We start from the raw sequence: 101,938 nt of genomic DNA, 5'->3' as shown, positions 1-101,938 counted from the left end.
ATTCAATATTAAATTAAACTTTTAAGAACTTTTGGATGTTAGGTTATAAAATTTAAGATTAAATTATACTATTTTACAGATTAAGAGCTAAATCAAATATTCAGTTGATTGAAAGACTAAATATCGATCACTGATTCAAATTCATTTGTTAAAAATAAATATAAAAATGTATTTTCTCAAAGGGTGGTCTTAAAATACTTTTAGTAATGGATACGACAATTTGTTATGCATAAGAATAACTTTTTTTCTATAATTTCTCTCTGAATTATGCCTAAAGAACTACTATAATTAATATTTTAAATAATACTTAATTATGTTTTTTAAGTCTTAAAAAAAGTTGGAATGAATTCAATTTTGATAATTTAAATTTAAAGATAAAATTAGTCTCCAGAATTTGAAAAAAAAAAAAACATCTTTTAGTCTCTAGATACTAAAATTTGAGGGACAATTTAAAAAAAAAAAAAGATCAAAACTGCATTTACTCTTAATTTTAGAGATTGAACACATAATTAAAATTTTGAAACAATAATTAATCTTGAATATTCAAAGCGTATACATAAATTTCATAAAAAAATGTACTATCAAATTAGGTTATATTAGTTTGTAAAACAAGTTTTGTGGAAGAACAGCCAAATACTAGATAAAGCAATTCATATTACTTTGTTTTCAGTTTCATTGTATACTCAAATAAGCATATTTTAGAACTTTGAAATGAACACGAACTTGTCCAAATGCATTGAATAATAGCTAATGAAAACTGCAAATATTGGGCTATTGTTTTTTTTTTTAACAAAAAATTAAGTCAAGAAAATGGGCAATTATTTCTTGAACCAATGATTTTGAACTTGTACCGAATCAATTTTGAAATTTCAAAATTGCTCTTTGAAATTGGAAATTTAAAATTGAAAAATAGATTAAAAAAATTGAAATAGAATTTTTGTATTCTGAAAATAAAATTTTAGAAAAAAAAAATCCAAATAATTTATGGAAAAGGAATTCCAATAAGAAAAATCCAAAAAAGTGTTTCCAAAATTTCAAATTTAAAAAATTCAGAAAAAATGTTGTAGAATTATAAATGCTTTAGATTGAATTTAAAATATTTAAAACTTCAATTACACTGTTTTCTTCTTAATTGATAAATTCATTTTAGCTTTTTAGCTTCAATACTCAAACCAAACCAATAATTTTATTAATATATAATATTATATGTTTCGAGTTAATTAACCACTAGAATATGGAGAAACTATTTTACATTTTTTATTATAGAATATTTACATAAAAATTATATTTATTAAAACATCACAATAAATTTATATTATAGCTTTTATATAATGGTCTGTTCCTTGAAAAACTATATCCTAACTAGTTTATAAATACTAAAAAAGGTTGAAAAATATGAATTATTTATATATATATATATATATATATACATATATAACAACAACAACAAATCTCTTTAATCGCCAAATTTTCATTAAAAGTAGTTTTTTCAAACTAAGATCCATTTATATATTGCCTACATCAAAAGATCAGAGACAAGTGCTCATGTTCTGGTTAAGTCACTGTCATTCATGTATCCTAAAACCTTTGTCAAACTCCATTATGTCTGCATAAAATGTGAGACATGCATTTCTTAAACAAGGTGCCAGACCTTCTATACAGCAAGACATACATTAAATATACACTTCTGAAATAGAGTAGCAGAAGTTGTAGCAGCCAAGAACAGACAGAATATCACTAATTTCAAATTGTGCAGATTGCATTTCAATACATGGGCGGACAAATAACATGATTACTATATACAACTTAACAAACATAATAGCATAAGCTGAAATGGAAGTAGCATCCATGTGTCCATCCATACAAAACAAAACTTGACATAATCAGACAAATACTTGCCACCAGGAAAAGGTACAAGCATTTGTCATTACCCAATCACACAGCCCTGGTTGACAACCGGAAACTGACATTACACCCACCAACTAGCCAACTTCAACTGGAGCTAAAATCAAGACTCAAGTATACAGAGATTGAGAGTGACCCCTAATGGGAAGATGAATGACAGCTTGAAAAAGGGATGTCGGCTAATTACAAAGTAGAAGATATATGCTGTTGACTTAATGTTTCCAAAGTTGGCTCCTGTACTAGTTCACAATCTTAAGCGATAATTTCCCTGACAAGCCAATCCAAACTAGGATATGAGAAGTACAAAATGAGAAAAGATGGGAGGGCAAACAGAATTGTAACAAGTACATACAGAGCCAAAATGGCTGCACTGGCTGGTATTGCATATAAGAGAATTAAAAGAAATATAATGACCAATGGGAACTTTGCTGTCACCTGGACAAAGAATAACAGTGACTTCCGAATATAAACATGGAGTCTTTCCATATTGAGGAGATTACCAGTATTGCCATGATATTGATTATGATTTGATATCTCTGGATGGTGAACTTGCCCCCTCCGATGGTTTCCATGGCTTACCTGGCTTCCCATGGTTAAATTGTCTTTAATTGAGTGGTGTTGGTTATCACCACAGAAAGGTGAATGTGATTTCAGTCTATCACCGTTCATGCTCTCAACCATCCAGAGAAGAAAGTAGTTTTTGCGAGGGAATTTAAGGTTTCCACGGTAAACTAAACGAAAAGATAGAAGGTTGCACCACGGACAGGAGATAAAAAGGGGAAGTTGAACAGGCAGCGTTGGAAATTTCACAACAGCCCATTGCAATCCAAGGATGCAATTTTTACAAAGAGTATGGCCACACCATAAAACATAGGGCACGTTTTCAACAATATTGAAGGATTCCCAGCATATTGGGCATTCCAATCCTTCCTCTCTGCCTATAATAGAAGTCTCGTCGTCGGAACATTCTGAAGTAGATTGAGTAGGCTTTGAAGAATCATTTTTCACTCCCACAGTTCCAGCAATGCAATTTGATGCAAAGCTCCACATTCTGAATTACAATATGTAAATAACCAATCAGGAAGTGTCATCCAGATGACAATTTATCATTAATGAATGACCCAAAAGCATAAATCTGTAACATGCCTGCAGGACAAACTCAGATGAGTAACAAGAATAAACCAAAAAACTTGGCATAATAATATTTTGACTCAACGATACAAATTTTGTATATACAGTAGTTAAATTCATTTGAAGTAAAGCTATAGCTATTATCATATGCAATCCAGTTAATCTACTGCCTTCATTTGACACAATTTCTATAACCATACCAATCAGAAACTGTATTAACATCATTATATTATACCGATAAGTTTTTCATTTGTGTTTTCTGTTCTAGTTCTCGAGAGCAAGCAGTCAAGTTCAACAAATACATAATGATACAACTTCATACTACATGCATTTAATATACTTTCTAAAGCAAATCAATCACAATATAAACTAATAAGTATATTCCACATTCCTCAGTCAGTAGTTAAAATCCAACTTTTTCCTCTTTATCCTTTGGGATTGGGCGTAAGAGAGCCAGCCAACTAGCAAGAATGTCACAGTGTCACACACTCACGCATAGAAAGTAATTTCTTTAATCATACTAATGAAAGAAATAATGAATATTATCATCCATGTTTGCTACTCCCTAAATATGAAGCATAGCTTTGTATGATCCCGGGGGGAATCAGCCACAATGACCTACATATTTGAAACTAACAGCAACGTGCCTAAAAATTCCACCAGAATCAAAATCAAGCCTTTCAGTGTTTGATAAAAAAAAATGGCTATATGCCACTGCCTCCAACCCTACATAATTAACAACCAAGGAATATCCGAGTCATATAGTGCATGATTTATTCTGGGGTGCGTAGATGAAAAGACATTAGCAAACAAAATCTCAAAACAGCATAGCATCTAGCCATATAATAAGTTTTGTTTTGAAGAAGTTACCTTCAGTCCTAAGAAGAATTTTTCAAACCACTGTTTTGTACAGAATGCTAGGCATCAAGAACACAAACGTGTTTTGTATGCACGTGTGGATGTATTCACTATTACAATCTACAGGAATGATCATGAAGCATGCACACAACAGTACTATAGTTGGTGGTATACAAAACAAATAAAGATAGTTCAATCCAGTTAACAATCAGTAAACAAATACGAGTAACATGTTTAACTAGCTGCTTACTCTTATATACACGGACTCAACCATACAGGTGTATTAACATTTAACATCAAAACTACCACCTAGTGATCAGCATTAAACTTTTCGTTTTGGCCAAGCAAAGGAAAAGCACGGCATGTAGATACCAATGAAATCATCTATCGTGGCACCCAATTACACAAATGCATACTAGCCAAAAATTTAACTCCAAATTTCCAAACCCATTTAAGTTACTATAACTTGATAGCAGAGAAGAAACTTACTAGGCCAATCTCCTGTGTTTGAATTTTATGAACTTGGTAGAAAGAAACACACACAAAAAATAATATAAAAATTGAAACTAATAATCAATCCCTTTTATCCATGTATATTAAAAAATTATGTCTTTCTTTCTTCAATAACCATATACCCTATTCAAAGATCAGGAAAGCATTCAAAAGGCAGAATTTTAAGGGGGAAAAAGGACAGATTTGATATTTGCACTTCTGCATAGTTCATATCAAACTTCACCTCATTTCAGTGCAATCATTTCATAGCCAGCCCCAATTCAAATGGGGGTTCAAAAATCAAAATCAGCTACTTAAAACAACCCAAAGCACCCATCAACAACAGCACCCAGACAAAAGAGAAAACATTTTAACCAGTAAATCAACACGAAAAAAAAAGAGCAAATTTTAATCCCAAATAATTTTTCAACAAAAAACCTAATTCAAAAACTAAGCCTCCACGAAAAGAAAAAGAAGAATAAGCAGAAACTAAAATGGATTAGGAAAAGAAGAGAATACCGATTAGACGCAAAATTAGAGGATTTGCGAAGCAAAAGGGAGGAGAGAAGAGTGACAGTGGCACCATGAAAGAGAGAAAAATGGTGGTGGTTCCTCCAATTTGATTGAAACCAACTCCGGGTAAACGACGTCGTTTAGTCACCTGGACCCACCCTATACCAAGACCATATCTAATAAAGTGAGAGATGAATGAGTGAATCTCTTCAATATGGTTCAAGATTCTATCTTCAAAACTATATATATATATATATGGGATTATCTTCTTATGTGCTTTTTTTGGTGTGTAGACATTTATTTCTCAATTCGATTTTCTGTTATTGAAATTATACTGAAATTTATGGAAATACATAGGTTAATATTTGAAAAATACATATACATGTAAATTTATAATAAATTAAAATATTACATTATAAATTCTAAAGGAAAATGGAGAACATGAAGTGAAAGTAAAAAAGGAAATGATCAATTGATTTCCATAAATTTCCATAAAAATAAATTTTCCTGAATTTCATGGAAATAATTAGATAAATTATTCTTTTTGTCTTTTTATTTAACTTTTTATTATTATTAAGATTTAATTTAGTCTCTTTATTTTAAAATGAAGTTAGGATTATGGATTTTATATAGTTGACATTAATGATATTGGTTATGTGGAATTAAATTTATTCTAAAAGCTAAAGCCTTTTATTTTATATGAAAATAAAAAATAGAGAGAAAATAAATAAGAAATATGTTTAATCAAGGTTTGTGTCAATCTTGAAGAAGTTTTGAGAGATAAATGTTTAGGGTTTAGGTAATGCTAAGGATTGGCCTACTTCATTCTTTTACTTGTTATTTGAAATTCAAATTACTTTTAAATAATGGAAACTAACTTAAAGTATGGTTTATAAGATATTGTCGATTATTAAATGTTGGATTGGTGCTTTTATGAATGGAAAATTCTAGTTTAAAGAGAACTTGAAATGCGACTTATTTGAAAGATTATTACAACTGAATATTGATAAGAATGATCTACTCTTTTTCTTATATTGATTTTTATGTCTAAGGAGAATTTTTATGAATAAGGTTTTAGTGAGACACATTTTTGAATTAAAACCTCATTTTAGTATTTGTTTATGTACATTGATATTTGAGATCAAACTATTATCAAAATAATTATTATAAGACTAAATAGTCAAATAACAAACTCAAAGATCAAATGATCATCGGATTAACAGTGTTTATCTGAGATCAAACAATCGTCAAGTTATTATTACGACCAAGAGAATAATACTTTTTGAGATCTAATGATCATCAAATCAACAATGTTTATCCGATATCAAATGATCATCGAAGGAATTATTATTACAAGACTAAACATTGTTTATCCGATATCAAATGATCATCAAAGAAAGAACATTATCCAAGATCAAACGATCATCAAATCAACAATGTGTATCTTAGATCAAACGATCATCGTATCAAGAAAGCCATACAAAACTGTGTAAATTAGGGTCATAAAAAACCACATTTTATAAACTTATCACAGTCAATACATAAAACATGAAGTTGCATAATTTAGTCATTGACAATTTTTTCGTCTAACAATGTCTTTCTAATCTAAAAAAACATAAGGCTTGGTACATAGCTTTCTTGAAGCCCTCAACATATCCTTCCAACTCCACTTTGATCAACTTGGCATTTTTTCGCTTTAAGATTTGTCTCCTTTTGACACATTTACTCAGCTCCTCTTGAAGATGGTTGCTTTTCTCATTAGCCGCTTTTAATTTCTCTTTATGTTCATTGACAATTTCAAGATTCGCTTTTAAAAGCTCGAGCTCGGCCTCTAGATTCTTTATCTTTCCCTAACTCAAAGTAATTTCCAGGTATTTATGAGCCAAATCATAATGAGTAAAAGAGTCAAAGCAAACTCGGTCTTACGAGAGTCGTGCAAACGTCGACCTCAACAATTATCTCTAGAAAACCTTAATGAGTTAAAACTACAAACTCATTCATTCATCAAATCAATCCACTTGCACCTCTTTATGTATTCCAAATTTGGAGCTTATGTACTTATTCGTATTCGAGATATACGAAGATACACATAATAATATAAAAATTCAATTGAATCAAGTGCAGTCCAATTAAATCTAATATAATTCAATCAAATCAAATACAACTATATAAATAAGATATTTATATAGTAATAATTGATTGAATGACATATTTCATAATCAAATGTGTCTTTTATTTATTCTACATATCTTTTCAACACAACAACCCTTAAAAGACCTATAAATACCGGTCAATTTCACAAAGAACACCCACTCAATTCTCATATTCACTTACATACTTATAATTCTCTATGTTCTTTGACAAACTTGACAATTTCCTTTTGGAGTCATAACTCGGTTTGCAAGACAAACCACTTTTATCCACTTTGGAAGACTAACACTCTTTTATAGTAAAAACACATTTTATAATCTTTTAAATGATGATGTTAAGTTATAACTTATACATGAGCTCCCAACATATTAAAATGGAAAACCTTAGAAAAAAAAACTTTAATAATGATGTTTTTATAGTAAAAATACATCATTAAGTATTATGTATCTAACATAATATTTAATATTGATGTAACTACCAAGATAATAACTCTCTAATGTCAAGCCTGAAAGACATACACTCTTAGTAAATTGTTTTCTACTCACAAGTCGATTTATAATTCTTTTAAATTATGACATTAAGCTTATTACTTATACAATAACCTTCCCAACAAGTTAAAATGAAAAATCTTTGAAAAATAGTTTTTCTATAAATAAACTTTAATGGTACTTCTACACTAAAAATAAATTATTAAATATTATGTATCTAAACACCACTTTTTAGTGAAGAAGAAATGTTTATCCCAATTTTAAATTTATCCCAATTCAATGAAAACCCTTTCCAAAAAGTATTGAAAAATAAATAATCACGAAACTACATCGTTTTAAAGTTCCTTGCATATATAGCATGAAACCTTGTTCGTTCTTCTCTCTCTCTCTCCAAATCTAAGCCAAAGCATGTTCTATTCTCAACCCTTCTCTTTCACTCTCACTCAACATTAAGATCCTTTTCTCTTTCAGAGAAACACACAGAAGAAAATTAGAATCCCAATTCCAATTTCAATTTCAATTCCATTTTCAATTTCAGTTTCATTTGGATTGCTCCGGTAGCTTCCGTCCATGGCTGCGACAAAACCCCAACGCACTCCGCAGGAAGTGGAGGACATTATCATCCGCAAAATCTTCCTCGTCTCCATAATCGAAAACACGAACGCAAGCGCAACGGATTCAAGAATCGTGTATTTGGAACTAACCGGTGCGGAGATTCTCAGCGAAGGGAAGGAGCTTTGCCTGTCGCGGGATTCAATGGAGAGGGTTTTGATCGACCGTCTCTCCGGAGACTTTTCTACCTCCGCCGGAGAGGCCGGGGAGTCACCGTTCCAGTACCTCATCGGATGCTACCACCGGGCGCACGAGGAGGGGAAGAAAATTGCGAACATGAAGGACAAGAGCTTGCGCTCAGAGATGGAGGCGGTGGTGAGGCAGGCCAAGAAGTTATGTGTCAACTACTGCCGGATTCATTTAGCCAATCCCGAGCTCTTTCCGAGCCGGAGTGCGGGGGGGTCCGACGCCAATTCACCTCTGCTGCCGCTGATTTTTGCGGAGGTGGGCGGCGGAAACGTGTTCGGGGGCGGCGGTGGAGGGGCCAAGAGTCCGCCGGGGTTTCTGGAGGAGTTTTTCAGGGACCCGGACTTTGACAGCTTGGACCTGATTCTGAAGGGGTTGTATGAGGAATTGAGAGGGAGCGTGATGAATGTGTCTGCTCTGGGGAATTTTCAAGATTCTCTGAGGGCTTTGTTGTACTTGGTTAGGTTTCCCTTTGGTGCCAAGTCGCTTGTGAATCACGAGTGGTGGATTCCCAAAGGGGTTTATGTGAATGGCCGTGCTATTGAAATGACCAGCATTTTGGGTCCCTTTTTCCATATTAGTGCCCTTCCTGATCAGGCGTTTTTCAAGGGCCAGCCTGATGTTGGGTGAGCTTAAGAGTGTGACTTTAGCTTTTTTGAAATTCATGTGTTGATGGGTTTTATTAGTCTTCTTGATTTTCTCATTTTTCTGCATTGGTGAGAGGAGCTGAAGAGAGTAACATTCACGTGATTGTTTGGTATCATTTTTGAAAACTTGGTTAGAGTATACCTGATTAGTTAAACAAATTTGGTTAGAGTGTAAATTGTATGTGCTTTTCTATTCTATGTTTTGGGTTAATGGAATAGAAACAATGGTTATGTTGGTCCTTTTCAGTGAATAATTGGTCTATCGTAATGAAGGAAAGCCACAAAGATATTCCTTGCTTTGGACCTTGAGAAGTATTACTTCGCAAAGCTTCTTAATTTTTAGATATGTTGAGATGTGATACGGCTTCTGCTTTAACGTCTTTATTTTTTAGCGTGTGTTTACCTGATAAGTAGTAATTTCCCTACTCCGACAATAAGAAAACATGAAAAATAGCACTGAAAAAATTCACTTGCATATATTGATTGATATTTATATTTAATTGCCATTATGGATTACCTTCATTTATTATCCTGTATATAGTTGCTTCCTTGAATAAAGAACTACAGTACTGCACTTTAACTAATCTCCCCACATTTGTCATTCTGAACTACATCAAGCTCTCTTTGTGTTTGGTGTGAGATAGTCTTGCTTGCATTTTGTCAAACTTCATTAGTTACTAGGAGGTGGTCCCCTCGTTCCTTCCTTCTTCCTAGTGCATTATAGATATCCATTCATACGTCCTAATTTGTTTTTCTGTTTTTCCAACTTTGTGCATTCTTGATCCAAGAAAATGGCGGAAGAGTGAAGGATTAGCACTCTAATCCCTATTTTTATGAATAAGGGAGATATAAAAATATTGTGCATGAGACTTAGCATTGAAATTCAATTTGGATCTGTGCCTTGGAGTTCAAACATGGAATAATATACTTGGTGTAATGTTTAATGGAGAGACATCAAAGGAAAAAAATAAGATGTACAGGTGGTCTTCTTTGATTTGGAAAAGGCATCTGATTGAATGTCAAAAGAGATTTTGTGGAAGGCCCTAGGCGAGAAAGGAGTTTGTATTGCTTATGTAAGAGCAATCAAGGTCATTTATGAAGTTGAGGGGATCGTTACTAGACTGATAGGACGGTGGTGGATTTTCCTTTAACCATAGGCTACATCAATTGTAAATTTAATCTCTCTATCATATTCTTGAACTTCCTTTATTAGAAAATCCAAGAGCCAATGCCTAGATGTATGCTTTTTACTGTAGACAATATATGTTGGTTGGAGAATCAATGAAGAAAATAAATCGGAAGTTAAAGATGTGAACTTAAGCTTTGGAAGATCATGGATTTTGCATAAGTAGAAGTAAAATAGAATACAATAATAAATAATGTAAGTTTGGTTAGAGACACAACAACCATGGGCCACAGCGTATACGTGAGCACAAGTTAAATGATTTAAGTATCTAGGTTTCATTATGAAGGATGGTGGAGACTTAAATGGAAATCTAAATCATAGGAGATTTTTTGTGGGTCTATAAAAGGGGGGAGGGTGCATCAGGCGTTTTTTTGTAATAAAAAAGTACCACTCAAGTTTTTAGAAAACTTTACCACATTGCCATAAGTGTTGTGATGCTGTACGGAACTGAATTTTGGGCATTAAAAAACCAACAAAAGAATAATCTTAGTTGAGTAGAAATGAGATTGTTGCATTGTGAGTCAGCTTAATAGACAATATGTGAATAGAAATGAATGCCTTTGGCAAAAAGTTGAGATAGGACTTATTATAGATAGAAAGGATAGTATTGTCTTGCCATACATGGTTTGGGTTTGGTTAGAGCAGAAATGCAGAAGTCCAAGTAAGAATAGTAGATAAAGTGGTGGGTAGTACTGTTGTCATAGACAAGAGGGAGAATATAGGTAAAAGAATTGCAATGTAGATCAAGAATTAATCTTTTGACATGATTTATAACTAAACATCATGGCACCCTTTGATTCACGTGGCCAACTTCACTTAATGGGAAAAAAAGGCTCTGTTGTTATTTATTTGCAACCCTATATTCTTGTTCCACTTCTTGCTTACTGTTTCCCTGTTAAAGTGTGTATGTTTACCGCATGAACCTTAGTTCTGAGACTTATTTGTATGGGATACTTAATTCTTTGTTATTTAATCAGGCTCCCCTTTTAACAATTTTTTTCTTTCCTTTGAAATCCAGGCAGCAGTGTTTTTCTGATGCATCAACTAGGCGACCCGCTGATTTGTTATCTTCATTTTCCACTATCAAAACTGTCATGAATAACTTATATGATGGCCTAGCTGAAGTACTGCTCATCCTTCTTAAAAGTACAGATACTCGTGAAAGGGTACTTGAGTATCTTGCAGAGGTGATCAATATAAACGCATCCAGGGCTCATATACAGGTAAATTTCTTTCTTATCTGCATTTTTGTGGTAGAAGTGCAGTGACATAACAAACAAGATAAATTGTGTTCAATTGGTTAGTTCTTATTTTGTTTCATTTTTTTGTCTGCATTCCTTGTTATCACATTCATGCTAAAGTTTACATTTTTTAACTTGTGCCTGTTCTTTTGTTGTAAGTCTTCTGAGAATATGTGACCTTTATTTTATTTTTATTAAAAACAGGTTGACCCTATTACTTGTGCAAGTTCAGGCACCTTTGTAAATCTCAGTGCTGTCATGCTTCGTCTTTGTGAGCCATTTTTAGATGCAAATTTAACAAAAAGGGATAAAATTGATGCAAAATATGTACACTACTCAAATCGCTTGAAGCTAAGGTGAGGGCTTGTGTTGTGGATATTAAAATTCTCGTGGAAGTTTAATGTATCCATCTATTGGTAACTTTTGGCCATGATTCTGTTTTAGTGGGTTGACTGCTCTTCATGCATCATCAGAAGAAGTTGCTGAATGGCTTAATAGTAAAAGCCCAGCTAAGACTGGGGCAACCAGTCAATATAATGATGATCAGAAGCGGTTACAGCAATCCCAAGAGGCCAGTAGTTCCGGTAGTAATAATGCTGGTGAGCTCTCAAATGAAAATTCTGCACGAGCTGAAAAGACGAAATATTCATTTATTTGCGAATGCTTCTTTATGACCGCAAGAGTGCTCAACTTAGGCCTTTTAAAAGCATTTTCTGACTTCAAACATTTAGTTCAGGTAATCACATATGTTTGGTAAAATTGGAAGGTGTTGGTATTATTTTATGGGGGCTAACTATTATTGCTACCTTACTGTTCATCTGGTTTGAATGATTTGTTCTGAAGTTATGTAAGTATGAACGCTGTAGTCATATTATATACAGGATATTTCTAGGTGTGAAGATGCTCTCTCCACACTTAAAGCCATGCAGGAGCGGTCACCCACCCCTCAGGCAGAATTGGATATAAATCGACTTGAGAAAGAAATGGAGTTGTATTCACAGGAAAAACTCTGTTATGAAGCTCAGATTTTGAGGGTCGGTCCTTTTTCTTCCTGCTTTGAAGTTTCTTTCTTGTTATCCATGTTAGATCATGTCCCTATATGACAACAAAATAAGTTGCTTCTGTGCTTGTATTGTGTTTTTTGGGGGAAGGGTGTGGGGTTGAGAAAATCAATTATCTTGCTTAGCTTTATTGTTTCTGTAGCAATAGTAGTTGTACATCTATTGTTATATATAGTATATACAGGTCTTAATCTGCTACAAAAGTAATCTTTTGCAATTTTACTACATCTTTGTATTGTCTCCACGTTCATAGGTCTGTGCTATAGTATAAACAAGACTAAATTGTACAGTACAGTTCACTTAAACTTCGGTTTTAAAAGGTTTATTTAAGATCCTTCTCTCTCCATGTGCTTGTGAGAATCTGTTTCTAAATGAGAAACACCAGTTTTCTCCTTTTCTGCCTTGTCCTTTTTCCTGTAGTTGTTCAGCTATGCCTTCTCTTTTCTACCTGTCTGGTAAAACAGTTGACAATCAAATGACCTCACATGTTATCTCCAGATTAGTCTGTTTCCAAGCGCAGGTAGATTGTTGTCACTTCATATAGAGAGAAGATTTTGCTTTGTAATGTTATTAGGCATCGGCTTGAATGGCCTTCTAGCACATGTATTTACTGAAGTCTGTCAAGGGTTTTCAAATTAGCTACATCTATAACATGCTGCACATATGTTTTTTATGCTCTTTAAGGGAGAGTTTGTAGTATTCTACAGCTGTATTCTTCTACTAAACCTTGTGCTACAGGATGTACATAGACCTATGCAATTTATAAATTTGTATGGTATTATTTATAAACCTTGTGCTTCTCTGTCTACTTTTTTCTTACAGAAGCGTTTCTTAATTTTCTTTTGTGAAATTTGGAGAGTGATAGAACTTAAGCCCTTTTTATTCCCTAGCTAAAAAGCTGACTTGACAGAGGACATGGATGCAATATGATACATACACAGGGATATAGAAAATTATAAGACACAACATAGGTGTAATTTTTTTTTATATATAAAGGCTATCCATTTGAAAGCATCACTGGGAACTGTGGGATCCCAATTAGGTTGACATCCCAAAGCTCAACAATCAGTTGCTGTCAAGAGGGCACAACATAGGTGTAAATTCAATGTATAAAATTAACATAATAAACAAATTGTAAATCAGAAGATAAAATTCATGTTTTACAAATGATCATGAATCTTATAAACACAATACAATTCTAAAATTTATTTAGCTATTGTTGTTTTCCTATCAGTTTTGGTATAAAAAAAAGGTTTATTTGTACCCATTTAGTGCCCGACATTTGATACGCTTAACATGGTTACATTGTACAGATTATGTTATTCTAAATTAAATGTTCACTGGTATTTGATACTTGATTTGTCAATCATATGATGTAGACAAGTTCTTGTTACTTTTAAGTGTTCTTTTCTGACTTGCAAGTTTCAAAATTTAAATATTCTGATTTTGAATTATTGGCTTCACATATTTTCTTAGGATAACACACTTATTCAAAAGGCACTTTCCCTCTATCGCTTGATGATTGTTTGGTTGGTTGGCTTGGTGGGTGGTTTCAAGATGCCTCTACCACCAACTTGCCCTATGGAATTTGCTACCATGCCTGAACATTTTGTAGAAGATGCCATGGAACTTCTAATATTTGCTTCTCGGATTCCGAAGGCCTTAGATGGAGTTGTGCTGGTAGACTTCACCTCAAAAGTGTTTTTTTTCTTGGACTACTTCTTTCTCCTAATTTCTTATGCAAGATAATGAGAATTTATATTGTTCTGCAGGATGAATTTATGAATTTCATAATTATGTTCATGGCCAGCCATGAATTTATCAAAAACCCATACCTGAGAGCAAAGATGGTTGAAGTCCTGAACTGCTGGATGCCTCGTAGGAGGTAACTGGTGTCTTTCTTTTGCGTAAAACTGGACAATTTGCGTCTCATCATCATCATTATTATATTGTGAAAATTTGTTTAGTCTTTAAGCTATATTATTGAGTACATGTGTTCTCCCTGTCCTATTCCCTTTCTGCAGTGGCTCAACTGCGGCAGCCACTTTATTTGAAGGCCACCAACTCTCTCTCGAGTATCTTGTGAGGAATCTTCTTAAACTTTATGTTGACATTGAGTTCACTGGTTCTCACACACAGGTTAGTCTGCATTTTAAGAGTATTGGTGGCATGGCCAACCTATTTTCCCCCTAATGCTGTCAATTTCTAGATTAAGTTGAAGAAAATATAGTTGAGTTGTTGGAAATCTCACCTCTCTTGATTATGTTGAAATGAAACTCAAGCTTGATTGTCAAAATGGGGACCATGTTAGTGTTTCTGTTTACTTAATGATGACTTAAGATGGATAAATAATTGTTTCATTGAAATCCTATGCATGTGAATGATTAGCCAGTCAGAGAAACTAAAGAATTGTATTTCAAACTGCTTCACCAATTTTTTATATGATTAATATTATGCCCCCCCAGTTAATATTTCCTATATATTATTTGATAGTTTGATATTTGATATACATATTAAATATCACGAGGTTCAGTATTTGAAATCATCATCCTTTCTGGGTTGTGTAATACAAGACCGTGCTGATTGTTGTAAATTGTCACTGGTCCATGACAGTTCTACGACAAGTTTAACATCCGCCATAATATTGCGGAACTCCTCGAATACCTGTGGCAAGTCCCTAGTCATCGTAATGCTTGGAGACAGGTAATGAATGAAAGATATTTGATTTTTTTATATCTCATACCGTGCTCAACTTATCCAGTTTTTTTTCTGTATTTAATTTTCTTCCAGATTGCTAAGGAGGAGGAAAAGGGTGTCTATCTGAATTTCTTGAACTTTCTGGTCAATGATAGTATTTATCTTCTAGATGAAAGTCTGAAAAAAATTCTTGAGCTAAAAGAATTGGAGGCTGAGATGTCAAATACGGTTGAGTGGGAGCAACGACCAGCTCAAGAGAGGCAGGAGAGGACCCGGTTATTCCATTCTCAAGAAAATGTCTGTTGACTTTTTTCTTTCAATATATAATTTTGTATTCCCTTGTTTATAAAACCATTTAATAAAGCATTTAATACTAGATACTTTTTTAGATTATTCGAATAGATATGAAGTTGGCAAACGAAGATGTCAGTATGCTTGCATTTACTTCAGAACAGATTACTGCTCCGTTCCTACTTCCTGAGATGGTATTTTTCTCTCTCTTTCCAACTATGACTAGTTATGAATTCCATCATCTCATAAGATAGTTTGTGGCCTAACTATGGTTTTCCTTTAAAAATTAGATCTTCTACTTGCAAGTTTAATCTTATTTTCCCACCTTTTCAAGGTTGAAAGAGTGGCTAGCATGCTCAATTACTTCCTGCTGCAATTGGTAGGTCCCCAAAGAAAATCACTTAGTCTGAAGGATCCTGAGAAATATGAATTTCGTCCAAAGCATTTACTAAAACAGGTTGGCATAAACTATATTTCAAAATCATTTAAATGTTTTTTAGTGGTGAGTAATTATGACAGGAGGGATGCTATGCTATCCTTTGTAATCTGTAGACTTAGTCTAACATGCTTGCAGTAGGATTGATTCTAAAAAATGTTATATTTCATCTTCATTATTCTGAGGAATTTTGAAGAACTTCAATTTTGGACCACTAATGATACAGTTTTGACTTTTGTGCTAGTAATGTGAAAAGCCCACTTAATGACTTGGAGATATAAAATGAATCTCTTTCCCTACCCCACAGCTTAAGTTTTTGTAGAAATTTGGTTCTTGATACGGTAATATCAGTATGACAGTGATTAGGAGTTCTATTAAGATGCATAGCTGATTAAGCTTGGCCTCCCATAGTCCCATTCTTCATTACCACTCAACAATCATTTTGGTTCTCTAAGGATGCAAGTGTTATCTTTGGTTCTTCAACAAGAAAGGCATAAAAATAATTCTTCATTGTCAATTTTGAAATCAAATTGCTCTTTTTAAACTGTTATTTGATGTCAAATATGGTCATTTGATGGATTCGACATAAAAAATGGCCATTGACAGTGACACATATATTATTACTAGACTTGATTTTTCAAAGCAAACTACTAACTTCAGTGTATTTACTTGCAGATTGTGCACATATATGTTCATCTGGCTAGGGGTGACACGAATTCCATCTTCCCTTCTGTGATCTCAAGGGATGGTCGATCATACAATGATCAGGCAAGTTTGTGGGACTTTTGATATATTTCATATTGTTCTCAAGAAATTTTATTTTGTCTGTGTATTGTCATAAGCTAATTTAAACTGACTGGTAATTCGATGCAGTTGTTTAGTGCTGCAGCTGATGTCCTTCGCAGAATTGGCGAGGATGGCAGAATTATACAGGAATTTATTCAACTTGGTGCTAAAGCTAAAGTTGCTGCTTCGGAGGCAATGGATGCTGAAGCTACTCTAGGGGAAATACCTGAGGAATTCCTTGATCCAATTCAAGTGGGTTTTCCACTTCTTTCTGTCTCATAACATGTTCTTTTCCTTCTGGGACCATCACTCTTTGAATAATTGATTTGCCAAGTGTAAAATTTGATAGCATCACTTTTCGTTCTTTGAGGGAAAAATTGCTTTCATTTCTTCCAAAAGCTCTAAAAATTTGTTCGTATTTTGAATAAAGAGATAAGCTAATTCTGGCACATCATACATGTTTTGCATTGCAGTACACTTTGATGAAGGATCCAGTTATTTTGCCTTCTTCAAAGACCACGGTTGATCGTCCTGTGATTCAGAGGCATCTTCTTAGTGATAGTGTAAGTGTATATAGCATTGATCCTTTGTTCCCCATTTTTTTTGTTGAGATACAGAAAGTGGTTCCTTCTTTGGTTTATGCTTTTCCATTTGATTGTTTGTGCAGACTGATCCGTTCAACCGTTCTCATCTTACTGCGGATATGTTGATTCCCAATGATGAGCTAAAAGCCAGAATTGAGGAGTTTGTGAGGTCACAAGAAATGAAAAAACACGGTGAAGCCCTAAACCTACAGACTAACAAGGACACAATTCAGACTACAAATGGGGAAATGTTGATTGATTAGGAAAATATGTCCAATTTCCTAATGGATTTGTGCCCTGCACATAAACTTAAATGTTGAACCTTAATTTCATCGTATTCAATCTTTTCTGGAAAATATTAAGCTGTTATTATAGAACTTGAAGGCTGTAAAGATATTTGGAAGCAATTTTTTCTTTTGATTTAAAAATAAAGGAGGGAGGAAAAAATTAGAGGAAAACAATAGTTTGTATATTGAATAATTTGAGAAATGAATATTTTGAATTAAAGTGTAGAAATATAAATATTTTTTAAATTAAAATTGAGAAAGGTTATATTCAGTAATAATAAAATATTTAAAGAAAAAAAACTAATTAGAGAATAGAAATTTATTAAAGTAAATTTAGTAAGACCAAATAATTGAGAAATAATTTTAAAAGTAATTAATTGGAATAAAAAAATGTGAAGAAATAATTTTTCAAAAATTGAATATATTTAGAAGTAATTATGAAGTGTTATATTGTATTAAAAGAATGTAATATTAGTAGGTGTTTATTATAAATGAAGTACCGATTAAGGAAATTTAAAAAGCTATATAGTATAAATGATTTGTTAAAATTTGTAATGCTTAAAATAATTTGAATGTTACAAATGAAAGAAATAATTGATTAAATAACTAAGTGAGTATTGTCTGTGGATATGAAATGTCGGTAAATAAAATTTGTGTGTAATAAATACGATTAAAGTTATGATATGGATATTGTAATATCTTTTTGAAATTAAACATAAAAATTTTAATAATGAAGTTATGATGAATTGATTATACAAACCAAATATTTACGCAGAACAATCCCAAACAATTTGATTCATTAGAAGACAATATTTATATAGACTATCATGATATTAAAATATTTATATTTATTTTCATCCTTTACAAAAATTAAATGAAAATTTCAATTAATCTTTAACTACATATTTAAATTCTTTTGTTTCTATTTCTAATTTACTTCTTTCCAAATATTATTACATAAAATTATTGATATACTTTATACAAACATATAAACTAAATCCTACGTTAAAAAAAATAAAGCAAGCCAATTTTAAATATACTTATTTACATTAATCCACCTGAACAAAAGTTGAAGTCAATTGAAGATGACCCAGATGGTGATCAATGCAAGTGGTAATATAACTGTAGTGTCCTAAAAAAATACAGAGAAATAGAACAAACAAGGTTCTCTAATTTCTTTATCATATCTTCTGCATTGTGACCACTCAGTTTTTTCTTTTCAAACCAAAGAAAGATGAACTGCAGAGAGTCATGTAGAAAGGGAACTTTTTGAGATGACATCAAAAGATATTCCATTTTGTTGAAGCCTTTCTTGGAGATCAGTTGGACCAAACACAACCCCAGGAGTGTAAACTCCTCCCTTTGGAAGATTGTTTCTTTGGGTGTGAAGAACAAGAGCACATTGAACCATAATTATTGGGGTGGTTACATAACCCATTTCAGGTCCCATTACTCTTGTGATAATTTCTGTGTCAGGTTTTGTGTTTCCCTGTTCATTGCTGAAACCATGTCCAATAAACCACATTTTGAATGAAGCACTTGCAATCTCCTCTTCAGAAGGTCCATTCTTACTGAACCCTCCAAAGGTGAAGATGGAAGGATATTTCAACAGAAGCCATCTTCCAAAAGAGAATCTTCCCAAAATACCAATGAAGATTCCAATCATAATAAATCCAAACAAGTGCAACAAAGATTTTGAGCCTAGTTTCACACCAAAATGAGCTGGCTTCACAGATGACCAGAAGGCTTTTCTTTTCTCAACCATCTCTTCACTCTCATTCAACCCAGGAAGACCATGAGGGGATTCAGTTAGAGTTGAGAGTGTTCTTCCAACAAGAGTTGCATCTGCTGAAGGTAGTGTTACCCCCCAAAGGCCAATTTTCTTCTGGTGTTCTATTATTTCTCCCTTAGGTGGAGGCCCAGGAATCTGCAACCATGCATGGGAAATCAAAGTTGCCAAAATGATACACAATATGAAAAATATCATACATAGAGGGAATAACAGATAATAAAAATTGGGCAACTAGTTTAATCATATCATAATTCATCATCAGGTGATATGAATCAGTGAGTTTAATAACTGTCAGTGTAAAAGTTTACACTGTCAAGCAAACAGGAAGCAATCTTAATACAACTTTCAAGTAAACCTCAACTCTCTTATCAAGATTGTATCATCATGGTATCATACCATTAATGTATATAAGAACCTTTAACCTTTAACCTCAAATTCTAAGACTAAACAAACTTCTTATATAATACATGTGACAATTTGTGATTGGAAGACAGTGTAAAAAGGTTGTACCTACAAGAATTATTTCTTCCTTCTAATCTTGTTCATTCCTCCCTTCTGCAGGTATGATTTCCACTGAACAAATCTCAGATGCTAAAACTGATCTAATTATCTATTGCTACTCAGAATCCCAACAAACAAGAAAAATGAAAACACATGAAATGGAAATTAAATTCAAGTGAAATGATGAACCTCTCCAATTATCTATTACTACTCAGAATCCCAACGAACAAGAAAAAAGAAAACACTTGAAATTGAAGTAAATTCAAGTGAAATGAACCTATTCTGTCACATCATATCATACCTTGGGTTTTACTCTGATGACTCTAGGCTGTTCCATCTCCTTCAAATCCTTAACAGCCATAACCGCAGACTCAAAAGTCCCAAAATTCCCCACAATCCTCTTCTCCGACTCCAAGCCCAGGTAGGCCTCCACCCTGTTGGGCCGGGCCGGGCCCACCCACTGCCTCGAGTGGAACAAAAACCCCATCTCCGCGGGCACCGAGTCGAACCCACATGCCGAAACCACCAAAGTTTCGTTCTTCACGGCCTGCGCGTGGTACTCACGCTCCACGCGCTCCATGAACTCGGTCTCGCCGGTGATGTCGAGGTAGTCGCAGCCGGCGGCGACACACGCGGCGACGACGGGCTCGCCGTGGAGGCGGAAGGGGCCGACGCAGTTGAGGAGGAGGCGCGCGCGGCCGCAGAGCTCGCGGAGGGAGGCGGCGTCGGCAGTGTCGGCGGCGAGGATGGGGATGGGAGGAGGCGGATTGGGCCTGGCGGCCCAGTTGAGAGCTTGGGCCAATTTGGAGGGGTCGCGGCCCGCTATGGCGAGGGAGTTGAAATTGTTTAGGAATTTTAAAGCTTCTTTGAGAACTTGTTTGCCGGTGAAACCAGAAGCTCCGAGGATTACGATGTCGAACTTTGAGGTTGCCATGTCTTTTTCTCTCTCACTTCTCACTTTCACTTCACTTCTACTTTCTTTGTTTTTTTGCAAGAGAATTTTTAATGGTTAAAAAAACACAAAACTTAGATATCATACCCTTTGCACATTTTATTTATGAGAATAAATCTATTTTTCTATACATGCGTCCAATATTTCAATTATCATTTTATTGAATTTATATAACACATTTTTATTAGAAATTGATTCTTTGTATGTCGATTTCTGTGCGTTTCTTTTACGTTTTAAAATGTAGTTAAAAATATCTATTAGTTTGTATAATAATTTAAAATATTTTTTAACACATGTAAATTGCTAAATTTATTATTAATAAATATAGTTGTGAATTTATGATTAGTTTTATATAGGTTGTTTAAAAGAGTGGTTACGTTTCAAACAATAATGTAAATTGTTTAGTCAAGAGTGATTAATATTCAAATTTTAGTTAAGAGTGATTGTGTTTCAAATATTACTTGGTTTTTTAGTCATGAGTGGTTGTATGTCCAAATAATACTTGGGTTGTTTTAACTAGAAGTGGATAAGATCTAAGTAACACTTGTTTTATAACTTCAGAACGTAGTCTGCCTAATGGAACTTGATCAATAATTGGACATTATATACCTTTGCATAGTAACCAATATAAAAATTTATTCTGTAAACCTTTTTTACCTTAAGGTGATTTGGATGGTATGTTGTATAAACTACTTTATCGAAAGAGTGAGAACTTTTAAAATGTCAAGTTTTTATAAACATTTTTTTATAGATTATTTATCATATTTCGTGTTTATCATTACTTGTGAAATACAACTTTACAAAAATTATCAAAAGTTTAATACTCAATTCAACTCTTTCTTCTTATGTATTTTATCAGTTTTACACTTTAATATGTGTTTTCTTGAATAAATAAACAATCATATACCCAAAAACCTTCTATGAGTTCTTAACGTATGTTGAATAAAATAACAATGCGCTTAATCAATTAATGGTTAACTTAGATATAATCAAAGTCGTAAGAATTTAACTTATGTATTTTAGTTAATATATATTTGATAAAAATTAATGTTCTTATAAATAATCTTAATCATAGAAACAACGTCTAACACACATTTTACAAATCAATTAGTCGTGAAAATAAATCAAGAGCGTGAGCAACGTAAAAGCAAATTAATCTAACCAATTTACATGTGAAATATATTTACATTAGTGAAAGTCCCAATGATTATAGTGTAAAATATACTTGTTTTGAGCCATGAAAAAGAATGCTCCAACATACATGTATCTTGCTTGACTAGTTCTTGAAGTTCACACAAGTATTGGCATTATTTGCTTTTACTTTTAAAAAAATAAAATTAAACTATTTAAAAATAATTTAAAAAATATAAACTTAGATAAAATATTAATTTTAAAGTATAATCCAAATAAAATTATAAAATAAAATATTAGTGCAAATAAATTTAAATAAATTGCCTCACAAAGTTTAAGTCTAAAAAAAATTAACTTTTTAAAGAGAAACGACTCTAATTTAATAAATTTAAACGATAAATATAATATATAAAATAAAATTTTAAACAATTTTTTAATAGTTAATATTTTTTCACCAATAACTTTATTTTAATCACTTATTTTTTATTAAAAATATTTAAATAAAATTTACTACCATCCGTTAGTTCAATAAAGTTAAAGATCATGATATAAACTCATCCTATTGACAAATGGATAATTAAAATATATCCATATATCATCCTTAAATATTTATTAAAGATATTTATTACAAATTTTATCTAAAAATATTATGATACCATTTGTTTTATTATCCATACTTACAACTACCTTATACAGTGTTAATTATAATCTCTTTAATCTCTCATTTTATCATTAAGCTATGTAAGTATAATGTTTTAAAATTGAGGGGAATTTACGAACGATGTTAAAAAAAATAACACAATCTTTGAATATTTTGTAAGTCTTCATAAAATAATTATTTCATTTATATTAATATTATATATTCATAAGTATATAAATTTTATCGTTTATTTTAATATTTTTTTTATAATATGTTTCGTGATTTACATATTGTGAATATTAAATTATTAGTTTTTAAGTTTGTTTTTATTGTTATACTCAAGGTAAAACTTTTTTTAAAAAAATACTCAAATTTAAGATTAAAAAATGTTTTTTTTAGCATTTCTTTCTAATTTATACTAATATGCAATTAAAGTACAAGTACTTTGTAGTATTATACAAGTCAATTCAGGTAGTCCAATCTTTAACAAAGAGAATACAAAACTTAAGAAATCACCACAACATGATTGATGTCGACATAAACATAATCTACCAAATGGAGAAAACTAATTCTCTTCAATACCAATTTTATTTATAAAGTTGACCAAATTTCCATGTATATTATGAGTAAAATTATAAAATAAGCTAAATCATATTGAAAAAGAATAAAACAAATTTAATTTGGATCGACCAAATAATTCTAATTTTAAAATGCAAAATATAATATTATTTTATGAAAACATATATAGGTATATATATATATTAAAAAATTTACATTTAAAATTATTACTTTTTTCTTTTAAATTGAGTATTATAGGTTTTACAGACAACGAACGGGTCCAATTTTTAAAATATTTTATTGTGTTATCTCTATTATAGATATTGTATTATAAACATACAATAATTATAATTTTATTGAATTAATATATAACTTAAATTTACAAAGAAAATACTAATTTAGAGTTCGATACTTTTATAATAATAATTTTTAATTAACAAAATTAAATGTTTGTGGATAGAATTTTTTATCCATTTAAAATATAAGTTGGAAGGATAAATTTTGTATTTAATTTAATGGATCAATAATTTTTTGTGAGTAATTGAAGAAATATTGTGAGGAGTTTGTATTTTCTTAAAAATACAATTGTATAGAATGGAAGGAATATAAATACATTTAAGATATTTATTAAGAAATTAATGATATATAGTTTGATGAGATTTGGAAGCACAAAGATATAAAATAGTAGTTCTCCAATTGTGTTGTGTGTGTTTAACCTAAGAAGCCAAATTCCCAACACCAAACTAGTTACCTCAGTGTTTGGTATCGTGATTGGTCTCTTCTCACATCATCCCCCACCTACTACGTTTCAGAAGTCCACACCACCAAAAACTCTCTTCCATTCTCACCTACCTAACCTTTTTCCCATGCTTCAACCCCCATTTCTCTTTCTTTCTTAACTCTTCCTTCATCTTTGTCAACTTTCTGCAACCACAATTCACTTTCTCTCTGTGTTTTTCTCTCCAATGGAGTCCAAGCTCCTCAGAATCACTCACTCGGTTCCTTCCACACCCACATGCGCCTTTCATCCTAAGGCTCGCAAGCCTTCGATTTCCTTCAACCCCACTTTGGATTTTGCTCCAAAAAGCAATCTTTCTTTCCGGGCACACGCGGCTTCCATTGAGTAAGAGACCTTAAATCATCTGCATTCACTGGGGGTTTCTTAAGTTTCAAGTTTTAATCTGAAAGTTTCGATTTTTTTCATCTGGGTGCTTGTAATTGGGATTGTGTTTGGAATTCATGATCATGGTTTGGAATTCATGATCATGGTTTGGGATTCAATGGGACTTGGTGGATTAGCAAAGGGGAAAGTGAATGATGGGATTGGGTTCGTTTATGTGTATGTGTATGATCAGTCACGTCAATTGTCTTTTTTTTTTCTCAAATTTTAAGGTTTGCTAAGAAGGGGGTTAAAACACTTTTTTTTTTTATTACTTGAGGATGTAATTTTATGATGAAACTATTTTTTTATTCTTTATGCAGTTTGTGCTTTTCTCTTCATTGAATATTTTATGAATAGGATATGCATGGATAGTGGGAATGGGAATTTTTTTATACTATTATCAACCAATCTGAGATTACCACGAGAAACAGGTTTTTCCATTCTATTGTATCTAAAATTTTTACTTGTAGTATAACTATTCATGATGCATAGAAATAAAATTTATATATATTTTTTATTGGTTCATATTTATAGTGATTTTTTATTCTTCTTTTGTTATGCTTTCAATGATTGGTTCTCAAGTGAGAACAGTGAGGTTGCAAATGGTGTCTTCCCCCATCATTTTTCTCTTTATATATATATTGTTTAGTCATATTTTAAAGGTATCCTATTTCTTCTGTGTAGGTCAGTGCCAACAAAGAAAAGAATTGATGAGAGTGAATATCTGACCCTTGATCAGATAAGGCATTCTCTAATTCGTCTAGAAGATAGCATCATCTTCAGTCTCTTGGAGCGATCACAATACGCTTACAATGAAGATACATATGATCCTGATGTCTTCTCCATGGATGAATTTCATGGATCATTGGTGGAGTACATGTTGAGGGAAACTGAGAAGCTTCATGCCAAGGTGTGAACCTGAGCTTATTTTTTATAAGCTAACTGAATGTTGTTGATGTATGAAACTAGCTTAAGATGTGCATCACAAAAAAATCTATATTGAATTTCTTCCACCAAAAGCCTCCAACTTGTCCCTACCAATTTTTAACAGTAAAAAGAAACTATATTTAAACCCTTTTACTCAATTGATAAGCTATTTTAAGTGTTTCTTCCTATCATATTGTCCCCAAAATTTCATTAATGGTTTGTAAATTCATGCCTACTTTGTTCTGATGTGCATCCAAATTTTCATCCACAGACCTAACTGCAATAAGTCTTGTCTCTCATTTTCCAAATATTATTGGCTTCAGAAGTATTGAAAAGTTTTCTTTAAAAGAATGATAATGTGAATGTTAATTTCACTGACTGAATTTCCATTCCACTGAAGGTGGGCCGGTACAAGAGCCCTGATGAGCATCCATTCTTTCCCGAAGGCCTACCTGAACCAATGTTACCACCATTGCAGTACCCTCAGGTACAGAATGTTCCATAGCAGTAATCAAGCTTGTACTGTTAAGATTTTCTGTTTGCTGCTAAGTTTATTATGTTCACTTGCACAGAACTACACTTTCAGGTAGATGGAATAACAATGTGTAGAACTTTTTGAATTCCTTCTGTCCAAGTCCATTCGTATCACTAGTAGTGAGATTAGCTGTGTAGGCACAAAGATGATATGTCAATTACTCAATTCATGCTTTGTATAGATTTTTAAAACTGATCGAAACTGGCTTATAAAAGGTTAATTGTAAAGAAACAGTTCCTTATAGAAGTATAATCACTGTAAGATGTGGTCCTTTTTGATGAATTGAAATGACAGTTTTCTCTTTTCAATAATGATGAAATTGAAACATTTTAGTTACATGAAAAGGGAAAAAATGTACAGTAAAGTTGCCCAGTAAAGTTAATTGTAAAACGAGTGTAAGGAAAATCACTTAACTGTTAATTGAAAAAATTACAGTTTAATTCTTTCTGTGCTTCTTATATGCTTAATGGATTTAAAATAATGGTTGGCCAATGGATGCCATGCCTCATGAGAGTAGTCCTTAGTTGTCAGTTTTGGAATACTGTGTGGACCGTGTCCATGTACCAAAATAAATTGGTGCTGTATCTTTCTTGTGCTAATTGCTTCTTCTCTGAATTTGTGTCATGTATGAATAGGTGTTGCACCCTGTTGCCGAGTCAATTAATATAAACGATAAAGTATGGAGCTTGTACTTTAGAGTTCTCATCCCACAAATAGTTAAGCAAGGAGATGATGGTAACTCTGGATCTAGTGCTGTTTGTGATGTAACATGCTTGCAGGTAACATTTTAGTTTCCTTTTAGTTGAGTTCATTTCTAAATTCAAATGGTTTCCAGGGCTTGTACCACATTTTATTTTCAATTATTTAATTTACTTCAAGGTATCTCAAAGCATACTGTTCTATCATATGTGAATCTATCTCTACCATCATTTCATATTCTATTTTAATTCCTCTTTGGTAATTAACTTTATAGTACATGTGCTATGTGAAGCCCAATTGATTTGATATTTCTGAAAATCTTTCACTGTAATGAAGAAAAAAAGCTGACCATCATTAAAATAAGATCAACTAGTGGGACAGTCTCAATCGAAGGAAACAGTGGCAGGTTTTGTTTGTCTGTTTACTCTTGCTTAGATCATCTCATTCTCTCCAAGATGCACAGACCTTGTTTGGATATCTGCACTGAAGTGATTGTCTACCATAGAAAATAAGCCATATTCTGCCCCGTGAAAGAAAAAATAAAGACCAATTGTAAGAGTTGGAAAACTAATATGATACCCATTAGGCCATTCCAACACAAGCCTGTAATATCTTTCATGTTTTGGCATGCCAATTATAAATTTTATGAACTGGGATTGGTGGAAATCATTGTAACTTGCAAGTTTACTTGGTCAACATGTATCATGCTTTATTCTGAAAAAGTTCACCAATTTCACTGCCTCAATTTAGTAAGTTATTGAGATTGTAATGATAAATTCTGGCTCTTATATTGATGGAAACTTGTTTTTTGTTATGACTGCACAGGTTCTTTCAAAAAGAATTCATTATGGAAAGTTTGTAGCCGAGGCGAAATATCAAGCTTCTCCTGATGCATATAAATCTGCCATTTTCGCTCAGGTACAATACAAAATACCCGCCACAAGGCCAGGCTCCAATACAATTCATGTTACTTATTTACTTACAGGAATTCATACCATCAACTGTAAATCTGCTTCACATTGAAAACATTTTATCCAATTAGTCATAAACTGACCATGCTAAATTTTGTGTCAAAAGTTTTTCTTGTCATGCATAATAAATCTGTTTGGTTTCTGGTAAATGGTACTGATTTTGATGGAAATCTGCTTCAAAGTGGAAACATTTCATTCAAATAGTGGACAAACTTCTGGTTTTAGTTTTTGTGTCATAAGTTTTTCTTGTAATGTATGGTAATAAATCTGTTTGGTTTCTGATAAATGGTAACCTTCGTTCTCATTTTTAAGTATAAAAGAGGCTAAATTCATACATGTTAATAACATCAGTTAGTTTCATTAAATTTTACTATTTTTCTAACATTATTAAAATCCCCTTGTTCTTAATCTCGTAAAACAAAAAAGTACATAGATAATAATGCAACCAAATGTTAGAAAAAGTATCACTAAATGGAGTAAAAGCAGTTTGAATTTGCTTATATTTGAGAGTAAAAAGGTTTTTTTATTTTGCTATAAACAAAAACAGTACTGATTTTGATGGACATGCTCACAAGTTTCAAGTGTTTTACAACCTTAGTATATGGCTAAGGGGCAATTTTCAGGTTGTTTTCATTTTTCTGCAAAAGCTTGGTTCTTTGTATGATCAACTTTTATTATCATGGTGATTTTTCAGGACAAAGAAAAATTGATGGAATTGCTTACATACCCTGAAGTTGAAGAGGCAATTAAGAGGAGAGTTGACATGAAGACCAAGACTTATGGGCAAGAAGTGATTATAAATTTGAAGGAACATCGAACTGAGCCAGTCTACAAAATAAATCCAAGACTGGTTGCTGATCTTTATAGTGATTGGATCATGCCTCTGACAAAGGAAGTTCAAGTTGCTTATTTATTGAGAAGGTTGGATTGAACATAACAAGTACCTTTTCAATCACATTGTTCATAGGGTATTATATTTTCTAGGAAGTGATGCTTGCAATGGCTGATTTCTCTTCAATCATGACTATAAACCTTAGCTTTTGTAATTAACATATGAGGAAGTTCATTTTGGATTCTTATATATAATAATTGATGCCATCTTTTATATTGTATTTTTCTTGTGTTGAAATCCATGTAACTTCATTTTTAGTGTTACATCATAGTAAAAGGAAGTGAATAGTTTGTTAAATGTTAGATGTTTTATGTTTCAATTGTAATTTTCTGGAGAGATGACAGTTAAAAGTTACAATATTGATGGCATGAACATAGTTGGTTTTTTCATGGTGGATGCAAGAGAGCATCATCCAACCTTATAATGTCAATTGCACTGTGTTTTCTTTATGTGTGTACCCCAAATGACTCTCTATGATAATCAAAGGACAACAACAACATGTTTCATGATTGTTCCCAAGCATGATCTAACATCATAATTATCCAATTCAAATTGTTCACCAACTTCAATCAAAATTGCAACCAAAAGATATAGGTAGAAAAGAAACACTTTTTAAATAATTGATGCCCTTTAATTCAAACTCCACTAAAGTCAAAGAAATAAGCAATATCATCACACCTTGCTACTTGCACATCAATTATGATCCCATCACATGGATGAAAATTAGGTTTTGGGAGATGAAATTGGCCCATGAAACAAACATCATCATACTATCTATGCCTATTATGTATTTTTAATCATAGAGTATAAGCATGGAGAATCTAATTTTTTTTTATATCTATATCTCATCACAAACCAATATGAATGTTATGTTTGCTACATTTTTACAAAACCTAATTTAATAGACATAGTTATGATGACTTTGTAATTGATGGATGATGTAATTTTTTTATACATATATGTATAACGTATCACTACAAGAAAATTATTAAATAAAAATAAATTTTAAAAATAAAACATAATTAGTTACGATATTAACTAAATTAAATATTTTAAAAATTAAAAAAATATTGGTATCTAAAGTAATTTTTATTATTAATAAATAATTTTTAAATTGGTATCTAATTAGTTAAAAGTTTTAGCCAGTTCTAAAGTTGGTGGCTAAAACTTTGATAGTTAATTAAATTTAAAACTATTTGTTAATAATATAAATTATTTTAAATACTAATAATATTTTTAATCTTTAAAATAATATTTAGTTTACTTAATATAATAATTAATTATTATTTTTTAAAATTAGTTTTTATTTAATAATTTTCTGATAATGTATAGCTATGTAGCACAGACACAGATACTGATACGATACGAACACGGAGATACGTAAAATCTTTAAAATGTAGGACATGGGGACACAGATCTATATATTATATAATTATGAATTATATAAATTGACAATAAAAATTTATGTGCACAAGTATGTTTCAGATTATTTTTTGGAGCAGAAAGATGTTTTTCATGACTGGTTCACAAGAATTTGTTTCTTATTTTTATAATCATAATAACAATTTATACAATAAAGTTTGAATTTTTATAAAATTAATGTATTTTTCCTTTTTAAAATTGTGTTAAAACCGTATTAGAATGGTCAGAAATCTAACAAATACTTTTTGAATTGGATACTTCACGGATACGTGTCATACGAGTATCGGTGTCCGATACAACACGTCATTTAAAAGGAGTGTCTAAGCTTTCATAGATGTATAGTGATTAAAATTCATTTGATAAACTAAAAAAATTGTGACCTAACCTAACCCATTTGAAAGTAAAAGTTTGGAAAAATTCACAAGTCATAGCCATGGCATAATATTATGATTTTGATTACTTTTGTATTTTAGAAAGATCCAAATCATGCATACCTTTCTCCCCAAAGTTCCCATGTGGAATACAGCAAAAGTAAGACATATAAATATATATATATATATATATATATATATATATATATTAAAATTTAAGAAATAGGTATGAGACAGCAAAGTTTGCATATGATATTAATGTACTTGTTGTGTTGTGATATGGTGATTTTAGGAAAAGAAGGACCACTTTCATGGCTAAAGAAGAAAAAAGTGTTATTGTCAACTAACACATGCAACACCAAAAATAATTAATTAATAAAAATTACAAGATAAGGATTGGAATATAATATCATTTTTTATCCACCTGTCAAATTCACACACCTTCATTCATTTCTTAATAATTACTTTTACTTCTTCATTAAGTATATTCTATAAATATTTTTCTTTCTAATGTTCAAATATATTTTTCTCATGATGAAAAAAAACTATCCAACATTGGGATAAGTACTATTTTAAATATGTTGATAATGTAAAAGTATTTTCTTTCCCATTCTAATAGTAAAAAATAATTTTTAAAAATAAAATATTATATTTTAATAATAAATAAAATTATTAAGTAAATGAAACTGGTGTTAAGTGTCATTATTCTTTCTTATCTTAATTAACCTTGTATAGTAAAGAGATATAAATGTTAATATTTAATTTTATTAAAATGGAAAGTATTAGATAAAGCAATAACAAAATATGAAATAAAATTGAATTGCAATTGAACTTTTCCTCTCTTATTTTTTTTTTCAAACCTTAAATTTACTTTACATTTAAATCATTCAAAGTCATCTCTTAACAACAATAAAGCTTCTAATGAATATACTTTAATAATTAATTTCGTAATCATCAAATTATATCCTTTCAATCACTAATATAAAGTTAACCAACTAACAAATCTAAATATATTCCTTAATTTAGAATTTAGAATGATTAAACACATTGATTCAAATTTAGAATACTTTCTACTTAATATGCAAATATCAAAACATAACATTAGAGATATTTCAAACATTAACACACATAATATCTAATTTAGTTAAATAATAACTAATTTTTTTAATTTTTAAAATTAGTTTTTATTTAATGATTTTTTTTAATTTCATTGTAACTTTCTTTTTGTTTAATTAGTTTTGGTCTTTGTAATTTTATTTTTTAAAGTAATTTTATCTATATTTAGTAATAGTTTAACATGCATCTAGATAGAAATGAAAAATGAAAATTTCAACTTTGTGTAACACATAACATGTGTGTAGCTAAATTATAGGTTGACTCATTATCTTTTGACTTATATTAGATTTTTCTTTTCTTTTCTTTTATTATTTTATTATTATATATGGTGTCTTCAATATAATTAATTATTTTTCTTCATTATTTATTCATATTATATATTTATAAATACAAATCTACATTTTATTTTATATTTTACTTAAATATTTTTTATAATATACTTTCTTATTAATTAATTTTTAAGTTTTTATTTTAATGTTTAAGAAATCTTTCTTTTTATAAGATATTTTATTAATTTTTTTCTCATTTTTATAAATTTGTATGAATTGGGCTATAGTATGCAAAACTATTAATTATACACTACAAACTAGAGCTAGTAAAATGTTAAATTTGACTATAATTGTTTTAAAAAAAAACATAAATTTAAGGAGTTGAGAGTGTAAAAATATATACACTCTTATATATACACTCTTACACGCTTTTAATATTAAAAAAAACTTATATTTTGAAATATGATTCTATTATTTAAAAAAAGTATTTATTTTATACTATCATGTTTTAATATATGAGTTCTTTCACAGACAATATTATCCATATCCAGTTATTTATTATAAATCATTGATTTTTATAATCTATTTTTAACCCTGAGAAGTAAAAATCTCATTTTTAGGTAGAAGATACACCTTAAAAGCAGTACAATTTCCTGCATGTACTGTGATAAAAAAAAAATCAATGGTAGATCTAGAAAGCAACAATAACCCTAGAAAATTGAAATTAAATAACCAAAAAAGACAACCTTCACTCAACAAATAGTATTAAAGAAACCCCAAAAGAACCAAAAGAGGTCCTTAAAAGGCCAAAAAAACAGAACATTGTGACAGAGTGTTCCAGAGTTTGTTGAACTGTGAAGAGGGTAACTGCAACCAAGCAAGCAAAGCAGTGATGATGGAGGATATGATGAAGAAGAGGGTCTTTTCTCCACCCATTGTGCTTCTCCTACTAGCTTTCTCACTTCTTCTAATGCTTCCAGAAGCTTCTGCTACAAAGTTTACTGTTGGAGATAACCGGTTTTGGAACCCCAATATCAACTACACTGAATGGGCCAAAGGAAAACATTTCTACCTTGGAGATTGGCTCTGTAAGTCCTCTTTCTCTATTTATCTATGCATGTTTTTTTTTTGTCTATGAATGGACTTTTGTTTTTGTGATGGGTTTTGCTGCAGCCTCTCTGTGAACTGGATCTGATTTAGTACGAGGATGTGATGAGTTAATGAAAGCTGTTATCTTTTTGTTGTTTTCGTTGCTGAATTTACTGTCTTTTGAAGCATGAGGGTGCACATTGACAATTTCAATTTCAGATCTTTTGGTTTTCTGTGTTTAGTTAACATTTGGGTCTTTCGTTGAAATCATGTTGGGTGAATAAGAAAAGGGAAATGATTTGGATGGTACCGGGAATTGTTGTGTGTGTGACCAGCATTTGTAAATGTACTGTAAAAATTCGATTTTTAGGGGAATGCAGTTGGGGGGTTTTCTCCACTCTCCCTGGTCCATTTATTTTTTATTTCTGAATTGATATTTTCTGTTTGGAGAGAGTGTAATTAAGAAATAGGGTTTTGAATTTGGATCCCTTTTGTGTTTTTTGGTGTCTTTCTGCATTTCCAAATCCTTAATTAACATCCTTATTCTGTGCTTGTTCGTGTATTACATGTTTCAGTGAAAGTGAAACCTTAAATTCCTCATTTTTGTGCTGTCAAAATTTTCGTGGTTACTTTTGGTGTGAATGTAAGTTAATTTGTGTTTTTCATTGTTCTTACTTCTTCTATCCCTGGTGGGTTGAGTTCTGTATGCTCACCATCAAAATAACACTGTCAGTGAATGGTTAAACAGAAATGTGGAATATCAATCAAGCACTGTTGCTGCCATATTCTGGTATAAAACCATGCTGCTCAAGTTTATAAGTTCACTAATTTGACAGAAGTAACCAAAATGTTGAATATTCCCATCAATGAACATTACAGTAAAAATGAGGTGAACTAAAGTTTAAAGAACGACTTTCACCCTCAATTAGTGGCTTAATTTGTTAATGAAATGCAACATAACAGATCTAGTACATGTTTGGAGTGTAAAACATGTTCATTATCTTTTCTATCTTAGAAGTTTTCTAGTCTAGTTTTGATTTGTATCCTCATTATCTTTTCATACCTCAATTTTGTTTATAGAAGCACACAAATAGTTGTTTGTTAGTAGTAGCAACAAACAAACTTAGGTGTTATGTGCAAATTTTGAGTTCCAAACCAAGGTTAGATGGAATGCAATGTTTCCTAGTTGATATATTCATGCTAACTTGGTCTGTTTTGCAGATTTTGTTTATGACCGGAACCAAGCTAACGTGTTGGAAGTGAACAAGACCGAATATGAGACTTGTAACTCTGACCATCCACTCCAAAACTGGACAAGGGGTGCAGGAAGAGATGTGGTTCCTCTAAATGTAACCAAAACTTACTACATCATCAGTGGCAAAGGGTTCTGCTTCAGTGGCATGAAGGTAGCTGTTCATGTTGAAAAGCTACCACCTCCTCCTAAAGCTTCCCCTGTGGTATCCGGTGCACCAAACCTCTTCTCCAGCGGCCACATTCTTCTCATGCCGGTTGTTTTTGCCATTGGAACAGCCTGGGATGCATTCATTCATTTGTGGTAGTGACACCACACACCACCATTGAACAACAGCATTGGATAAGTGTTAATGTCATGTTAGTTTATTTTATTTTTTGTTCAAAGGCAATTGTTGGTGATAGTAGTTGTTGTTGGCCTCAAATGGGTCAAACAAAGGGTGAAGTTTCAGCAAGTTAGGTAGTGTCTGTGTTTGATTTTCAAAATGTGTTGTATTTCTGCATGATTATGGTCAGAAATATGCCACAAACTGGTTTAAATTAATTTGATTTATTGGAGGATTCAAATGCGGAAATTGTGGGAATTGGTATCATACTTTAGGACTGGTAGGACCTTGTGCATGTGCTTGTAGCATTACTGCTTCTTACTTTTCTCCATTGTTTTCATCTCTTAAACTCAATCCCAAATTAATATGTATTTAAATGATTATACCAATTCAGAAGACCCTTTTTCATAAATTAAGAAAATTTAATTTTTTGTGCCACTTGTATGTCAGAGTAGACTTTCATTTGTCAAACATAAAGATACAGTTAATATCTGACTGTACTTGGACAGAACTACATTATGACGAAACTTCATGTGATCTCTTAATGGAAGTTTAACATCAACTACAAAGTGTTCTGTTACCAACAAATTGTCTTTGAGTGTTGTTTATACTTGTTGATAAAGATACTTTAAATAATTTTTTTCATTTTTAAGGACAAAATTACAACGGAATTAAGTTTCAAACCAGACATCACTGAAGTTAGAACATTAGTATTGTGAGTTGGAATCCTAACAAGTCAAAGGCACTTTAACTTTTGTGAAGTAAAACAAAGTCACCGCATAACTATGAGGTTCAGACACTTCTCTTAAATGGCGCGTCCGTATCAGACAAGACACTCGTAAGACACTCATAGGACACTTATTGGTAAAGTGTTCAATTCAAAAAATATTTGTTAGATTTCTGACAATTTTAGTACGGTTCTAACACAATTTTAAAAAGAAAAAATACATTAATTTTTTAAAAACTCAAATTTATTGTATAAATTTTTATTATAATTATAAAAATAAGGAATAAATCATTTTGAATTAACCATAAAAAACATCTTCTGATCCAAAAAAAATAATTTGAAACAAACATAAATCTTTATTGTCAATTTATATAATTTATAATTATAAAATATATAAATTCGTGTTCTTGTGTCCTATATTTTAAAAATTATACATATTTTCGTGTCCGTGTCGTATCTGTATCGACATAATTGTATAATATCAATAAAGTCTATTTTTAACTTGATAGATGGAGTAGACTTCATATGAAAAGACAAAATTCATTTGGGTGATCTTATGTCTCGAAAGGTTAAACTTTTCTATTGGTTGAGAGACGTTCTTGAGACGCACACACAAAGTCATTGCAAAATGGTCCCAATGCTGCAAACGGCCTTGTTCTCGTTTGAATTTGGATTCTCTTTGTGCATTTATGTTCAAAATATACTTATTTTTATATTTTAAAATATATTAATTCTTTTTAATATATCAAAATCAATATGTATTTTGAAAGCATGATATAGTACACTAAAAAAAAAAAAATTGAGCAGAAAATTTGGATTCAATATGTTCTTGGCTCCTTCTTGTACCAACAAAATTTTTCAACTTTTGATTTTAGAAGCTTCTAACCAATGATATAAGTATCTATAATTCAAAATTCAACTATATATAAATTTTACTGTTCCAGCATTGAAATTAATTGATAATAGTCATATAATACATAATTACAGTAAGCCAGAAAGATATTATTAGTTTGTTTTATTATTTGATCATTCAAACTAATTATAAAAATATTCATTTTGATCAAAGTAAATGAAAATGTATTTAAATTCAATTTTATATCATTTAATTAAAAAAAATCTAACAATATGTATGCTGATTTCATAACCTAGTTATTGGTAATTTAAATAATATATAAGGGATAAAAATTGTATATTATTTTTACAAAAAATAATGATTTCAGACATGCTTTTAACATTAGTCATTTTTTTTTGTTAGGTGGTGTGAGTGAAATATAATTGATTTTTTATTTATTTCATGACGGATTCCACAAATTTTATCTTCATAACAAGAAATTTTGTGCCAATTTTTTTTATCACCATTTACAAAATGGTTATATTTTATTTAAATTATTTGATGGTTAGTGTACCTATTTATTTATAGCAGGACTTAGATTCTGAAATTAATAATACAATTGCTGACGTGTTTGTGGTCTCCTTGTTTATTCTTTCGAGTTTTCTTCCTCAAATGCTGGTGCTCGGTCGGGGAATACCTAAAAAAGTTACTCCGACGATCAAGTAAGTATTCTGTACAAAGAGTGTATATTTGTAATTGATTAAAAGAGTTGATTCGTGAGACATATTTCCTGCTTAATCCAAAGCGTGAATATGATTCATTAAATACTCTCGTAACTGTCGTTGTTGTTACTTATTAGTGCATTAAGATGTTTTTTTGACACAGTTAGTCAGTTAGTCCGTAATAAAGGTTGAGGCTTCCGTCTCCATATGTGCTCTCTCGTTCTAATTTCTAAATTGGTATCTAATTAACTACCCAAATTTTAATTATCAACTATTTAGACTCCAATGTTACATAAAATGCTTGCAAATAGAATTCAAAATTTCCTACTTTTCCATATAAATCTTGTAAATATGATGCATGTTTAACTAATAAAAGGTATGCACAATATGTTTAGGGAGTAATAACAATTTTAATACATAGATAAACCATTATTGATTTAATTTAATTATTTACTAGAAACAATAAATATTTTATAGTAAAACTTTGAGTCATTATCATTATCCATTATGTAATATCTCGCCATAAATTCATCCATTATAAAGATGTTAACATCCTATCCAACCTTCATCATACTTCACCATTTCTTCTATACCAAGTGTATTTACGCTCTATCATTGGAATATCTAAGAGTCCAGATTTTCTTATAAAATCATTAAACTCTATTACAAAGTGGACTTTAAGCCTAACTCAACCCCATAAAACCGGCTCAATGTGGTAAGGTTTGCACCCACTTATATAGAATGAAATGTCCTAATCTCTAGTTGATGTGAGATCTCCAACAAACTCTTCCATTTACTTTATGTTTGATCTGTTTTGTGATATACCAATTCTCTTATCTTGTTTTCTTGTAACATGAAAGTCACCTACAACGCACCACACTTTATTTGTATCGTCTTGCACGCATTTGATTAAATCTTCCCACATTAATTTCTTTTGAGACGTTATACATGATGAATACACGTTAACCATGGTTATGGGATAATTCTTCTTAATTGCCCATGTACAATTTTTCTATTCTACACCTATTCGTGTTCCATACGCATAAGATTCGTCTTCAGCATGTTTCTGAAAATTGCATATATCGTTATGGCCCCACAATTTTAGGCAAAAATTATTGTTCATGTTTTCCATTTTTGTCTCCCGAATACATATCAAGTCCCCCTTCACTTTAACAGTAAGATCACTAATATATCTTTGTTTTTATGGTCCACCTAGACCTCTATAGTTAAGCCTGATTCTCCTGTATATAATTCAGATTTACATCCAACACACACTCACGTGAAATATTGATTTTGTTCTTAATGATTTAAAAATTTTTTCTTCCATATATTCATATCCGTAAGTCAAATTACAAAGTTTCGAATATACAAATCTAAAACAAATGTCACTTTCGGATTTCATCATCCAAAATCTTATTTGGACAGCATAAATGACCTTTCAGATGTCAAGATTCGTAAGCAAACATAAATGAGTTCCGGATCTCAATCTTCAACACCATTTACAACACACTATTTTGGATATGAAAATCCAAAACTTATAACTCACTTCCAGATATGAACCATCCAGAAGCTTAAATGAAATATGAAAATGACCTTCCGGATTTTAAAATCCAAAATGTATAAAAATCACTTTCGGATATTGACATTCGTAAGCAAATGTGTGAAAAAGATTTAGGATTTATAGTTTAAGAATGAGATTTTAAAATTTTCGTTAAGTATAGTCAAAATTGATTGGATGCGGGAAGAAATTTCCTACCCTTAAAACATAAAATTATCATATGATACCATTATCATCCCCTTCTATATTCCATATCCTGATTACAATTTGTATCTCTCTCTTCTATCTCTCTAATATTTTCAATAAATGCCTCCTCCTCCGTAAACCCTAATTTTTTTGCTAAATTCCACATTTTAACAGCCTCACAAGATTTACATTAAACACTTAAATCACCACTGTAAGATATATTCTAATTCCAATTCCAATTTGAGAACATTAATAAAATTCAGTTGTTTATAATTGAGTGATAGTTGGCAAAAACTTTCATGATGATTTTTTTTATCAGCAAAGATTAATGAATTAAAGAGACATTATGAAGTGTCCTCTTATACAGATTAAAAAACATCCATCAGGATCTCTAAGAAACTGCAGAACTTGTAAAACCAAAACATAACAGCTAACCTGCATTTATAGCAGCACTATAGAGAACCTTATAGTTTCAAACAAATTCAACCGATTGTAGTCATTTGCCTTACTTACACACTCCCTTCACCTTTCCCATAAGAACCTCTATTTATAGCTATTCACTGCATCTGATACAAACCTCCACTGCCTTTACTCACTGCTTCCAGAGTTTTGTGTGCACAAGTAACATTAACTTTTCAAATTGACTTTTCAAATGATAGTGTACAAGTATCTGAAGTCTTACTGCATGAGGATAAATCTCTTATCATATGGTGTCTTCTCAGAAGATCATATTCATCACTGTGAATGCTGAATTTCATGGTCCGTAAATAATTTGCATTCAGCATAATATATTCCGCAAATTGAAACTCAAATGCAGAACCTCTGTAATCTTTAAGACAACATGATTTAAGGTGCAATGAAATGCATGTAGGAACCATAAGTGGGTATGGCAAAACTGGTTCTTCTTCATCGCCATCAATGCGAATGACAAGAGTTTGAAGCTTTGGACAATGCCTCAACACTTCCAAAACGTGAAGCCATCCCTCACTAAACTCCCAAGTGGTAAACTCAAGTTGAACTAAATTCTGAAAATCACAAACCAGGTCTCGTTTATATATCTGCAAGAGATACAAAAAAATAATATCAAAACATCAGAAATCACATTTTTTCACTTAAAAATAGAAAGTTAATAAGAAACAAATTTTACACGCATTACCTTATCTGTCACAAACACTTTAACGTTCTTAATAATTTCCAATGGAACATCAGATGTATAGATTTTAGCTTTGACCAACTTGGGCAAACTGTGGAATTCTTCTACATTACTAGAAACTGCATCCGTGACTTTCAAGTACTCGAGATTAGGACTCCCAGAAAGGAACTGTGGACGAAGATCTACTACAAAATCTGACAACCTAATAAAATTCAAATGCAAGATTTTAAGCAAGGGCAAATCAACAAAAAAATTATTTTTCGGTGTTACCAAGATCAACTTGAGAACTACAAGAGTTTTGCAGATAAACACTACAGATGGCACTCCAGTGAACCAACCCAGTTGGAGATCGAGGTGTTCAAGTCTAGCTCTTCTTCTCAATACATCCTCAATGCATGTCTCGATACTATTATCATTAAGAAAAGAGAAACGTCTAAGGCGAGAGATGGCCTTTTTTTTCTTCGTCATAATCTATATTTGTTGTATCTTGGTCGAAATCGAAAGAGGGAACTGAACGCCATAGAAGGTTCCAGCGCTTGGAGAGAACACTGGTTGCAACAACTTGTTTGGTTGGGAGAAAAGAGAGAATGTAACAAAGGATGGAATCTGGAAAATTACTGATGATATCAGCCATGGTTGAGAATGCAAATAATGCATGGATGCTTCACTTTCTTATAGGAATAACTCATGGTTCTCAAGGTATCAAATCTCTTAAAAAGACTTTATGTTTGCATTGGAATTGATATGCATGCCATGGGAAATCTAAGCCTTGGGAAGTGAAAGGACAAGCTTAGAGAATTTCAATAGGAGTCATTCTGGGGTGTATTAATCTGTATTAATTTTTTTTCTGGATTATGCTTAGATTTCTTTTAATATCTCTTTACACAGTTTTTACTCAAATAGGTAAATTCACATTTTTATTAATATTTTTTTTTGACAGGTAAAAAAATGTATATATTTATATTGGCTTAGATTTCTTTTAGTATCTTTTTACACAACTTTTACTGAAATAGGTAAGTTCATATTTTTATCAATACTTCATTTGATAACTAAGACAAAAAAAATTAATATAATGATTTTTATATTTTTATAATTCAAGAATTTTTTATTTTATTTGAAAATATTATAAAATAATTATTAAATAGAAATTAATTTTTTGTTACTAGTTAATTAGATATTAATTTAAGAATTATTTATTAATAATAAAATTACTTTAAATTGATATTAATAACTTTTTTAGTCTATAAAATAACATTTAATTTAATTAATTAAATAATTATATTTTGTTTTTAAAATTAATTTTGATTGAAAAAAAGATATAACTACGAGACCATGGTTAAGAATCCAAAATATGCATAATGTTGCTTCAGTTTCTTTCAGAAATAACTCACCACCCAACGTATCAAATTGCAATTGAAATTGATGTGCATGCCATACCATGAGAAACCTACACCTTGGGAAGTGAAAGAAAAAGTTTGAGTAAAAGTTGGTTGAGTTCCAATCATAGATTTCATTTTAAGTGTTAATTTAATTTGAATACCAATTTTTTTTTTTTTTTAACAATTGAAAGTGAATGAAAATATGCATGACAAAGACATCATTTTAACTCCATAAACAAAAAACAAGGATAAAAAAAAAGATTACGCAAATATCACTCTTTTTGTCATGTTCAACATTCTAAAAAGGGATTCATTTCATTTGCCAAATTGATTTCATAAATGTGGAATGCATATTAGATGTTATTGTGAAAATAACTTTTGAAAGAACCAAATCTTAATTTGTTAAATAAGAGACTAAGATAAAATGCATGTTAGATGTTCGTAGTCAATATCATAATTTTATTACTACTAAAAAATGAACTAAAGTTTGATGTGTCATGTAGAGAAAAAATTAAAGTTTGATATTCAAGAAGTAATCACTTTCCAAATTCAATGTCAAGAACCTATGTATTACATAATTAAACTAAATAATTGGTGGTGTGATTATAAAGAGTTTCAAACTCTCCTTCTTAGATGTGCTCAAATTTAACATGTCATTTAAAACTGATGACATTCGAAAGTGAAGGTCTGGGTACACAACTTTGTAAAAAAATTCTAATTCACAAATTGTGCCACTCGAGCACGACTTCCATTGTTCGAACTCAATGGAGCTGATTCACTACTTACCTATTATCAAAATAAAATTCTCTTTTTTTGCCCATTTTAGTGAATACGAGAGCAAAGTACACCATTCTTGTTAAAAAACCCTAAAGTGATTCTTAAAGCACCTCAATTATAGGAAGCCAAGTTATATTGACGCATTACTGTCAACTCATAAAAGCAGGCAGGTTTTGTTTTGAACTTCTGATGCACTTGAAGTTAACACTCCAAACACATTATTACAGATGAGATTCAAGAAATATTGATCTGTTTATTTCATGAATTTCAATTTTGTTCAGAGAAATGTCCACAACACCTTCTCCAATACACTTTTTCCATCCACTCTTCTCTAGGGAGCTAAAACAATTAGGACAATAAACCCCACAAGAATTTCACCAAATGAAAAAGACCTAAAGACCTAATAATGTAATGACCTGTATAAATGCAAAGACCTAAAGCCTTTATTATGGAGTGACACACACACATATATATATATATATGAAAGACCTATTGATTTCTCTAGCTTGCACTTTGTTTGAATTTCACATTATCACTGGCTTGAAAAAAAAAGAACACCTTCAATAACCTAATTTGCTCCCTTACCTTCATCCATGCTTCACATCAGGGTAACTAAGACAATATTGTAGCCTTACATCTGTCACATTATTCAACTATGTAGTGTAAACTTTGTCATACATACAAGAAATTAATTCCATTTATATTCTAGTTAAAAGCTTATCAAAACAGTCATTATAAACAATAATCAACTTAACATTTTCACAACTCAATTCCTGAGGCTATCAAAAAGGAACTTACATAACAGTAAGAGTGTTGGTGTTTAGCCAGAACCAGGATCAAGAACAGGAAGCCTGCAATGCAGGCTGATTGATTTATCAGTCTCACGAGAGCCTGGAATGAAGAACTGAAATATCACAGTCAGGCAACTGCCCTGTGGAGCAATCCCGTAGAAAGCACAATCTGGTCTGGCCAAGTGACACTGGAGGCTCTTGGCGAAGTGCTTCACACTCACCTGCACAGATTGTCCATCTCCTCTTGAAATGGACCTTGACGATCGTGTCTGAGCACTGAGATTTTGATCTTCAGAAGGGGCATTTGTTTGCTCTCCAATCACCACCAGTCTCCGAAACTCAGCACCCAGACTGATCACTGTGGTCGAAACCTGCACGCTCAAATCCCCATGCCTACTTATGAACAGATTCACAACATCGCCCACCTGCTTCATCCGATCTACCAAGTTCAACAATTGATTCAAATCAGGCACCTGCATGGATGTGGAAATTAAATGAGGGAAAATACTCAAATATCCATTGATCTATGAGGCTAGGACACCCATCTTCGGACACATACACATGTATCAGATACCGACACTTATACGACACTTGTAATACATGTATCAATAAAGTGTCAAATTCAAAAAATATTTATTGGATCTAACAATTCTAACACGGTTCTAACACAATTTTAAAATATATTAATTTTTAAGAAAAATCAAATTTATTATGATTACAAAAATAAGAAACAAATCTGTTGGAACTAGATATGAGAAATTTCTCCTAAAAAAAATTGAAACATACTAGAAATTTCTGTATTATATAACCATTCATTCATCTTCTCTGTACACCCAAACACGTCTACACTGTCTCATTAGCCATTCCAACACTCTCTGGACACACAACTTACTAGGGGATTCATTTCACACATTACTACTGGAACTTGCAAAAAAAAAATCTCTCTACCAATTCAAACTAATCTCCTCTTATCTTTACAAATATATAAGATTCTCTTAACCGAGAATTAATTTTAATTTCAAAACTAACTTCCTATCTGAATTTAAATTACACGTTGTACATAAAAAAACAATCTAATTTATGCAAAAGGTTTTAGAAACCTGTCCCAAACCCTGATTTTATTTATAGTGTCAAGGTTTTCGTAGTGTTCACAACTGTTATACAATGGCAATTTGACCGTAACAACCAGCATTTGTCTGCAATTTTGTCCAATATAAAAGAACACGATAAAACTGTAGACATTAAATTGGAAGAGGAAGAACCTGAACGAGTGTGGGAGGGAGTTCCTGCGCCGATTCGAGCGCGCTCTGAAGCTCGGTGACCTGCGCCCGCGACAAGGGTTTGGAGATAGGAATGTCCTGAATCACAGCGGACTTATAACCGCGCGTTTCGAGCGTGAGGAACGGCATGGACTGGGTGGAGTTCGGGGAGAGTTTCTTGACGAGCTTGATCTCGAGGCGCGTGGCGGCGGAGGCGGAGTACTCGGAGGCGACGGCGACGGCGCTGCGGAGGGCGCGGAGTAGGAGGGAGAGGTCGAGGGCGAAGGCGATGCGGTCGTCGTTGTTGCTGGAGATGCGGTAGTCGTGGAAGAGCGCCTCCTTGCGGAACTGCGCGACGGAGTGGACGCCGTCGCCGTTGAGGAGGTTGTGGAGGAAGAGCGCGTGGTCGCGCGTGAGGTAGAGGTGGCAGGATTTTCCGGTCTTCTCGAGGGCGGGGAGAAAGCGCTTCTCGAGGAGGTTGACGCCGTTGTCGGTGAGGAACGCCTTGAATTTCATGGCTCAAACGATTTGAATGAACACACGATCAAATTTTTTGAGTTTGATTTTGGTGGCAAAAATTTTACTCAATTCGGCGCTCTTTTAGCACATGTTGCTGAATAAACAAATATTTTTATTTTTGTGATAATTCTATTATAGTTTTAAATTTTAAAAAATAAATTTAAAAGAGATTATTGTGATATGAAAAAAAAATCTGAAAAAAAATCAAAATTCTATTCTGAATAAAAAAATCCACAATAAAAAACATTTGTTATGAAAAAAAATTCAGAACCATATGTTGGAGATGGGTTCGGAATATATTGTTCCATGTACCCCTTTTTTTTCTAAGGACATTTTCGTTTTTTTATACTAAAATTGGCTGCAATTGTATGATGCAGGAAGTAATTGTTTTACTAGATTGATCCTAATATTTTATGGGCCCTTATGTATAATATTGACTGTTTATTCCAATACTTTGTTATCTCATAAGTTTTTTATTCTAATAATTTTTTTAATATTTTGGATTATGTATTCTTCTTTAATATTTTGGATTATATAATCTCAAAGTTTTTTTCTAGATTCATAATTAGCATATGAATTATATGTAATACAAAAGTTTTTTTTAATATGAGATTAACTTTCGGATTATAAAATTCAAAAGCATTTGGTTTAAATGCATGATTAACTTCTAGATTATGTAATCCGGAATAAATATATCCAGATTACAAAATCCATAAACTTATCTCAAATAGAATTCCAGATTTTATATATCTAAAGAACACTTCTAAATTTGAAAACATCTTCTGAATTATGTATGAGAGTAGCACAAGAAAAAAAAAAAAAAATGTATTTTTGGATTTAGTACAAGGTGACACAAGGTATGGAAGTACATAAACACTTATAAATATTTTAAAATATAAACCAATTTTCTATTAAAAATTCATATTTTTAAAAAAAATAAAAATATATGATATATCGTATTATAACTAGATAAAGAACAAAGTTTTGCTAAAATAAAATAATTTAAAAATTATATTGATTAAATTACATATATAAACTTATGTATTTTGATTTCCAGTTAAAAAGTATTTTTTTTTTAATTTTGACGCCTTTAATGAATGACAGTTTTTTTTATATAAAAAAAAGTGTTATTTTTTTTTCTCCAATTAACTTTCATGCCACTTTTTATAAACTTTTTGTAATTTTAATATTGTCATCTATAACCTAAAAAAAATACACAAATGTATCATTGATTTCTTTCAATATTAAAATCAGTAATGATAGCATTAACATTATGAAAAACTTTAGAATTTATTAAAATATTTGAAAGAGCAAAGATTACTTTATTGTTTAATGTAATAAAATAATTTTCATGCTTTTAATGTAAAAATTTCCAATTATATACTTTAAAAAAGGTGAAGGGTAGTATTGTTTAAAAAAAATTGAAAGTGTAAAAGTGTAAAAAGTTATAATTATTATTTTTAATTGATAATTAAACTAGAGAAACTAAATAGTAATTAAAATATATTTGTATTAAAACATCAAAATATATAAGCAAAAGTTAGGTTTAAAATGGAAGCATTGTTAGGCCTGATTGCACAGAAACCTACTCATCAAAGCATGAAAAACCCTAATGATTCTTATTAATTAGGAAGTTATTATTAATTTGACAGTTATTATTACCTTAAATTGCATTAAAAGACAAGATTAAGTGTGTTAATCATTTGTTAACACTATGAACCAAGCAAAAAAAGAGAAAACCATGGGATCCTACACTGTCCCAACATCATGCATGAATATATAACATGCATTGATTCCAAACACCTTTACTTTAGGTTTCAGCTGTCACTGAGACTGTTCTTGTTCTTATATGCACCACTTTTTACAACACTGCTTCATTCATCTCTCATTGCCCCCACACTATTTAAGTGTAATTGTGTTTCTAAAGAGAACAAAACAAGCTAGGTGAAGATTTTTTTAGCAAGTTTATTCATCTATCTTTCTGTGTGTCTGTCTGTTCATCTGTTTATCTGTCTGTTCATCTGTTTGTCTGTCTGTTTATCTGTTTGTCTGTCTGAGTTGTTTGTTGGATTGAACAATGATGATATGGAAGAGTGTGATGGTGGTGACGGCGAGTATGGCGGTGATGGGGTGGTTGTCAGTGGTGATGGTGGTGGGAAGTCCGGTGCTTCATAAGGTGGGAGGCTCCAAAGGTTGGATCAATCATGATGTCAACTACACTGAATGGTCTGCACAAGAACATGTCTATGTTGGAGATTGGCTCAGTAAGTGCATTCTTTATGTTTCTTCATTTGATTCCATCTTCTTCAGAATTCATAATAACAAAATGTACTCAGTTTCATCATATTTGTTCTATCTTCATTTCTCTTAACCAAAACCATGATTCATTTCTCTTTAGGTATAGGGTTTTGAGATTGATCAATTTTCATACATGAAGTCATTAATTATATCCTGAAACATTTATGTTTTTGATGATTATCTGTGAGTGAGAAAACATTAAAAACCCATATCAGAACTAAAAATATTATGGTGTTTTTCTTGTTTTACAAAATAGCTATGATATAATTAATAATAATAATGTTGTCTCTCTCAAAACTTTAACAGTGGGATCTTCTAATATTTTTCAACTTTTTGTGGTTTTGTGATGATAAATACATCATTATTAGGTGAGTTGGAGTATTGAACAAGGATACTATGTACTCATATTTGTAATAGAGAGAATAAAAAGAAAGCATGGCACTCTTTTTACCCTTTAGCTAAATTCAGAAAACTTTGCTAATTAAGTGGAAATTAACCATGCTAATCAGTTCTTGAGGTAGAAATAAGATAAAATATCTGGGTATTTGGAACAAATTAACCTTAATTACTGAAAGTAGTCTAAAAAGAAAAAGCTAAAGGCATAGTCAAGAGAAGCATAAGATCACAACAGAAGAAAAGTAAAAGAATAGAATCTTCCTTTCAACACGTTGAGAATGCAAGCTTTAACTCAAAATCACACACATTGATCTGAAATGGCAGACAAAATTCTAATAGCAAATTGGAAGCTTCATAGAAGTAAAGGTACTTTAAATTTTGGATATATAATAATGTTATTTATGTTGGCAAATAGCAAACATAATATAAATCATATTTTTCCGTTCTAGAATGACCAATATACACACAATGACAGTTTAAATACATTTTTCTCTTAATCTATTAAGGCGGAGAGACAACATCATTATGGTTAATCACTACATTCGAAGTATTAGACATTCTCTGCTTTTGAGGTTGTACTCCGTTACGATTTTGTCCTTAAAAGACATCTCGCGATTTGAAACTATATTCACCGCAATGAAACACACATGAATCACCAGTTATTATCAACTTTGGAGATCAGTGTTTCGTTACGATTTTGTCCTTCGTGATCTGAAACTATATTGACAGTATCGAAAACACATGAAACACCAAACTTATGTTTTTGAACAGTCAAAAAGATTCAGAAAAATATTGTTATATGCATGACATAAGTTGATTTTGTTGTTATATATCTGATGGTGATGAATTTCATGAAGTGTTCATGTTTGACAAAAGATACTTCAATGTTCTGGAGGTGAACAAGACAAGCTATGAGAGCTGCATAGACAGGGACTTCATAACGAACGTGACAAGAGGAGGACGTGACGTGGTGCAGATGACAGAGGGAAGGACCTATTACTACCTCTCAGGTGGAGGCCACTGTTTCCATGGCATGAAAGTTGCTGTGCCTGTTCAACAACATCCTTCATTGGCACCATCTCCATCCATGTTTTTCTCTTCTTCTCTTCTGCCCTCTGTCATGTGTTCCTGCATTTGGATCATTGTGGCTAATGTGGTTTATCTTGTGAACTTGGTAATTAGATGTTAGGTTTTCAGGGTTTCTTCATGTTACATTCTAACTGGCCCATGTAGGTGATGGTTGATTTGGTTATGGTAAAGAAAAAACAACCTTGTTCATCTTCTTAATCTTCTTATATGTTGATTTTATCATATCGTTTTATTACTTTTTTTTATAATAAAAAGTATTATGTAATTTTCTTAATCTTCTTGCTGATTTTATCATATTTTTTTATAATAAAAAGTATTTATAGCATTATAGAAAATTATTAAATAAAAATCAATTTTAAAGATAAAAAATAATTATTTGTATAGAGATTAAGACTAAAAGTATTATTGATTTTTAAATTAGTTTCTATTATTGATAAATAGTTTTTAAATTAATATCTAATTAGTTATCAAGATTTTTGCTACCAAATTTAAAATCTAAATAATTTGTAGTTAAAACTTTGGTAGCTAATTAGATATCAATTTAAAAACTATTTATTAATAATATAAATTAATTTAGAAATCAATAATGTTTTCAGTCTTTAAAATGATCTCTAATTTAATGGTTTTTAAAAAATTCAATTTGGTCCCTAAGTTTTTTAAAATGTATTCAAAATGGTCCTTAAGAAAATTCAGAGCAAGCAGAGGCCAATCTCATCAAAGACTAAATAAATGAAGGAAAACTGTGATGTTATAATAATATAAAGGTAAAGTATGTAAAAGTAATACAAAAGATAGGTAATACATTAGAACATAAAACACAAGCATATTTTCTTCACTAATGAATCCATAAGAGCTACACAGTTTGGTCCTATAATAATTGTTTTTTCAAAATACATATGTTTAGAAATGAGTGAGTTCACCATGGGGACGTAACTCACCATCGTAACTCACGATCGCACCACAAAATCGAATGAGGGGAGCACACCTTCGAAATCCCCAATTTGAATAACCTAAACCCTAATTCAGTATTCACCAAAGTAATGTAAGCACAATCCACGTAACTGTACCAAACTTAGGGATTCAGTATTTTGAATACATTTTAAAAAACTTAGGGATCAAATTGAATTTTTTAAAAACCACTGTACCAAATTGACTATTGGCTATAAATATAGGGACGAAAAAGGTAATTAAACATTTAATCATTATAACAACTAATTATTTTTCGTGTCTAAAATTGATTTCTATTTAATAATTTTTTTTAAGATATCTTGAGATCTGTTTTAATTTGAGTTTTTGATATTTCCCTATTATTTTTTTTATAATATAGTTTAGAGTAGTGATAAATTGAGATTTTTTTTATAATGGAAGAGAAAAATAATTTTAATTAAAAAACAAAAAAAAAAAAAAAATTATATTATATCACATCATAATTACAAATTAGTATCTAAATTAATGTTTTTATTTTGATGTTGTTAAAGTAATATTTTCTTATATTTTATCAGGATAATGATTAATTGATATTCCCATTTTCTCTTTACATTCAAATTACAATTTCATAAATTCTTATTTTATTATAATATTCTATTTTTTTATTATTGTAATAGATTATTTTATCATGAAAAACAATTTTCTAGTGAATGTATATAAAAAGGCCATTGTCATAGAATTTTTTTTCCATTTTGTTACTCTTCTCTTTTTCATTATTTTACATTTAAAAAAAGAGTGTGAAATAACAATGTTTTAGGGATAATAATTATACCTTATGGTGCCAAGAAACAATAGTAAGAAAATAGAAAAAAGAAAAATAAAAGAGAATTGTTGTTAGTATATACATCAATTTTTTTCAAGTTAATATAGAAGAAAGAGAAATAAAAAGAGACAAAAAAAATGGTTTTGACATTTTTTATTATTACAATATACTCATTTTATTGCTTTAGTTTCTATTTTTTTTTTTAATCTTTTAGTCTTGTAACATTAAATTACGTAATTCTTTTTCAAGTTGTTAGGTTAATAAAAACCTAAAATGCAATTAATTAGTAAAAACTCCATAAGACGTGTTTTGAAAAATTATATAAAATTGTTTATGGTTTAACAAATCTATTGGTATACGTCTTGTGATTATTATTTTACATTTCAAAATAACCACTCTAAAATTAAGTGTTTATATGATAATTCAAAACACTTTCTTTTTGTATTATAAAATGACGATGATTTCAAATTTTATTTTTATTTTTAATTTTGTAAAAATGGTGATTCCAAAATATTATTTTATATGTTAAAAAATAAGCGCATTTACAACTCATATTTTTAAAATAATATCACAACTTTCAATACTATTATTTTAATACTTTTTTATATTATTTATTTTTTATTATATATATTTATTTTTAAACTCATAATTATATAAACTATATTTTCTTAAGTTTTATATTTGAAATGATGTCTATATTACTTATATTTTGGAACTTAGTTGTATAAATGCATTTCCTAATGAAAAGCATATTTTAAAATATAAAAAAATTCAATACCCAAAAAGCTAATTTTGAGATTTATTTATTTAAACCTAAAAAAAAGTGAGAAAAAGACATTTTATAATGAAAAATTATTAAATTTAAAAACTTACTTTATTTTTATTTTTATATTTATTATCATCACATTCATATCTGAAGGGTCTTATCCATCTTCAAAATCGTGGTAGTGTTTTGGTGGCACTTTGAGAAGAAGAGAGACAAAAAATGGCTTCATCTGTTCAGTGTTCTGTTTGGGTTCCTTCTCTTCCCAACCTTAACACTAACACCCTTCGCTCCTTTTCACTTCACCCAAACTCCGTTTCTTTCTCTTCCCCTTTTACCAGAATCAGAGCATCTTCTTCCTCCCCAACCCTTGAAGAAGCTACTATGAGCATAGACAACCTGCGACGTTTCATCAACCTTAACTCTGGAAAGTGGAACGGCTCTTTCTATGTACCATCTCAACCCCTTTTGAAAATTATTTGCTTACCCTTTTGCTTTCATGGACAAATTTTGGTTTTACTTATTTCACTCTTTATAGTGCAATGTACTTTGTCTTATAATTCAAAACACAGTTATAAGGATGTTTGATTTGTTGAGGATGTTTTTACAAAGTGTGGAGATTAGATGCTCTTTGCATTGCCATCCAATTCAATTGTACTTTGACATGTATGATAAGTTTGTTAAATTTCATAATAACTACCTTGGGAAATGCTAGAAAGACATTGTTAATGTAAATTTTTTGCTTCCTATAAAAATCAAAAGGAAAATGCTATCCAGTGCTGTTGGGGTACTGGCTAAATAATTAAAAAAAGATTTTTTTTGCTGGGAGTTATGGGGAAATATGTTATAAATCATTTTCAAGACCCAAAAATTAAACTACCTCATGCACAATCTAAAGGCACTTTACACTGTCATCTGATCACAAATTGACATGAAAGTTAAGTTTGGTGATTTTCAGAATAACTAATGTGAAAGTTCAGCTGGAATGATTTCTGGTTAAATAGCAATGTAAAGCTTTTTACTGTAGTAGTGTGTACAAATTAAAATTTAATGGTTATTATTGTCTATTAAGTTCAAATTTCAAAAGGAAAAAAGTACTAAACTTAAACCACTGTAGTTATTTTCTATATATTGTTATTGATCTCATTTCTTTTTTTGAGTAACATTGTTTTCCTCTGTTTTGTAGCAATTTGATTCATGTGGGAATATGTTGCAACAACTGAGTACCAAGCTTTCCGCTAGCTCTTATGGAGAAGATGAACTCATGAGTCTCATTCAAACGTAATAAACTTTTCTCTCCCTCTTAGCAACATGCTTCTTTTCTTATGAACAAAGCAAGGGAAAATAATGCAACACACCTAGAAGTTTAGAGGAATTGTAAACAAAGAGCATGGATTGTTTTTTATCTCATTTTTCAATTGATATAATGTTTTCTTTGTCAAAATCTTCATTTATTTTTCCTTTTGTTTTATGGTTTTCAGAATTTGCACAATAAACAATGAAAATAACAAAATATTGTTTTCACTCTCTCCTTCTTTTTCTATAAACTTTGTAAAACAGGGCAAAAATTTAAAACAAATGACATTTTTGTTATTGTTAATAAAAACATATCAATTAAAATAAACAAAATGCATCTGAAATTTTGTGTGTTACTAGAATCTAAAACACAATTGATGTGGTCCTTTACAAGGAGAGTGGATTCAATCTACTGAACTGTAACCCCATTGTATTAAATCATTTAAGTCCGAGAATTATTTGTTCATCATCAGGTTGCTTAAAAGTTTAAAGGACATCTTATGTTAATTGTTGCTCCTTGCAGGCTGTATATTAAACAACCTTCATCAAGTACTTCAATTTCTGGAGATGACAATGATGCTGAATGGGCAGAGTACAAAATTAAAGAAACTAATATGTTTACTGTTGACAAATATCAACAAGTGAGATTTTCTTCTTATGCTGCTAACTTTGAACTGGATTGTAAACCATCATCTTTTCAAAACATTTTTTGGTTCCTTCTTTATGATCCCATTGTTTCTTTAGTGTATCCATCACAATTAGTTTGCAGATAGGCTTTTTCCCATCTGAGAGGGCATTTGCATTGAGATACCAAACAGCTGGCATGTTGGAAACAGTATTAAGGCAAGGTGTTCTCGGAGAAGATGACACTGGTGAAGAATCACCAAGGTAAAAATGCTTCTTTTCATAGAAGAGACCAGGTAGCACTGTTTGACTGATTTCTATATTGGCGAAGTGTAACAATTGCTGACCTGATAACATTTATATTTGGCAGCTTGCGTAATATAAGTGGTAATCTGAGGAGTGTGGTGGGGTGGGGCTATATCTGTATTTCTACTCTTACTAAAATAATAAACTAGCAAAATAACTTTACTAAGCTCAATTGAAAATAGAGAAAGAAATTATGAAACATCAACATTTAAATGTGACGCTGCAGTTACTGCTTTTGATGATAGTAATTTTCAACTTGATGTGAAATTTTATTACAATGTAACATATGCTGGTGTTGCCTTATTATTTACATCATATTACATTACCTGTTGAGGCCAACTAAAATAATGACTTGATGCTAGTATTATAGTCTTTCAGGCAAAGTAGGGAAATAAATGTTTCAAACCCTGATTCTTTTATTACAATTAAAAAGATATCATCATGGCAATTGCTTACTTAGTTACTTTGAAACCTTTGGATTTAATGTCATTTTGATTAATCTGGAACATCCTGTAACACCATTGACAGAAACAACCAAGTTTTATTCGACTAGGTTGTTTTTCACATTGATTACTTGATGTCATTGCTGTATCAATATCAAAAACATGATCTTTTTTAGTAGTTTTCCTTATGTTTTCTTGGCTTTCCAGTTTTACTCTTCTTCTTCTAATCTTTAACAGCCTAATGTGCAAAACTACACCATTTGCCACCTTACATTTGTAATGAGAACCTCTTCCTGTTATGATTGAAGGTTTTATTGTTGAGTGATTTGTCAATTGAGCTCCAACATGATAAAACGAAGCATACTAAATTACTAATATGCATATCTCTTATTTTATGCTTTAGATTATTTACTTTACACTTCCATATGGTACAGAAATCTCAAGCTTCCCTCTCGGCGACCTTCTGTTGTATGTGAGAATTGCCTGTACTCTCTACAAAGAGATAGGCGAGCAAGAGCCTTTCACATTTTGGAGCCAAAAGGCACTGTAGATATGCTTATCCTCTTCCTAGAGGAAAGAAGTGATGGGCCTCCTCCTCTACTTGAGTGTTCCGGGGTGAGCTTAACTGAGATGTGTGCAACTTTCTTTTATTGTTTGTGTGTCTACTGCATATTTGATAACTGAGTTTTTGCTTTGAATGTTCTACCCATTTTGACAGCAGCAGAACAATATCTTATGTATGTATGTTTCTTATGACCTTTTTTATTCATGTCAGGATGCAAATAGTAGGATTATACCTTTTCTTGGTAAATGGAAAGGTTATTCCATTACAAACCGAAGTGGTGTGTATGGTTCTACAATTGCTAATGCCAATACAATTGTGTTACATGAGATGGATGACAATGGCCAACTTATTCAGGTATTTTACAACTCAATAACAAAATGTCGCATAGTCCTAGTGAAATTTTAGTTTAACAGAATTGTTAAAGCACTGAATTATGCTATTTGTCTGTGAAAAAAAATCAAAATTACAGTGCCCTGATGCTTTATTTTATGCCCCTTCTTTTGTCTTCTGTTTGAATATCTTTTATGAAGTTTTTTACTCTTTAACTCCCTTTTGCAAATTTAGTTCTACTATTCAAATGTTTGAAATGGAGTTATTAACACACAACAAACAGACCCAAAAATAACGTCAAAATTGACAAAAGATACAGACACATACCATATAAGATGCATATAATCTTTATTGAATGAGATTATCCTCTGTATACTTAATCCCCCTTTTTCAAATTTATTTTATTGGAGACATGTACTAACATTTGATAAAGAAGTTATTTCTTCTATTTGACTCAACATGAGTCCTTGTCCCCTACCTTCATATGATGTGGACCATGAGATGTTTTAAAATTATCACCACTTTCTCAATACTAGAGATTTATGTTGTTGCTGTTTTTTGTTTGGATATCAGGATGTTACTTCAATATCTGATGGGGAACATGTTACAACCAATGTGCATTGGACTGGCACAGTATCAGACTATTTGGTGACATTTGATGGAGGTTATCAGATGATATTGTTACCCGGTGGAATGTACATGGGATGCCCTTGTGATATAGCAAAAAGTGTGGCAGAATCAAAATCGTTCCACTTGGAGTTCTGTTGGTTGGAGACACCTGACAAGAGGCAAAGACTTGTTCGCACATATGATGTGCAAGGCTTGGCTGTCTCATCTACTTATTTTTATGAGACCAGATTGTGAATCCTATGTTGTCTTTTTTCTCGAAAATCCATCCAATAGTTGAGAATGAAAATGGCCTGTGCAATAAATATTCATATTTGTCTTAGCATCCATTGGAGGAATGTGATTTTTTAGTATATTTATTGAGCCTATGGTCGAAATGCAGTTTTTTTTTTGGTTATGAGACCTTAGTTACTTATCTAAATTAGTTCCATTTAGATCAATGACATGATGATGGAAAAGTAGTTTAGTTGAAGAAAATTCAATACATTAGTAAACATGATCAAACCAAATATTCTAAGGAAAACCCAACCTTAGTTCAGATGATAAAACATCACTCACAAAACATGCCAATGTCATATGTCACCCTCATAAAACTCTGTATTTAGTCTTCTTTTGGTACTTCAACAAAATATAAAAGAAAACATCTTCACTTGAGTGGAGAACAGATAGAGCACACATTTATCATACCAGTTCAGTTGAAACAAATCCAGATCCACAAGGGAGAATAAATTTATGATACTGCTATATATTCAACTTTAAAGTATAAAAGTGGGGAGTAAGCAACGATATCAAGTTTAAAATCACACTTAGAAAACATGAAGAAAGGTGTAAAACTATATTTTTACATTATTTTTAATAAATGCATGGGCCACTTTTTTTTGTAAAGATTAAAATTAATATTATGATTATTGTTTATAAAACAATAATACATTTTACTCTTTAAATTGTTTCTCAAGAACTTTCACATCACCTTTGAAATTAAAATGTAGATGATTTTTTTAACAATTAAATAATACATATTACATTCTAAAAATAAATTACAATTTATAAGTTTTTGGGGATTATTTTTTAACAATTAAATAATACAAGCACTAATGTTACATTCTAAAAATAAATTACAATTTATAAGTTTTTGGGTGATGATACTTTGAAAAAAAACATCCACTTAAATAACAATGATAGATTTGTAGATTGACACCTTTACGAAGGATAACGGCTGCTTCTTCCTGTAGCTCCATACTTTCTTCTGGCACCCCATAATTTTTTTATATTTCAAAAATACCCTTTTCAATATTCTGGATTACATAATTCGAAAGTCTTTTTCTAGATTCAGAATTAGCTTCCGGATTATGTAATCCAGAAGTCTTTTGTGATTAGCTTCCAGATTACATAATCCGGAAGTCTTTTCTATACATAAGATTAGCTTATGGATTATGTAATCCAGAAGCCTTTTTTTCAGATGTGTTATTAGCTTCCGGATTATATAATCCGGAAGTCTTTTCTAAATATGAAATTGACTTCTGGATTATGTAATCCAGAATATATCCGGATTACATAATCCATAGCCTTATTATTTCAAATCCAAGGGGGTGAAAAAAAAGGATAAAATGGTATTTTCATATTTAGTATGGGGTGGCACAAGAAGGTATGGAGGTGTAGGAAGAAAGAGTCAGGGATAACAAAATCGGTCAGGCTCGACGGTTCACGTTTTGAACCTGTCAACTTTTAGGTAATTGCTTTCTGCACCCAATCAATTTTGATTGGCACCCAATGAAAATTTCAAAACCCCATTCTTCCCTTTTCACATATTTGCTTACGGTATCAATATCCGGAAGTGTTTTTTTATTTCCGAATTTTGAAATCTGGAAACTTATTTTCATATTTCATTTAAGTTTCCAGATGATAATATGCGGAAGTGAGTTATGAGTTCCGGATTTTTATATCTGGAATGATGTGTTATAAATGGTGTTGAAGATTGAGGTTCGAAACTCATTCATGTTTGCTTACGGATCTTGACATCCAGAAGATCATTTATGTTGTCCAAATAAGCTTCTGGATGGTGAAATTCGAAAGTGACATATTAATTCTAGATTTGTATATTCGGAACTTTGTAATTTAACTTACGGATATTCATATCCGGAAGGCAAAAATTTTAAATCATTAAGGAAAAAATGGACATTTCATGTCAATGTGTTGGGTGCAGGTCTGAATTGGTATGGTGCAGGGAAAATCAGTCCAACTTTTATTGGTTTGATCCACAGCAGGCCACAGGTAGGATGAACAATCACTCTTTTTTATTTTTACCACTTTTAAAGAAGGATCTCATGTTTTTGGAATAAAAATGAGTGGTGATCAATGATATAAAAAAAAATATTTACATTAATTTCTATATGCATAATTTGATTCATTGAAATATTGTTGATATTTACTTTATTTTGTTAGATATTAAACTTTTTTTTTTTATTAAAATATTCAATTTTGATTTAATTTTATTACTCTCTTGAACTTTTATTCTCCAAAAAGTGATATAAATTATTATAACCAAGTAAATAGATACCCTATAACGAAGCGAGTTATTATTTCCAGCCCGCACAACCTTGGTGGATTAGGCTAAATCAGGTCGGATTGAGACGTTTTGCCATCCTTACGTGATATCCACATTCACTTGATAATCAAATATTTATTATTTTATTTTAAAATTTTGTTATATATTATTTTATACAAAAAAATATATAATATTTTATCTTTAAAAGAGTTGTAAAGTAGAAGTGAGAGAAAAAATTATTATTATTATTATTTTTTAAAATTATATATTATTTTTTATTAAAAAATATAATATCTTATTATTAAAAGAGTTATAAAGTGAGAGTGAGAGAGAAAAAAAAGTGTAAAAGAAACTTATTTTTATCTTCTAGTGGTTGAAAACGGCTAGGAAGCAGCATATTCCAACATATAAACGGGGATGCCGAGGATAACATGCCACCTAAGCGACAACATATGGCACATCACTTGAGTTAACTACTTAACTTCAAATTCAAGTCTTTTACAGTTACACCACACTGATCAACCTTGTTAATGCTTTGCTTAGTTACCCTTAACAATACAACATCTTAAACACAAAAAAGTTTCATCCATTCATTCATTCACTGTGTCAGAAATGAAAATCTGCACCACCTTGTGCATGCTGCTGCCCATGGTTTTGGTGATGATGATGAGCTGCAGCTTCATCACCATCATGGCAGTGACTGAGAGCCACATTCCCATCACTTTGGATGGCCCATTTAAGCCTGTAACCCGCCGGTTCGACCCATCACTGCGACGGGGCAGTGATGACCTGCCCATGACTCATCCAAGGCTCAGAAAGAATGTCACTTTGAATTTCCCTGAACAGATTGCTCTTGCAATTTCTTCACCATCTTCTATGTGGGTTTCTTGGGTTACTGGTAGTACTTTACCTCCTCTCCTCAGAATTTCCAAAAAAGCTGTCATTTTTAAGAACAAAGAGTTCATGATATTTCGGAAGGATTTTATGGGGCATCTGATCTCATAAGCCTGATAGTGAATTTGATCCTCAAAGTATATGACTACTACTTACTAAGTACTTAGTCTTTGATTGTTAATAAACTAAAAAGATGTTCTTTAAAGTAGTTCTTGTTTTTCACATTCATCACTACATGTTATTATAGAATGCAATTTAGTATCTGCAAGTAAGAATTAAATTGCATTTTAATGATAATATATAGGGGTGATAGCTACTTTCATGGACCTTTTTTATTGAATTGCAGGGTTAAATTGAATCTGTCATGCACTTTGAGGAACGAAATAGACCACTCTATTGTCATTTTGTGATGTTTTAGTCTGTACACCAACGATTCAAAGAGATTTGCACGGTTATTTGATTTTAGGAGAAAATTTTACAATAACTTAACTACATATTGTCATGCATGTTATGTTCATAGACTTTTATGATAAATATCTTGAAATCATACCAAGGATGATTTATGATTTGCAGAGTGTAATATTCTTTGAATTTAAAGTGGATAGAAATTAAATTTTCTTTTGAATGTTGATGGTGTTGTATTCTAAAGCATCAAGTTGTTGTTGCTTGGTTGTGTTGTTTGGTTTCGGATAAGGGGATGCACAGATTGGCCTCAACGTGACCCCAGTAGATCCTGCATCTGTTGGAAGTGAGGTGTGGTATGGGAAAGAGAGTGGCAAGTACACAAGTGTTGGGAAAGGTGATTCTGTTGTTTACAGTCAGTTGTATCCCTTTGAAGGCCTATGGAATTACACCTCTGGGATCATTCATCATGTGAAACTTGAAGGTATGTTTGATTTGAGTTACTTTTTATTTGCATTTCTGCTGAAATGGAGGGTAGTTGGAAGCAGTGATTACTGACAAGGAACATGCCACTGGTTGATGTGTTCCTATGGACATGATTTATAACATTGTCTGATTCATGCAGCCAGCACATGATCTAGTGGCAAAAAGGCTTGGTTGTTGTTGTCATTGTTAATTATCTTAGGTTCTTGGAAGCAATGCTTCACAAAGTTTGATGTCTGTCTAGTGACACAATTGTTGGATAAAAGAATTTACTTGTCCAATAAATTTGTGAAAGATTATTGTTCTTGTGATAAAAATCCTTTGAAAGAATGTTCTATTTTGTCTCCAAAATATTGGCTTCTTTCTCTATGCTTGCATTCCACTCAAAAGTTGTGCCATATGTATAACCTAACTTTGTCTATTTTGAGTTTCAAACTGCTCAATTCTATTCTAGCTGATGTCAAGTTTCATAATGATGTTTATAACTTTTTATTAAAAAAAAACACTACTCAATTCTGGAACCAATTACACATTCTTCATTTAGTACTCTTCTAATCATATCACCTATCACATAACAATATCTAATCAATTTTTTTTGTTAAAAAGAAAGTTTGAAATAAAGTATCAGAATATGAAATCCTTAATAGTACTTATTTTCTGTAAATTTGTTAAGATACAAACTATAAGATATAAACCAAGTGAATAAGTAAAATGACACAAATTTGATCAATTTGGAGAAAGTTCAGAGATATTTCTTTGTTGGTGCAGGTCTTGAACCTGGAACCAGATATTATTACAAATGTGGGGATAGTTCTATTCCAGCCATGAGCCAAGAGCGTTTCTTTGAGACTTTTCCAGAACCTAGTGCAAATAATTATCCAGCTCGAATAGCAGTTATTGGAGATCTGGGCCTCACAAGAAATTCTTCATCAACTATTGATCATCTAATTCATAATGATCCTTCAATGATTCTAATGGTTGGAGATTTAACATATGCGAATCAGTATCTGACAACTGGTGGAAAGGGAGCTTCATGTTATTCATGTTCATTTCCAGATGCTCCTATTAGAGAAACATATCAACCCCGATGGGATGGGTGGGGAAGGTAAACTACCTCAAGTTCTGAGTTCTGTGACAAATTATGTAATCAAGCCTTAGCTGAAGCATGCTAATCTAATTGTATGTTCAACAATAACTTGAAAAAAATCTACTTTTCTCTATATAGACTATAGATAGGCATTTATACTTCCCAATTGTGAAAATGAGACTTGGATAACCCAATTTATTAAGGCAAGCTGAAAATATCAGTGATGAGGGACTAGCTTCTTGCTAAATGTTTCTTCTGCTTTGCTGCATCTACTTTCATTTAGTGGTTTGTTAGGCTTGTGAATTGCTGCATTATTGGTGCTATGTTTGACTATAGTCTATTTTCTCAATATCAAGCATATGATTGTTAGAAAAACATATTGAGGGTGGGAGAGGAAGTGGTGAAATATTAGCATCTGTAATACAAAAGTTGAAAAGCAATTTGGTTTCTCAAACATCAGGTTTATGGAGCCTTTGACCTCAGAAGTTCCTATGATGGTTATTGAAGGGAATCACGAGATTGAACCTCAAGCTGGTAAAATCTCATTCAAATCATATTTGACACGATTTGCAGTTCCTGCTGAAGAAAGTGGCTCTAAAAGTAACTTCTACTACTCTTTTGATGCTGGGGGCATACACTTTATCATGTTAGGAGCATATGTTGATTACAATAGCACTGGTAAATGATAACTAATGCTTACCTTGTGTAATTTTTAACCACTCCATGCACATAGTTTTAGATGGTTCAACTTGACTTGAAGTATTTCAATCCAGGTGCACAGTTTGCATGGCTGAAGCAAGACCTGCAGAAGATAGACCGTAGTGTGACCCCTTGGTTAGTAGCAGCATGGCATCCTCCTTGGTATAACAGTTATGCTTCACACTATCAAGAATTTGAGTGTATGAGATTGGAAATGGAAGAAATTCTCTATCAATACAGGGTTGACATTGTTTTCAATGGTCATGTAAGTTGATTTTTTGTATTTTAGAACATTAGTTTGTAAATATCCAAGGTCTCTCTTCTGCAGTTTTACATAGATTTTTTTCTTATGATGGAGTTATGTTGTTAATATATTATAGGATTAGGAAAATGTGAAACTAATTCTGCACACAGTTTTTTTCATTCAGTTACTCCTTTGAGTAGAATTATCTGCAATAGTGTTGAAATTGAGATTATTTTACTAGTAGGCTTTTTTTTTCCTATTGTTCACTCACACAAACAGTGTCACATGTTGTGTTGTGCATGTTGCAGGTTCATGCTTATGAGAGGATGAACAGAGTTTATAATTACAAATTGGATCCTTGTGCACCAATCTACATAACAGTTGGAGATGGTGGAAACATAGAGAAAGTAGATGTTGATCATGCAGATGACCCTGGAAAGTGTCCTTCTCCTGGAGATAACATACCAGAATTTGGAGGAGTTTGCAAATCAAATTTTTCCACTGGTCCTGCCAAAGGCAACTTTTGTTGGAACAAACAACCTGAGTGGAGTGCATTTAGAGAAAGTAGTTTTGGACATGGGATACTTGAGGTAAAATCTTCACACTGCAGGTTCAGTTGGCTCAATCATCAATTGTTTTGTTCTAGTTGGAGTTCATAGGAGTATGAATCTGTTTGGATAAAGTTTTCTATACACTAAAATGAAAAAAGAAAAAATCTCCATAAATTAAAATAGCTTATGCATTGCTCTTTTGTAGAACTTGTCTTAGATTAGTTTTTTATAAGGTAATTTTTTACTGATGCATATGCTAATTTTAGCTTATGGAAAAGTTTATTTCACCTTTTTCTTCTTATTTTCTTCTCTTTGGAAGTGTTTGTGTAGAAGCTATTGGTTAATGAAAAAAAGTAGTGCTCCAACTTTACTCTTTATTTAAACAAGTCAAATTCAAAGCTTGAAATTGTTTGTTTAAAACTAGGAAGCTTGTTTAAAAATTGTTTGATTATTTTCCTTCCTTACCTTTATCAAATCTCTTTTTTAAGTATTTTTTGGGGTTTATTAATTTAGTCTTTTTTAGATAGTTTTTATGCTAAAGAATTCTCTATATGAATAAATGATTATCTCTTATGCCAAATTATCATTTTTTTTTTCCTTTACACTCATTGTATAAATGAGTTTAGAACATCATCGGTGAGAGTTTGAGTTATTTCCACGAGTTCCTTATCAAGAAAAACAATATTTTAATGATTAAAGTAAGTTTTAAAATTCATTCTATTGACTGATGAAAATATTTTTTATTTTCATATAAGTATCTTTACTATTTAGATTTTACCATCAAGAGGATGTCATGAACATTATTTCTGTCTTCAACTCATTTTTTCTCTCTTCAATCTCCTCCAACTTGTCAGTCAACTTATTTCTTCCATCTTCAAGAGCAAGCTGACTGGTAAGTTGGAAGAGATTGAAGATGGAAGACGCAAGTTGATTGATAAGTTATAGATGAGAAGATGAAAGTAACAATTACATCATCGATAAAATCAAATGGTAAGGTAGACTATGAAAAATATTTTGAACATTTAATAGAATAAAAAGTTTTAACAAACCTACTTTAATTTGAGTTCCACAAACATGGATACATAGGTTGTTTGAAATTGGATAGACTTCTCACAAGGGATTATAAGCTTAAACTTGTCTTGTGTGTCTAGAATAACAAACAAATTTGGGTGAGTATTTATCTCACTTTTTTTACACTCCTAGTTTGTGTTCTTATTGAAAGTCTTAAAATACACACACTCTCTTTTATTGAAAATAACAAAATTTGGTAGAACTATTGGTGTGTAATATTGATGAGATATTTACACAATGATTCTATTTATACTAATAACCAACTACTAGTGTAGTACACTTGGTTCATCTCCAAACCCATTAATACAACAAGACAACTAATCTGGATTAAACAATATACTAAACATCTGTAAGTATATATACTAATTCATTTCTCAGTTATATAAAGATGCAAAAATACCAGAAACTCTGTCTATATATATTTTGGATGAAAATTTTCTGTGTATGTGGCTATATAATGTATTTCATTGAATTTTTCTTTTTGTTCATGACATGGACACAGTCCATGGATTCTCATCTTTGTGATCTCTACCCTTTTCTTCAAAAGTTTATGATCCTATTTTGTTGCAGGCTGTGAATTCCACATATGCACTATGGACTTGGCACAGAAATGAAGACAACTACAAAGAAAATGCAGTTGGTGACCAAATCTACATTGTAAGGCAACCTGAATTGTGCAAGAAAGACTTCAAAGTAATACTTCCATAAGCTTTACTATGCACAAGCTTTTTCCTGATTATGATGCTTTATGTGAATGTGAGGATTTTGTTGCTTTTATTTATAAACCCATCTCTAAACTTTTCATAGCATTTCAGGTTTTATAAGATGAGATTTGCATCTGCGATTCCCTTTTGTCGTAATTCTTCTATTTGTGCTTGGAGGACATGAATAGTTGATGTGTGTTCTTCTACTATATGGTCATTATTTGCATTGTTTCTTGTTGACACCATCATTGTTGTTAAGTTTTTTTTGAAAATTTGAAGATTACTTCGATCCCACGGTGGACACCAATTGCACCTATACGAGGTAGAGGGCCCTAGGTAATACCTGTCTGTTGGGTACACAATTGTTGACGTGTCGGCTCCATCGGTCGGGGTTACCTACGATTGCACTCTGACGCCCAAGTTATAGAAAATGACTTTACCTATTTCTACTTGATGTGGGATTTCTAACATTTTACATTAAAATTTTGTGTTTTTAGAAGTGAAAGTTTGGTTGTTTTAACAAAGTAAAGACTTTCCGAGGCTTTTGTAATTTGAATTCAAGCTATTGAAAGGAAGAAAATTTTCACTTGTTATTTTACTAATTACAAAAGGGTTTTTTTTTTTTTCATTGTCAAGAGTTGACTATCCAATGTCAATTTTGTTTGCTTTACCTTAATTGTCAATTTTTCACACACTTAAAGATTCAAGTTATTTTTTGGTTTGGTTATGATTTGAATCTTCCTTTGCATTTGTTGGAACAGCCACAAGATTCACAACAATCACTTCCATACAATTCAAACCCTAAATCCTCTCATGCTCCTAGTCATCTTTCTAAGGTATGCTCCTTTCTATTTATTTTCATATTTGTTTGGATAATTTTTTTCATAAACAGTTTCAAGAGAGAAAAATAAAACAAAATGAGTTTCTCCAGAATTTGAAATTGGCTTTTCAGAATTTGTTAATATGGTTTTTCTAAATTTTTATTTATTTTTAACTAGTGCATAAATTAATTTTAATTTATAAAAAAAATTCATTTTTTCTTTTTATTTGTTTATCGTAGAATTCTATCATCACATCACAATTCCTTGGGCTTCTCTTTATATATGGTCTATATTATGAGGTAAATCATATTACATCTTATTGATGTTTACTCCATCCAATCAATTCTAATTGCACCCAATAAATTTATACCTAGAATTGGAAATCTAAAATTGAAATTTACAGAATGGAAATCCATAATTGACTTTTTTGTGTGTGTGTTAAATTCTAGAATAGAATTGTAAAACCAAAACTCCAGTCTGAAAAAGCAAATCTAAAAATGATATTCTGGATTAAATAATCTGAAAGTCTGGATTTGATACTAGCTTCCGCATTATGTAATCTGGACACGCATTTGAACAAATGCTTATAGATTACATAATCCAAAAGCTAGAAAAGACTTCTGGATTATGTAATTTGGAAACTAATCATGCATATAAAAAAAGACTTCTGAATTATATAATCCGGAAGCTAATTACAAATTTAAAAAATGATTGAATTATGTAATCCAAAATATACATTTTTACTTGTATCCCCACTCCTATTTAAAAATTAAAAAGGAAATTTTAATCATGTTCAAGTTTGGTGGGGTGTAGGAAACAAAAGCATGAAAGGAGTTGTTCTCTTATTAATTTATTGAAAAATGGATACCTTAAACTTGAAAAATATGCAAATAAAAACTAGGTTAAGAATTGTCTCTAATTTTTTTTCTTTTCTTTCATTTTGAAGGTGAAATGGAGCTAGGTTTCATTCTATAAAAACACAAGACCATTTGTTCTCCTTTGAGTGTAAAAAATATTCTCTTGATGTTTCATGAAGATAGATTATGGGTGATTTTATTTGAGTTTTTAGAGAGAAAAAATCACTTTTTCTAAAACAGAAAAAAAGCACTTATTATATATTCACTAAACCACTTATATTTTCCACTTTGTACTCTTTTTAGTTATGTATACATGGCATTGTTAATTACACTCTTATTTTAGATTGTTCATAACTTCCATCATGCATTTGCTCACTATATTTTGTTGATGTAATTATCTTTCTTAATTTTTTTATGTAGTCAAAATTATAGTTTTTTTAAATTATATATTGCTCAATTTCTCCATTCTTAATAGATGTCACTTATGTTTTTTTATCAATGTTACTTACACTATTCTTTTTATATACTTCATAAGTTTTGATTAACAGGTAAATATTATTAATTTTATTGATGATGTTTGAATTATTTTTATATCAATATAGTTAATATTTTATCTACCAATATCAATAACCCCCTCTTTTGATAACCAATGTAATATGTGTCCAGTTTAATCTTTTTATGACAATATCTTTTATATATATATATATATATATATATATATATATATATATTCAACTTGTAAAAATAAAGTGACATTTTGTAATTGTCATTAAAAATATTAATTATAAATAAAATAATGTAAAGTATACACTCAATTTGAAGCTATTTAGATTTTTTTTCTAGTGCAAATATTTTTATAACCTTTTAGGATTAGAATATTAGTTTGTGTTGCCAAATGTTTTTCTTCATGTATCAGTATTAACTCACACAAGTGTAAAAGGTTTATGTATCTTAATAAAGTGATTCAAAGTTTAATTTGTAATGATGTATACAATAAATTGTATCGAAAAACACCTTATGGGGATTCAAGGTTTTCAACAATATTAGTAATTATTTTAGGTTTATGTATTATATTTAGTGATATAATGACTAGGGTTTTTCTAGATTGCGAAACACCTATTAAAATATACTAATGGTGTTTTAGATTATAAGAAATATACAAGGGGTTGAAATAGAATATTAATTCTAAAAAGGTGGGTAAAACTTATAAAATAAAGAAAACTTTACAAAAGAGGGTATAATCTACAAATCATCCTTATTATGATAGAATAAATTCAAGCAATGAAGGTTTTACAAATAATATTATCATCTTAACACTTCTTGGAAACTTTACATATATTGTTACATGCACAAAAATATATTAACATAAAATTATTTAGAATTCTTAATATTTTTTTCATGAAAAAACTTTTTTATATAGTCATCTTAAATATGATAGTTGGAGGTCGTGTGTTGATCTTTGTTCTTATTGTTTTTTTGCTGACATATATTTTTTGTGGCACTCAAAATGTTATGTCCAAGAAATTTGTTTCTCTATAAATTCCTTCATAGTACTAACATTACCAAAGTGAGCATACAAACTTAGAAAGTTGTTTCATTGTGTCAGAATCATCTTGAAGATGTCTGAGTCAATGTTGATAACAAGTAGATGATCAAGTAATTCAAAATTTTGTCTTGTGATATCCACGTGTACACCATATCTACTTCTCATGGTGACGTTATTTTATACTTCCTCTTGTCTTCTTGTAGCGTCCAACCTTCATTTAGGATTGCAATGCATATGGTGGATTGCACTCTTAAATAAACTATGTATAGTATCGTCTAAACTTCGTGTAGCATCATCTAATCTTTAGGTAGTTGACTAATGTTTCATTATTTTGTATAGGATTTAATATTTCACGTGCTCGTATTATTTTTCTTGATACACATTAAGTAGCTTTGATTAAATCAACCAAAACTTATTAATAATTCTTATCATAAAAGTCAATTTGTATTGATTGATAAAACATTGAACATGATAAGTCGTTTGTCCATGTATTTGGTTATTTGTGTCTTTACAACCTTTTCCATTTTTGTTATAAAAACTAATATTAATTTTATGCATAACAAGGAAACACACTACTCCTTGTCTACCTAGTCATTTGGTTACTTTGATATTTTCAAATAATCGGAGTTTTAAAAACAACAAACAAACTTAAAAATGATGTCTCTAAGATAAACAATGTACAAGCTATAAAATGTATAAAAAAAAATTATTTATGTATATACTTCTTCCATTTGTCATAAACAAAATTATAGGTGGTAAGAACATCATTATGGAGGTCAGTAGAGTGAAACATTCGTAAATGGTTGTTCTAAGGTGGGAAGCGATGATTCTATTTAAGGTGTTGAATGGAGTGTTTTAGATATTTTTATTTAGGTTTGCACAACAATTTATATATTTTTCTTTTAAATATTATCCAATAGTTGAAAAAAACCTAAAATTTATAAAATACTTTTGATTTTATCTTTTTCTTATTCTCACACTAAACCAAAGAGATGGATACTGTGTAAAAAGTGAATACAATATGGAGTATATATGCATACTTTTATGTAAAAGGTGAATAAAATATGGAGTATATATGCATACTTTTATTGGAATCTTTTTTTTTTAATTTTTAGAGTGCTAATAATTACGTAATTAAATTATGTGAAATATAAATGGAGAGTATATAATGTCAAATCATATTTTATATTATAATTAACATTTATTTACACAAAGAATATTTATCCACTTATATATTTGAGTTTAGTTTATAGTTTACACCAAATATCATTTTTGTGGTTTAAATTGTGTGTACTACCTTATTCAATATTTATTTTTCACTTAATTTACTAATACATTAAACAATTTTTCCCCAACATAACTCAACAAAATCTTGTATGTGAAACAAACAATATAAATACTATAGAACTCATTTATCCACCACTCATGTCCTTGCCATGAATCCTTAATATAAATGAGCTCACTATCCCTTTTGAAAACACACCAAGTACACATTGAAACAAAACAAAGTCTTTATTCATTATTTTTTATTATTTATAATAATATATAATGAAAAAATTTCTAGTTGATGTACACAACTTTTTTTTTCAATTTTATCCATGAAGAAATTACAATTAATTTAATATATCAGTTTAACAATTTCCTTTTTTCTTATAAATAATCGTTATCAATTTAATAACTTCTCTCATCCGTTTAATAACTTCTCTTATCAATTTTACAACTTTTCTTACCAGTTTAGTAACTTTCTCTCATCGGTTTAGTAACTTCCCTTAACAAATTTAGAACTTCTCTTATCAATTTAGTAACCTCTTTCTAAGTTTTGATTAATCTATGAAAAAATTATTCCTTTAATGAATTTAAATTCAATTTTTTTCTAATTAGATTCAAATTCTTTCATATTCTTTCCATGCATTGTATTACACTATAAATTTATAATAATATTGAGAAAATGTAGATATACAGACGCTGTCATTTCCGCTAGTTATATTATTATTATTATTTTTCAAAACATATAAACTTTAAAAAAAATGGAAAAAAGGGTTTTTCTAATTTTTTTGTTTTCAATAAACTTAGAAATATTATTTGAGGACTTTAACTAATCCATTTTGTATTGTTTAATGAATAATTGAAAAGCAATTGTTGTTAGTATATTGATATTATTAATATTTAAATATTATACATCTCTATTATACTTCATATTCAACAAAGAATTTACTTTCTATATTGCATTGATAAAAAAAAGACTTGGATTACACCCTCTAAATCCAAACTATGACATCACATCACATATTTTTTTCTATAGTTTTCAACAACAAAAAAATGCATGAGTCAATTCTTACCCACAAGTTTCTAATGCTCTGCTTTTGCGCTTAAAATTCCTTCAACCCCTTATTCCTCCCGAAAGCAATGGAAAACAGAGAGAAAAATTGGGGGATGGAGGGGGTTGTTCATTCCCTTGTTCTATTCCACAACAAAGCCACCATTTTTCCTTGTGCGTCTCGCACACCCTTCTGGGAAAACCCAAAGGGCTGCATTCAATTTCACACAACAGGGACAGAGGAAAAACAGGGGAGGAAGGAAAAACCAGAGGAAGAAGAGAGAAGAAAAAAACAGAGGTGGAAGGAAGCCATTGTTTTTCTCGCAATTCCAAATGCCCTGCTTTCTGGGTTTTTCTCATCTCCCTCTCCTCTGAACTCCTTTGCTCTGGGTGTTGCAACCACATTGGAGGGTGTTGATGTAGGGGAAATTCTCCCCTACATTCGCCATCGTCCATTCTCTTCTTCTTCATCGTCTTCTTGATCGAAAATGGGTTGCATCAGCTCCAAAAGTGTGGTTGCCAAAGCTTATTCTCCATCCCCAACAAGGGTGGAGGTTTCAGAGACGAATCGATCCTCCAGCAGGGGCCGTTCCGGATTGAAGATTTTGGATTCCAAAGCAAATTTGGACAATGAGAGGAACAACAAGTTCAAGAAAAATAGTTCAAAGAAGAGTAATGGGGCTTTTAACTTGAGGGTTGGGTTGGCACAGAGGAGTGTTGAAGCAGAACAAAATGCTGTTGGTTGGCCTCCTTGGCTCACTGCTGTTGCAGCAGAAGCCATTCAAGGGTGGGTTCCTCTCAAAGCCGATTCTTTTCAGAAGTTAGAAAAGGTAATCACAGAGATACTGTTTATGTTCTTCTTGCTCTGTTTCATTCCTTAAACTTGTTGTTTTATGTAGAAAAAAAGTGTTTTTTTCTCTCTTTTAATAAAATATTATGTTTTTTCTTAATAAAAATTAATATAAACAAAATAATATATATTTATAAAAAAATTTATATGAGACATTATTAATGTAACTTGATATTTCAATGAACAACAATGTTACCGTATTAAAAAAGAATTATTAAAAAAATGTATTTAATAAGAATATATTTAATTATTAAGTAAATATAGATGTATTTTATATGAATAATCTACTTAATATAAGTTAATGTAAAAATTATAATAAATTATATATAAATGTAATTGGAATCCAATTCAAAAGTTAATATGTAAATTTATATTTAAATTTATTTATGAAAAATACAAATTGAAAAAAAATTGTCTTTTTGTTGAAGTCTTTAGAGTACGGATGCTTGGTAAGATAGAAGAAAAGTATCCAAGAGGATAAAGTTTGATATATAAATTAAAAAGAGAGTGGAAAGAAGAAAAACAATTAAAAATGAGTTTTGTTTTCATTTTCAAAAATGGGTTATGAAATAAATAAATAGACTTGTTTGATAAGTGATAATATTTTTGTCATATTTTTATTCTTGTTTTTAGTTTAAAAAAGTTCAGTTATTATGACACAACTCATTAAGAAGTGATATGGGTTCTAAGCTTTATATTGAAATACACATTTGCCATTGAGAAATGAAAAGGAAAACAATTTTTTTATACTTTTATTACTTTTAAAATGTTTGAAAACAATTTTCGTATTTAGTAAACTTTAGATTGTAAATTAATTTATAATTAAATAAGAATTGTTCAAGAAAACAATTTTGAAAAAAAAAAAACTTTACTCAAAGTAAACTTTTCTTTCCTTTTCCTTTTGTCTACCACCAAAGATAAATAAATTTTGTTTTCCCTTTTTTTTTTCTTTTTCATTAATTAAACATAATTTATTGTAACATTTTATGTTATATTTATTGTAAAAGTTATCAAGCTCAAACTTTTAATATTGACATTTCTTATAACATTTTACATTAACATTATTAAAATGAAATTCAATTTTAATAAAAGAATAATATTATTGTTTACTACAATTACTAGAAAAAGGTAATATTAAAACTAAATAAAGTAGAGTACTTTAATCATAAAAAAATTTATGTTGACATTTAAAATTTCCCTTCAATTTCTTTCTCGTTTTTTCTTCCTTTTAATGATATATTATTTTGAAATTAATATAATTTAACTAATAACTATTTTATCGGTAATATGTATTTTTTGGTTATGTATTGTTATTTATAAAATTACTAAAGGTGACACCTCCATATTAGTATTAGTATTAAAGTAAAGATTGACTTTTGAATTTGAATTTTTATCTTTAATGGTTAAAGTTGTAATGTTTGTCATTGTACTAGTCTATTGTATAAGAAATGTTATTATGTTTTTAGAGTAATTATATTTTAAATTTTGTTTTTCTCTTTTGCTATTTTTTTCATACTTACAATTTGATCATTGTGTTAAACTATTTTAGAAATATCAATATTTTTGATACACGATAATTTAAAATGTAGAATTATTATCACTCATGAAATTATTTTATTTAAATACTAAAGTTATGTAATTATACATTTAATTAAAAGTGAGCTAAATTTGTAAAATTTTGTTTTTCAATTTTGAGATCTCAAACATAGTTTGAGGAAAAGCTAAAAGATATTATTTAAATGACAATGAGTATATCATCTTCTTATTCTTAATAAATAAATTTTGATTTAATGATAAATATATATTTTTAAATGTTTTTATTTGTATAGATTGGTCAAGGTACATATAGTAGTGTGTTTCGAGCTCGTGAAGTTGAAACCGGAAAGATGTTTGCTTTGAAAAAGGTTCGCTTTGACAATTTTCAACCTGAGAGCATTAGGTTTATGGCAAGAGAAATAACGATCCTTCGTAGGCTTGATCACCCAAACATCATGAAATTGGAGGGTATAATCACTTCTCGTCTATCAAATAGCATATATCTTGTATTTGAGTACATGGAGCATGATCTTGCTGGCCTAGTGTCACGTTCTGACATAGTGTTCACTGAATCACAGGTTTGTTAACATCTTATTTGTAATAAATCTTATTATTCATTGTGTATATTAGACAAGACTTAGTGCAAGTTTGGATTATTGTTACTCTTCTTGTAAAAATATGTTTAGAATTAAACTTATATAAAGTATATATTTCTTTAGAAGTACATTTAGCATATAAAAGTGTGAGGAATTCAAGTGTAGAGTATGGAGTTTCACATTGAGTGAAGATGGGTGAGGTGAGTAGTATATATATATATATATATATATATATATATATATATATATATATATATAAAAGGAGAAAGACCCACAAACCTAATGTCTTAAAGTTTTAGGTTGAAGGTGGTGTTAATGTCTCTTATATATGGGTTGGTTAATGGTTAAAGACTCATCATATTCATATCTCTTAGGTTAGATATCAACTCTCCCTAGTACATATGCTCGAGGAACCCAACAATTAACATTGTCTAAAGGAAGTGTTATACGATAAAGTGAGTGGAGATGAGTGAAGCCCAACAAAAAGGAAGTTCAAATTATGCACTTGAAATTCATGTTCTGCAATAAAACTTTGTTTATGATCCTTTGTTTATTTAGTTTACTTTCACCTTTATTTTGGGTATTCAAAAGTTAGTTAGCTCACTTATATATATTTAATGTTACATTCACATGTGATGTTTCCTTCCCATAGATAAAGTGTTATATGAGGCAACTTTTAAGTGGACTGGAGCATTGTCATATGCGTGGTATTATGCATAGGGACATCAAGGTATCAAATATCTTATTGAACAATGAAGGTGTTCTCAAGATAGGAGATTTTGGATTAGCAAATACAATCAGTACAGATAATAAACATCCTTTGACAAGTCGTGTTGTGACTTTGTGGTATCGTCCTCCTGAACTATTGATGGGATCAACTAGCTATGGAGTGTCAGTGGATCTATGGAGTGTTGGTTGTGTATTTGCAGAACTTTTTCTTGGGAAGCCTATCCTTAAGGGGAGAACCGAGGTAATTTTCATAATTGATGCATGTTATGTATAACTTCTACCTACCTATGTGAACATGCACACATTTTGTTTAGTTTGAATTTTTTTGTTGAAAATAAATTTTCATGACTTGAATGTGCTAGCAAATGTTTCCTAAGAAACCATATAATTATAAAAATAACACAAATCTTACATTTACTTTTATAGTTTGACATGTATATGTACTTCTTAAATGTATAGGTTGAACAATTACACAAAATTTTTAAATTATGTGGTTCTCCACCTGAGGAGTTCTGGAAAAAGACTAAACTTCCTCATGCAACCATGTTCAAGCCTCAAACAAATTATGAAAGCTCTCTTCGAGAAAGATGTGCAGATTTTCCTGCATCTGCTATAGACCTACTTGAGACTTTATTATCCATTGACGCAAGTAACCGAGGAACTTCCTCCTCTGCCTTAATGTCTGAGGTAAAAATTTCATTGATTTGTAATATTTTTGTATTACGTATTCTTCATTTTTAGAAAAAATCTTATTTATAATCTTATACCGTAATATATAGTTGATGTTTTATGCACATGACTTCATATTTGTATTGCTAGAAATGTTAACTTATTAGGATGTTTGTTTAATGTTGACCAACTAAGTATAACTAACTTGGATTTATAATCATTGTGTATTCTTTATAGTATTTTAGTGTCAGGCCATACCCTTGTAACCCATCAAACTTGCCAAAATATTCACCTAGCAAAGAAATGGATGTAAAAGTTCAAGAAGACTCATCCAGGTACACTATTATGATATTTATTGTTTATAGAATATTGTCAGATATAATTATTTATATAATTGAATTTATTGTATGCATTGAGAGTTGGAGTTTTACCATTAATTAAGTCACATGGTGTTGTAATGTTACTTTTTAGTATCTTGAAAAATGTGCTTTCAATTAAACAAAATACATTTTTCTCTTATTTTTGGAACTAACTCTTGATCCTTACTCTTAGGAAAAAGATTGAAGGTAAAATGAGAGAGGTTGCAACATCAAGAAGACAACAAAGACGAGTCTCTAGACTTATGCAAGATCAAAACAATTTGGGTAAATCAAGTTCAAAAGAGGTACTTATTTTTCAATGGAATGTTACTACATTACTTAAATATCATTATTTTTTGCAATACTTATCTTACTTTCTCCTCTGAAGAACATGCAAAACATTTCTCAAAATGGTCATAGAGATGATGGCAAAACACATCTTACAAGAGGAAAAGGAGGAGGCATGTACAAAGAGCATACAAAGTCTGCATTGGATACTATGTCTGAGACTTCCCAAATGATGAATGTTGTCAATGGTAATGGATATAGTGTGCCACTACAAGTCCCAGGTTCTAACAATGATTATACATGGGTAAAAAGAAGAAAACAAGATGCATCATCAACTCTATCAGATGGCTCAAGAAGCAAAATTAGTGCACTAGATCCAAACTTTGCCAAAGGAACATATGATTTAACTAACCAAAGGGTTTCAATGGATTTTGATCCTGCTGAATTGATGAATGCTCAGGTAAACATTATGCTCAAGCAAATATAAGTAAATGTTTTAGAATATTAAGTCACAATACCTACAAATTTATCACTATTGTTAAATTAAACTCATGGTCTCACTAGTTGCTAACACAAACTAACATAAGTTTTAGTGTGACTTGTGAAAACTAACACATGACATATAAAGATACATATCACTAGAAATTATTACATCGTATAATATTATAATTGTCTTGTAAATTAGATGTTAACTTCTTTTGTGACATTTTTTTTCTTGTAGATAATGAACTTTAATGCGATACCTAAATACTTGTGTATTTTATTTGTATTAAATTAATTTATATTTTACATTTAACATTGTACAGGGCCGAAGGGAACTTGATGCACAACGTGCAATTCGTAAATCAAGGTTTGGAAGAGGTAAATAAATATATTCATATATTAGAGAAAAGACAAACGTTATGTGTAAAATAATTTGTATAATAAATTGGACAACAAAGAAAGTTAAAGAAGAAAAAATAAATCTAAATTGTCTAAAATAGTAATGTTGTACAAATTGTTATATGAGCTATCTATATAACACAATTAAAAGTAAAGTAATCAAAACATGTTTTGTATTTGAGGTGAATAAAAACTTATATTGTCTAAATAACATTACGAGTGAACTAATGATGAATACTTATTGATGAATTTGTTGTTTACAGATAAATGAGGCAAGGATTGAGAAAATGGTGTAATCTTCATCATTACAAGGGTGACTAACAAAACGCTATTGATGAACATTAGTAGGGACATTTGAACCATTTTAATTTTTTACTTAATCTCTCTTTGTATCTTGGTGACATTTCCCTCCTTTTGATCACAATAGTTAATTGTTCATACTCTTCGATCATTAACATTCATTACAATATATACATGGAACAAAGAAAAAAAAATAGAAGATGATACACTACAATAATGTTTTATTTTTATCATTTAAAATTTCACTTTTCCCACACATGCAAATTTTCTCTAAGTCTAAGATTTGTTTTAAGAAAAAAAAAACTATATAAAAAATAGTCTAACATAGCTTGCGTTCTTAGAAAATTCATTTGGTTGACATAATCAACAATAAATAAAAAAAATAATGTCTTAACAAATTTGTTTACATGTATTTTGTTTTGGACATGAAGTACAAACTAGCATTCCTATTTCAGCCTTTTTTTTAATGTGATGACTTATATAATTATTCTTAATTTTGAAAATCACACAAAGTAAAAAAAAAACATGTTTTATATTGAAATATTTTGTAATATAAAATGAATCATGCTATTATAAAGTCATTTACATTATTAGTATATAGATACCATTGATGAAATATCTTTTAATATTACCTATATTAAAAGAAAAAAAAATTGAGAAAGAAATTTCTTCTCAAGTCAAGCTTTCATGCCTTAGTGGTAATGAAAGAAAAATAATAGTAAATATATTCTACTGATATTTAAAAAAACACAACATAAATAAGAAATTTTTTAGTCAAATGTATAAGAAAAAAAATTAAGACTTTATGATTAATTTACCTTTTACTAATAAATATTGACTTAATTATTCTATATATTTATCTCTTTACTACAATAAAATAATTAAATAACAAATAATTTTAGTGACAACAAATAATTAATTTTTATATTGACTAAATTAAATATTATTTTATAAATTAAAAAATTATTGGTATCTAAAATAATTTCTATCATTAATAAAAAGTTAGAAAACAGTTTCTAAACTTAATGTTTTAGCTACTAACTAATGTTAAATACCACTCTAAAAATACTATAAATTTTTGTTAATAATAAAAATTACTTTAGATATCAATAATTTTTTAGTTTGTAAAATAATATCTAACTTAATTAATATAATAACTAATTATTTTTATTTTTAAAATTAATTGTTATTTAGTGATTTTTTTATAATGTTTATTTTTTAGAATGAATTTCCAATCATACTTAATTTTATGATATAACTTTTCAAAATCATAAATTATTATTTTTTATTATATAAACTTGACAAAATAATTGATTGAAAAATACACGGAGAAACATCAATAAACTTGCTTTCAAATATGAATCAACTTATATTGATTTTATAAAAAAATCATTATAAACTTATATTAAGAATATAAACCCCAAAAGATATCATAATCATAGAAATGAAATCATTTAGTTCAAGCTTCAATTATAATCATAAAATACATAAAAATTGTTTATCGTGCACGAAACATAGTGTAAAGCAAAGCAAATGATTACCATATAAACATTCCTAACAACAAAAAATGTACACTTATGAGAATAAACAAATATAGAAAAGCATGTAAGAGGCACAACAAGAAACCTTTTTAGTCTTCAAGAATAAAACACATTAACCAAACAAAAAAAACCCTAATGTTTCACCTTTTTTTCAACATATATGACAACATTACTAGCATCATAAGCACAATAGACTATAAGTATCATGAAAACAAATTTTATTCTTTCATATTAAATAAAAATAGAATGAATTTATATCATGATAAATAAACTCAGAAAAGTATGTAAGAAGTACACCATCCAAACATTTTTTTGTCTTGAACAATGAAACACACCAACCAAACAAAAAAAACTATAAAGTTTCACATTTTCTTCCACTTATATGACAATATTATTAAGAAGAGAAGAAAAAAAAATGTAAATATCAACATGAAAACAAAATTTATACCCCATATAAAATGAAAAACAACATGAAATTATATCAAAATAAACCAATCTAGAAAAATATGTAAGGAACTCTAGCTTCAAGAATGAAATTTCTTTAACAACCAAAAACATTAAAAAAAAACCTTAAAACAGAACTTACTCCAAAATCTACCAAAACAGAACTCTTCTAACTAACGCAGAGAAAAGACAAAATGGAATCCATGAATCAATTTATTCAAACACTTGAGATACATAAAACAAATTTATCTTAAATAAAATGAACAAAGGAAAACTCTCATAGAACAAATAGACTCCTCAAATAAAATGAACAAAGGAAAACTCTCATAGAACAAATAGACTCAATAGACTCTTGTGCAATGTGTTTTAAAGTTGTACCATAATGCACATTATTATCCTACAAATAAACTATTTATTTTTGTCGTCATCCGATTTTTTTTATTTTTTTCATGTCTTCTCTTTTGATTTTTTTTAAACTTGTCAATGAATTTCTTTTTTTAAGAGCCAGTTAATTAAGAATTTGAAAAAAAATGTTGAAAGCTAAAAAATACAAATAAAGATAATGTTATTTTATTGACAGTAAATTTTATTTAAATAAAAATAAAATATTTTGAATTATTAAAAAATATTTAAGCTTATAAATTTCTTAAAAAACATATGTATATTTACATTATTTTATTTTTTATTTTGAGAAAAAAAACAGAAATAGTTAATATTATGGAGAATTAAAGCAAAAGGAAAGAGAGAAAGAGAGGAATTGCGTGGCGAAGGTAAGAGAAACGCAGCGTCGCAGCAACGAACAACAGCGCAAACAATGCTCTCTTTTATCTTCCTTCACAATCCATCACTCTAACCTTCGCTTCCTCTTCGGTGAGTGTGCCTTCTCCCTTTCAATTCCTCTTTTTCTCCTCTCATTGCTTTCTCCGATCTCAATTCTCCTCTCTCTCTCTCTCTGCATTCCCCCACATTCATTCATCCATTCCCCTTTTCTCTTCTCTCTCGCTTCCTCCGTTTCCCCTTTCCTTTTCAATCTCTCCGATTCAACTTCTCTGATGTTTTTTTTCCCCATTTTTTGATTGAGTTCGTGGTGTTTGTTGTTATGCGTCGCTTTGGATACATTTTGCTTGCCTGATTGTGTGTTTTCGTTGGGAATTTCTTCAAACCAAGGGGATTAGGGTATGGTGTGTTGCCACATTTCGCAACTGTTGAATGCTGGATTGCTTTGATTTGATGCTAGTGTAGAACAATTGAGAAAAAAAATTGTTGTGTTTGGTGGAAACTGGAAAGTGGATTTGATTGAGATATGAGGTATAAGAGGTATAAGGAAGTAGGTTTTTGAGAAGAGTTTTTCTTTTGATTGAGGTTGACTTGAGGTCCTGAGGGGTTTTGATTTTTTTGGTGCCTTGACCTGAGAGGCACCAGCAGGTTGCATTGCCTGTCTAACAGAAGAGAGGTAGGTGGCAGTAGGTTGCATTGTATGTCTAGCAGGAGAGAGGTGCCATTGGCTTGCGTGTGACGTAAGAAAGATTGTCGAAGACCTGACAATTCGTTAGATGTCTGGATATTTGGAGTGTTTTTTAACAGCTGCTAGTAGGGTGTGTGAGCCGACAAGGCTTGCTAAAGGTGCCACGGGTGTGGGCTGGGGCAGCATCTCAATAAGCAGTAATGAGGAATCGCGATCCAATCTGCCACCTCACTGAACTAGCTCGTATGTGTAACGGAAGAAAGGTACCAATAGGTTGCTTGTCTAATAGAAGTATGGCGTCAAAATTCGGACAGTTTTGTTGATTTTATTTTGTCCAAATTAGCATCGAAGTTAGCATTTTAGAAGGCTGTACATTTTGAGCTTTTTTTTACAGCTACTGGTAGGGTGCGCTGTGGATGGACCAAAAGGGATTGCCGAAGGGGCCATAGGCATTGGCTGGGCAGTACCTCAATTAACATGAGGCGCCAATCCATTCTGCCACCTCACCAAGTTCGATGTGCCTTATGGCGCATATGTTATGTTGTTTTCCTTTGTCAACACTTCTATGGTAAGTGAAACTAAATGGCAGAAAAATTATATCCTTTCCTTAGTTGTATACCAAATGCTGGCAATTAATCAGCTGTTTTCCATGAAATCAGTGCAGCCTCATTGCTATTTTTTTAGTCTACGCCTGCATTGCTTGCTGTTTAGAGTCCCAAACACTCGACGGTGACAACTAGTAATTTATTTAGACTATTTATCACTTCTTCAGTGTAAGATTTAGATGATTGAGCATGCTATGTTATTTATGGCTATCAATTACTCTATCATTTCAAAATACTTTTCGGGTTTTTCACTAATTAGTTTTTTCAACTTATCCTTGTATTTTTTTTGGTATTTTAATATGGAATGAGAACATTTATGAAATGGGAACGTAATGTAGTAAAAAGGAACTTATTTTTTTCTTAAAATTCTAAATATTTGCAACTTTCTTAATCCTTTGCAAAACCTTAAAACGACAATTATTTGGAAACAGATCTAATACGTAGGTGCTAAATGCAAGTGCCTTACTTGCACTAGAAAAGGCACGTATAAGGCATTAGTGATACACTTCATTGAAGATAGGGTGCCTAACTAGTAAGCTGGGCTGACCCATTTTGATGGCTGGCCTCAAAGTTTTTAGCAATGTGCCTTTCCATGGATTGGTTGATATTTCTAGGTTCTGTCCATTTATCTATAAAAGAAAGGAAATTATCAGGGGAAAAAATATAGCTGATTTCATATTTACTAGAATTTGAGTTTAGGATCTAACTTAATCATACAAAAACCAATTTGTAAGTTGAAGACTGGACACACCTTATAAGGATTACTTTTGCCATATATCTTGTCAATGGGAGTGAGAGTCAACATTAGGGATGACAAATGAATCTGTCTTTGCGGGTATTGTTTGAACCTGTCCTGATTTTGATGGGTAATCCATGCTTTGATTGGGTACGAGTATGGGTAATACCCAATTTTTTCAATTGGGGACAGGGACTGGTATGTACATATCCGCCCTGTCTCCATACCCATCTCAATACCCATCCCTGTCCTCAGACTCCTCCTTGTCTTAAATTACTAAACATTTTTAATTTATTAGATAACCTAAAAACCTTATATTAGTTTTTCTTTGGTCCTTAGTTTTGTAACATAACTCTAGGTCATACATTTGATCATTTTTACTCTTTTCTATAATTATTTAACCTTGATCAACGGTTGTTTTATACTCTCTTTTAATATTTATACCATTATAATTTCTTTCTTGATGTTTGACAATGGAGAAAAGAAAATGTGTATTCTTTTGACAATGAAAACACTGGGTACAAGTATACTTGCTCCCCGATGATGATGAGATAAATAATTCATACCCGTTGAATATGGGATGTGGATTAGAATGGACTTTTTACTTCAGGGTTGGGGATGGGGATGGAATAGTCAAACTCGGACCGTCCCGTTGCCATCCCTAGTCAACATACCTTCTCTGACACAAGACTAGACACTTGAAGTGTGGACAAATGTGGGTCACCCAATAACAATTCCCCTTCGGGACTAGAAATAGACATTTGTGGAATAGATAATTAGGGTGGTCCTATAATAGATATATGTTAGGCTATGATATCATATTAAAATTTGGTTTTAGAGGTTAACTTAACCCTACATAAAAACAACTTGCTTGTCAGGTGAGGATTGTACAAAGCTTGTAAGATGACATTAGCCATACCCTTAATCAATGTGGGATATTAATAATATTGTTAGAATACCTATTAAATATAGGTAATATGTAGTTATACTGGAAAACTACTATATGTTCTACCTATCTCTGTCTGTACCTAGAACTCTAGTTCTGATTTTTTTATCTTTGCTCTTCTTTGTACTCATTGTATCAGAACTATCAATATAAATATGAGAACATAAGACTCTCACTATAGTCTCTTTTATCTATCTCAAGTTGGTATTAGAGTGGGTTGATCTCGCTCTGCTGCTCTTAGTCTCCGGTGGAATATCTATTGTACGCTTCGCTGTCGCAGTTTTCTCAGGTAACCTTCAGATCTAGAGTGTCTCTCCAAGCGACGACCAACCTCACTGATTCTGGAAGTAGAATCTACTCCACGCACTGCTAGGCGCTTAGTTTTGGTTCGCCGCTAAAAATTCCAGGAAACAGTGTTGGCAGAAATATTATTTAATATTTTTAAATTTCAACAATAAATGAAACAGTACTCGGTGTTGATTTTAATGTCATTGTGGAAACTCTTTAATTAGATATCGTGATTCTGATTTCTTGAATTCCAGGCTGCATATAAGGTCTTGAATACACATCTCATACATTGGGACTCTATTAATTGTATGTCAAAATTTTGATTACCATTGATCAAGGTTTCGAATGCATAGGAGGAGGCCATCTTTTGCTTCCTTTCTTTGTGGGTGTGAGAAGTAACCTTCCTTTCTTTCCCTTAACCTCCATCACCCTGGTGAAGTTTTACTAACTCATTGTAAAGCTATGCTTGTTATGCCAATTGGATTTGCACAACTATAACAAAAACTCTCGGAATTGTTGAACATTTCAAGTATGATACCAGTATTTTTGTTTCATTTGATGTGTGATGGAGTCTTCAATCTAATTTTCATTTGTGCTTCTGCTATTGTATACTTTTGTGTGTCTGATTTCTCATGTTTCTTTCTGAATTTGTCTCTAGATTATAAAAATGGACAGATCAACTGGCCGTAGTGGCGGTGGAAGTGTGGACATGTTTCTACCAAATTATAAGTTGGGGAAAACACTTGGCATTGGATCCTTTGGGAAGGTGAAAATTGCAGAGCATGTACTGACTGGTCATAAAGTTGCTATAAAGATCCTTAACCGCCACAAGATAAGAAGTATGGAAATGGAAGAAAAAGGTCTGAGTCATTTGCACACATATAATATTTACTGTTTATCTAACTGTGGGACCTGATTTTCATTGTTTTCAGTCTTCCTATACTTTTCAGTCAAGTTTATGTATATATGTACATGTATAGCTGCATTGCTATATCATTAGTTTTGAAATTCTTCATGTTTGATACCACTATGTTGTGGTTGGATAATGTTGAAAATTTCCTTAATTGTTGTGATCCATAGCTGCCTTAACTCCAGCCAATTTGAGTTGGTTGAAATCTTGAAGATTGAGTAGATGTTGACTCTAGGGGGTGGGTTAGGAGTTAAATATGCTACCTAGCTGAATCACTTTACTTATGGTTTTCACATTTTGCATGATTGCTACTGGTAACTAGCAAATGGTTGAATATGCTTACAAGTTACAACGTTTTTTTTTTCTTCTCCAATTTGTTGCAGTTAGAAGGGAAATCAAAATTTTAAGATTGTTTATGCATCATCACATTATTCGACTTTATGAGGTCATAGAAACCTCAACAGACATATATGTTGTTATGGAATATGTGAAATCTGGAGAGCTCTTTGATTACATAGTCGAGAAGGGTAGGTTGCAAGAGGATGAAGCCCGCCATTTTTTTCAGCAGGTGTAATTTGTTATATTTTTGTGTGCTCCAGAAATTTATGCTTGTCACTGATTATTTAATCTAGTTTGTCTTCTGGAACTATGGAAGCAGATAATTTCTGGTGTGGAGTACTGTCACAGGAATATGGTGGTTCATAGAGACCTGAAGCCTGAGAATTTACTTTTGGACTCCAAATTTAATATCAAGATTGCTGATTTTGGCTTGAGCAATATCATGCGTGATGGTCACTTTCTTAAGACAAGTTGCGGAAGCCCTAACTATGCAGCTCCAGAGGTTTGTAAATAATTGGATTGTAATTGAATAGGATATTAATATTATTACTACACCACTATTTTTGAGAATTTACATTTACATCCTTTTGTGGTTAATCTATCAGAGGTTAAACTGTTTTTCATAGGTTATCTCTGGGAAATTGTATGCTGGACCTGAAGTAGATGTCTGGAGCTGTGGTGTAATTTTATATGCCCTTCTCTGTGGCACTCTTCCTTTTGATGATGAAAACATTCCCAATCTCTTTAAAAAAATAAAGGTAATATTGTTCTCAATTTTCCTTTTTCTGTATATGGTTTTCAAAAGACTGAGTGAAATTTCCTGCCACTGTCATATCAAGTTATTTTCTGGCATTGTTGCTGATGGAGATTATGACAAATCTAGAATGGCTTAATACCTTTTAGGTCAATACTTATTATATCTTTAGCTGTCTTTGTTTAAAGGAAGGTTAATATTGTTCCTCTATGTTGCAAAAAAATAAGTTGATTTTCAGTAACTCTGGTAGTTATGAAAGACTACACGGAAAATCAGTAAATTATCTTTATAATCTTTAATAAAGGCATTACTAACCTGCAACAGTAGATAATTCTTGGTGACCCACTAAAACAATATTTATATTATTTCATTTAGTTTGTTCAATCTTGTATGTTAAAATGTGATGATGGTTTTGGATTTATCCATTGTATATTCCTACACTAAATGATGTTATCTATCTGTAAACAGATTTAGTTTTGCTTCTGATGCATACCTTACTAATTACCATTTCTTGTAGGGTGGGATATACACTCTTCCTAGTCATCTATCACCTGGTGCTAGAGAATTGATACCAAGGATGCTTGTGGTGGATCCCATGAAGAGGATGACCATACCTGAGATACGTCAACACCCATGGTTCCAAGTTCGTCTGCCACGTTATTTAGCAGTGCCACCACCAGATACACTGCAACAAGCCAAAAAGGTTTGGATTTTACTGGATTTTGGGATTCATTTTTATTAAGTTATGGTCCATACTAAAGAAAACTTAGATCTAAAGAAAAACAAAGAAATTTTTTATCTGAAAAATACCAATTCTGTTATCCCTTTTCTAATTTCTCAAAATGAGAGATACAATTTATATAAGACAATCATGAAGCATGTAAAGCAGCCTTCACTGATGTGGGACTAAACTCAATATATGTAACACAAATAACCACTTTGCTAATGTGACAAATGTCATTCAGTTTTACAAAATCAGAGGTTTTATTCTATTACTCTGTTAGATAAATAGTATTTTTGTATATTTAACTCTACATGATTGTCACTTGCCAAAATATTGGTGGAAAAAGCTGTATGTTTTTGTCAATGTGTTTGGAACCATGCTATTGTTAGTCGTTAAAGTTACTTTAATTCAGTGGTATTGGAGGTGAAGTAAAATGAGGCATTTGCTGAATCGTGTAAGCCGAGGCCAAACAATTGTGTTTCTTTAGATTTGTCAATTTCATTTTCCTTTTTAAAAATGACCTTTAGTTCGTGAAATTGGTCTGCTTGCACCTTTATCTGTTAATTTTATTTTGTCAAAATATACCACCTTTATATCAAAGTGGTTAGATATAAGCGTCGAGTAAATTTACAAGCCATCTGTTAGGATTCCCAATAACAGAAACCAGTGTATGAGTGTTATTGAATTGTAAAGAATTGAGCCAAAGCTATTTTAAGGTCACAACAAAGGCCTCAGGTCCTGCAAGAAAGCTATTCTCTTTTAAGGTTACAACCAGTGCCTCAGGTCCTTCAAGAAATCTATCTCTATTTCTGTAAAAAAAACAACTGACAATTACCCTTGCTTGCCTCACATCTTTCCTATATTCCTACTACTCTCCTAATCAAATTGCCAATTCAGCATAATTCCCTTTCCTTTTGCATTCCTTTGCCTTCTGGAATGAAGTATTTGGATCACATGTAGCTTTGGACCGTGTTCAAATGCAATAATTGTCCCAACCCAACTCTTAGGTCATCTAATTTTAGCCCATAACTTAATATTCTATCACGATATACCTTTATGGTTTTTGTTTCTTTTTGCATTTCTATAGCATACTGAATGTTTCAGTGGGTTTTGTGTCTATTTTTTTTATAGTTCAACATCAAACACGTAAATATTGCTGATTGTTTGTTACTTGATATGTAATCAATCAAAGAAAGGAAAATCAACGAATATTATGGTTTTGTAGATCGACGAGGAGGTTATTCAAGAAGTGGTTAATATGGGATTTGACAGAAATCAATTGGTTGAATCTCTTGCGAATAGAATACAAAACAAGGTTTGCGATCTTCATTTTCACCTCAAGTGTACCTGCCAGATCATCTCTTATTTCTGTCTATGAATTTCAGGGTACTGTAACATACTATTTGTTATTCGACAACCGGTTTCGTGTGTTTAGTGGTTATCTTGGAGCTGAATTTCAAGAGACAATGGTGGGTTTGTGGTATAATCATTGGAGGTTTTCTATTCTAGATATTACGTTGGTGTCTTTTTAAAACAGGATAGGCTCATTAGTTATTCTTTTAATGTGACTGCATAGGATTCTGGTTTCAACCGGGTCCACTCCAGTGAAGTTGCTCCTCCAGTTGTTGGACACCACAGCACTGGGTATATGGATTATCAGGGAGTAGGATTGCGGCAACAGTTCCCTGCTGAGAGAAAATGGGCCCTTGGTCTTCAGGTGCTATATTTTACCTATTAGCTGTTTCATACTGAACCTGATTCAATAACAAGTTTATTTTCCATGCTTAGTGTATTTAATTTGTACTACTATCACCAAGATGGTTCCTAGTTTAACGAAATAATTATGTCAATTGTCCTGAACTGGTTCCATCTATCTTGTGAGTGAGACATCAAATTTGTTGATTGAAGGTGTTTATGTGTGCAACTTGTTTGCAAATTCTCATTTTTAATGAGTTCTAGCAACACACTTTCTAATACATTCTCCATTATTAGTTTAAATTTATTGGAAATTACAAAATCGTAAGTGAGTCATAAAATATAAAAATACTGAGACTCAACTTTTTTTCCCTTTAAAGAAATTTCAATCAATAGTAGTGTGCTACTAAATTGCTAGCATTGTCCATTATTAATAGTTGCTAGCTATAAGAAATATTGAACTTCTGATGTACTTGTTTGGTAGTTACTTGTGATTGAGGTTTTTGTTGGTTATGTTTGTTAAATTGTGACAGTCTCGAGCGCAACCACGTGAAATAATGACTGAGGTCCTTAAAGCTCTGCAAGAATTAAATGTTTGTTGGAAGAAGATTGGACACTATAACATGAAGTGCAGATGGGTTGCTAGCATTCCTGGTAATCATGAAGGAATGATTAACAATTCTGTGCATAGTAATCATTACTTTGGAAATGATTCCAACATCATTGAAGATGAGGCTGTTTCTAAGTCAAATGTGGTAAAGTTTGAAGTGCAGGTAATTTATCTTGACAACCATAATATCTATTGTGCTTGGATTTGAATGGGATGTTTATTTACAAGGTTGGAGGGTGTTTTTTGCATTGTTTTTTTAGAGCCTTAGCTCCGTAAACTTCCGACTATTTCCCTTCCTCCTACCTCCTTTGTTTTTAATATTAGAAAATTTGACTTGTTCTTTGGGTTTACAATATAATAATCCTTTCATTGCAATGGTTATTAGTATGCTAGTAATCCATAATTTGGCAAATGATATTTTATTGTATACTTGTTCTTCTGTCGTTATTGGATACTACTATTGTCATTTTTTTTACTCGAACATTCTGAACCTCTGATAATTTCTTTGGCAGCTTTACAAAGCTCGTGAGGAGAAGTATCTCCTTGATCTTCAAAGGGTCCAGGGCCCCCAGTTTCTTTTCTTGGATCTCTGTGCTGCTTTCCTTTCACAGCTTCGTGTACTCTAGCGTGAAGCTCACAAGTCACTAAGGATGTTGCATGTGAATAAGCTTACATTGTACATACCAGTGCCCTTTCAGTATGATGGGTATATCTATCTCTCGGAACTTTTTAGCATAACCCCAGTTTTTTTGGGTTATCATGATTGAGGCAACTTACACAAGGCATTTGCTCCTAAATTTTCTCTTTCCCGTGAAATCCTTAAGATTTCAATGAAAGCATTTGGCTCCAACAGGGAGATCTGTTTATTGTATTGAACTTGGTGTTGTAATTGACTGCTTATGTGTGTTGCTGGGAAGCCGAGGGGTTGTTTGCCTAGGCTGCATCGAACATGAGTTTGCAGATAAGCATTTTCTCCCCGCTTCCCTACTCAATTGTGCTCCTTTTATGGATGCATGTTATTTCACAAATCATAGTTTATGTATTTTAGAATCTCTGTTCTGTAAACCTTATTTTTCGGGCAGTCTTAGTTAGTTATGATTAATCAGGCTGCTTCATCCTTGTCTTATGTATTCCTATCTTGATTACATTATCCTTTTCCGCATCCCTTTCTATCTTTTCCACCTTCATGTTGGGTTGCATTTCCATGTTGAGACATCTTAGTTATGAAACTTTCCTTGTCTCTGTATTTCGACATGTATTGGATACGGACGATAATGAAGTTTTCAATTCAAAATGTATTTTTTGGATATTAATAATTTTAACATGGTTCTAATATAATTATAAAGATGACGGATATAGTGATTTCTATAATTTTCATTTCTAACATATGTCATGTAACACGGATAGTTGATATAACATGGACAACCACACATTATGAATTATATAAATTAAAAATTAAGATTTATTTAAACAAAGTTATTCAAATATAAAAAAATTCTAACTCGTCTATCTAAAATAAAAAAAAAAAAATCTATTTAAAACATTTCGTCACTTTCTTAAAAGACACTTTAGTTTAAATTCATTTAAGACAAACTAACAACTTTAAAATATTTTCCATGTTTATAAAAGAGAATAAATAAAAACACTCAATAATATATATATATATATATATATATAATCTAAATATTTTTTATATATAAAATTTGTTTCTTATTTTTATAATTACAATAAAAACTTATACAATAGTTGTCACCTTTATAGAAAATATAATACTTCCAAAAGTTTATATAAAATTATTAAATAAAAACTAATTTAAGAGACTAAATTAGTTATCTAATTTAGTTAATATAATGATTAATTATTTTTGTTTTTAAATTTAATTATTTTTTTTGTAATAATAAATGATAAACCCCATTTAATTAATAATATTATAAATTTAAAATATGTATAGAATTAAGTTATTCCGGTTATCATTGTATTTAATAAGATTATACTCTTAATTTAAAGCATACTTTTTCATTGATAAATGCTGCTTATATTATTAATTGGCCAGTATTTACAATTATTAAGGCTATAAAGAAAGGCCATATACAACACACACACACACACATATATATATATATATATATATATATATATATAACAAACTAAATTACTTTTTAAAAAAAATTGCATATCTCAACTTCCACATCTCTTCCATTAAAAAACTAATCTCAAATTCATTGTCAATAATGGCTTCTGTTACAGGTTGAAATTCAATGTTACTCATTGATACTAACAATTATGAATAAAATCAGAAACTATAGCAGAAGAAGATGTTACTTCATGCTTACTACAAAGTCTAATGTTACATAAAATGAATGATATTGCTAATTGAATGAACCGTTTTCTAGCAAGTTAACAAAGCAAATTGGAGGAAGATCTAGTGAATTCCAAAGTAACAGTTCCCCATCAACACTAGAAGAATCCATGTCAGTTGTTGTTTGTTGGTGGTGTTCTTCCTGTTTTCCATCCATTGCTTCCATGTACTCTTTCACCTCTTCATTCTTCTTAAGTCTGTTTTTGCTACAAGCCATTTGAAGGCTGGTTAATTGATCAGTTATTCCTCTTCCTTTCATGTTTCCTGATTCAAGTTTCAACTTCAAGCATTCAGGTATTCCATTGAAGGCATAGAGAGAGGCTGAGAACTTCCTCTCATATGTCATTCTCTTCATCACAGCTCTAAGCATTGAAGGCTCATCACCACCATAGTTCTCTGCCTCCACAGGCTCCTCCATCTCTTCAGCCATCTCAAAAGGAGAGTAGTAACTAGGTGGAGCAATGTTGTCTAGGAACCTAAAATCATGGACATCAAAGTTAGTGTCTGTGCCTTCTTCTTCACTGTCCTCCACTCCTGAGTTGCTGTCATTACTTGAAGTCTGTGGTGTCACAATGTTGGTTTTGTATTGCACATCCACTTTTGTCCCCCCATCTTTTTCAGTCAAACATGATTCAAAACTACTAGTAATGTAGTCAATTTGTGCAGTGTTGTTGATGAAGTCATTGTTGCTTGCGCTATAATCTTCAGGGTCATTGAGAAAATCAGTGAATTGGTCAATTGAGAATTGTGTTGAACCATCACCATATGCATCAACTTCTTGTTGCATATGTTGGTGGTTGATGAGAAGTGAGGTGGAGGTGGAGGAAGAGGAGCAGTTGTTGTTGTTGTTCCTTTCTTTAAGCCTCTGAAGGAGGAGATTGGTGATTTTTGAGGAAAGTGCTGGACTTGTGGAGGATTGAGAACATGGCCAGAAGTTTGTCCTTGTGTTTGCACCTCTAAGCAAGCAAGCAGCCTCATCATAGGCTCTTGCAGCTTCCTCAGCAGTGTCAAAAGTCCCCAACCACACTCTTATCTTCTGAATGGTGTCTTTGATCTCAGCCACCCATCTACCTGATGGCCTTTGCCTCACCCCAACAAACCTCTTCCTGGCTCTTTGGACTCCTCCAAGTGCTGCAGCCTGTTTCATCATCTCATCCCAAGCCATGCTTCCCTCACATATCTCTCTCTCTTCAACTACTTCACCACCCTTTCTCTTCCTTGCCATCTACCCTTCTCACCTTTTCTGCTTCTTGAATTGGTTAGGCTTATAGGGTGGTGATGATTCTTCAAGAGCACTAACTCCTATGCTTGCTTGGTTTTGTACTTTGGTTAAGCTTATATTAAAAGGGTGACGAGTGTTAGAAGGAACTGAAGTTTGGTTTCTATGCTTTGCCTTAGCTGGTTTGTGCTTCTTTTATATGTGTCAAAAATGAGTGTCTCTTTGAACTAGTTGTGTTTCAGATCTGACCAGGTCACACTTATTAGTTTCTTTATGATTTCGGCTTCTATATCCAAACATTTGGCGGTTTCTGAGGCATTGTAATTGGTGAAGATTGTTTGACTTGGACAAAGGGCAAATAGATCTGTATTGTATGATGGAACTTGAGCATATTCTATGCCACAGTGCAAGCCTTAATAGGTCATTTACCACTTCATAAAATCTTTCCCTGTGATCCAAAGCTACAAACTAAAATTGTGTGATCTATGATCTTTCTTTATTACAATTTTCTTGTCCTTCTCACATTCCACCCTCCATTGCCACTTTGTCCAAGGCAAGAACTGAAATGTGAGACAGAGGGCTTCACACTCAGCTGCCAAAAAAGACACCATGTAAAACAACCTCAGTAGCCGAAACCTATGTGCTTATACAGCAGAAACTAGACTATTTTACAAGCTGCAGTTGATATTTGGATTTTACCTTACATATTATATAGTTTGGTTTATTTTTCCATCATCAACTTTGATACTTTATGAACATTTTCTATAGATCCACTCATGTATGTTTTGTGTAGGGAATAGAATGAGAGTAAAAAACAAAAGTACATTGTAGATATGGTAAGTACAGGTAATACTACTAACCTTTGTTTAGGAATTCAAGGTTATCAATACTTGTTCACTTTCTTTTCAGGTAATTAAACTTATAAGTATGGTTAATGTTATCTAATTAGATTTAGAGTTTCACATTAGTAATATACATGCTAATCAACTCTATTTGGAAAACAATACTAATAATATCTATATCCTCAAACTACATAGTTATCTGTAAACCATATTACATAAGTTTATAATGCAATATTAATCCAAAACGTTCATTCCTTCCAAGTTTTTGCATTGGAATGTGAAGAATGTTTCATTCCAACTTATTCCTTAACAAAGCACTACACCACTTAACAAAGCACTACACCACACCATGTTTCTTTAGTTTATTAAGAAGTGAATTTTAAGCGTAATTCAACCTTACAAAACTAACTTATAAAGTGAGATTTGCATATCCTTATATATTATGAAATGTTCTTATTTTCAGAAAATATGAAATTTCCAACACACCCTTCACGTCGAAACCTGCTAACTCGTACATGAGACTATATACATGAGAGATCTGATAGCGGCTTAATAGTGGATGGTCTGATAGCGGTCCGATAGCGAGTGACATGATAAGTCCAACAAACTTTTGCTAGGATAAGTTCTAAATGACTTTAATACCATCTTTAAAAAGTGAACTTTAAATCTAACTCAACTTTACGAAACCAGTTTATAAAATAAAGTTTGCATCAACTTATATACTACGAAATACCTTATCTCTAGTCGAATCGATATGCAAGATGGTTGTTAGATACTTGTTAACTATTAAACAAACATTTACTCAAGTTAATAATAGTGGGTGGGAGAAGTCACTTTCATCCAAAAACAAGGACTCTGGCATTGTCCTTAATCAATAATAAACACACAAAAAAGTTAAACTGATGTTTTGTGTTCGTCATTGCTGATGAGTGTTAATAAATGCGATTCCCCCAATGCCCCACCATGAAATCATGCCAAGCCTAACCCACTTGAAAACTCAACAAAAAATAAGTGATTTTCTTCAAAAACTTTTTGTAATGTCATCATCAAGCATTGATTGATCAATTATTTTGTGATGATCAAGTACTTCCTTGTGCAAAGCTTTTATGGGATTTTCTTCATGCAGCCACTACAGATGGTGACATTTCTGGACCAACTTAGGAATCATCTTCCTCTGAAACATTTTCGATTCATGCTCATAACATACATCAGATGCAGTTCAACTCAAAAACCATCTTCTAATTATGCATTTCACACTTCTAATTATGCATTTCTTTAATAATTCTCATTTCACCCTTTTAACACTTGAATGTAATTAGAATTTGGCTTAATTGCTTTTATTTTGTGAATTTACTCTTCCACTGTTTTTTACTGTGTTCTGCTATATTAAGATAGTAAGAATCAAATTTGCTAACAAATATGGATATTAAATTTGTCAAATTACAATAATAAGGAGAGAAAAATATAATTATCTCTATTTTTTTTATACTGTTATCTAGTAATTATTTCTTTTATAAAAATAAGTTTAACTGACATGCTTTTCTCAGTGTAAAAACTTTGTACATACTCAATAATCAATCTTCGAAATGAATTTATGATGATTATTGTTTTTATAAAATTTAACAATAATATCATATGCTACAAGACAATAATGAAATAGAAACTAATTTTAGAAAAAAATAATAATTAGTTGTTATAATAACTAAATTAGAAACTATTTTAGAGACTAAAAAAAATTGATATCTAAATTAGTTTATATTATTATTAAATGGTTTCTAAATTGTTATTTAATTAGCAACTAAGGTTTTTGTTACTAAATTTAGAATCTAAATAATTGGTAGTTAAAACTTTGGTAGCTAATTAAATACTAATTTAAAAATTATTTTACAATAATATAAATTAATTTAAAAACCAATTTTATTTTAGTTTCTAAAACGGTCTCTAATTTAGTTATTATAACAACTAATTATTTTTTGTCTCTAAAATTAGTTTTTATTTCATTATTTTCTTGTAGTGATATATATTAGGACATGAATATCAATTTCAAAAAAATTATACCATCAAACATATTTTAGTTAAATTGGTAAATTGATCATTACGATAATTATTTTTAAAATCACGTTTAAAAAAACCTCCAATTGATTAAAAAATATAAAAAAAACTTTTGAAATTAACATGTACCAAAATTAAACTTAAAAATTTTCAGATTTTCGTTAAAGTCGACAATTTTTTTTTGGTTCTCCATTTGGGTTCATTTCATTTGGTTTGACTTTCAAGGAATCTTACATTGTCTTGATAAGAACAAACACGAAACGTTGAAGAAAAAATGCTTATAGTTTTATAATAATAATAAAATAATAATAATGGTTATGATAATTATTAATTAAAATGAATGATGGTGACTTGTGAGAAAACGAATCGCACTGTGTTGTTGTTACTTGAAATCATAAGCAAAGAAATTAAAAAAAAATATACTAAAATGACGTGAAGATGAGACAAATTTGGCCTTTTCCCTGTTTACTAGTTTTTATTTTATCATCACATTATTTTAACTAATAGTATCATTGCTTAAAAAAATTATAATATCATTGCTTAAAAAAATTATAATATCATTGCTTAAAAAAATTATAATATCATTGCTTCCTTCATACATTTTAATTGTTAATACGATTCTTAATTAGATAGCCATCACATACATCGTTCTAGAATATTCAAAATTCATACAAGGAAGAGAAAATTTCCTAAGAACAAGTTTTAGAGTTTTCGTAATATCTTTAAATGAAAAAAAAATAGCATTCGGCATAATTGGAAGAATTTTTCTAGCAAATCCAAGATAGTGATTTGACTAATTCACATAATACTATAATAAATTTTAACTAATAAAAATGTATTAGAAATTATAAATTAGTATAAATTTGGCGAACCACAACCTAAATAACAGTTTAAGATTATTCGTCCTAAAAGAATATGCTGTGATAATATGGTAAATTGAGCAAAATTTTAACGATGATTGTTTGAAAACTGTCATTTAAAAGCATGAAAAAACATAACAATGATTTTCAATATAATCGTTACTTAAAAAAAACACACAAAAAATGATGACAATTTTAAATATAATCGTCATTAAAAAAAATACTTGAAAATAAATTAATAACAATATTATTCAGATATAACAGTCGCTAAAAAGCATGAAAAAGTAAATGATGACGGTTTCCTACTATAATCGTCATCGTATGTCATTTAAAAAATTACACCTATATAATTTTTATTTCACACTCTTTTGTTTTTTTCGTTTCACGTTTCATCTTTATTTGTTTAGCACTGTTTTTTGTCGTACGTCGCCACCTATAGGAAGACCAGGGTGGTATCGTCGTCATCGATTGAAGATTATTATAGAATGTTTGTCTTAGTTTATTGATTGAAGATTTGAAATTATTATAGGATGAAAGGGTTGAAGTGTTTGATGGGTTTAGTAATGAATCTTTCCATATGCATGCAATGTTATTTTGTACCATCAATGACTTTCTTGCATATAGAAACTTGTTAGGTTATAGTGTGAAGGGACATAGAGCATGTCCAATTTGTCAAGAAAACACATATTGTGAGCAGTTGAAATGTGGGAGGAAGACAATGTATCTTTGACATCATAAATTTGATGTCATAGATTGAAAACAAAACATTTAATGGACACTAAGAACATGACATTTGTCCCATTCCATTAACTAGCATTCAGATTTATGAAAAGGTAAAAAATGTTAATGTGATTTTTGTAAAATGAATAAGAAGCAAATTGTGACTGAAATATGGAAGAAAATGTCAATTTTTTTTTATCTTCCGTATTAGTGTAAGTTAGATGTTAGATATTGTATAGATGTAATGCACATAAAAAAGAATGTGTGTGACAACTTAATTGGAACACTTCTCAACATTAAAGGCAATTGAGGGATGATGTTGGCTCAACTAGACAAGGTGAGTTGTAAGTTGATCATGATTATTTTGCTTCGTATATCCAAGATTAAGTCCATTTTTATTGAATAAATTATACTAAATTATTTAAATATGCTCTACTAATTAATTTTCAATGTAGACGTCATTGATAATTACTGGTTATATATGTTCAAGATCATACTATTGTATGATTTTGCTCCTTGCATAAAAAGCTTGCTAACTAGTTTAAACAAATAGTGGATTGGTAAGTCAATTTCATTTAACATCTATTATTACATCAACCTTGCATAATGTTATGTCATCAAATATTGATATTTTAATGCATACTCTGGTTATAACAAATTAAGTGGTAAGCAAAGTGCAAGATTACAGAAGCTCAATTGGATGCACTTCAAAGATATTGTCATTAATTGATCTAAAATTATGTTTATTTTGACCCGTAGTGTAATAAGCAAAGTAGATGTTACGAGTGCGGTTATTATGTCATGTAGTTGATGAACATTATACAACCTGAAATTGATAGAAGTTGAGATTAAATAATATGCTATAACCCATCAATACACTAAACAATGCACTAATATACTCTAATATTAGCTCAAACGATAATGATTTTAGTAAAACTATTTTCGTTGTGATACCTTTAACATGGATTTAGTTAAAATCATCATATTTTATATTTTAAACATGTAATTTTGTACAATTGTCATTATAATGTTATTTTTTTTAAAAAAATAAAAATAATTTTATCATTAAAATCATTAAAATAGTTTCATTAAAATAATTTTAAACGATAACGGTTTTCTCTTTAACCATTCTTAAAATAATTTTAAACCATAATTATCTACGTCATCAATGAAATATTTTTTATAACAACATTACTAATTATAATAATTCTAAAATTGTCTTAATAACTTTTTTAACCCTTGTTAAAAAGTCTTTCTAAAATAACTAAATATTTTATTTATTAATAAAAAATTACAACAAGAGAGCTTAGATGTTAACGGTGATTATGTAATTATATGGAAGTAAAAATTGAGCTATGTCCGAATCAAAAATCACTTCATTCATCATCAATTTCTTAATTTTTTTTTGTTCTATATATCTTTTTTTTTCATGGACAATAATTTTTTTTTTTAAAAGAGATACCAATTTTTTTAATTTTTTTGTTGTTGCAATGACTAAAGCTAAAATAAAAAATTGTGTTTAATATTAAGAAATAGTAGGAACCAATGTGGAAGTCAGAGGAAAAAACAAAGACATGAAAAAGAAAAAAGAAAAAGAATGCATATAATTAATTTAAGAGTTGGTAGGACCAACGTCCAAAGAATGAGACAAAGTCCTACACAAAACAACAAATTGTGCCTTTATATATTTTATTTGAGTTTTCTATGATCAACCCTTTGATATTAACTAACATCACTTTCTTTCTCTCCCTCTACACATAATCATCCTATTTTTTTAATCCATCAATTTTTAATTTCATCACAAGTCTCAATCACAAAAAAGGTGTATGTGTCATATAGTGAGAAAAATAATTGAAGGAATAAATTTTCAAATATTATTAGTAAACTATTGCTCACATTTTTTTTCATTGTTCTCTTTTTATTTTTAATTCTTGAAAATGAAGAATAAAACCAGATGAATTGGAATATATGCCTCATCTTGGATACATGAATGACTAAGTACTAGGTGTTTGATTATTATTATTATTACTTTTTAATTTGAAAAAAAAGATTGCATTCGATGTTGTTCTTTTTTTAAAACTTAAAATTATGTATATATAATATGCCCAAAATAAGCATTCAAAATATTTACCAAACATATAAATTTAATTTGTCTAATGTTTTCATGTTAGATATCACTGTGTTATTTGACATCTCAGCTAGACGGACACTTCAAGTAACAACAATCATCTGTCATCACATGGAAAAAAGTATTATTAAAAAAAGAAAATACAAAAATATGGGGACTAGATCAAAACTCATATGTTAACAAAAACGATACATAGAGAGACTATACCTATTAATAAAGAATTTTAAGAACACACTAGATGGAAACCTATTATACCAATGAAAGAATTCTCTATGAGTAAATCCTAAATTAGTCAACTTATCAGCACACGCATCCCCTTTATGAAAGATATGAGTAACCCTAAACCTGACTTTTTTATTTTTCCACAACAATTAAGACAAATATTCCATCAATTACGAAGCATCCAATGAACATTTGGCCTAACAGTAACATTCTACCTAGACATTAGTAAGTCTCAACTTTTGAGTTTCTTCCAAAGCATATATACAAATGTTGTAGAGTTTAAAATGATGAATATTTTTGGATAAATAAAGAGTAAATTTGTTTTATTTTATATATAATGTTTATAACCTTTAAATTAATAAAATATGCATTTTCTATTTAATTTATAAATTTCTCTTTTTAAATGAAACGGATTCTTATATTAACAATTTTTCTGTATGTGTTATGTTAAACGTATTTGAACAAACTAATATAAAGACATATATAGAAAAAATATAAAAGAAAAAATGAAATTAATTTATTTGTAAACTAAAATTAGCTTATATACAAATTATAACTACAAATTTTTAAATTATTTTTCACAAGTTAGTTATAAGGAAAAGTTAATTTCCTTTTTTTTATATTTTTATAATATAAAAATTCGAATTATGAAGTTTGTTTAATATAATAATACCTGAAAAAAGAAGAAGCTATATGAACAGTCAAAACCTTGTAATAATGAAATGATATAAAAGAATAAATTCTAATTTTGGAATTCTTTAATTTTTCGTGTGTGATTTTAGCTGCAAATTTTAATTTAAGTTTCAATTTTAAGTACGTTTTATTAATTCACTTTGGTCTTATTGAACTCTATATGTTCATTTAAAATGCCATCAAGCAACAATTTACTTAATTAAAACATAAAAATAAACGTAACTACAATAAAATCAAGAAATTAGAAAACATTTTAGAAACTAAATAAATCTTTAATTTTTAAATTAATTTTTATTATTGTTAAATGATTTCTAAATTGGTATCTAATTAACTATCAAAGTTTAGCTACTCAGAGTTTAGCTACCAATTATTTAGATTCTAAATTTGGTAGTAGAAACATGGGTAGCTAATTAGATACCAATTTAGAAATCATTTAACAATCGTATAATCAATTTTTTTTTAGTTTCTAATGACCTCTAATTTAATCACTATAACAGCTAATTATTATTTTTCTTTAGAATTGATTTTTATTTCATGATTTTCTTGTAGTATGCGTACAAAATTGAATTTGACTAAAATTGCAAATCTTCTAAAATATTATAACTAAAATTAAAAAAAAAAACAAAATTACATATTTAAAATAAAAGTGACCAGACCTATTTAAGTCAGTGAGAAATTATTTAATAAATATAAAATAAATCATGCTTACATATGAAATTAAACCCTAAATTTAAATTACTGTATTCAAACATTGACTAACTCCTTCTTCCCCCCTTCTTCCACTTGGCAGGCTTTTAACGAATGAATTGTCTCCATTTTACTATAATTCTATTCAAACACAAAATTGACAAAGTTTCAAAATTTTCTTCATGACTATGAAGTTTGAATATGAGTTCATTGTTTCATCAATTTAATTCCATACACATGCAATTCTACTGTATCATTCACAAAGAAAAATGTTTACATTTTGGATATAAAAAACCTCACAAAAAATTTACCAAAAAACATTACAACAAAATTCTTAAATAAAATATAATTTTAAATAAAAAAATAGTTAGTTGTAAATTAAATATTATTTTAGAAACTAAAAAATTATTGACATCTAAAATAATTTTTATTATTCATGCATAGTTTCTAAATTATCATGTAATTAACTGTCAATATTTTAGTTACCACAAAAAAAATAATCAAGAAATAAAAACTAATTTTAGAAACAAAAAATAATTAGTTGTTATTGTGACTAAATTAGAAACCATTTTAGAAACTAAAAAAAAATTGGTTTCTAAATTAGTTTCTATTATTGTTAAATAATTTCTAAATTGGTATCTAATTAGCTACCTCGGTACAAATTTAGAAACCATTTAACAATAATAGAAACTAATTTTGAAACCAATTTTTTTTAAGTCTCTAAAATGATCTCTAATTTAGTCACTATAACAACTAATTATTTTTTGTCTCTAAATTTAGTTTCTATTTCATGATTTTCTTGTAGTGTATCAACTTTAAAATCTAAATATTTAGTAGTTCAAAATCTTAATAGTTAATTAAATAGTAATTTATAAACTATTTTAGATATCAGTAATTTTTTAAGTTTATAAAATAATATCTAATTTAGTTAATATAACAATTAATTATTTTTATTTTTAAAATTAGTTTTTATTTAATATTTTAGTAGTGAAATTTAATCCTGCATTTGCGTAGGTATATGTGCTTTTATCCAAATATTTGACATTACAAAAGGTTAAGATCTAGAATAAATTACATTCCATAATTAAATTACATTTTTTTATATTTTAAATCATGCATTTTCTTTGTCTATTTTAATATTAAATAAATATTTAGCATTTTTTAATAGAGAGTCTTGATATAGTTGATTATAAACTATTATTATAACTCTACACAAATGCAATCATAATTTTAATTATATGAAAATCCAAATTCATTGATAAAGGTGTTAAGTATTTGTTAATAAGGTTTAGTTTTCACTTTAAAATTAGTAATTCAAGTGTATATGTGTTGCAATAAAAAATATTTGAGGATTCAAGTAGAAAGTGGAGTTTCTTATTTATTATATGTTTGGATAGTTATTTGGATATTCACCAATCCAAAAAATAACGGAAGATCAATCTAACAACTGCAATTAAAACAAAAATATTTTGATCAATTTAATGTTATTAAAAATGTACTTTACACTAGTTAAAGTCAATTTATTTATAGAAATAAGTGAAAATACTATGCAAATAAATCGTGATATTTGAATTATCACGATGAAAGTTAATTTCATTTAATATAATAGTATAATTTAATTAGAATTTTAATTGATTTAATTATTATTTACTTATTTATTATTTTACCTTCTCGAGAAAATCTTTTATCCACGTCAAAATATTATTATTATTTCGATTATGCACAATAGAATATAATACACTACAAGAAAATCATAAAATAAACACCAATTTTAGAAACAAAAAAATTAGTTGTTATAGTGACCAAATTAGAGACCATTTTAAAAACTAAAAAAAAATAAATTAGTTTCTATTATTGTTAAATGGTTTCTAAATTAATATCTAATTAGCAACCAAAGTTTTTCTACCAAATTTAAAATCGAAATAATTGGTAGTTAAAACCTTGGTAGCTAATTAGGTATCAATTTAGAAACTATTTAACAATAATAGAAACTAATTTAGAAATCAAATTTTTTGTTAGTCTCTAAAATGGTTTCTAATTTAGTCACTATACCAACTAATTATTTTTTATCTCTAAAATTGATTTCTATTTCATGATTTTCTTGTAGTGACATAATTAATGATAGAAAATTTTCAACTAATCAATCTTATCAGCTTTGGAAGTTGATATTTCACCATAATTTTATTTTAAAAATACATCTTAATAAATTAGAAAAACAAGTTTACTAAATTATATTTAATCCAAATTAATGTGAGACTTTTAAACTTATATGAAATCATCAAAAACAGGAAAAATATAATAAAAAAAAACATGACATATTATTGAGGGTTCTACTTACCAACCTATCAACCCTAAGTGACAAAAACAATTACACATATATTGACAAAATTTTCCTTTTTGCAATTAATTTAGTTTCTATGATCATCTCTTCATAACCAACCAACGTAAGAAGCATCAATCACCAAAAAAGTGCATGACATATGAAGAGTAAGAAAATAGTATATTGAGATGATATCAGAACTCAAGTTGCAGACAATTTCTCCACTGCATAATTCTTTTTATACTCTGAATGGCAGAATCATTGGCACCATATATAGAATATGCTTCACTTGCTTACCAATGAATGACCAATTAACAATTGTTTATTCAGTTTTTTGCAAAGGATTTGAAGAAAAATGTGAGATGCAATTAATTATATGAATTTGAGTGATTGTTTCCAGAAGATGTTCTTTGTTCTGTGCTCATCTTCTGCCACATGGAAGCTACTTCCAACCAGAATTCACTGCAAAAAAATATTTATGTGTTCTTGATTAAGGTTCTTACTCAGATTCAAAATCCACCACATGTTGTTGGGTTTCACATCTAGAAATTATTTTATGGTTATTTCTTGATTGTTATTTAAATTCACATTATGAAGACTTAAGTTCTATTTTACCTTTTGTCACGAGACTTGGTAATACCATTGGATGGTCTTATAAATCCTTTAACTATCGAAAAAGACAGGTTAAAATGTTTTGATAATACATTCAAAGTTATACAAATAAGTCATATAAAATGTTTATTACATTAAAACTCATAGATGATGTACCGGTTTTAGACCGTCTAAGGGAACTTGGAAGGTTAGACATATGACCTGATTTTCTCAGAGTAATTAAGATAAGTGTTTCATTTATTACAAAGAATCCAAGGAACATTAGTCCTATCAGTAAATGCAGTATAAACTAAGACAGAATCACATTCAAGCCATAAACTAGTAAAACTCATCGTTTGAGCTTCTTTAATGGCATGTATAACTCCATAAAACTCACCAATCAAAGCAGTTTGAATATATAGAAAAACAGAGAAACCACCAATAAACTCCCATGGAAAATACCACCACAAGCAGCAAAACCAAGAGAACCCCTAGCAGGACCATCAATATTAATTTTAACCCAACCTGGTGAAGGAAACCCCCATCTAACAAGAAGATGATGAAAAAAAATTTCCACTACGAGTATTAATATCAAAGAACTTAAGCACATTGAAAATCAAACATGTCATTCGCTATAGAGTTTTTAAACAAATTATCCACTAGGCAAATGAAATCTTTAATGGTGTAAATAGTCTTGGAAAAATCAATCTTAACCTGAAATCTAATATAATTTCTCATACACCATATCATCCAAATAGAAAAGGCTTTCACAACAAATTTAATCAAATTAACATATGACTTAAATTGTAATTATATTAATTAAATAGTTGCTAAATTTTATTAATTTATAATTAATTTGAATTATAATGTTAACTAGTTATATCTATATATACACACACGTCTATAAAACCAAGACACTATTTTTAATAGTTTTTTAATATTTTTAGTAATTTTTTTAAAATTCATTATTTTAAGTCAATAATTACAATAGTTAAAATATTATTAAATTCTATTAATTAATAATTAATTAAAATGTTATATTTGTATCTTAATATATTTTAATTAATATAATTATTGACTTTAACATAAAGAAGTTTAAAAGTTTTTAATAAAGATATTAAAAAATATTAGAATTAGTGGTTTACTTTTATACACGTGTGTGGATGATGATATTGTATTAAGTGGTTTAATTTGGTGGACATGGTAATGCAT

The 101,938-nt window shown here is 30.4% G+C and overlaps 13 protein-coding genes across 22 annotated transcripts; 8 read left to right on the top strand and 5 right to left on the bottom strand.

Moving 5' to 3' along the window:
- Positions 1 to 1,738: 1,738 nt before the first annotated feature.
- LOC137836940 (uncharacterized) lies at positions 1,739 to 5,087 on the bottom strand. 4 transcript variants are annotated; one of them, XM_068645744.1, is made up of 3 exons: positions 4,906 to 5,045; positions 3,659 to 3,762; positions 1,739 to 3,051 (listed from the first exon to the last, which is right to left on the bottom strand). In XM_068645744.1, exon 3 carries the CDS (start codon positions 2,953 to 2,955, stop codon positions 2,158 to 2,160), a length of 798 nt encoding a protein of 265 aa, XP_068501845.1. In that variant the 5' UTR covers positions 2,956 to 3,051; positions 3,659 to 3,762; positions 4,906 to 5,045; the 3' UTR covers positions 1,739 to 2,157. The 4 variants fall into 4 exon arrangements, with proteins under 4 accessions (XP_068501845.1, XP_068501846.1, XP_068501844.1 ...); XM_068645745.1 differs by having other exon boundaries at positions 1,739 to 2,956; XM_068645743.1 differs by lacking the exon at positions 3,659 to 3,762 and having other exon boundaries at positions 1,739 to 2,956; positions 4,906 to 5,087.
- A 2,788-nt stretch (positions 5,088 to 7,875) lies between these two features.
- LOC137836939 (probable ubiquitin conjugation factor E4) lies at positions 7,876 to 17,642 on the top strand. Its single transcript, XM_068645741.1, has 16 exons — positions 7,876 to 8,962; positions 11,188 to 11,392; positions 11,615 to 11,766; positions 11,855 to 12,146; positions 12,292 to 12,444; positions 13,948 to 14,151; positions 14,244 to 14,356; positions 14,496 to 14,610; positions 15,085 to 15,174; positions 15,262 to 15,465; positions 15,558 to 15,653; positions 15,794 to 15,916; positions 16,571 to 16,663; positions 16,769 to 16,933; positions 17,155 to 17,244; positions 17,349 to 17,642. The coding sequence occupies exons 1-16, from the start codon at positions 8,109 to 8,111 to the stop codon at positions 17,526 to 17,528; spliced, it is 3,129 nt and encodes a 1,042-aa protein (XP_068501842.1). The 5' UTR covers positions 7,876 to 8,108; the 3' UTR covers positions 17,529 to 17,642.
- A 938-nt stretch (positions 17,643 to 18,580) lies between these two features.
- Positions 18,581 to 20,888, bottom strand: LOC137836938 (probable mitochondrial saccharopine dehydrogenase-like oxidoreductase At5g39410). The gene is made up of 2 exons (XM_068645740.1): positions 20,147 to 20,888; positions 18,581 to 19,479 (listed from the first exon to the last, which is right to left on the bottom strand). Exons 1-2 carry the CDS (start codon positions 20,777 to 20,779, stop codon positions 18,802 to 18,804), a joined length of 1,311 nt encoding a protein of 436 aa, XP_068501841.1. The 5' UTR covers positions 20,780 to 20,888; the 3' UTR covers positions 18,581 to 18,801.
- A 2,910-nt stretch (positions 20,889 to 23,798) lies between these two features.
- Positions 23,799 to 28,532, top strand: LOC137836937 (chorismate mutase 1, chloroplastic). Its single transcript, XM_068645739.1, has 6 exons — positions 23,799 to 24,249; positions 24,973 to 25,198; positions 25,616 to 25,702; positions 26,386 to 26,529; positions 27,275 to 27,367; positions 28,115 to 28,532. Exons 1-6 carry the CDS (start codon positions 24,092 to 24,094, stop codon positions 28,349 to 28,351), a joined length of 945 nt encoding a protein of 314 aa, XP_068501840.1. The 5' UTR covers positions 23,799 to 24,091; the 3' UTR covers positions 28,352 to 28,532.
- Positions 28,533 to 32,277: 3,745 nt separating this feature from the next.
- LOC137836936 (early nodulin-like protein 17) lies at positions 32,278 to 34,405 on the top strand. Its single transcript, XM_068645737.1, has 2 exons — positions 32,278 to 32,578; positions 33,801 to 34,405. Exons 1-2 carry the CDS (start codon positions 32,383 to 32,385, stop codon positions 34,136 to 34,138), a joined length of 534 nt encoding a protein of 177 aa, XP_068501838.1. The 5' UTR covers positions 32,278 to 32,382; the 3' UTR covers positions 34,139 to 34,405.
- A 4,101-nt stretch (positions 34,406 to 38,506) lies between these two features.
- Positions 38,507 to 39,802, bottom strand: LOC137836616 (F-box/FBD/LRR-repeat protein At4g26340-like). The gene is made up of 2 exons (XM_068645279.1): positions 39,338 to 39,802; positions 38,507 to 39,239 (listed from the first exon to the last, which is right to left on the bottom strand). The coding sequence occupies exons 1-2, from the start codon at positions 39,800 to 39,802 to the stop codon at positions 38,817 to 38,819; spliced, it is 888 nt and encodes a 295-aa protein (XP_068501380.1). The 3' UTR covers positions 38,507 to 38,816.
- Positions 39,803 to 41,723: 1,921 nt separating this feature from the next.
- Positions 41,724 to 44,142, bottom strand: LOC137836935 (uncharacterized). Of its 2 annotated transcripts, XM_068645736.1 has the most exons (3): positions 43,544 to 44,142; positions 42,289 to 42,754; positions 41,724 to 42,127 (listed from the first exon to the last, which is right to left on the bottom strand). In XM_068645736.1, the coding sequence occupies exons 1-2, from the start codon at positions 44,054 to 44,056 to the stop codon at positions 42,311 to 42,313; spliced, it is 957 nt and encodes a 318-aa protein (XP_068501837.1). In that variant the 5' UTR covers positions 44,057 to 44,142; the 3' UTR covers positions 41,724 to 42,127; positions 42,289 to 42,310. The 2 variants fall into 2 exon arrangements, with proteins under 2 accessions (XP_068501837.1, XP_068501836.1); XM_068645735.1 differs by lacking the exon at positions 41,724 to 42,127 and having other exon boundaries at positions 42,166 to 42,754.
- Positions 44,143 to 45,886: 1,744 nt separating this feature from the next.
- Positions 45,887 to 48,014, top strand: LOC137836379 (early nodulin-like protein 20). 2 transcript variants are annotated; one of them, XM_068645109.1, is made up of 3 exons: positions 45,887 to 46,003; positions 46,152 to 46,323; positions 47,611 to 48,014. In XM_068645109.1, the coding sequence occupies exons 2-3, from the start codon at positions 46,158 to 46,160 to the stop codon at positions 47,940 to 47,942; spliced, it is 498 nt and encodes a 165-aa protein (XP_068501210.1). In that variant the 5' UTR covers positions 45,887 to 46,003; positions 46,152 to 46,157; the 3' UTR covers positions 47,943 to 48,014. The 2 variants fall into 2 exon arrangements, with proteins under 2 accessions (XP_068501210.1, XP_068501209.1); XM_068645108.1 differs by lacking the exon at positions 45,887 to 46,003 and having other exon boundaries at positions 46,013 to 46,323.
- Positions 48,015 to 50,515: 2,501 nt separating this feature from the next.
- LOC137836934 (uncharacterized) lies at positions 50,516 to 54,943 on the top strand. Its single transcript, XM_068645734.1, has 7 exons — positions 50,516 to 50,805; positions 51,542 to 51,636; positions 52,175 to 52,292; positions 52,421 to 52,539; positions 53,459 to 53,639; positions 53,800 to 53,943; positions 54,493 to 54,943. Exons 1-7 carry the CDS (start codon positions 50,578 to 50,580, stop codon positions 54,781 to 54,783), a joined length of 1,176 nt encoding a protein of 391 aa, XP_068501835.1. The 5' UTR covers positions 50,516 to 50,577; the 3' UTR covers positions 54,784 to 54,943.
- A 2,648-nt stretch (positions 54,944 to 57,591) lies between these two features.
- On the top strand, positions 57,592 to 65,281 carry LOC137836932 (purple acid phosphatase 23). 2 transcript variants are annotated; one of them, XM_068645732.1, is made up of 10 exons: positions 57,598 to 57,989; positions 58,680 to 58,871; positions 59,639 to 59,975; positions 60,418 to 60,635; positions 60,731 to 60,921; positions 61,209 to 61,490; positions 63,093 to 63,215; positions 63,988 to 64,062; positions 64,287 to 64,346; positions 64,994 to 65,281. In XM_068645732.1, exons 1-10 carry the CDS (start codon positions 57,704 to 57,706, stop codon positions 65,006 to 65,008), a joined length of 1,779 nt encoding a protein of 592 aa, XP_068501833.1. In that variant the 5' UTR covers positions 57,598 to 57,703; the 3' UTR covers positions 65,009 to 65,281. The 2 variants fall into 2 exon arrangements, with proteins under 2 accessions (XP_068501834.1, XP_068501833.1); XM_068645733.1 differs by lacking the exon at positions 64,287 to 64,346 and having other exon boundaries at positions 57,592 to 57,989.
- A 3,597-nt stretch (positions 65,282 to 68,878) lies between these two features.
- LOC137836931 (cyclin-dependent kinase C-2 C-like) lies at positions 68,879 to 75,237 on the top strand. The gene is made up of 9 exons (XM_068645731.1): positions 68,879 to 69,597; positions 71,447 to 71,731; positions 72,402 to 72,719; positions 72,938 to 73,165; positions 73,385 to 73,482; positions 73,700 to 73,811; positions 73,895 to 74,254; positions 74,601 to 74,655; positions 74,940 to 75,237. Exons 1-9 carry the CDS (start codon positions 69,256 to 69,258, stop codon positions 74,945 to 74,947), a joined length of 1,806 nt encoding a protein of 601 aa, XP_068501832.1. The 5' UTR covers positions 68,879 to 69,255; the 3' UTR covers positions 74,948 to 75,237.
- A 2,435-nt stretch (positions 75,238 to 77,672) lies between these two features.
- On the top strand, positions 77,673 to 87,195 carry LOC137836930 (SNF1-related protein kinase catalytic subunit alpha KIN10-like). Of its 4 annotated transcripts, none has more exons than XM_068645728.1 (12): positions 77,711 to 77,831; positions 78,821 to 78,994; positions 81,660 to 81,861; positions 82,295 to 82,479; positions 82,570 to 82,752; positions 82,877 to 83,008; positions 83,522 to 83,707; positions 84,954 to 85,043; positions 85,114 to 85,197; positions 85,305 to 85,445; positions 85,957 to 86,196; positions 86,546 to 87,195. In XM_068645728.1, exons 2-12 carry the CDS (start codon positions 78,965 to 78,967, stop codon positions 86,657 to 86,659), a joined length of 1,587 nt encoding a protein of 528 aa, XP_068501829.1. In that variant the 5' UTR covers positions 77,711 to 77,831; positions 78,821 to 78,964; the 3' UTR covers positions 86,660 to 87,195. The 4 variants fall into 4 exon arrangements, with proteins under 4 accessions (XP_068501830.1, XP_068501829.1, XP_068501828.1 ...); XM_068645727.1 differs by having other exon boundaries at positions 77,715 to 78,689; XM_068645730.1 differs by lacking the exons at positions 77,711 to 77,831; positions 78,821 to 78,994 and adding exons at positions 80,852 to 81,002; positions 81,256 to 81,530.
- Positions 87,196 to 88,272: 1,077 nt separating this feature from the next.
- On the bottom strand, positions 88,273 to 89,962 carry LOC137836378 (ethylene-responsive transcription factor ERN1-like). Its single transcript, XM_068645107.1, has one exon. The coding sequence runs from the start codon at positions 89,615 to 89,617 to the stop codon at positions 88,403 to 88,405; it is 1,215 nt and encodes a 404-aa protein (XP_068501208.1). The 5' UTR covers positions 89,618 to 89,962; the 3' UTR covers positions 88,273 to 88,402.
- Positions 89,963 to 101,938: the final 11,976 nt, after the last annotated feature.

The sequence above is a fragment of the Phaseolus vulgaris genome, chromosome 4 (genome assembly GCF_000499845.2).
Source record: "Phaseolus vulgaris cultivar G19833 chromosome 4, P. vulgaris v2.0, whole genome shotgun sequence".
Classification (NCBI taxonomy): Eukaryota; Viridiplantae; Streptophyta; class Magnoliopsida; order Fabales; family Fabaceae; genus Phaseolus; species Phaseolus vulgaris.
Note: the sequence above shows the minus strand (reverse complement) of the source record. Positions and strands in the feature narration are given on the sequence as shown.

Coding starts and splice junctions, on each gene's coding strand:
- LOC137836940 (XM_068645743.1), bottom strand. CDS start 2,955: ATGTGGAGCTTTGCATCAAATTGCATTGCTGGAACTGTGGGAGTGAAA.
- LOC137836930 (XM_068645728.1), top strand. CDS start 78,965: ATGTTGTTTTCCTTTGTCAACACTTCTATG. Junction 85,044..85,113: donor CGAATAGAATACAAAACAAG/GTTTGCGATCTT, acceptor TATGAATTTCAG/GGTACTGTAACATACTATTT. Junction 85,198..85,304: donor CTGAATTTCAAGAGACAATG/GTGGGTTTGTGG, acceptor GTGACTGCATAG/GATTCTGGTTTCAACCGGGT.
- LOC137836936 (XM_068645737.1), top strand. CDS start 32,383: ATGATGGAGGATATGATGAAGAAGAGGGTCTTTTCTCCACCCATTGTG. Junction 32,579..33,800: donor CTACCTTGGAGATTGGCTCT/GTAAGTCCTCTT, acceptor TCTGTTTTGCAG/ATTTTGTTTATGACCGGAAC.
- LOC137836935 (XM_068645736.1), bottom strand. CDS start 44,056: ATGAAATTCAAGGCGTTCCTCACCGACAACGGCGTCAACCTCCTCGAG. Junction 42,755..43,543: donor TCCCTCCCACACTCGTTCAG/GTTCTTCCTCTT, acceptor ACATCCATGCAG/GTGCCTGATTTGAATCAATT.
- LOC137836379 (XM_068645108.1), top strand. CDS start 46,137: ATGATGATATGGAAGAGTGTGATGGTGGTGACGGCGAGTATGGCGGTG. Junction 46,324..47,610: donor CTATGTTGGAGATTGGCTCA/GTAAGTGCATTC, acceptor AATTTCATGAAG/TGTTCATGTTTGACAAAAGA.
- LOC137836931 (XM_068645731.1), top strand. CDS start 69,256: ATGGGTTGCATCAGCTCCAAAAGTGTGGTTGCCAAAGCTTATTCTCCA. Junction 72,720..72,937: donor TCCTTAAGGGGAGAACCGAG/GTAATTTTCATA, acceptor TTAAATGTATAG/GTTGAACAATTACACAAAAT. Junction 74,255..74,600: donor CTGAATTGATGAATGCTCAG/GTAAACATTATG, acceptor AACATTGTACAG/GGCCGAAGGGAACTTGATGC.
- LOC137836939 (XM_068645741.1), top strand. CDS start 8,109: ATGGCTGCGACAAAACCCCAACGCACTCCGCAGGAAGTGGAGGACATT. Junction 14,611..15,084: donor TCACTGGTTCTCACACACAG/GTTAGTCTGCAT, acceptor GGTCCATGACAG/TTCTACGACAAGTTTAACAT. Junction 16,934..17,154: donor AATTCCTTGATCCAATTCAA/GTGGGTTTTCCA, acceptor TTTGCATTGCAG/TACACTTTGATGAAGGATCC.
- LOC137836934 (XM_068645734.1), top strand. CDS start 50,578: ATGGCTTCATCTGTTCAGTGTTCTGTTTGGGTTCCTTCTCTTCCCAAC. Junction 51,637..52,174: donor CTCATGAGTCTCATTCAAAC/GTAATAAACTTT, acceptor TGCTCCTTGCAG/GCTGTATATTAAACAACCTT. Junction 53,640..53,799: donor CTCTACTTGAGTGTTCCGGG/GTGAGCTTAACT, acceptor TATTCATGTCAG/GATGCAAATAGTAGGATTAT.
- LOC137836937 (XM_068645739.1), top strand. CDS start 24,092: ATGGAGTCCAAGCTCCTCAGAATCACTCACTCGGTTCCTTCCACACCC. Junction 24,250..24,972: donor GCACACGCGGCTTCCATTGA/GTAAGAGACCTT, acceptor TCTTCTGTGTAG/GTCAGTGCCAACAAAGAAAA. Junction 26,530..27,274: donor GTGATGTAACATGCTTGCAG/GTAACATTTTAG, acceptor ATGACTGCACAG/GTTCTTTCAAAAAGAATTCA.
- LOC137836938 (XM_068645740.1), bottom strand. CDS start 20,779: ATGGCAACCTCAAAGTTCGACATCGTAATCCTCGGAGCTTCTGGTTTC. Junction 19,480..20,146: donor TCATCAGAGTAAAACCCAAG/GTATGATATGAT, acceptor GCATGGTTGCAG/ATTCCTGGGCCTCCACCTAA.
- LOC137836616 (XM_068645279.1), bottom strand. CDS start 39,802: ATGACGAAGAAAAAAAAGGCCATCTCTCGCCTTAGACGTTTCTCTTTT. Junction 39,240..39,337: donor AAGTGTTTGTGACAGATAAG/GTAATGCGTGTA, acceptor TATCTCTTGCAG/ATATATAAACGAGACCTGGT.
- LOC137836378 (XM_068645107.1), bottom strand. CDS start 89,617: ATGGCAAGGAAGAGAAAGGGTGGTGAAGTAGTTGAAGAGAGAGAGATA.
- LOC137836932 (XM_068645732.1), top strand. CDS start 57,704: ATGAAAATCTGCACCACCTTGTGCATGCTGCTGCCCATGGTTTTGGTG. Junction 57,990..58,679: donor GTGGGTTTCTTGGGTTACTG/GTAGTACTTTAC, acceptor GTTTCGGATAAG/GGGATGCACAGATTGGCCTC. Junction 60,922..61,208: donor ACATTGTTTTCAATGGTCAT/GTAAGTTGATTT, acceptor TGCATGTTGCAG/GTTCATGCTTATGAGAGGAT.